The 144,179-nt window shown below is 39.2% G+C and overlaps 7 protein-coding genes across 8 annotated transcripts; 4 read left to right on the top strand and 3 right to left on the bottom strand.

The window, feature by feature from the left end:
• Window positions 1-21,646: 21,646 nt before the first annotated feature.
• LOC104418258 (ethylene-responsive transcription factor ERF060) lies at window positions 21,647-23,505 on the top strand. The gene has a single exon (XM_010029539.3). It carries the CDS (start codon window positions 22,083-22,085, stop codon window positions 23,130-23,132), a length of 1,050 nt encoding a protein of 349 aa, XP_010027841.2. The 5' UTR covers window positions 21,647-22,082; the 3' UTR covers window positions 23,133-23,505.
• A 3,547-nt stretch (window positions 23,506-27,052) lies between these two features.
• LOC104418257 (protein ALTERED PHOSPHATE STARVATION RESPONSE 1) lies at window positions 27,053-33,682 on the bottom strand. Its single transcript, XM_010029538.3, has 6 exons — window positions 33,116-33,682; window positions 31,665-32,943; window positions 31,456-31,533; window positions 30,794-31,008; window positions 28,678-28,901; window positions 27,053-28,248 (listed from the first exon to the last, which is right to left on the bottom strand). Exons 2-6 carry the CDS (start codon window positions 32,740-32,742, stop codon window positions 27,603-27,605), a joined length of 2,241 nt encoding a protein of 746 aa, XP_010027840.2. The 5' UTR covers window positions 32,743-32,943; window positions 33,116-33,682; the 3' UTR covers window positions 27,053-27,602.
• A 5,455-nt stretch (window positions 33,683-39,137) lies between these two features.
• Window positions 39,138-40,856, top strand: LOC104420242 (putative ETHYLENE INSENSITIVE 3-like 4 protein). The gene is made up of 2 exons (XM_010032118.2): window positions 39,138-39,635; window positions 39,843-40,856. The coding sequence occupies exons 1-2, from the start codon at window positions 39,138-39,140 to the stop codon at window positions 40,854-40,856; spliced, it is 1,512 nt and encodes a 503-aa protein (XP_010030420.2).
• Window positions 40,857-41,356: 500 nt separating this feature from the next.
• LOC104420241 (type I inositol polyphosphate 5-phosphatase 5) lies at window positions 41,357-45,980 on the bottom strand. Its single transcript, XM_039301316.1, is given in 7 exon segments — window positions 41,357-41,768; window positions 41,870-42,018; window positions 42,498-42,606; window positions 43,126-43,319; window positions 44,443-45,055; window positions 45,688-45,804; window positions 45,906-45,980. Coding segments are annotated over 7 exon segments (1,437 nt in total). The 5' UTR covers window positions 45,938-45,980; the 3' UTR covers window positions 41,357-41,545.
• Window positions 45,981-52,325: 6,345 nt separating this feature from the next.
• On the bottom strand, window positions 52,326-55,159 carry LOC120285999 (protein UPSTREAM OF FLC-like). Its single transcript, XM_039301549.1, has 4 exons — window positions 54,704-55,159; window positions 54,521-54,590; window positions 53,567-54,445; window positions 52,326-52,625 (listed from the first exon to the last, which is right to left on the bottom strand). Exons 1-4 carry the CDS (start codon window positions 54,891-54,893, stop codon window positions 52,493-52,495), a joined length of 1,272 nt encoding a protein of 423 aa, XP_039157483.1. The 5' UTR covers window positions 54,894-55,159; the 3' UTR covers window positions 52,326-52,492.
• Window positions 55,160-79,143: 23,984 nt separating this feature from the next.
• LOC104429283 (probable glucan 1,3-beta-glucosidase A) lies at window positions 79,144-127,490 on the top strand. Of its 2 annotated transcripts, none has more exons than XM_039302148.1 (8): window positions 79,144-79,339; window positions 79,848-79,967; window positions 80,068-80,259; window positions 81,116-81,274; window positions 81,367-81,536; window positions 81,699-81,848; window positions 82,002-82,354; window positions 127,158-127,490. In XM_039302148.1, the coding sequence occupies exons 1-8, from the start codon at window positions 79,157-79,159 to the stop codon at window positions 127,337-127,339; spliced, it is 1,509 nt and encodes a 502-aa protein (XP_039158082.1). In that variant the 5' UTR covers window positions 79,144-79,156; the 3' UTR covers window positions 127,340-127,490. The 2 variants fall into 2 exon arrangements, with proteins under 2 accessions (XP_039158082.1, XP_039158083.1); XM_039302149.1 differs by lacking the exon at window positions 127,158-127,490 and adding an exon at window positions 82,483-82,775.
• A 5,159-nt stretch (window positions 127,491-132,649) lies between these two features.
• Window positions 132,650-135,895, top strand: LOC104420299 (probable glucan 1,3-beta-glucosidase A). Its single transcript, XM_039302332.1, has 8 exons — window positions 132,650-132,832; window positions 133,311-133,430; window positions 133,530-133,721; window positions 134,402-134,560; window positions 134,653-134,822; window positions 134,933-135,082; window positions 135,236-135,588; window positions 135,714-135,895. Exons 1-8 carry the CDS (start codon window positions 132,650-132,652, stop codon window positions 135,893-135,895), a joined length of 1,509 nt encoding a protein of 502 aa, XP_039158266.1.
• The last annotated feature ends 8,284 nt before the right edge of the window (window positions 135,896-144,179 follow it).

The following is a 144,179-nucleotide window of genomic DNA, read 5'->3' as shown; positions in this document are numbered from 1 at the left end:
CGTTGAACCCTGACATCAGACCGCCCTTTTGCTCCTCCAAACCATTGTCCAAGCTAATCAACCGGCATCCTTAAGGGTTGTTCGATGCTATGCAACCCTCACCAAAGCTCCCTCTCACTCATTTCTTCTTCGATTTAGTCCCTTGCGAAGCCCGAAGGCTGTAATGTCGCTGAACCACTGCTGGCCCGCCACCAAGTCGCCACTGGAGCTGCGACCAACCACCGTCTAGCTCCTTCATGCATGGAGGACACGCAACCAGCAGCCCTCAGCTACTATTCAATCTTGTTGTTCCCTTCCCCAACTCATTTCGAAGCCCGAGTTGTTAGTGAATGGCTTTCTAGCCTTTGATTAGGGCTTTCGTTGCATTTAGAGAGTAGTTTAGGACTTATGAGTGGTTATATGATGATTTGTTGACATGATAAGCTATTGTTGAACTTAGATAGGCTATCGAGTGTCAAACGATCAGTTATCTCATTTAGGGCAATACATTAACAGATACATTAATAGGTTCATATGAGTAAAGTTGATATATGATTCTATTATGTTGTAATATGATGGTATGTTATTATGTGCCATGAGGATTAATGGTTGAATATGATATTTGGATCATGTGCAATGTGGATTAGTGGTTAAATATGATATTTGGATTATGTGCCATATGATTTAGTAATTAAATATGATATTTGTGTTATGTGCTATGTGGATTAGTGGTTACATGTGATATTTGGATTATGTGCCATGAGGATTAGTGGTTAAATGTGATATTAGAATTACATGCCATGAAGATTAGTGGTTAGATATGACATTCAGGTTATGTTTTCCATAATATGATGACATATGGTAATTGAAGTTGCATATCGCATGAATATCACATGGGTTAAATGAGAAAAATAAGAAATTGATTGTGTGATGGTATGCTTGTGTGATCACCTAAGACCCTAATGTGTTTTACACGGGATGTGAACCTGTCCTGAGGCATTTTAATCAGGACAATGCCTGATTTAGTTTGCATGCTCCCAAGTCAACGAGATGCCGTTCGCGGATGGATTTTGGAATGAAACTCCTTATAGGAATGCCCCCAAGTCAACACAATGTCATGCTCGATAGGGCGAGACGATGCTCGGTTACCCAGGATGATTGTCAAGTCAACTTTAGGTCCTAAGTGGCCGTAATAATCTGGACAAATGTATATGAAAAGTGCATGAGATTCGTATATGTTTAGATCTGAATTATTGCATGGTATGAACGCATGACTTAGACCATAATGCGCATTCGTATGTTTGACACGAAAGCATGATATATATTATGGAATTGCCTATGTGTCTATGTTGATGGCCTTGAATAATAGATTTGTTGTTATGAGGATAGTGAGAGAAAAGCAAGAAGAGCTTTGCCATATTTTGCCATCAATAGATAATTGCTTGTTTAGGGCACTTTTGAGGTGAAATGACTTCCCTACACGAGGTTTAAGAAGTTCACTCATTGAGTTTATCTCATATTTGTTTGTTGAAATGTTTACAAGCTCTAAGAATGGTTGAGCCGTTCTGACAGATTCGTTTTAGCCTCCCCATCGAGCACAATCAAGAGGTAACAGAATACCCAGTTTGCAATCATCTGGCGTAATCAGGCATCATTTCGCCCCATCGAGCACGACATGTCTTGACTTGGGGGCATTCCTATAAGAAGCTTAGTTTCAAAATCCATCCGTAAATAACGTCCTGTTGACTTGGGGGCATCTGAACTTAATTGGATATCGTCTCACGTAAAATACCTTAGGACAAGTTCACACCCCATGTAAAAGCATCAGGTCTTAGGTGATCATCACACGGGCATACCATCACGCAATCCATTTCTTATCTTTCTCATTTAACTCTTGTGATATTCATGCGATATACGACTTCATTTACTATATGTCATCATATCATGTAAAACATAATCTAAAGGTCACATCTAACCACTAATCCTCATGGCACATAATCCAAATATCACATGTAACCACTAATCCACATGGCACATAACCCAAATATCATATTTAGCCACTAACCCACATGGCACATAGCCCAAATATCATATTTAACCACTAATCCACATGGCACATAACCCAGATATCATATTCAACTACTAATCCTCATGGCACATAATAGCATGTCATCATATTGCGGCATAATGGAATCATATATCAACTTTACTCATAATAACCCGTTAACGTATCACCCTAAACGAGATAACCTATCGTTTGACACTCGATAGCCTATATAAGTTCAACAATAGTTTATCACATCAACAAATCATCATATAACCACTCATAAATCCTAAACTACTCCATAAATGCAGCGAAAGCCCTAATCAAAGGCTAGAAAACCACTCACTAACGACTTGGGCTTCAAAACAGGTCAGGGAAGGGAACAACAAGGCTGGAGAGCAGCTGAGGTTGCTGTTCATGTGTCCCTCGTGCATGAGGGAGCTAGACAATGGCTGGTCACGGCTCCGGTGGAGGCTCTACGGCGGTCCGGCAACGGTGGCATAGTCTCCAGGCTTCGCGAGGGACTAGATCAAAGAAGAAATGAGCAAGAGGGAGCTCTGGTGAGGGTTGCATAGCATCGACCAACCTTTGAGGATGTCGGTCAATCAGCTTGGACAGTGGTTTGGAGGAGCAAAAGGGCGGTCCGGCGTCAGGGTTCAACGAACAATCGCCAATGAGGAAAACAAGTGAAGAACAAGTTGAGTTGAAGATGAAAATGGAGGTGGTGGATTCGATGGTGTCAAGAGGAGGGAGAGGGTGAGTTTGAGAGTTCAATTAAGCAAAAGTGAAAGTGAAAGTGAGAGAGGGAGGGTGAACCAGTGGTGAGGGGGAAAGATAGGAGAGAGAAGAGAGGTCTTGTTCTCATTTAATGCATTGCCCTTCAAATCTTCCAAATCTTTCAAACCTAGGGTTCCATTTGAAGAGGAAAAATGTGAGAGTGACAGGATGAAGAGGGGTGGCCAGTGGTCTTGGAAGGGAAAAGGGAGGAGAGAGAGAAGTCTTGTCTCCATTAATGCCCCATCACTTCCCTTTGGCTCATGTCTGTCAAAGTAGCTTAAGAAAGAAGCAAGATCTAGCATTAATGAGAGGATTTAGGCACTCGAGTGACTAGGATGGGACTAGTCTAGGTTAGGTTAGTCTAGAATGGCCTTCAAATCCTCTCATCTTGCCACCCAAATGCATGGCTACCCCTTCCAAGCCCAATTTCCATTTTTGCCCTTTCTTCTTTTGTCCAATGGAAGGGCATTTCGGTCCTTTCATCAAGATCTCACACTATTCATGCACTATTCTCATCTTTTCATGCATTTAATGCTAAGATTGTGCCAAAAGATGGCTTGATGGGCTTAGGGGCCTATGGGCCTCCCTTGGTTGCCCACCCCTTAGGCATGTGGCCCTTGGGCCACCCACTTGGGCTAAGACCCATTGGGTCCCCGTCCGTGGCCCTTTTTTACTTTTTCGTACTCGTATGTCATTGCTGATGAAAAACTAAGTTTTTGCCCATAAATGCCCTTTTTCTGATGTCCTCATGGCCTATTGATCCTCAAGACAATTTTGTCTGACAATCGCTTGCCAAAACAATTCCATTTTGAAAAATTGGGTCAAAACTGAGGATGTCACAAGGTCTATTCAAATATTTGTCTTTTTCTGTCATATGTTAAAGTTCTAATTGAATTCTTTTATACCAATCTGATAACATCCTTGTCAAGTGGTTACCAAATAATTTTTATCACCCGATTACATGGCACCATCGCTAGCCAAATGGAGGCTCCACCACCTCTTTTTTTTGGTCAGTAGAGGCTCCACCACCTTGAGAGATGCGTGAGATGCACTTGCCACTTTCTTGAGATGTATGTGCTTGTTGGTCGGCAAATATTGGTTGACTGATGAGCTCAAGACCTTATTTGAAACTAAATTGGCTACTTCAAGGTCTCATTCGAAATAATGTCTACTTTAAACTCTCTTTTGGAAAAGCAACCCCTATATTAGAACTTTTTTCAAAAATTTCCCAAATTACCTAGAGATTGTCTTGTTCAATTTCAATTTTATTTTCCCGATATCATGAACAAGAAACAACATGACAGTACAAATTATCAAATATTTCCCCTTCTTAATCCACCTTTTGTTGCCTATGCAAATTTAGCTGCTTCCAATCTACCAAACATTGCAAAAAATTCATGACTTGAAAAACAAGCGAAAATGAAAGCAGATTAGATTTAGCCAAAAGAGCACTCAAAGTGTTAGGAAATGAAATGTAAATAAATTAAAATGAATTGAATCATGTGACTTGCACTGGTCTCTACTAGTCTTGTAGAGAATAAGGTGCGTTGGTGTCCTTTTGGATTTTGGAGACACGAATCCTGAAACCTTGTCCTTCATATCTCAATATTGAAAAAGAGAGCCTTCTAGCCTCTCCACAAGAATCATAACCTCTGAAAGGTTAAAAAGAAAAAAGAAGAAGAGAATTTTGGGAAAGATTAAATGTTATGTACCTTGTGTTGGAAAACATCCCTGTGAGATTTTGATGATCACCAAATTATATGTATCACTAATAGGTACAATGATGAACACAAATAGTAAAATAAACTATAATTACCAATTATCCTTCACATCAATGAAGACGAGATACTAGTCTTTGACTTTTAGGAGAACAAGTACCAATGATGGCAACTTGGACAGCGGATGCTCACGACGTTAAAAAACATCTTTATGATATTTTGATAATTACCAAACTATCATTGGTACTAATGTTTACCATGATGAGTGCGGATGGTGAAATTGGTTAATCATTATAATAATAAAAAAATCCTATATATCACCAATGATGAGAAACTAGGCTTTGACTTTTAGGAGAACAAGTACCAATGTGAGTAGTATCTCATTGTAGCTTGCAAGGACCAGTCGAGCTAGTATTCTTGGAAGTCTTTGGTATTGATGAAGATGGAAAGGTAATTGGTCTTAACATCACGAGTCATTCGGTCAGTATCATCATTGAAGATGGTTAGCATGATGACTTGATATCTACACCAATGATAGTGCGAGTTACATTGAGATAGTGATGTATCGACTTTGATGATAATTCAATACGCACTAGAAGAAGACCATTGATGGATCAAAAAAGAGCCGTTCAAGCTTTGGATTCCATAGTTAAAAAACTGGGTTAGATATCAAAAGAACAGCTAACAGCTTTTTAAGACTAGATAGCTACAGCGATAGCCTTATGGGAAACCTATGTGTGTTAATGAAAGGACTGCAGGAGAAATCATGATATTGGTAGAGAACCCAACGACTCTTAAACCAGTATTCATGCATGTTTACATGCATCTAATCTTTTAGGGGCAAAAACGAGATTTTGGGGCTAAAATTAGGTGGTGGTGGCCAGCCATGGTGTAATTAGGGCTTAATGGTGGCTTATCTTATCCTAATTTAGTCATACATAATATAATATAAGGCATTCTTTAGGGTATAATGGCCATATTAATTTAGTTGGCCATAATATTTCTATTTATCACGAGAATATAGTCAAAACTATATTCTACAATTTGTCCGAACGAATTTTTGCAATGTTCTTGGACCCAAATATACCAAGTGAATTTCCAAAGACGACTCAAGAGATTTATGTTTCCACCTCGACCATTACCAACCTTAATCTTTACTTAGTTATCACTAAATAGGTGGACAAAATTTTGGATGTCACATTCTCAGCCATGTGGACCTTCTCAAGACCAATTCGGGCAATGTTTCATCTTCAAATTTAGTTTCAGAATCTACTATATCATCCATCTCATCAAGCTCATCAGTTTTAGAATCTGATCTATTCTAGCTTGTGTAACCTCTATTTTTTTTCTTCAAATCAACATCGAAGTCAACTATATGTGGTTTTTCAAGATCTTGTGAAACAATCTGATTTGTTGTAGATTCTCCGAACACCATATCTATGTTGTAGATGATACTTTTAGTATCAGGATTTCACAATTTATACCCTATGACACCATCCTTATACCCTATGACGAGCCGGCACATCCCAATCCGCCACTTTTCTTACGCAATATATTAATCTTTCACTTTTTAGCACATGCTGAAGACGAATTTAAACATCAAACAAATACGAATTATAAAGGATGAACACTAGAGAGAAACAAGCAACAGCTTTTCATTTCTTATATTATTTATGAACATAGGTGATCACGGGGCTATACTGGGAGGTCAAAATGATATACTGCTCCCACGCTATCCACTCAGCCATCATCCATACCCTCGCACTATCTACAACCTATCACCCATCTACACACGACTCGATCTCCAAAAATGCCAAAACCGTGTCTCAAAAATGGATCCCTGCCACCTCTCATCGTCATCCTCTCCTACAGCTCCCCATTGGCATCGTTGTCATCGTCGCTACTCATATCGCCCTCAAGGAAAGGCAGAGGACCACTCAGGTATCCCCTAATGTTGGCGTAGAGTGCCACGAAGTGTAAGTGACACGGCTGGTCGATGGACCTGCATCTATTCCGAGTGTAGTCATGTAGCGTACAAAAAAGATAAAGGGAAAGCGCGGATTAGTAAACTTGTATGGCTGCCCCTCAAGCTAAACTGGGGTGCTATAACTTGCAATAGCGGTGGTAGGAATCCCATCCATGTCTAAGGATATGAAAAATATGAATAATAACAAGAGTACGCTAATGCCCAGCAATGAAATATCAAAAACACTACACCATACTATCCACCCCTCACATGAATGAAAAATCAGCCTAAGATACGTGGCACACTTACCCCAAAATAAGACTATACAACATTACGCTAAGGACCAATGAACTAGGCTTACAAGACCAAAAATCTAATCTAGGCTCACGACCAAACTCACATCATAAAAACCTATCGACCTCGATGAACAATGCAATTAGGCACACGTACATGATTCACACGATTTTAGTTTTCACTTTTTGTTTCCACTTCAAAACACATGGTCGGTGCGCTCAATGAACCACATAAGGAGGAATACTCTCATCTAGTAGAATTCCAGTGCAAACTCCGGTCCGTCATGGTGTACACTAGTATGCTCTCCAAGCCACGTAAGGTTCATGGTCTACTGACCATGGCATCCCTACTCTAAGGCATCAAGGTTACACTCTCCCTGAGCTTCCAGGGTACACTCTCCCTAGGCATCCCAAATTTCACTCTGACTCCACGGGGCATTGTCAGTATGCTCTTCCACTATATTGATTACACAGTATCTTAAACACACAATCAATGCACCATTTGTCTTGGCTTAAGCATGCAAACAATGACCATATCATGCATATGCAAGGATCTATACCATCATGCACTTAAGAACTTGACATGTGCTACACAAGTCAAAACACTGTACCTCAAAGACTTAACACCAAACTAGCCTCAGTAGAACCGATCATGCAATCAGAGACTCTGATTCGACACTAATGGAATGATCATGCAGTCAAAGACTTGACACCATCTAATACTGGTGCTCCTGAAGTTGACAACCCGACTTTACTAACACTAATCAAACCTGCAACCACCGAGACCCATCACAAATCGAACCTCACCAAGGCTTGAATAGAAATTCATGAATTTCCAAAAATGGACAGGACTGAATAGTTTCGAGCAATTTTTAAAATCAGTGTCAATACATTACTAAACGAGCTTGAAAAATTATAAAAATTTAATATGTTATAAAGAAGACCTTAATAGCATTTTCATGAAGGAAGTCAAGTCTAAATCGTTATGTGGAAAGAGCAATAAATTGCTTAAGACAACCCAAAAATTCGTCCGTTGAACAGATTCAACGATTGTAGAGGACAACCCATTTTGAAATCCAAATATTCACAAAATAATTTAAAAAAATTTATATGTTAAAAATATGGATTTCCTCTACAAGTTTTGTGAAGGAAGTATGGTCAAATTCAAAAGGAAAAATTTTATAAAAATTTGAGAAGATAATCAGATTACTGTCTTTCCCACACTGGACAAATTCAATATGGTAAATGACAAGACTTTCGTACTAACCATTTCACTTTAGAAAAATTTGAAAGTACAATATGTCGTAGATAAAAATGTTTTGAATAATTTTCATGAATGAAATTTCACCATATTCGAACCACAAAAAACTCTATAAAATCGAAAAACAATGAGGTCCAGCAATTCTAATTCTGGAAATCCAAGCTAAAGTACTACAATGGATGCAAGACTTGAACCACATGAGCTCATTACTTAAAAATGCACCAAAAATAGAAGCTATTGCCACATGCAACACCACACAAACTCCAAAGTCCAACATGCAAAGGTTCTAGTCCCTTAAAACATGACTTCACATCCAATTACCAGCCCAAAACAAGACATGCAAATCAAGAAAATGGAACGACAACAAACAATAACTCAAAACTAGCATTATAGCACATCAAAGACAAACTCATCAACCCGTATGATGAGCAAATCAACATAGCATAGAGAATCAGAATTTCAATTGCCTCAACGAGCTATCCAAACCTAGTTTTACTGCAACACCGAGCTCTAATCCCTTGCCTTGGCTGGATATGACCCCATGAAGCTTGATTCCTGTGGATCTCTTGAATGGAATCGAGAAAACAAGAGGAATAAGGGGTTGGGTGATGAGTGAGAGAGAACAAGAGAGCAAATGGGTGTGAGAGAGAGAAACAAGCGAGAGAGAAAGAGAGAGATGAGAGAGAGATTGGAAGAGAATTGAAGGGAATAGAGAAAATTTGGGTCTTTTATTCCCAATTGATTTTCTTGCATGAAATGCAATTGGTTGCATGGGGTGGAAATGACAAGTGTCTTGGAAATGACAAGTGTCTTGGCTGCAAGGCCTAGTGACGGGGCGAGAAGAACAAGTGGCGATGCCATTTTGCCAAATGGCAAGGAAGAGAGAGAGAGATTAGCCAAAGGGGAGAAGAGAGAGGGAGAGGTCCATCATTAGGGGCAAACGGCACAACTCATGTCTAATTTTATACTTTCAATGGACACTACGAACCGAAAATTATAACCACAGTTCACCAAGTTAGCACACAAATTTCTCAGCTAATATACAAGCCAAGTACTGTTACTTTGAAAATCTATAATTGATTATCCCCTAAAAATATCATTCAAAATAACTTGCCTATAATTACTCAGCTCACTAGTGGGATGGATCTAAAAAATCAAGATGTCACATAGCCAATGAATATGCACTTCTTTGACTTGCTCTCAAGCTTGTTCTTCTTTTCCTTTGGCACATGCAATAGCTACTACTTCTGCCAAAATTCAAATACTAAGCCTACACCACTTAACATATTTCATTGCTTTCTTTATGAAAAACCAATTAAGTCTCTCTCCTACCTCATTCTACTGAGGTGAATATGGCATTGTTTTGTACCTCACAATGTCACTGGTCACACATAATTGATCAAATTTCGCCTAACAAAACTCTCCTCCATTTCAATCCATAAAACTTTGATTTTTCTATCGAACTAATTTTCCACCAAAGCTTTGAATTCACGAAATTTATTAAACACATCATCTTTCCTCTACATGAATATGTCCACATATATCTACAATAATCATCAATAAAAGAAACAAAATACATTAATTTTCCAAATGATGCTACGGGTGTATAACCGAAGACATCACAGTGGATTAGATATAGAATTCCTTTAGCTTTCCCTGCTATATTCAAAAGATACCCGATTTTGTTTTCAATGTAGATAATGTTCACAAAATCCACAACCCATAGAACAACTTGGGATTCCATTCACTCATCTAAAGGTTGTATAGTCGCTTTTGTAGAAACGACCTATTCATGAGCCACTTGCTTTGATAAAGATTTTCCAGTTTCGTCTAGAGATCCTTCGCATCTTCTCAAAAGTCATGTTTATCGAGACATTATCAGCAAGACATAGCCAGATCAAGCCTCGCACTCTTCAATCGCTAATATTTCACTCCTTCAATTCAATAGACATGGATTCCTTTGCCTTGTCCTCCTTCAACTTCTCCTTGGATTTTTTCCCTCAAGTTTACCTTCTTTGATCACGTGCCACATATCTCTATCCAGGAGCAAAGCCTTCATCTTCAATTTCCATAACTTGAAATGCTTTCCTCTGAATTTCTTTACTTCAATCTGTGATTGACTAGACGACATCTTCTTAAGATTTGATTTTTTTTTTTTTCAAATCTCTCTTTACCAAGAAACCTTAACCCTAAACTAAGCTCCGATACTAGATGTTAGGATTCACCACACAATCACAAAGAAAATAAAGAGTAAAAGAGAATTTGAGATGCAAGGTTTTATCCCATTCACCCTTAAACTAAGGCTATAGTCAGTTGAGGATTCCATTATAATTATTACCTCCTACCTCTCTATGACATCCCTCAATTAGAAAAGAAAAAGAGAATATATATATATATATATATATATAAAAGAGAATATATATATTCAAATAGAATAATATATATCAAGTAGATATTCATGAGCCTAAACACAAATTACCAATAAAATAAGAAAAAGTAAATAAATATCCAAACGAAATATATATATTGAATAGCTATTCACAAGCCCAAACTCAAACTACCAATAAAATATGAACTCAAACTATAAAAGTCATTTAACTTCATGGAGGCATTGTACCTACATAGTTAAAAGGGAATATAAACCATACCCCAGCAATTATCTCCCCATTACTTGTGATCTTTGTCTAAATCTTAGCAAGAAGTTCGAGAAAGTATCATGCAAAAGACTCGACGAACTTGTGTCAACGTGCATCTAGAGACAATAAAGCCCAGCTTATGAGTTGATGTGGATTGTGACCATAAACACACTGAAATGGACTCTCGAAAAGATCTACGCAGTTGCACTATCATGTGCAAAATTAGTTGTAGATAGACATGTCACGGTCCGTGAATCATCCCGAACTCGTGACACTTGTGAGCGGTGCTTATGGTTATCGAGTGAAGAGTAAGGATGCAGAGGAGACGAACACAATTGGTCCGTGGGAGTGGCGTCAAGACGGTTGGTGCTAGGAGTTCTAGGATAAAAAGATTATATCACTTAGGAGCTTTGAAGGCGGAGTTGGTCTTCCATGCACAAACTGGTCGGGAACTGTTGCCGCTCTCCCGATAAGGCCATGGCAGGCCGAAACTAGTTGTTAAGCCTAAAGAGATCTGTTGTCTCACTCGAGGGACTAAACACCCGAGCGAAGCTGGGCATGGTATGATCTCGTATAAAGAAGCCATTCACTGCATTGTTAACTGAAACAACTATAGAATGAAGGTTGGCCTGATGAATTATGCTTGCCAAGCACCGCACAAGTCGTTCCACAACCAAGGGAACTGTCGGTCCATGACACATGTATCCTTATATCCTAACTTATCACCTGTAAAACTCCTAAAGAAGATCGCCCAAAACGATTGATAATTTCAACTTGGTCATCAGTTTGCGGGTGAATGTAAGGAAAGACTTTTGAATGAAAAACAATTTAAAGGTGGGGGTGATTTCTACCCAATTTTGGTTAAGCCACTCCTTGTTTTAATTAACGAAACGAGATAAATCCCTCTCTCTTGAATTTTTTTTTTTATCACGTTAACCAAGACTCCTAATCTTATTTCTACCGTCTCTTGAATTTATCAGTTTTACAATGTAAATGTCACCATGATTTCCAACGAGATACATCTTATCCTTCATACTTTTGTCACTTTTCCCGGAGAAGATAGTTAAGTTTTACTCATTGCCTCCTCTTTTGAATCACAAAACCTATATAGAAGTTGAAAAAAGATTTAGTTATGGAGGTTTGAGCGACTATTTTTCAAAGTTGATTAAATTTCAATCTAACAAATATAGACCTTGTGGGTCGGGTCGTTTACCGGAATAAATTTGTAGGTTTCTAATATTTAAAGATCGCTCATTTGTACTTTCCTTTGAGCTTTTCACAGTTTTCTTTTTCTTTTTTGGAACTTCAAAATAAGGGTTGAAACTTGAAACTATAGTTATAACTTCTTCACTTAAAAATCACATCACATTATTTCATAAGAAAATTTCGAACATTCCATAAAGTTTGATACCCTTGCTGTGAGATTTAATCTACTATTGATATTAATTATTTTCTTCATGTAGCAGTTTCCTTTTCCTTTTCCTTTTCCTTTATGTGTTCATCTTTCCTTGATGTTCACGTATGATCTGAAGATAAGCATGTTTAACATTTGACAATGTTGGAGGGAAAAGACAAGTATGTACGATGGAAAAAAAAAAGGAAACATGATAAAACGGATGAAAGGTTGGAAAATAATAGGACAAGAAATCTCATCAATAATATTAACTTGCACTATTTCCATCCTCTTATTAGCTCCTAGCACTCTCTTATCATATTGAATTGATTACATTATCTTTTGTGAGTTCCACTCTCATTTTAAGATGATTTTTTACATTTCTTTTTCGTTTTCTTTTGTCTCAATTTAGACAAAACTACCAGCATTCCTCTCATACAAATTTTGCAAATGGTTTGATTGAGTTGTCCTACAATGGCATTACAATTGTTTTGTCAACAGCTAATTATACCACGTAATCATGGCAAAGATAGTATTATATATAATAATGTTTTAGGGAGCATTTTCTTTCACATCATGATAACATTGGATGTTTAGAATTTTTTATGTACTTAACTGTCATATTTTTAACAACATGTAATGATGGCATGAAAAATAATTAAAAACCGAACTATTAGATTCACTTAAGAAAATGAAGTAGAGAAGTTAAAATACACAAACCACGATGTCATGGCACATATTAAAGTAATTATTAAAACAAAATGCATACTAAAACTAGTAGATGGTTTTATTTAGTCTTGCCCATGCTTAGTTTAATTTCTAAATAAAAGTTTCCTAGTACAAAAGAGAATATACAACTCAGTATCATAATAACTAGTTAGCTATCTACTCAATAAACTATTTTTTTTTTAAAAGAGGGAGACCAATTTTATTCCAAACGGAGAGAGGAAAGGAGAAAAACCAAAAAAGAAGAAAAGAATGTAAGAAATAATCTTAAATCAAGAATGGGCCCCACATTTAACCTTAGCAAATGTTGTTTGAGAGAAATATGGATAGTTTCATCTATGGTAATATTGAAACAAAAGCAAAAAAAAAAAGAGTAATAAATCATCTTAAATTAAGAATGGGACTTATAAGAGATGATGTAGCCAATTCAATATGATAGGAAGTGTTAAGAGCCAATAAAGAGGTGAAAATAGTATGGGCCTTAATGTTATATAAAATATAATGTTTCGAGGATATATTGTCAGTTACCTCAAAAAGCTGTATTTTTAGGGAAAAACGACATATGAAAATAGCGCTACTCTTTCCAAGACATCTTGTAAATATGGCTAACAAATTTAACATCGTGAAGTAACTACAAATTGTTTTTACTCGACAATTGTCCCTAAACATATAGCAATCCATTGCCTTGAATTTTATTAGCACATAGCCAATATGAGAAGAAAGCTTTAATGGTACACTAAATTGTAATCATAATTAAATTGTTTCAGATACTTTTATTACATCAAAAAATTTCAAGAAACGTTGTTGGAGTTCCACGGAAAACATTTATTACAATGGGAAATGAAGAAGGCTTTAGTCATAATTAGTAACATTTAACACCTTTAGTCAATAATCAAGAATAACATCTGAGCTGGAATTAACCAATTAAAATGCAACTTCCATTAATCTCTCATCTCTTGATTAAACTCAGATATGACCATAATATGCAAGCTTTCTCTATATCATGGAAACTATATAGAGATGTTAATCTTGTGGTAATGTACAATCAAGAAATTAAATTCTAAGAGTGGGTTCGGTAACTGTGGCTGTTTAAAAGTCATAGCGGGGAGACAATGAAATTGGCAATAAACAGCAAATCCTTATTTAGATTAGTAAAAAATAGTCGCTTATCAGGAAAAGGAACAAGCATAGAACATGCTACTAACCATAGAAATCACATTCACAGCCAATACATATAAAGATTCAATTCATGTATAAATGGCATGACAGGGCAGGGGCTTTTGTTTCTGGTTTTTTCCTTCTTTTGCCAGCTTATAAGTTGGGTTTGGGCCATATTATAAGCTTACCCAATTAACAGCCCAAAAAAGGCCTGCAAATGCCATCAAAGACCAACCGTGTGGTCCAGTAACACAGTCACTGGACTGTCCACTCGAAGTATTATTTCATGGGCTGATCCTCACTTTTGTTCCTTGTTCGGCAAGGCCTATAAGATCATGATTTCAACTAACAATCGCACTCTCGGAAGTTGAACGGTCCCTTGGATGTGGATACGAACCAGCTGTCCGTGAGCTTCTTTTGGCCACTAGATCCAAAAAAAAAAGGAAGAAGTGATCTTCTTCTGGATCCACTTCTTGCATGCATAGCCCCATAAACGCTTACCCCGTTTATGTAGGATGGGTTTCAATCTTTTCTGCCAGTTGGCCATCATCAAGCGCTGAGCCCTCTAAGCACAATTAATCACGCTCTGCTTTTGTCGGACTTAATCTTTACAGGCCCACTGCCTTTTATGTAGATCCATCCCCTATCCAGACAACACTTGGGCCCCCTTACTTTGGAACCATTCGATGGCAATACGACCCAACCCAACTCCCAAAGACCGAGCTTTCAAAAGGAATATTTTGGATGGTCTCTATGAGTGAGTCGCCACATGACATGATTACCAAAGTGCATAGGTAGGAGCTCTGAGGATGGCCTGATAGGAATGAACAAATCTGGCTGTTGACATCAGATCTTGAGCAAGAAATGAATGCACTTCCCACACACTCACGACACCCCATAGTACCACATGAACTAGGAGAGGGACTGTTGAATGGTAATAAGTACAATCCAACTCTAAATGGTTACCAACTTGGGCACTCCATTTGGGTGAGGTGTGCTCGAGCAGTGGGCATGGTTGTTACGAAATGGTATCAGAGAGCGGTGCACTAGTCGATAACATGAGATTTATCCTATGTACACGGTATAGTTCTGTCTTAATGGGCCTACTAATTGGGAAAAGCTGTTTACACATAGAAAAGTGCAACACGCCCTAAATTATTACTACCCGAGTACTTATTTTCGAAGCTTAGCCCACTAAACTCAGTCCAATCTTTATATGAGGTATTAGGGCAAGATGCTTAAATAAGTACGTGTTTGATGAACTAGGTTCCAAGATAATTTTTGTAGGCGAGGATGGTCGCCGGCGGAAGGGCCAGGAAGGCTAAGACAAAGTTCGACTCCATGAAGGATTCTAAGGATTGGAAAAGGGGTTGATAATGGATGGAATCCCACAAACCAGGTGATATGAGAGAGGGCTTGTTGAGCGTATATATATATAATGGCGCACATTTCTCAGATTGTTAAATATATCTCGATTTTAAACTGGTGAACGAAACCAATCCAAGATGAATTGCAAGGAAACCAGATTTATTAAAGGAAAGTCCAAAATCGAGCAAAGCAAAGTATACAAAAATCAACTTCCAGATTGAAATTGGTGAAGAAGAGGAAAACTAGAGGTTATGTTTTATATGTTGTTGGGTTGATATTTCCCTCTTGAAGTCGGGATGTGTGTTGGAGTCCTCGGCCACTGAAATAGGAAACTCCGACACAAACTTTGAATTGCACCTCAACTCGGTCAACATGTGTCAAACAAAGAAAAAATTATTTTTAAAAAAAGAACTATCTTGACAGTTACATTATCTCCACTACTTTCACGATTATATCTTATACTTCCCCATTGGTTGAATTAGTCTTCCTCATTTACTGAATTTTGCTCCAACGCTTTGACTATTTCTAGTTGAAACATCTGCCTATACATATCGACTAATTGTTCTAAATGCAGCCAATCTGAATTTTCCACTCTTCTACTTCTAACAGGTTTTTGTCGATCAAACTGTCAACTACAATTCTTGGACCTTTTTTTTTATCAACATATAGTATCTTTTGAAAGAATCAAAGATAATCAAGAGTCATCATGTGTCCCTTTATCATCACCAAATTTCGTTCTTTTTCCCCTCCAAATTGCCTCCTAAAGTGTTTTCTGAAAAACAATATAGCTAGTTGTGTTATGGCTCCAATAATAGTGCGACTTGCAATATTTTTGTTTATTAAATCTTCTTCACATAGTATCATTTGGTCTTCAATTAATTTAATTAGGCCATCTTTCAAAAGTAAGTTAAGGATTTTGCAATCTATTAATATCAAACAAGTAAACTTGAGTGTCTTTAACCCAAGCCATTGTTGTTCCTTTTATTTTGGGAAGCTTTAAGGATGGACAAACATAAGATTTGTCGAGCACCATTTATGCTACAACTATTTCAATATTTTCATCTTGGTCAAATTAATCCTCTGATTCATATCTTCCCATTTAAATCACGTTATGTTCATGGTATTTATGTGGCCCTTATCTCTTTCTTTAGGTAGTTGTTCATACTTGCATCCTCCCGTTGCCAATATGGAATAAATCGACAAAATCATGGCCTTTGAATCTTTCTCTTATACTGAATTTACATCCACTGAAAGCCAAATTTGTAAATTCTTCTCTAGGATCAACGTAAGGCATCAATTTCTAATTTTCTTGAATTGAGCAATACACTAATCGACCGATTCACTGTTATATTAATAAAGATTAGCTAAATGAGAAACTGATACCTCACATATTATTTTATAAATTGAGAGTGGAATTGTCTTTTCATTGAGTGGTTAATTAGTGTATCAATTATCAATAGAAATGAGTAATTAGTTAGTGTATCGACTGAAAGCAGTTTTCAACAAAGGCAAAAGAAATAACCCAAGTATTAAATCTTATTTCTTCCTACTTCACCAAGTTAGGCCACAAATTGACCTATGTGTTCAATAGTTGATTATTTATCTTCACCAATGAAAATGGCAAATCTTAAAACTTTGAAACCTTTAGGAAAAGGTTGATTATTGACCCATTCAGGATAAAGCTTCACGTGAATGGCCCTAACGACACCCTTGACTATTCCCAAGTGTTGTCAAATAACTTTAGCGAACAGTTCAGGGTTCATTTGTGGATTGTTTGTCCATCCTATTAATCCCCTCAGAGATGCTAGTCTTGCCGGATTATCTATATTACTTGGTATGTTAGGCTTGTAAGAGATATTTCTCACATTCGATGGCACAATTACATCGATTGCCTTCTATTTTCAGTATTTGGTATATATCCAGCCTCTCGACCAGGTTAATTTGCCAAGTTGTTGGCCCCAGGTTTTATTATTTTGATCAGCATTAATCTGATTATTTCCATTATTTTATCCTTGATTGGATGATTCCGGCCTTTACATAATTATTATAAGAGGTTGACTACTTTGACCAAAATTATTAGCATCATTATGGAGAAGGACTAGGAAAGTATTGTGTTACCATAGGATTTGTGTGTAGTGGTTGATTGAACAATCCTAGCCTTGACAAGACATCATCGGCAACATTGATAGCGATTGACTTGATCATATCTAACACGTGACTCGCAATGTAGTTGGTCATATCATTGTGCTCTTCTTTGAATATTCTTCGCTAGGTTGACACCGTATTGGGATTTGGTGTGACCTCCCTCAACTACTCATTAGTGAGATGCAACACTTGACTATTTCTAGTTGAAACCTCTGTTGGCTAAACTAAGTCATATTGTTGACCAGCTAAACTATATCGACTTATTGCTCTCAACACAACTATTTTCCGCTCCTTTTATATCTTTAACAGGTTTCTATCAACCAAACTATCAACTACAACATTTGGACATCTTTTAGTATCAACACTACTCAAATCCAATGTAGAGAAACTTATAAATAAGAACAAAATATCATTTGTCTATGTATGAATTGGAAAAGAATGATGTGACCCTCAACATGTCATTGGTCATGTGATCCTTTTCACTTAAGAGTATATCAGATGGAAATTTTTAAATAAAAGAACCAAGTATATACTAGTTACAGCCTAGTCAAAGACAGATATCACATCACCATTGTTAAAGTTAAGTACCTAACATATATCATAATAGAACCAACTCCAAAATTTGAGTGCACCATTCGCAACAATGTTCAGCCATTATCTTCATTCAAAATAACTTTTCGTTCAAGTGCTTAGAGAAAAATTAGCTATTACAAAAACACGATATCTCATGACATTTCTATTTATTCAAATCAATCAACTTATATCAAAATGTGATGAATCTATAATTTTTAGCACAATATCTTATTTCGAAAGTAATGTTAATTGGAGACACTTTATTCTACACCAGAAAAAAAAAAAAAAAAAAAAGGTGGCCAAATTGCCATTCGCTGCCTCTAGAATCCCCCTCCATAGAAAAGACGAAACAATGGGGAAAAAAAATTCTTGAATACCCTTTTGTCCTCACTCAGAAAAAAGGAGGCCAACGTGAGGTTGCGCCGCAATGAATACGATAAGATGCGACTTTATCGCACATGTCGTCGATGGTCGCATGATTGTGACGCCTTTAACCATGGTTTGAAACTAACCCAACCACGGTCAGGTCTCCTCTCCCCACCATGCCTTTCCACGTCAGCAACCCTCATATTTCCCCACGACTCCACTTGTCTCGTCTCATCTAATCAAGTTCTTGTCTAGTTATTCTTGATTGATTTCATTCGATTAGCATTTGACTATTGTCCATAGGAAAAATTAATAGTAATTTCACTAAACCATCAACCGGTAGGATGATTATGGTTGCTAGTTATTGCGAGCCACTCATTTAGATTTGTTAATCATGATAATTGATATGATCCGTGCATTCATATATACTTAAATTCCACACATACGAAAAGTCCCATGTTTGTTAAACCATCACCAAAATCAACCCTTTGTTGCCGTGGTCTCTATGGGTATTTCGAGAGATCAATCTCTAGTCATAATTACTTCTTACTTCTTTATAATCAAGATATTGCATGGTTAAAGAGAAGGTAATGATTACATCACTCTCGCCGACATGCCAGAACATTGTAGACCTCGCTAATTTGTTTCAAACCGAATTGGATGACTTTCTCATCCTGTTTATAAGAAATTAACAAAAGTGGGTCTAAATAACAAAAGTTTGTGACTTTTTTTTTGGGTAAATACAGCTATTATATAAATATATATTTGCAGAAAAAGACAATATCATAATCTAGCCTAAATTACTTTGATCGGCAATAATGTGGGAAAAAAGTCATAAAAATCTCAAATTATATTTATTGTATAGGCATTTACCTTAAGCTTTTCCTTAGTGATATAAAGTCACCCTATATCAAAGTTCCGTTAGATGATTTTTAGCCGATGAAGAAGGTGAGTGCTAGCGCCATGGTCACGAGTGGCTGAGCAAAGGAATAGAGGAGGAGGAGGAGGAAAAGTGAAGGGTCAAATTAGCCTAGACGCAGGCAGACATTTTTCAAAAGCAATTTCAAGTCTCGACACGCCAGCAGCCCGCAATTTCAAATGCACAATTTCAAGATCTGAGGATGTAAGCTCAGGACAAAGATCGAGCTTGAAAAGCAAGGTTGTTCTCGGCGGGTCCCACCTCTTGGCGTGGCGTGTTCTTCACACGTCAGCATCCGAATCAGCGCGGGATGCCTTTTTCCACTTGCGAAGATAAAAACAGGGTGGGGGGGAGCGATCGATCGAGCGCGGCGGCGGGGCCCGCGCGGCGTGGCGTGCCGATGGAAACAGCGGCGAAGGAAAGGATACTCCCAAAACCAAGCATTCGATTCCCAAAGGTGAAGTCCACGGGAGCACTCCGTTTCGGCTAATGAGACGGCGACACGTGTACGACCCCGGCTGCTCCTGGCCAGTAGCGGGAGCGTATGTGGTAAGAGCATGCGTGGTGTCCTCATTCCCAAGCCCTCGTTGGAAGGAGTCGTCTTTGATTTTTGAGCATGGAAATGTCCACAAATCCAATGAACTAAATGTGATGACTAGATAGAAATATGTATGTATAAAAAGTTTTTCACCTTAGATTGAGTTTTATAATGAATGGTCTTGTCCAATCTCATCTAAAAGCATCATTTTGGCCCATTTTGCTTAGGTAGGCTTAGGTGGATCGATGAGCCGCCACGGCCAATATCAAATCCATTATGATACAATTAAAACCAAACCTTTTAGGGTCTCTGAGGTGGAAATCCCATAGTGCCTCTACTCAAACGTTGACTTTTGGGGTTGCGTAGATTTTTTTGGGAATCGATTACGTGCTCAACATCCCCTAACCAATCGATTTCATTATTCTCTTGAGATGCATGTCTATCAACTTTTGCATTTGAATTGTGAAGTTTTTTTATAAACCATGTTCTCAAAATATTGTTGCTACGTGACATGATTGCTATTTGGATTTCCTTCTCAACTAATAGACTAATAGGATGGATGAAACCCATTCTTAGTGGAACTTGATTTAAATCTCACAAAGTTGTAATTAGATTGATCTAATAAAGTAATTTGAACTTATTATTTAGAGTGCATGACACGGATAGTCCATAAATAATGGTTCAATGTGTAATATCATCTTTGGATTTTTAATTCATTCAATGCAATTCTTGAACTATTTCTAAATATCAAATATAGCATTTTAAACTTTTAATTTGTTCAATCTAGTTTTCCTAACTTTTGATAACAAAGTCAAATCAAATCTTAGGTACCATTAACAAGTTTTCATGTTTACATTATTGCTTATATTTTAGAATATCTTTTCATTTTAATTCATTTCCTAAATAAACAATCTTTTTATTAACTATTTTACCTTTTGGTCTTTATAAATATTACTATAGTTCCTTTTAAGTATATTTTAACTTATGATCTCTATAAGAGTAAAAATAAAATAAAATAAAATTAACCTCATTTAGAGTTATATTAGATCCATCTTCCTTTTATTTTACAAATAGGTACTGTCATAAGATAATTAATAATAGATTTGTCGTACTTCCATTAATTTTCATCTTGATCCTAACTTTTTAGATAGAATAAAATTTTCAACTTTTTGTGTTTCGTGTTCTCTTAATTCAGTTTAGTCTAATATGTAATTTAGGAAATGAAAATAGCAAAAATATCAATTTGATTCAACTCTAGATGAGGTTATATTTTTTATCGCTATAAAGATCTTAAAATAAAATATATTTAAATGGAATTATCGTAATATTTATAAAAGACAAAAAAAGGTTAAAAATTAATAAAAGACTTGTATCTTTTGTTGAGTTATGAATTGGATTGAAATTGAAAGATACTCTAAAATCCAAGCAATAATATAATTATAAAATGAACAAATTAAAAGTTCATGGATTAGATTGAATATTTAAGAATAGTTCAAATAAGCAAGTTGAATGAATTAAAAATTCAAAAATCACATCACACATCAAATCAAAATTTAGGGACTATTTGTCTCATTTTCCACATTATTCACGCAATGAGTCCATATGACCTCAGCACACTATGATCGTTAGATCGAATAAATCGGACCATCCTAACAATTTTCGTGGTGCCCCAGGATCACACAAATGTGATCAAACGAATATCGTGGTTAGAGAGAGAAACCGAGGAATCTAAGATAAGGCGGGTTCCAAGCTTACTCGTTATATAAGGACACAAAGCAGGGGAAGAAATTGCAGGGTATGAGAAAAACAGAGAGAGAGAGAGAGAGAGAGAGAGAGAGAGCTTCCTCTTTCTTTGCAGTCGCTCTGTGATCATTTTTCTTCTTCTTCTTCTTCTTCAGCCCCCTCTCTGAACTTCCCCCGCTTCTCCGATCCCTTTCTGTCGTCGTCTGTCTCACGGACTCTGCTGTCCTGGTTTTGCGTTTGCTCTTTCTTGCTTTGTTTTCGACCGGGAGGGTTTATTTTTCTTGTACCCTCGGCTTGTGCGTGCGCTCTTTCTTTTTGCTTGTGAAGAAAACCTCTTCCATCGAATTGGTTTTCTCGTTCTGCGTTTACAAGTTCGTGCCTGTTCCTTTGGTTTTGGTAAGAAACAGGTGATCCTTCTTATTAGATCTAACGAGAACTTTCTTGAATTTTGGCTGCTCGTGTTTTTGGTTCAGAGAGAAATGGCAGCAGCCGTCGAATTCTACAATAGCAACTCAGATCCCATTAGAGAGGAATTCATGAAAGCACTAGAGCCTTTTATGAAAAGTGTTTCCCCTGTTTCTTCTCCATTATCATCATTATCATCTTGTGACTCGGTCTTTCCACAACAACAGCCTAATTTGAATCCTGACCTTTGCTCCTCTTGGATACTAAACCCGATGGGTCTCGAGCAATCCGGCTCGATTGGGCTCAACCGACTCTCCCATTCTCAAATCCAACATATCCAGGACGAAATGCTACTCCGACGTCAAAATCAAGAACTTTGGTTAGCTTCCGCTATGAAATCTCCTCTCCACCACGAAAAATTCGACCAGTGTCGTCACCAAAACCACCACGGCTCTCCCCATCTCCTCCGGCCAAAAGCCCTCCCAATGAAGCGGGTGGGAGTCCCTCCGAAACCCAACAAGCTTTACAGGGGAGTGAGGCAGAGGCACTGGGGGAAATGGGTGGCTGAGATCAGACTTCCCAAGAACAGGACACGCCTCTGGCTCGGCACTTTCGACACCGCCGAGGAGGCTGCTCTGGCTTATGATGAAGCCGCGTACAAGCTCAGAGGAGACTTCGCTCGGCTCAATTTCCCTCGCTCGAGGGACGGCGGTTCATATCTCTGCGATTATAATCCCCTGCATTCCTCTGTCTGTGCAAAGCTCCAGGCGATTTGTCAGAGCTTGGCAGCTAATTCACAGAAGCAGGGGAAAACAGGGGAGCCCTGTTTTTTCCCAGACAGGGCGATGGAGACTTTCGATGCAGCCGCCGAAGCCGACGAAGCAATATTCTTCAAGGTCGCACTGAAGAACGAATACGACGCCGATCTCGCGTACCCGGAGCAGGATTACAAGGTGGAAAATTCGGTGTCTTCGCCAGCCTTTTCCGACGAGTCCTCGGTGGCGGGGTCTTCTTCACCGGAATCCAACCTGGCGTTGCTCGATTTCCCGCCCTCGCAGTTTGAGATCGAGAACTTCTACTTGGAGAAGTTTCCTTCAGCCGAGATCGATTGGGCAGCTATTTGAGCCTGCACGCGTTCTAACGTTTCTGCTATGCTCTTAGTTTTCCTTTTTGTTCAGGTCCTTCCATGTCCATAAGCTGGTCTACTAGTAGTCTTGTCTCAGTTTCTAGGTATGGCGTCTCCAGAGGCATCAACGATGGTATTTTTTGACATCTGTTGGAGCCCTGTTGAGTGAGCCATTTAGTGGTGGGGGGTTACATTTTACATCAGGTAGCTTATGAGAATTTCTCCATCTGTTCTGCTGGTTAATTTTTTCCCCTCACCGGCTAGAACTATGGAGGAATTTCAGCCTGTCTTAGTAGGTTCTCTGGTTTATTGTACTTGAAGCTTTGTTCACTTATATGTCACCGAGCGTTTAGTCTTGTGTCTTTTATCAATCTGAATCCGTGAGCGTTTAGAATGTATAGGAAAAATGACAGCGTCTGAACTCAATTTTTCTTAAAGTTCCAAAAGAAAAATCTACGACATCGACATAAGCTTTTACTGAAGAAAGAAAAGTTGAAAATTATGACAAAGATGACATAAATATCGGTGTATTTATTTACTCATGTATATATAAAATAACGGGACAAGTAAGAAAGGATGATTATTTATTAATGCATCGATTCCTCTCTTATAATCCTCTTCCCCTTCACGGAAACACGATTACGTCTCTAATTTGGAAGGTAAGATGCGGGAAATATATTTAAAAGTTATGACATTATATAATCAAAATATTTTCTTATGAAAAGGATGGATAACCCTTAATTCAGCATCGAAGTGTGAAGGAGAGGGTGGATGTTTACAATACTTCGGAAGCGCGCCACAGTAATTTTGACCGCTAATTGACTTGTGAAGAAGGTATTTAACATGAGCCAAAGTTTCCAATTAATGGCCTGCATTATTATATGAACTTTAGATAAAGTGGCATTCTTTAGGGTACACAACTTAAAAGTTTATCAACATAAACCCTACCAAGAGCTTCTTATGTGAAAGCTTGATTTAAATTTGATAGTATCTGGAAAATAAACATTAGCTAACTCTATGCTAGCAATCATGTTAATACAAAATATCCAAAGCATTTTGTAGAATGATTGGCTGTGAAGCGTCTGTAAGTGACTTTTTAACCCTATAAAGAACACATAACGAGATCAAATTTTCTCCTACCTTAAATCTAAGATTGTCGTTCCATGGCCTCATATCACAACCCCCTTGAAAAGACCTCAATTTGAGATCATAGTCAAGCACAACGTGGGTGGCGACGGCGACACTAAAGACGAGGATGGCTCTTGGAGATTGTTGAGTGGCATTTGACAGCCGTGGGCGTCGACGAGATTAGGGTTGGCATTACTAAGGATTTGGAAATTTTAGTTTTTTTTAAAAAAAAAAACATTTTTCAAGCAAAAGCAATTTGGTCTTTTTCAGTCGAGACAAGACAATCTTTGCAAAGTTGCAAAGCCATGTCTATGATAAAAAAAAAAAAAAAAAAAAAAAAAAAAAAAAGTGGTAAAGTTACAAAAACTCGGAAGGGTTTTAATGTGCTTTTCCTATATTTTCTTATAATCATTGATCTAAAGTGGTATTAAATCTCTAGAAGGAGCGTCCAAAATCGTTCATTATCATGGTACGGGGGTAATAGCAAATATAAAAACAACCTCAAGAAAGAGAGAAAGTGACGGTACGAAAAAGAGATAAAGTGGTGGTTAAAACAAATCAAAGCATAATGGAATGCATATGAAGTGAAGATATTGACAAGAACGTCCGATCAGAATCCAACGCATGCCTAATTGTTCGTTTAATCATGCACTAAACTCCTGAAACTTCACATGTGACAACCCAATTGCAAATTCATGCAAATTTTCGATGGCAATCCTTATTATATAGGTGGATAATCACCGGATCATATTTTCTTTGTTAGATCGATAATTTTATCAGTTCTATAATCACATTAAAGAGAGCCCATACATGTGCCATGGATTGGACCACTCTAAATTGGGGAGAGGGGGAATGAAGGAACCCTAGATAATTTATGATAATGTTATCCCCGGTCGCATGAGATAAGGAATCCGGGACTGTTTGCACCACCTCAGATATCAAAATCGAAGGCAAATATATTCTTATTCTTTCTCCTCAACATGTAAAGACAGGTTCACACTGCCAAGAAGGAAAACTGATGCGCATCGGGAAAGAGACCCCCCTTGAAAAGCGTCACCCCTGCAGGTTCCATCACCAACAGAAGAATCCTCTCCCAAAAAAGCTCAAAGTTCTCCTGCACCACTCTTTCCTTCATCCTCTCATGATTCCTCCCTAGCATCATCATCTCCTCATTTCTCTTCACCTTTTATCTTTAGAGAGAGAGAGAGAGAGGGAGTGGTGGAGAAAGTGGTGCCATCGGATGCCAAAAGCTAATGTGAAAGCGGGCGAGGCTCGGAAGCCCTAAAAGTCAAAGGAGGATTCCTTCAGGAATGGAAAAAGCTGCCAGGGGCACCACGAGGGTTCTTGTACTTTACAGGTTTTACTGACGTGGCTTGGTCAGTCCTGTGACTCAGAAAACAGGTTGCAAAGATAAGCATCTGATTTTTTTTCTTGACTCGCATCGATGGCCGCTTGCAAACACGTACGAGATTCATTTTAGATCATTGCCTCTTCACGCTGACATGGGAATGGAAATACATAGAATAAACCCAGGCCATGCGTGCGTGCACGGAATAAACCTTAGGCTGTTGAGGGCCCCAGATGTGTTGTTACGACAAAATGATGCTGTGGAGTTTATGAAATCACATGAGATATTATGTAGATTCTGAAAAATAATTGCAATTGAGTAACATCCCCACCAATAGTCCGTACCATATGAAGAGCTTTTACGAAAGTTACAAAAAGGGTATGGATATTAAAGTCGTCATGACAGAACTTATGAAGTGTAGGCATGTACATTTTAATGTCTATCAGAATGCCCTCGCTTGTTGGCAGTCAAGTAATCAATATTCAAATTTCGATGACAAAGTTATTAAGCATAGACATGTAAATTTTGATTGCCCATGAGAATGCCCCTGCTTGTGGCCATGTAGACGATCGACACTAAATGAACTGCCATGCCAAGCTATTTCTGGCTACTTATTGGAAATTTTTTTATAAAATTTAGGATCAAATTTGTCAAATTGAAAAATTATGGCTGAATTGGCCACCAAATTTACTATTTTTTGAATAGTTATCCTAATTTTTGAAATTGTCAATTGGGGTAAAGGCTCCTCCTTTTGCAAGCCCCTACTGCCCCTCATTTTGCAAACTTGTGAGGTCTCTACGCTATCAATATCATACCCCTAATTTCCCGAATTCCTTGCTTGAATCAAGCTTCGAGTAGTACACACGGCACACTAATTTAATTCAGCATAATCAAAATAAAGAAAATATGAGGGGCGGCAAAATAAGTGGAATAAGAAATGTAGTTATGAATTTCGAATATATCTCTTGCTATCCTGCCCACCATAACGAATATACGTTGACTATGACCAAACGAAATCACGATTGTGGCATCCTATCTCCTCGAAGTGGATGGTTGACCCATCAAACATTCAAATTAAATTAATGCGCACTATATAAATTATAAAATCACAATAAGTAATACAGTTCGAAAGAAACTCGGGCCTGTTCAATTAAACCGAAAAATAAGTGCTAATTCAAGTGTTGATAATATTAAGTACTAAAAATAGGATACCGTGTTGTTTGATGATAACTGAAAATTAATAGGTAATTTTTTTTGTTTCCTTACCAGATATGGTGACTTTTAGCATTAAATATGACTTGATTTTAGTCGCCATCAATGATTTTTGCTATTGAATGAACTAAGCAATTCTTGTTTTACTTGCCACTGGAATTTTAGCTTAATTGAATCGTTTAAGTCAATGCTAATTAAGTTTATTAAACAAGCTCGATCTCATCAACTGCTGAGAACATAACATATCTATTTCATAATATTAATGGATAGACCATGCTCCATATGAGAACATAACATATCTACTTCATAATTTAGCTAACTTCTAAGCAATTTACCCAATATAAGGTACAAAACAGTCATGAAAACCACTGCATGCCCAGTTTATCTCTTCACACCCCATTGTTCATTTCTTGTTTCTTCTGCACTGATCACATACATGAAGCCTTTCCCTTCCCTTCTTCGGATCACTCAACTTCAACTCCGCTAGTAATGGCAAAGTACGCCGCCGCCGCCGCCGCCGATTATACTTAATAGTCACGGCAGACTGCAGCACAGTACACAATAGCATCCACCCAAAGCTTCAAACTTTGATGTGCCCAATCTCATCTCATAATGATCAATCTAGTCTTAAGAAATTCGCGGGATTAGTGTCAGGTGGCTCTTGCACAAGAAAACTAGTTCCTAAACTATTTACTAAAGAGAAGTGACATGGTATAGGTGCTTCGAATTTACAAAAGATAAATCTACTGCATGAGATAGAGAGGAAATCCAAACCCGCTTTTACACGCTCTTTGACCTTGCAGGCTTGCAGTTTGAGTATGCAACTCTGGCTGTCTCGGTTTTCTGTCTAATATCTTCGTACATCTTCAATGACGCCTCGGAAAATTTCTTCAACCGCTCAAGTACTTTGGTCAGGCTTGTCTGTATGCAGCTCAAGTTGGATGGGGCGCATTCAGTCTTCCCCTCATCTGGTCCCTCCGATCCTCCACTGTTTCCGTCGCAGGGCCTCTGCTTCCACTGTGATTCTGCATGGTGCTCCGTCAGATCGTACAGATCTGACAAAAAGCTCCTAATCGCATCATTGAGCTCACTAGATGGCAGCTCCTTGATCCCTGTAGCCCATTCGCGGAGCAAGGAGAATATGGGCGGAGCGAGCGCTTGCCGTCGGTGCCTGGAGCGCTCCGGTGGCTGGATGATGCAATGTTGGAGCCAACCATTAAGGGCCTCGACGTAGGACGTGAGGCTGTTCATCCAATTTGCAAAGCTCAAGCCAAAGCATTCAATCTCTTGCTGGAGCTGATCCATGATCAGCCGCCACGCATCGCCTTGTGACATTCCCGAGCAGCCTTTGGAATGGTACGCTAAGGAGATCGTTATGTATTGCGCATGATGGCATGCAAGCATAGCCTTCCACATTCTGATAAATCTGCAATAAAAAGCCCGCACCTGACATCAATCTAACGTTTCCTTATATCCGTAATACACACAACATCTTCACCATTTGCATATTGACATATCATGATATATCATATGACTGCTTGAACACAACAAGATCAAATAAAAAACAAGTGGAAGAAAAAGAATCAGAGGTCTGAAATGTTCAAATGGCAATGTAAAAAATTTTGATATTTGAGAGTCCATGGATCCTAGATAAGTACCATGCTGAAACAAATACTCCGCCAAACACATAACCTCAAGCTTGAGCAAAATGGCAATCAGCCAATACTAGCCAGCACAGAAATGAAAGGCATATAGTTTAAACGCAACATTTTTTGATCAAATTGACATTATGGTGGTAAGTAAGTGATACACGAGTTTTACCCTAAAGAGAAGAAACAGACTATCCATTACTCACCCTTGAACCAGTTCGACAAGTTGTGGCAGCAGCTCATCATCTCTCATCTTCTCGATCCGCTTTGAAATTGAATCAACAGAGTGTAGGGCAACTTGTATCCGAGAATGTAGATCCTTAACAACAGCCCGCGTTTTGTCAATCACATGGGTACTGCAATCCTTTGCAAATTGGTTTCTAAGCTGGTCACACTTTTTGTCATACTCCTTTCTAATAGATTCACTGGCCTACAGAAATTCAGGAGATGTCACCATCCAAATATTAGAACCAGGGACTAGGGAGTCCTCATGGCCTAGTTGGTGAATCAGTACCAGAAAACAAATCCTTACAGAGAAACAGTAGAAACAAACATCTTCAACTATTTCTCTTAATTTTTTGGCTACACAAAGTAGCTTTTCTAGTTGGCATAAGTAGCCAATGGTCAATTGTTGAGAAAAACTAAAAAGTTCATGCCACAACATCTAAATTATTGTTTCAGGCACATTATTGTACAATGAGATAGAGTATAATCCAAACCTTTCAGCCACCAAGGGGAAAAACACAAAGGAGACTGAAAAGACATGCATTCAGTTTTTACAAACTGTCGCATTGCAAAAATTGGCTGCACCAGCAATAACCCTGCGAATGCTTTGTCACCAAGGGGAAACACACGAAGGACACAGAAAAGACATGCATTCAGTTTTTTACAAACTTTGTCAAACTGCAAGAATTGGTTTGCTGCTAGAGAACCTAATATATGCCCTGCTAGAGAAACTTTGTTAAATTACTCTTTCTCTACAAATTTAATTTCATGAATCTAGAATTCTGTTCACAATGCAAGTTCAAAATCCAGGAAGTAAGGTAAACTCTTTATATGTATGTTTACTAGTACTCAAGTGTGTGCACAACTACTTTGGACATAATAATATAAATTTTTTGCTAAATTCATTTAGTGGTCTCATACTAGGGATAGGATAAGAACCGCTGTATGTAAAAGCACAGGTTAAAAACTCATATAATTACAACAGTGTCACTGATTTTCCATTGTAGTGCGGTTGTGTTCATATAATATTGGCACTAATGAAGAGTGAGACAAAGGGTGGTTATGCATAAAAGAAAGCAGGTGGTTACTCAATTAATGTGTATATACATTGCAGGAATATTTTGGAAAGCAAAAATGTGAGACAGATGCCACTCTTGACTTAAACATACAGATAGATATAGTTGTTCCTTCTTGAAGTTAATAGGTATGGGTAATAGATCTATAGAGGATTTACATCAAACCCCATAGGTCCAAAGGTTGATATCCCTCCTTTCCATATGAAGGAAATTTTTATTTGTTTCCGAGGGTGTGTTCAGTAGAAAGAATGGGAGCTGGAATGAGATCCTCATTCCAAATCCATTCTGTTTCTTGTTTCTGGTGCAAACCTGCAAATAGGACAGGACAAACCCTTGAGGAATGCCCATCTCATTTGTAGGAGGATTGGACGTTCCTTTCTACAGGCACAAGACATGATATGAGTTCCGTTTCAGACTGCAACATCTTTCTTAGCCCACTTCTTTTAGGCGACGATCGAAGTAAAGAAGTAAACTGCTCGTGACATTGCATTCAATTCCTTTCTCCACTTTTATCCCCCTCCAACTTTTTAACGTTCCCTACATGTTTAATTATGACAACCCCCACAGCGAGAAAGTAAAACCTCTCAAGTGGTAAGGTTTAAATCAAGTCCTAAACCTTGCATAAAGAATTAAATCAAGTCCTAAACCTTTCATTTGATGGAATCGTACTGTAAATCTTCCCAAAAAAGTGCGATCAAGTCGCTCCAGTCAAATCTTCACAAATTTCTTCTATATGGCAACCCTCTCAAGCTGCCATATAGTCAATTTTTGGTGGCTATTAATAAGTTTTCAATCAGACTTCATTGCATATTTCTTTTTTAATGTTAAAAACTTTATTGCATCAATTGAAAAAGATTTAGAACCAATTGCATTCCATACATTACTTTAGGGCTTATTGCACTTTCTGCTATCAAATTGTCTATTACATCTATACGAAAATGAAACTTGGCCAACAAATATAACTTCAATATCCATAAAGAATGAACAAGATAAAATTCAGATTTACCAAAAAAGTAAGTACCTTGACTTCATCGTAAAGCTTTCTTTCCCAAGCAAATAACCTGTCCAAAGTCGATGAATGGCTTCCCGAAATCATACAGAACTCTTCAATGAAATCACTTCCACTGTCACTGACATCATCTTTCGGTGCTCCGTTTAGGGGATTTCTTGATGAAGATGACCGAGAAGATGTTGTCCTTTTCCATATAATCATCCTTTTTCCATGTTGTCCATGTGCTATCAAAATTTATAAGAACTTGCATCCATTAAAAAGAGAAAAAAAAAGAATCAACCTGAAGCAGACTCTGAAGCAGACTGTATTATATGAGATGGGAATTCATGGTGTCTATTGAAAATAGTGGCGCATGACACAATAAATTTGTGTTCACAAGTTTGAAAGTTGTTTATTATAGTACCATAAACCCAAGGAAAGTAAGGGTACTGCAAAAAATAAAAAAATACAACAAAATCTGTTGCACCATCACTAACAAATATTTTTCATCAATCGTCAGCAGCATTAAACCATGACAAATTGCTTATCTTAAATCACGATATTCATCGGAAGGCAAGACCAGGAAACGCTTGAAAAGAGACTAAATGACAAACTAGTCAAAAGCATCAATATAAAAGCAGGTACATCTGATGTCCATTGCGGCCAGTTTTACAAAGAAACATTGAAGTTACCATGAGATATGAGTGGAGGCTTCTGGCGGCAGCATACATGCTGAAAAGCTCCCAACAAAGCCGATGAGGATGACTGACCTACAAGAATTTAGTTATTTTAAGAAAGTCACAAACCTGGATTCATGGATAGTGTGCAAGAAGACGATTCTGATGATTTTATCAAACAAGGAATACAAAGAGATTATCAAGCAAAGCAATCATCGGTATACCTTTATCCTCTGCATATAGCACCCTGATTTTGTTTCCCTCAAGCATTCTGGAGACCTCCTTACCAGACTCTGAAGCCCTGAAGAATTTGTGCTCAATGTCCTTTATGCTTGAAAGGAAATCTTTTGCCCTGTGGGTAATATACTCGGAAGGGTCCTCTCTTTCAGCGCCTAAATCTTTGCTTGCTGCAGTCATTTCTACCACAGAACTCGAATGTCCAATACCACCTTTGTCCTGTGAACTTTGGCCCGGATCATTGGCACTATGTTCTGTCCCCACCAGCCTTGCCTCAGTAGCTGATCCTTGCTTCGAACCACCTTGCAGACCTCCTAGAATGATCGATTTACTAGTGTTCTCCACCGCTAAACTATGGCTGTTACTTGTAGTGGATATATCACCTGATTTCACACAATCTTTCGTTTCTGATTTGACAACTGATTCTGCATCATGAAATACATCAGCTTCACTTGAATTTACCTTTAAATGGTCAAGCTTTTCACCCCTAAACTGCGACCAGTCTCGAAAACTCTCGAAATTCATATCAACTCCACAGTGGCCATCAAACCTGAAGCTCTCATTCTCATCAACAGGATCGAAGAAGTCCCAAGTGCCACTAGATTCAGGTGGCAGAGGGGGGGGCGGCGGTGGGATCCCAAATGCCATCGTATCATCATCCAAAAATCTCGTACTAGCAAGAGGATTCAAACAGATGGTCACGGAAGTTGAACCCCCTGATTTCATAAAACTCATTCTAGCCGTCAGCGGTGAAAGTGGGCTTCCATTGTTCAGTGGCGAATCCGATACATCCACGATGTGCGAAGGAGATGGGGACGGGTAAGAGGAATGCGAAGGAGTTTTCTCAATCTCAGTGGCGGAAGTGGAGAGAGATGACTCCATCAACATCTCAGCTTCCGCGTATCGCCGCAGAGCTACACCGATGTTTTTAAGAGACTGAATGTAAGACACATGAGCCGCGGCTAGTGCATATCTGGAGTTTATGCTTTCCTTAATGAATTTCTTTCTGGCCTTACACAAACGGAGGGCGTCATTTCTATCAAGTTTTGTGTTCGCAGAGCCCATTTTTTCTTCAACCGGTCAAAAGCGGCAAGAACTCAGCTCAAACTCAGCACATGCATCACCCACCTTTTTTGTAATTTGCAAAATCCAAATTCAACCTCAAATCGCAAGTAAACAAACACCCACCAAGCAGTACACTTCAACACCACCTCAAGCGAAAGAACCCAACAAGAGGAGAACCCAGAAAAACCATTCTTCAAAGTCCTGAGGCAAACACAGAATAGAACAACCTCAACACACTCGCACCAGAAAACATAATGTAGCTCATTCCTTGTACTAGGCCCCCCAAAAAAATGAAAACTTGCTTCCTCATTTCATTTTTAAAAAAAGACCCAGATGGTAATATTAAATGTTGGAAGAAAATAAATGGTTCAACCTGCTTTCAGTCCCGAGGGTTTCTCTTTTGGCTTCACGCTTTACCCGAGCAACGAGAGAAGCAGAGGACCAGTAGCTTTCACGCCTCTGAGCAGAAGACAGAGCAGCATTCGCAAGCAACAAGAGAGTAGTTGGCGACTCATAAATCATAGACCTCCTAAACGGAAACCTGAAACAGAGTGAAAGCGATGAACGGGACGAGCTAAAAAAGCACTCCCCTTTTCCGGTAAAGTCTCTCCCCCTCTCTCTCTCTCCCCGAAGCAGAGTAAGCTCTGCAGGCGATGATGATGAATGCAAAATGGACTGATGGGTGAAAAAAGAGACACAGGTACGCGGCGCAGACGAGAGAGAGAAACCAGCGTTGAAAAGCGGGGTTAGAGAGAGAGAGAGACGGAGGGAATCTGCTACAGTCTTAATGCATTTTTGACAGAAAGCGGCCTCGTTTCGCGCGTCGGATTAGAGCGCTCATTCCAGTTTTCATGCAGTCAAATCAGATCGGAAGGGATGCAAAGCGAAAGGACCCCAGCAAGGGAAATGCAAAGGACCATCCTCTCTCTCTCTCTCTCTCTAGACCAGGACCAGGACCAGTCTCTTTCTCTCTCTAAATCCAGCCATTGGAGACGAACCAAGACAACTTTTTTCCTCGGCGCAGAGGGGGAAAAAACAGAGTGAATGTGTCAGCCCGAGGACTTATATGGCAGGTTCTCATCGGGAAAAAGGTAAGTGAAAAGACGAGAATGCCCCTAGGTTTCCAACGGCTCCTTGAAATCCGTTTTTTTTTCTTTTTAAGGTTGGGAGAGGGGAGAAGGTTGTGCCTTTTTCTTTTCTGCCTCTTTTTTCCATGATAAAAAGGAAAAGCGGCGGAAAGAGAAGTTTGCACTACATTTATATATGCACGTATATTCCAGAACCTAAGTCGATTCCCGATTCTGAACCGATTTGCCTAGGAATCGTGCACTATAAGTCGACCCGTGACTAGGTTTAGTTTCAAGTGGTACAACTATCATCGTGTGAGAACGTGCGGTGTGAACAATTTGTGGCATTGGGGTCAAGGCCTCGATGTTTCCCTCTCCTTCCTAGGCTCGAGATTCATTTTTAGGGTATTTATCTTTCCTTTTTTTAGTAGAAAACGTGACCAAATTATTGGGAGTCAAGCTCAAGCGGGTCAAAGCCAATTTCATTATTTTCCACCCAAGAGCCTACTTGGTCCCCCCGGGGTCCGGACTAGAATAAGTCAAGTTAGTCCCGTACGATTTCGTCCTAGGTTGGACCGACCCAATTATTCGCTCCTACAATTTCCATAATTCCACTTAAATAGATAAAGATCAAATACTAAAATAGTTCATTTGTGACAAATTTACTTTAATCTAATTTTTAGATTATCAAACATTTCAAACCAGTATAATCGTGATAAATTAATCTCAAATTGATTTTTTGATTACTAAAAATTTCAAATTGATACACCTGTCACAGATTTAACCCAAATTGTTATGAATTTCCTTATAAATTAGTCATGTCCAACTCAACAATTTTATGGTAAAATTTGATGAGAGTAAATATATTACAAGTATATCAATTTGTGTGTTTTGATGACCCAAAAATTAATATATGATAAATTTGTCACATAAGTATCAATTTGAGATTTTTCGTGATATAAACTCTATAAACATATGGGCAATGTAAGATTGTTACCACCAAAAATTGGCCTAATGGGCCATGGGTAGATAATGAAGCCCACCAAGCCCAATATATATATGAAAAAAAAAGGTCTACAATAGTTTGAGCGAGACTTGCTATCAAAGATATCGACGGTTCGGTATCAAGTATCACCCACGAGCAAAAGGATAAATATGAAAATAGTTTCTAAAGAGCTTGGTACTAAAGACGTAGCAAAAAAGATGATACAGTTATCAGCGCGATACCAAAGATTCCAGAATATTTAATATTGAAGTGATAACCGCCAAAAAAACGGTTATTCATAATGTTAGATTGTAAATAGTGGAAAAACATTATTGTAAGGGAATGCACTTTTGCACAACAAACCCAAATATACTCAGTTTTTGCTATTTTCACTTATCCTCAATTCGCATTTATTCTCAATGGCTTTAGATTTATTATTTACTTTTATCATAATTGCATTAGAATCCGCAACTTCTTTTATGAAATGACACAAGACTCAATGCAAGCCATAAATATAAATAAACATTTTCTTTGGTGAAAGATATTTGGTTCGAGAACCATCTTGATCAAACAAAGATACAAATCAAATTGGGATCATTCAAATATTTGACAACTCACGGATAATTTATTAGTTGTCGAATATGGATCATTGGCTAAAAGTTTACTTGCAATATGCTGATCCTTTAATACACCCACCAATTTCAAATTAATTTTGATTTATAGCTACGTAGCATGGAGTACTTTGAATTGCGTCGTAGCTTCCCCCTTTTAAAATAAAGTTGTCATAGATAATGCGATTACTTTTGGCAGCCGACTTACCATATTTTAGGCTTAGTGGCATGTCTAGGATCTACTTTTGTTTATTGAAATATTTACGTACATGATTTTTTTCCCCTTCTCGAAAGCTGGTAAGGTGGATATTCTTGTATATTCTCACGGTAGTGCTATCAATATTACATTTTTTTTTAATATGAAGATGAAAGTTATGGGGGAGCAGCTGGAATGTTCTCTTACACTTTTCCCTTTTTCGTAAGTGGTGATGTTTTCAGACATAATTTGTTTAATGCGTTTGCAGATTGATTTTATTATTCGAGTCGAGGTAGTGGAGACGCCAGCAACATTCGTACTTAGGCAATGGCCCCCAATGGCAACTGCTTCTAAGTTGTGTAATGAAAGATGAGTGGACATGGACATAGGAACTTGCTAAAGCGTCTGGTCGATCGGTCATGGGTTTTTTTATCTTTTTAGTGCCATCTTGGGTGATAAAAGATTTATCTATTAAGCAAATGCAAAAAAGAAAAAGGGATGACACTAATGATCCCATATAACATAGTTCATGAATTTTTAATTTATTCAATGTGATATCTGAATTTTAATTCAATTGAGTTGTTGGAACATGATTCGTAAACTTTTAGTATATGTTTAATTTAGTCCTTAAACAATATGAAGTAGTTCAAAATTGTCTCCAAACTTGAACTAATAAAAAGATAATATTGACCATTTCATATAATTTAATGATTAAATTGAACATATACCATAAGTTCAGAGACAACATTAAATAAATTATTGTACATTGCGTTAAAATTCACGATTATATTGAACCAATTAAAAATTTAAAGACCACATTGGATTGATCAATTTTCAGGGGTCATTTATATTATTATCCCTAAGAAAATAAAGAATAAAGAAAGAGAGGAAAAACCTAACTTGAATTTATTTGAGTTTAATGAACGGATCCAATTGAAAGATTTGGCTAATTTTTTACCAGTCATAATTAAGAAAATGTATTTTCTGACGACTGCCCAGGGTACAGGACAAGTGAACTTAGTAAGAAATATTTCGATTGTTAGAATATGGTCGCACGCAACGTGAGAAAAGTAAATAATCGAAATTGCAAGCTTTATTAAATTAACTAGTTGACACTTGTCAACAAAATCCAATTGACAAAAGCAAAAAGAAAGGCTTGCGCAGATTTGAAATCTTATGTATCAAAGTTTGATTGATTCCAAACATGTATCCTTGGGCAATTCAACTCAACTAGAAATCATTTTACAACCGGAGTAACAAATCAATACTTATAACCTCTCGCAATTCGTTTTACAAAACATTTTTTAACCATTCACAATCAATCAACTCAAATTATTTTAGACGATATTTCATCATTTTAAAAAGCAAAAAGGATAGTGACCACCCTATATAGTTATTATGAAATAAATATGCTTTAAACATCATTCTTCCTTTTAACCAAATCATACATTGCACATAATATGCCTAATCCTTATCAATTTCCAAGTATGATATTATAAATTCAAAGAAAAAAATGAGCACCTCACCTAGAAAAGTAAAAAATAAACCATGAAAGCCACTTCAGCTGATAAATCAAATAAGTGAGAAATGAATATAATAAATTAAGCAAATGACTTCATTAGTCAATACTCAACTAAACTATACTTATTGGGTGATAAAAAGACCCTACACACCAATGAAAAGTTAGTCTATTGTAGACACTCATTGTTGTTCACTATATGTAGCTCGCTCGCAAACCTTGGTCGTATGCCACAACTATCTTCATTAAACCGATACAAGTGAGCTTACCATCAAAAGAAACCTTTTTGAATTACAAAAAGATCCTACACTTGCCAACTCAAAAGATGGCCGGAAACAAGTGATATGCATCGCCAAAATAAGAAATTTTTAATTGAGAAGCAACATACGAAAATTTAAATTTTCATTTTGACCAAACCGTAATTCTAAATCTATTCCCATCAAATTTGACAGTTCCACGACACCTTAAACTTCCATTACCACATAATTTTGCAATTAAATAACTCCTAAATTCAACCCAACTCAGAATTCAAATAGATCCAAATTTTACAGCTTAATTATGAGAATTCCTTCGATTAAACGGATAAGGCGTTTGAATCTTTACGAGGCCCTACAAAAGGAAGTTGATCCGGCTCGTTGTGGCCTCTCGAGCATGCATGGATGAACCCTCTTCTTCTTTCTCTTTCTTGCGTTTTCTTCTCTTTTTCTTTGTCTCCTCTCTCTCTCATCTACCTCACGATTATTGCTGTAAGAGGAAGAACAAGACTTTAAAGTTTATTTGGGCAAAGTTGGCCCTTCTTTTATTTTAAATTTACAACCCCAACTCTTAATTTATTGGATAGAGCGGAAAGTTATAATTGTCAAATCAAGAAGGAATAAGACCACTTTGTAAAATCTCCCTTCCAGTTCAATGCTGAGCCTATTTGAAATTGATTAAGTACGCATCTTACGCAACCTTTTGTCATATTAAGCCCTCGACATCCAAGGTGAGGATCCCAATGTCAAATTTGAGTGGATTGAAAATGATTGTCATTGTGCCATCAATAGAGCGATTAATGTCATAAAATGATGTTACTCACGTTGCATGAATCTCATTTATTTATTATTATTTTTTTATGAAATGTAATAATATATTGAGCTTAAACCAACGATTTACATAAGATCGACTCCTATAAAATTTGCACTCAACAAGTCATAATGAGTGGAAGGGAGTCGGATGCAAAAGAGGGCTGCTAAACATAAGAGCGGCAAACAAGGAAAAGGCATGCAAAGCCTGCACAACCCACTACAACAACTGGGAACTACAAAAGAACCCCTCGACATGAGTGACCGCCGTAGACGAACAGCAACCATCCCAAGACCGAGAAGTTAGGGGCCAGGAACCTTCCAAAAGCAGTCTCTGATCCTCTCCAAGGACTATGAATCTCATTTATTGCTGCACGGAAACACATATAAATTAGTGCCGGAACCCCCTATTAATAGAATTCCATTTCTCTATGATGTCCCAAGAAAATCCAATAGATCCTCTCACTAAATTCCCACTGACGTGCCGTAAATAATGAGCCTATCACTCTCCGCATTAACTTAGAAAAATAGAATTCTTATCTCGGAAAAGAAGAGATATATCCCTGCTATACTGCTAAGCTTATTTATAGAGAGAGACTGTACAGTCGAGGAAGAAATTCTTATATCCATTCCGAATACGTGAGTCCTCTTTTATGACGTCAGCCTCTGGCGCGGTTGCCCCATATAATATGATGCCTGGAATTCAGTGTTCACAACATTGCTTGCGAGAGAAAGAGAGAGAGAGGCCACATGCGGGAGGTGGCCTGCATGCATCGCTCCGGCGGCGTTCACTTGTACTCACGCCCTCGATTGCATCGCCCCCCGTCGCCACCCTCGCATAAACCCTTCGAACGTCACACAATCCACTTCCCGCCACCGTCGCCAGAACCGCCTCTGATCTCTACCCTTCCGCCTATATAAAAGCCGCCGCACGAGAAGAAGCCCTCGAGGAGATGGTCGAGATCATCGGCGAAGTGATGGAGCCGTGGAGCCCGGGCGGGGACCCCGATCGGGACGAGGATGACGACCCGGAGGAGGAAGAGATCAGCTACCGCGACCTGCAGAAGCGCATGTGGAAGGACCGCATGCGCCTCCAGAGGCTGAAGGAGAAACGGGACGACGCCGCCGCCGCCGGAGGAGGCCGGCACGAGCCCCTGGCCAAGGAGGAGGCGTCCCGGAGGAAGAAGATGGCGCGGGCGCAGGACTCGATCCTCAAGTACATGGTCAAGATCATGGAGGTGTGCAACGCGCGGGGGTTCGTGTACGGGATCGTCCCCAAGCACGGCAAGCCGGTCACCGGCTCCTCTGAGAGCCTCCGCGAGTGGTGGAAGGAGACGGTGAAGTTCGACCAGAACGCCCCCCTTGCCATCGCCGAGTACATGTCTCAAGTCCTCGACGAATCCGGGGAGGCTGACCCCAGTTCGTACATGCACCTCCTCTATGACTTGCCGGTAGGCTTCGTCTCCACTCGTTGAATTCGTTGTCAATGTCTGCTTTCCAAAGAATCTGGTCGATAGTCGATGGCGTCGGTGTCTGCTTTCGTAACTCCGAGGGGGAGATTGGCTGTCTCCAGGAAACTTTTGAATTTTTCTCGTACACTTCATGCAGAAATACAGTCTGTGTCGAATTGTGTCGACAATTGACAGCCCTCATCGCAGGACACCACGCTTGGGTCGATTCTATCGGCTCTCATCCAGCACTGCGCTCCTCCGCAGAGGAAATTCCCGATGGAGAAAGGCTTGGCTCCTCCGTGGTGGCCCACCGGAACCGAGCTCTGGTGGGGCAACCAAGGCATCGCGCATGAACAAGGGCTGCCGCCATATAAGAAGCCCCACGATCTGAAAAAGGCCTGGAAAGTGAGCGTCCTGGCCAGCGTCATCAAGCACATGTCGCCGAATTTGGACCAGATGCGGCGGCTTGTGAGGCATTCCAAGAGCCTGCAGGACAAGATGTCAGCGAAGGAAACCGCCATCTGGTCGAAGGTGGTCGACCAAGAGGAGGCCCTTTTGCTCCAGACACAGCGGTGCCTCAAGATTTCGCCTTCCCAAGAAGAGAGAGAGGAAGAGAACAGGGAGACGACGTGGAGCAGCTTCGAGAAGAGGAAGTGCGTGTTTCACAGGGAGGTCGATGAGTACACGCTGTATGCTTGCCAAAATGCTGAGTGCCCACAGAGCCAGCTGAGCTCGGGGTTCATCGACAGAAATTCGAGAACTGATCATGAGTCACAGTGCGTCTATGGAGCTGAGAAAAGCGAGGATGACACCAGCGACGGTGGTAGCATTAAAGTGGGTAATGCGGCTGTGAATCATTTTGGATTGGCTGAGGCTGAGAGTGGAACTGAACTGGCTGAGTACGAGAGCGGGCTACAAAGTCCTCATCACACGTTGGTGCAAAGTGCAATGCTGAATCTGGATGATTGGATGAGTTTGGGGTCACACAAGGCTGATAAGGAAGGAGGCGTTGGCAGTGGCGATTCCCATTCAAGTGACGTAGGACAGAGAGGTGGTGCTGCAATGGGTGACTATCACCATGACCCCATGAGCTATTGGAGGAGCACAGGCGGGTTAGAGGATCTGATGCCGGGCAATGCATTCGAGATGCAACAAGAAGATCTGAACTTGAATTGGAACCCTCTCCGAAAGAGACGGCAATGGTGGCAGCAGTGGCTCTAAATGATCATGCAGATGAGCAAGCTTCTATTTGGGATCTTAAGTACGTGGAAGTAGACAGCGACTGAGATATAAATATTAAGGAAATGCTCTGTTGTGACAGTTCTATTGCCTGCTCTCTTCTTTCACTTGATTCGAATATGTATCTTGTGAGGCACTAATAAGAAAGTTATAAGTTGATTGGGATTGAGAGTTTGTCACAGCCAAAATGTGTATCTTCAGCATCTTCACGTTTCTATTTTGATCTCTGAATTCTGTGTACGAAAAGGTGATCAAACCGTTCCAACGTTGGGGATTTTGGAGATGATCGGAATTGGCACGGCCAGTGTAATTTCAAAGTTTTCAGAAATGATATTCTGTGGCAATGACAATAGTTCCCTTTGTGCAAGATCTTTGCAATAAACATTTTCATGTATATCACTTTTACCAAAAAAAAAAAAAAAACATTTTCATGTATATCACCAGTAAAAAATGCAAGAGAAATTCATGCTTGTCGTTAGCTTCCCCAGCATTTAGGGTATTTGCTGTGAAAATCCCTTCCCTGTCAGTTTGTCATGCACGCTCGAGGTGGGGAAAACTTTTGTGGAGATGAAAATCCCTTCCCCAGCATTTTGTACAGGAAGCATTTTTGAGAGAGAGAGAGAGAGAGAGATTTGAAGCACAAGCATTGATTATCAGTTAGGCTTCAGAGTTCATTCAAGTTTATGCCTTTGGGGTATGCACTCACCATAATCTACTACTACTCTAGTGCCGGCACAGGAATTCCCCTTCCTGTACCGTGCTATCGGTTTCCTCCTCGCTTCCACCACCACTGCGAACACCGAGCATACCGGCCTGTGATCGGAGAATCGCGACTCCCCTCGAATGTAAGACAGCTGGTCGATCCCGTTTCCGCTCCATAGTATCCTATCGCACCTGGCATGCATGTCAATACTGAGTAACGAACGACTTGAATAATTTCAAGATTTCCTTGGATAATCAAAAAGGAGGAAAAAGGTGGAATTCTGGGGAGAGACCATGCGGGAGTCCGGCGTTTCTTCCTGGACTTGACAGTTTCGCCGGCGTAGGAGTCCGAATTGTGCGAGTATTTATAGGTCGGGGCGAAGAGGATACGTCCTTCCTTGAACCCATTAAACACTCTTCCAGCTTCTCTTTCGATGTTCAACTGTACTAAATTTTCAGAATTCAGCTTAGCATATATGAGCATAACCGGAGATCTAGAAAGAAAGAGGAATATTGAGCAGACAAACCAGAACACGGACACAATGTTCGACATGTTGCACAGACTCGATACCTTCAAGAGAGCTACCATATTTCCGAAGAAATTACCATGAAGAATTACTCTAATTTAACATACTAAAGTGAAATCTATATCTTCAATGAACGTCATGAACGCCCGTGGTTGAAAAACATGAAAGTAAATTATACTTTATCAAGTATCTTTCAGAAGATCGGCAATCAAAACATATCTTGAGAAATACGTCATTCAGTAGTAAAAAACCATGGCTGATACACGTGCAGTTCTAGAAGCAGAATACGTCATCCAGAAAACCAAGAGCAGATACACGTGCAGTTCGAGCAGCGAAACACGTACGGTGTTTGGTATGTGATGCCGTATTTTAAATTACATGCGTAGAAACAAACCTGATCCTTTTCGAGGAGAGTGTCCCAGTCATTACCCTCCAACAAACACCTCGTCTCCTCGTAACTCAACGAAAGCCGGTAGTTCAGATCTCCCATCCAGATAACCCGGCTGTGTCGTCACAAAAAGGCCACAAGACAATCAATTTTCGGACTCACATCAGTTCAACTTCATATTCATCTACAGCTGTTAAGTATGCTTAGATCAGTTCACACGATAAACACATTAATCAATGCGATGGACGACAAGGAGAGACTCCGGTGAGCATGCAGTATGAAACAGTCAAAAGCATCTGCTTTTCCATTAACAATTCGATTCTCCAGATGTTAATGAGGAAATACCTAGAATTTGTCGATTAAGTAATCTCTTCACAGAACTAAATTGATATGATTGCTGACTCAATCGTTTTTTCTTTTTTTAAAGAAGCGAAATTGGATTGAACAAGACGTAATAGTTACTATAATTTTATATGTGGAAGGTAACTCGATAATGACTAAGAATGTATGCGAGTGTAATTTATATGAATAAAACATGTATTTGGTTGTGCAAGTGTCCCTTTTCTTTTGGAGTGCAGACTTATTTTACATTTGTGTCATGATCAGCATTATTTCAAAGTAAACAACAACGTACTCATGCTCCAGTATCCTTTCGGGGTCTCGCCGGTCAGGTTTCTTGCAGATTTTAGGGAACTGGGTGCTCTTTAAGATCTCACAGACGTCGGCGTTCCGCTTGAGTTCGTCGCCTTCCTTCTCGCCAGAGGCCAAGTGACTGCACACGAAGCAGAAGCTGGTTTGGTGCAACGACAGGCTTACGGATATGCATCCCTGAAGAGAACATCAATTACTATCATCTCTCATATTTAGTACCCAAACTAGTCCCTGTCATTTTTTATGTCCCATAAAAGTACGAAAAATTATTGGGTCTATTTACTTCAACAGACGTGCCAATAACGTATCAAAGAACAGTAGAAATAGGGCTCGTACTGATTCCATAGGAAATCTCTACTTTTCAATTTAAATTTTGTTTTTTTAATCGGCACAACTTGACTGGGAGACTTGTACAGCATCCTACTGTCATGGCCCTCAACTTAAATAAAAATTTATTAGGGTAGTATTCAAATTCACAGCCATAGGTTCATGAGTCGAAAGCATGGGAACGATACTATTAGTTCAATTGCAAAGTACATTCCAAACCCCGTTTGATTCGGTCCACTGCGTCATCCATTAAAATGCATTTATTTGATATTTTTTCGTAAGACTTTCGCGTTTTGACTGATCAAAAGAGCCTACTTGAAAGAGATCTGTTATTTATGTCATGTTTGAATTCTATAACCGAGTTTTTATTTACACCATAGCATCTGTAAAGAATTAACTCCATATGTTAAGCGGTCTTATGATATGTCTGCCAAAGATTGAATCTTATATGAAACACTGACCACAGGTAATATAAGCACACTTGTCCAAAGAAACCTCAAATAAACCAATTCGCATGAGCAATACTGATCTCGTTACCAAGAAACCAAGAAAGCATATCGAAAAAGAGAATAACTCTTGCATGTACTCGATTAGTGTCACATTGGATCCTTGTTAGTTTTTTGATTGTGTGAATCTCACGTGAAACCTCTTAAATTTGGGTTGGATGCATCTATGCAGAAAAAAAAAAAAAAAAAAAAAAGAGTTTGGCGTAGGAAGAAAGCCGCTTACTAAACTTATAGGTTCTTGATGATGATTGATGCTAAGCTTATAAAAATTGGTCTATGGAAAGAGGATGCTAATGAGGCAAACTGCAAGCAGGTCACCTTCAGCACACAACTAAGAGTCAGCAACATATTTAGTAAATTAATCGTTTAATGTGCCTTAGCCTTAGCATCTTTATTCTTTTCAAAATGAAGCAAAAGGAGAGAACAAGCATGTACCAATCACCACAATAATTGCCATTGAAACTCACCTTGTTTCCGAGGCAACCCATGATCCCTCTTCCCACGGACGACACCTTGAGGTGGCCGACGTGTTGCACCAGCTCGGTCCGAGCCCACACGGTCAGGAAAATCCCGACCATCTGCTTGCAGGCCACGAGCTTGTACCGCGGATCATTTGCGCTCAGCACTGGGGACGACGGATAGTAAGATGGGTCGAGCTCCGCACCCACGAAGAGGTCGTCGACGCAGCTCTCGCGGCGGTACTGGAAAGACATGAACTCCGGCCGGTCCATGGCGTCACTGAACTTCCTCTGCCTCCGCCTCTCTCTGGCTATTGGCGACGACTCCGTGCTGCAGTTGCAGGATTTGAGGAGAGCCTTGTTCGCCTTTAATTTCTTGCGCAGGACTTTCAGGGACGGCTTCTGGAGGAAGTTGACGGCGTTCGGGGTTCTCGTTGCCAAGTCCTTGGAGGATTTGTTCGGTGGTTTCGAGCCATGGCCAGACGAGTCGTTGTCGTACGGTCGGTTTAGGGCTTGGTTTATAAGGACCAGCCACTTCGCGGCGGGTTCATTGTCCTCAACCACCAGCACGTTACCGGCACTCAGGGAACGATTTCCTGAAACCTAGATATAAAAAGGAGCTCTTAGTAGAACATCATCATCACAATCGTCATTTTCATGTACCTTTAGCTTGCACAAAGATATTTATTCAAATGGTGATGGACTCATTTTGAAAATACTGTGGTGGACAGGAATTGAGGTAAGATTACCCCCCAAATCATCAATGATATTATTTCGGTTGATAGGGTTGACATTGTTATAAGTTACTTCAAATGAGTAAATTCAAGACATAAACTGCTGAATCAATTTTATATTCAATCATAGTATCATGAACAGATATGCTAAAATAGAATAAAAAGGATAGCTAAATCATTTCAATCTCACACTATTTATCCAGTAGATCCTATCCACGTAACGTTGAAAGACTCGAAACGGATAAATTGTTGAAGAGATTAAGATATCATAAAGAGAGCAAGATACATATAGAGTGTTGCCATGTAAGGCCATTTTTAGCACTTGTGTACGACAAGATAAACCTATTTCCTAACATGGCAACTCTTTTCTTCAAATTTTTATTTATGGTAAAGCACTCGTGTGAAAATCACAACAAAACGTGCTAGCCATCACAGCAAGCGAGAGAGCCTAACCATTGCATTACATAAGAATCATAAGAAATGCTGGCAAATCGATTTTTTGACAAGCACTTAACATGACAATTCATCGTACCCTAGGACGTATAGGTCCGAAGATCCCTCCACCTGCAGAAAATCTTGCAAGTTGAGCGTGTTGTTGGGTGTCCTCCCTCCCACGTTCCAAGTCCCTGCAAATATTCTGCAATTTCAAAATCCTAATGAGCGCAGCAGCAGATGGAGCATTCGTTCATCACTTAAAACGCGCTTGTAATAAAGAAGGGCTGATGACAATAATGGTACCGGAGTTCTCTAGCTTCGGTTTCCGGTGCCATGGATGCTTCAAAGCTAGATAGGTTCAGGCCTTCGATTCTTGGGCTGGTCTGTCTCTCTAGAAGTAGACAAGCAAATCCGACAAGTTTATATAAGAGGTTGTGGGAGTCCCATTCATCACATTTTTATTAAGTTCCATGCATAAAGATCAAGATGTGACATGAAGGTCTACTTTTTTCTACTCACAAGGGAACAGACTTTAAATAAATTCTTAATCTGTCAAGGGATATTACAACGACCTGAGCCAAAATTCAAATAGTTAATCAGGGAAAAGAACATCTTCATCGAACATGTGTCAGTACGTCTACTCCATACACACGTATAGATTCTACCCTTTAATGATCGCATCAAATTAGGTCGAGAAGCATGGATAGTTGTCACTCTCACCTGATCTTTGATTATTTCCTCCTCCATTTGATTTTCTACAATGGGAAATTGAGGCCACTCAACCCAAGATTTCTCATGTTAGGTGAGCTACCAAAATCATGCGAGAGATGCTACGGAGACCATAGCCTCCGTTGGATAAGGTTACGTGGTTTTCCCTCATTGATGACACGTTAGTCTCGAATTTTCGGCCCACTATTATAGCAGCGTACAAGGTTCATGCATGGAAGATTTCTGACAAACATGAGATCACCATAGAGCACTAATCTAATCGTATCCTCGTACTTTATATTATCTTTAGCCTAATTTAATAAGTTTATTCTTTGAATTATTCGTAGCCTATTCGATTGATCAACCCCACATGACAAATTCCGGGATTAATGAATTTTGAGGCGGAGATGCACCTGAGAAGCTTTTCCTCATGGCAGGAGACGCCTCCGTGAACGCCCGTATCTTTGACATATTCTCCGTATCTGCCGACCACCAAAATAGATTAAAGAAATCAATGAAATCTATCCGGTAATCCGATGTACCTTTCGAACAATTAATTTTCCCAAGAAGGATGAAAGGGGGAGAGAGAGAGAGAGACCGAGAACGTCTGCGTCCGCATCCGGTCTCGAGGTGTCGCCGTCGTCGAAGTTGCCCTTGCCGCCTCGCTTGGTGCCAAAAATCTTCGGCATGATAGACTTCGAAACAATGACGGGGGAAATAACAAAATCAAACCGATTCGAGTGCAATAAATAATTCCAAAAAGGAAGTGCGAAGAATAGAACGAGAATCAATTGAAGGAACATTAATGGAAAGAAAGAAGGAAGGGGAGGGGGAAGAGTTGATTACTTTCTTCTTCTTATCGTTCTTGACGGAGCCTTCCGGCGAGGTCGCAGCGGCGGGGCTGGCGGCCTTGGCCTTGGTCTTGGTCATCTCCGCGTTTATATCCGGTTGAGAGCTCCCCGATCCTAGCGACATTCACCTACGGGCTTGGCTGGATCGATCGGAGAGAATGCTGCATAATTTCTCACGAAAACGAGACAGAAATTGAAATTTCGAGATTAGAGATTTCGATCGTTTATTTCTTTTCCAGACTCGAAATTAGGCCTCCGGCCGTCGATCTCTTTTTGTTCCTTCTGTGTGAAGTTATCGAATTGGGGTTGGTGTAGGATTTTCATTATTAATTTTTTTTAAGTAATAATTTTTTCTTTCGGATTACTATGTGTTATTTCGTTAAAAAAAAAATTAAATTTGTTAATCGTTGCAACGATTGTATAGTTTGTTGTGGGAGGATCAGATATTGGCGCCAACGCTTTCGGATAACATACGAAGGTGGAAAGCCAGAGCGGATAAGCCAACCGAGTCCGCCAATTCTTTTACACGAAGTTCATATTTGAGTGGTCGATTTTATGGGATGGTGGCATAAATGGTTTATGAACTTTGATTTAATGTGTGATGTAGCTCCTGAACTTAAAAATTGTTTAGTATAGTTAATAAACCTAATATGTAATATTGTCGTCGGTCCTTGAACTTTTAGCACATATTCAATTTAATTCTTGGACTATACAAAAATGTTCAAGGTTGTCCTTTCAATACTTCGAGTTCAAGAATTTTGTTTTTTTGGTTTAAATTCAAGTTCAAGAATAACATTGAATAGTTTCCTACAGTTCAGTGACTAAATTGAATATATACTAAAGGTATATGAATCACATTGAACAAATTAAAATTCATGAATGACATTGCACATTAGTTTAAGTTTAGGGATCACATGGAACACTTTTAAATTCAAGAGCCAATTCAAAGTTCAGAGACCATAAATGTCATTTAGCCAACTCTTATTCTGAGTTAAATTGGACAAACATGAAAATGGAAAATCCATTTATGAGAATGCTTAACAACGACTTGACACACATCATGATTTTTAGTAATGAAACAACAAGGCAATGGTCTCATAAAACATGCATTTCGGCATCCAATTACAGCGTTATTAACCACTAAACGCGAATAATTTAGAATGAATTAAACATTTTAGTTGTGATGCATTGGACATTTAAGATAGAACTAGTATAACAACGAGTAGACATTCGTTTTAAACAATGGAGGTTGGGGTCGTAACCAAAGGCCGTGGGTATCCATACACCTTCATATAAGTAAAGTGAAGATGGAAGAAGACAGAGTGTAAGAAAACTTATTGACAGAAGCCAATTGGGGCACACGAAATGAGAGCGGCTTATAACCTAATTCCACAATTCCTAAGTTTGGCTCTTTTGGAAGACTCTATAAGCTCTTGGCTAATACACCTAAAAACATCAAACAACAGAGATTAAGCAATAATAATAATTCCCCAGATGCAAATGGAGGCCAAACTACCGTACACGCTCTTCCTCTTGAAACACTAACTTTAAATGCACCTTATCTCTTATATTTACATTTGATTTGCATGATCTTCGTGTGCTCGAAACTTGAGATCAATGCTTTCCGACAACTTCAAAATTGGAAGGAAAATTATGTAAAAATCGTACATCTTGAGGTTTACCTAGATCCGTGATTTGTCTAGATAATGTGACACGAGTTTGATTTGAGCTTATTGTTAGGAAAAGATAAATCATGCCTAAGGCATTTGTGAAGTTTTAATGCAGAGCTTCCCACTCGTCAAAAATCTTAACTCAAACTTTGCTTGAGGATTTTGTGTTAGATCAACTCGATCAATTCAATTCACGTCTAGTTTCTGCATACGGAACTAGGAAATCACAAACTTCTTGAGAGTGTAAAAATCAGTCATATTGATATTAGGGATCATTAATCAATAGTTCAATCATAGGTATTATGAATATAAAAAGAAAGACTATGAGGAGTGCTGCTAGTTTTAGGATAATACACCTAAATGCCTAAAGTCATTAAATTCAAGTATTGTTAGTTTTAGAATTAAAATTTCCAATATATATAGAAAGAATTCCATGGTATTCAGTAAGATGACTGTTGTTTCTCATTTGTCTGCTTAATATGACATTGTCCCCAATGAAACTTCTTCGTAGTAAAGAAGAGACTCTTCTCCATACCAGATCCATATATGTGAAACCCACAAGATCAATGATCAAGATGGACTGATTTGATAGATTTAGATTTAGGCAAGCTTTTTGCTACTTGCCGTTGTGACCGTATGCTCCAAATAATACCTATTTTTTGTCAAAAAAATCCTAGAAAGTTGTGAACTGTGATAAGGTAAGCAAAACTTGTTATATTACTATCGGATGGAAATACTACTATATGTGAAAGTGAACTACCTATGACCGACATAGCAAAGTGTTCTATTAACCTACTAGCATCAAAAGCAAGCAGGGGTGTAAGTAATTAGGGGTGAGTAGTTTTAGGTTCCATACAGGTTCAATCTAGAACCTAAAACCTATCCGTTTAAATATGTTCTTCATTTTTTGGAATTTGGAAATTAGAACTTATCTTCAAGGTCTACTCAGGTTTCACTTATATCATTAATTGAAAGATTATAGTGAATTATTACTTTTAATAACCATCATTTGTTGCTACAATTCATTAAACATAACTTATATTTAAACATACAAAATATATGAAACATTAACAATGGAAAAAACTTAAGTTTAAGTCATAAAATGGAAGCTTAGATTAATGATTCCGGATTATATATTCATCATCCAACGCCATGGAATATTGTGGGATCGCGTAAAGACATAGACCAAGAAAAATACAAAAACTCGTTCCAAGTTTTATGTTATAGGTTCTAAGTTCCACTAACCTAGAATTTGAATCTACTAGTCGAAACAAGTTTCCTAATTTTTAGAATCCAAAACCTACCATGCGTATTTTAGAACCTGGAACTGGATAGGTTTTCATTGATTCGATTTTCAAATACCAAATTCTACCCTAAGACCATATTCACTTATAAGTGATTGCATTATCATGCTTAATGACCTTAAAAGCATTTAAAGATATGCCTAAGGTATTTGTGCCCTTGGGTTAATGCACTTGACGTCTAGTTTTGCAATGCACACTAAGAGTACGTTTGTTTGGGGAAAGTATTTTTCGTGAATTGATTTTCCGGACTTTCACCTGTTTGGTTCATGAAAATAACTAATCAATCGAAAACATTTTCCAGTCAATGAAATTTTGTGCGTAAATTTAGTAAAGTAAACTCCTAAATCTAAAGATGTGAAAACACTTTTCAGGATTGTTCCTCTTGAATTTTTAACTTTTATCTTTTTGCTTCTTTTTTCCTTTTCTTTTTCCTTCTCCCTCCTTCGCCAGTCATTGGCAACGAGCTATAGGCGTCGCCTGGTGAGGCGTGACGTCGCTTGTGGCTGTCGCTAGCTGGTTGCAATGGAGGAAGGAGGAAAAAGAAAAGGAAAGAAAAGCAAAATACAAAAGGGAAAATTTAAGATTTTGATTAAAAATAAGAGAAAAGAAATTAAAAAGAGAAATAAGAGAAACAAAAATAATTAAAAATTCTATTTTTTATAAAAAATTAACATTATTTAAAAAATTGAATTTATTTTTGCTTAAGATGAAGTCATAAGATTGAAATCATTTTAAAATGAATTCAAACATCACAAAATCTTTTTGATCATATATCATAAAACAAAAGAAAAATAACCATATTTCTAGAAAACACTTTCCTAGGAAATATTTTATTTATCATTAAGTCTTTTTTTTTTTTTTTTTAAACAAACACACCCTAAGAGCTATCAAATCACAAACTTCTGGAAATATAACAATATGTTCGTTGATATCAGGTTCACGAATTGACAGATGGACTTGTAGGTCGAGAGTGTCGAAAGAAAGGCTTTGATAAGTGTCATTTAGTTCGGGTTCTATAGTCTGAGGATGAAAAATGTTGTACAGTCAAGTTTTAGTACTAGTAAATTCAAGTACAAACCTAATTATGAAGGAGAGTGCTCACCGAACAGAGGCAAGGGAGCCCCAAGGTAGGGTAATGCCTTTCACCTTAACACTAAGTTTAAATGCAAATATACCTTGATGTACGCGTGATTTTTGTGTGGTTTAGAAATTGGAGATCAAAGTTTTCTAACAAACCCAATATTAATATAGAAATAACGTAAACATTACGAATCTTGAGATTTACCTTGACTTGTACAATTTCTAAAGGACACAATCCTGTGTGTGAATTGAGTGATAAAGTTACTGCTACAAAACTTAAAGCCATTCCTAAGGTACTTGCAAATTTTTTTCTAGATTATGGAGCTTTCCCGAGTAAAAAATCTTGCCTAGACCTCAGGAAAGTTTAAGTTACCTTGATTGGTACAATATGTAAGTTTCTGCTTCAAAACACGTTAGATTAACTTGAGTAATGATGAATTTGATTTCTAGTTTCAGGGTGCACACCAAAAACTGGGAAATTAACTTCTTGAAGCATTAAAATCTGTCCACCGATGTCAAAGGTCACGGATCAACTGCATGTGTATATAAATTGAACGTATAAAAAAACGCTTTGAAAAGTGTTACTAAGTGCAAGTACCATTAATTATAGGACAAAACAATGCAGTAAAAATTCCGAGAAAATCGATAAGACGGCACCTTTCTTAGCTAATCCATCATCTTGTATATTATTAAGTGATTCTGTATGTTCTCTTTAATTAATCCTGATTTGTTACTTTAGATAGTACTTACGCAAAGTCTACAAATAGGCATGTGTACTTTTCATACGTTAATGGACAGAATATAATTTTTCTTCATTCATTATTCTTAACTTTGGCATGACTCGTGTCCATAGACATGGGGCCAATGCTATCGAAGACCCAGGCATTGCGATCCAACAGACCTAGATCCAGTCGAAACCACTCCTTGCCCTGGTCGTAAGAGTGTGTGCTCTAATTCGGCCTACTTTCCATCAAATCCTAATCGGTCGTGAATTGTAGCTTTGCCCGTCAAATTTAAAGCAGCGGATGACTACATGCGAATGTCAACTGCCTATGACCGACATCATTAAAGTGCTCAAGATTCACTTACCGGCACCGAAAGCAGAAGATCTGTCCGAAGTAAAGTCCCTTCCACCATGCTTAATCATTATCATCAAGCATCCAAAGATATGCATTGGGTTCTTCACCCATCAAGCACCACTAAACATCATTACTGAATTACCGACAACCTCTTCCAATTAAAAAACTGTGATTAGATGGTAAATAGAGCAGCAATAACTACAGCAGTTTTCTACTGCTCCTCGACGCCGCCATCGACATCTTCCGAGGAATGCACTTGCCTTTTGCCGATGATGACTTCTCCCTCTTCTCTCCCTCCACCGCAGCATCTCCCAACTCCGTCTTGGAGCTCCTGTTAGCACGAAAATAGAGCAGAGATTTTGGTCACGAAATGATCCTCCGCATTGTGAATTTCGCGCTTCAGAACTTTTTTCGAAAAACAAACCGAGAATTATATCTTAATTTTCAAATCGTTAATCTTTCTGATGAAGTGTGTAATCTCTCTTTTGCAAACATGGAATTTGTGTCTTGTTCTTTATTTTAGATGAATGGCGCGATTAGACAAATGTAGCGAACGAGGAGCTACTTTATAGCCACATGAAAAAGAGGTATTAGCCAAATAGTGAATGATCTATTTTTAAATACCTATTAAAGAGAATAACTCATCTATAAACAATCTAATGGATCATAAATGAATATTTCAAACAAGTGGTTTATATAAATCTATGGAATTATTTTATGAACCCATTACACTAAACTTGCACTGTACCATTTTTATATATTACTGTGCTGATGTGATTGGCCGATGGATGATGATGATACGTGGGTGAAAAGGGTGAAATGTGAGTTTACCACGAAATGGAAACTGGCATAACTTCAAACGAAGGGCAAAAGATTTTCACCATCACATTGCAACATTTTAGTACCTAGAAAATGCCAACAGATGACATCATGTGCCAACAGGCCCCATGCCTAGGTGAGAAATCGTTTGAATTGATCAAATCATTAAAACACCAAAAAAAGGTTATATTTAATAAAAAAATTCATTTTTAATGTATTCATTACAACTGACACAGGAGTGAGACAGGAGGAATGCGATAGCATTGATAACTACAATTTGTGTTTTTCAAATGGGTATTTAGCAAGTGCGAAATAAAATCAAAATATTGATAGTGACAATAAAAACAAAAATGAAAGTGAGGAAACATTGATAACCCAATAAAAGATGCAATAAATCAATCACCATCTGCGGAAAAGAGAATACGGATATTGACGGACCGAGTCAACCCATACCTTTCCTCATTAAATGAGCTGGACTTCTTGAGTCGACCCGGCCCGACTCGGTCCCCGCTCATCGACTCCACGATGCTCCCGCTGAAGTACTCCTTCTCCTCGCTCTGCGCGTTCCCGAACCGCGGGTTCTCCGACATGCACCGTATCATGGCCGCCGCCGCCACCTCGTCGTCGTCCCCATCGGCTTCCGCCGCCGCCTTCGCGGCGGTCTTGCGCAGCACTCCCCTGTGGAGGTCCTTGCCGCCGCTTTTGGCGACGCCAGGCGGTGCGGCCTTCGTCTTGGGAACGGCGGAGTTGCCGCCGCCGCCGCCGCACGCGATGAGCTGGAGGAGCACCGAGTTGCTCCTACTCGGCGCCCCCGGGTCCCCGTCCTCGAAACGAATCGCCACGGCGTTGCCGTTGCCGTTGCCGCACCCCTCGCCGCCCTTTCCGGCGGGTTTAGCGACGGCGGAGGAGGTCGGAGCCGGAGGCGAGCCCGGGTCGTCTGTGTCGCGAGGGAGCTTGTCGGCGCCGTCGCCGCCGCCGCCCTCTTCGTCGAGCTCGTCGGTCGAGACGCCTCGCGAGCAGCGAGAGCCCGGCGTGGTGGAGCTCGTGTAGCTCGCCTTCTCTTCGTCGGCCAGCTCGCACTCTTCCTCCTCCTCCGCGTCGACCTCGAACCCGACCCTCTCGTCGTACCGCGAGCAGCGCAGCTCCTGTTCTTCGTTCCGGGCCGTCCTGGCCGCCGCGAACCGCTTCGAATGGACGAGAACCGGTTCTCTGCCGACGAGTCCGCCGCTGTCGATGATCTCTGACCCTTTGAGCACGTACTCGGCTCCCTCCGCCGGGTAGATGACTTCATTCTCCGACAGGTCGTTCCAGACATAGCCGTTCTTGTAGGTCCTACGTAAGGAGATCAAGAAGCTGGAGAGGTTTTGTAGAAGAAACGAGATTCGCTAGCTCCTAGTTCATACATACCTTTTGGAAGACCAAGAATACATCGAGGGCATTCCTTTGCCTCTAAGTGCAGTCAACCGCTCCATCACATCTGCGGACGACGACAGCAACGCATGAACAAGAAGCGGAGTACTGATCAAGCAAAACCCCACCAAGAAAACAGAGTGAGAAAAAGTTGATATCGCGGTTTCTTGGCGGTGATACCTCTCAGACGAAGCTGGTGATCGGCAAGAAGAGAGACCTCCATGAAGTGAGGGTGCTCGAGGAGGCCATTCCGGGTGAGGTAGTACACGACTTGAACTTTCCTGACCTGCGGTCGCTGTTCTCTCGGACGCACGGAAGCCCTGGCTCTGTTCGGGCTCATCTCTCTGCCTCTCCTCGAACGCACGTCCATCTCCTTCCCCCTCTTCTCTCTCTCTCTCTCTCTCCTCCTCCTCCTCCTCTCCCCGGTTGTTGAAGGGAATTTATCAACCCCACCAGTGCACAACCACACACTCACACATGCGAACCGGAGCGAGAATCGAAACTGAAAAGGTAGAAAGATAAGACGCCCGTGATTGAGACAAGACCTGCAAGACAGGGAGCAAAAAGGGAGAGGAGGGTAGGGGTCGGATTTGCTGTTAGAGGGAGTGATGTCGTTGACTTTGGGTTTCGCTCTGATCCCGATTCGAAAGCAGAAAGGGGGAAAAAGGGGGAAAAGCCGAGCAGAGAAATCTACGGAGTGTGTGATGAGGGAAGGAGGTGTCACTGTGCAGGTACCTTTTGCCAGGTCTTCGGGACGATAGATTCTACGACGCATTGCAGCGTCCGCGATGTTAAGCGCCTGCACCCTGTCGCTGTTGCCTTCGTTAAGCATGACAGATCTGCAGCTCTGTCGCCCTCTCTGATTTTCCTTGTCTCTATGCAGCATGTTGACAATGTATTGGAGTGTTAAGAGTCCACATCTCGATCTTCCTTGAGCTAATTTAAGAGTAAGGGTTAATATGATTCAGATTGAATCGGTTCAACAATTAATTTATGAGACCAATCAACACAATGTTGATCAATAATTTTGGGATTGGGGACCAGACCTTATTGAGTCTAGGATCAAAGATTGGACCAATCCTATGGGTCCGATTAAATTCCATGGTTAACCTAGAATTAGCCGATTATTTTTTTGTTGTTTCATTTTTTATATTCCTTAAAATGACATATATATATCTATATATCCATCAATAATGTAATAATATTGCCAAACAGTACCAAGTAGTACATAAATAGTGCTAAATAGTGCTAAAAAGTGTTTTGGGTTTGCATCAGCTCTAAGGCTGTAGAAGAGTTTGATCATTTCTCAATAATGGTTGTCGAGATGCCTTTTTTTGGAGAGAGCATCGTTTTGAAATACTCTCCTTTTGATAAGTGGTAGATTAAAACAATAGCTTGACCAAAATCAGTCAAAAGTAGAAGTTGCATTTGATCTTGTTTTGAGACTAATTGCCACCAATGTTTGAGGCTTCCTGTAAACCTCGTGACAAATTCAAAAATGACATCATATTTGTTTTGATTTGTGAGAGCTTGAGTGTTTAGCCAATAATGAAATTCTTCAAATCTTTATGGCCATTGGAATAGGTAATATCATTGAGAGTAAAGAGCTGTTTAGGGAGTAGGAATATGTGATGGATTATTTGGTTGAATAACCTCTGATTCAAAAGGATTTGATTCCATATCTTGATCAAGTGGGTCGGCTATGAATATCGAAAAAGTAGCTGGTACAATAGAAAATGATTTAACAGTATTAATTGAAAGGAGGAGGAGAAGGATGACAGAGAGACTGACTTTGGTTCTAATCCTGAGTTTGAATAGATTGGAACAATCAGATCTAGAGGAGGCTGATCATGGTATTTTAAGACAACATAATCAAGTTGCATGTCCTCTTGATTGCTCAGATCTCTCAGGAATGATTCCAATGGATTAGATAGTAGCATCATTTGGTTTGGCTTCTCCTTTGTAGAAGTCAAGGATTCCTTAGGAATCTTTTCTTTCCCCTTTTCTTTCCTTAGCCGATTTATCTCTTTGAGGCACTTTTGCATTTCTACCACATCAATGCCATTTCGTCCGGAAGAGGTTTCTACAATCGTAGCAAAGATTGAAAGTATTTGGGGGTGGAAGAGAATAGTCAGTTCTTAGCAAAGTAGAAAATGGATCGAAGGTTTGAATCTTCATTCTTCAAGGAGTTGGATTTGCCTCTTGAGTTTCTCTATTTCAATTTTTGGGCTTTCGAGATGATGGTATCTCAAATGTTATCTAGATTTCAGGGTGTGAAGACTTTTGGAAGTTTGAAAGCATTTTCTTGGTGATTTCATCGTATCTCTCGGGATCTTTTTGTACTTTAGCGATTTTGAAGTCAATCATTTTGAAAGTTTATTGTGTGTCAATAGAGTTTCTGATTGCCAATTCAAAATAGTTTTAGTAATAGGAGTTTTCTTTTGCCTTTCATGATCGTCCACATCAGTTAGAGCAGGGATTTTTGGGATATGACGATATCTCCCCTGAGGATCAATAAATTCTTTAACAACTTGAAATGAAAGCTTAGAGCTCTATCTCACAAAAGAAGGAAAATCTGTATCATGAAACATGGAAATTGAAAGGCTAGCCTTTTTCTAAGTTTCTTGGCTTTGTGGTGTTTCGCTTGGAAATTCAAATGAGTATGAACTCTTTTTTGCCCACTTAAGGATTGACTTATAAAATGGGGAAACAACTAGTTTTTTATGAGGAGGTGAAGAAGGAGGTGTGGGTGATGAGGCTGGAGGTAATGATGCATATACAAGTGGTGGAGATGGGGCATAACAAACCACGAATAGGAACTTATTGCATTCACCAAGGGTATCAATAGAGGGATCTACATTCAAATTCTTTTAGCACAAGCCATCTTTAGCCTTTCGGGATTTTCTCTTGGGCTTTGTAGCAGGATCTACTTCATCGGGAGGATGTGCACATGAAGAGCATTGGCAAAACGGATCACAAAAACAATGACCATAAGGGTCTTTGTAGTGATGGACACTATATCCATTACTCTAGAAGTATTTGACAAGCTTTCGGGTTTTGTTCAGGGATCAGATCGTGAACACAAGGTTGGATCATAAACAGGGTTTGGAAGATTGAAGAACTTTTGTCATTTTCTTTGCCAAACTTGATTGCAACGGTGCCATCTTTTTTTCTTACAAACTCATAATCTGAAGATTGGAGAGGCTTATTGTTTTGTTGCAACTTTTCATAGTTGGTGATCCAAGTTTTTGGGAGAAGCTTGGCCAACTTTTCCTTAGGCATTTGTTTGGGGACGTGGACGTAGGAGGCCTGATCATTTTGCATGGAGATGAACAAAACATCTTCATTTCCATTCTGTAAATTAAGATTAAAGACATGATTCTGTACTCGATAGACCATTTGATAATGGAGAGTTGCTGCAATGGAATTGGCACTCTGGAGTACTCCAGTAAGCTAAATTTGGACCTTCAAGAAAGAAAGTAATTGAGGATCTGAAATGGCAACATTGAAGTTGGGATATAAGGTTATAAAAACTATCTCAACATTAAAAGTAGTTTGGATAGTGCCAATGTAAGCGTGCTAGTATTCTAAGAACTGATTCTCCAGCAAGGCCATTCTGGCCGTAGTAGGTAAGCCTTTTTGGCCATGAAAGGTGAATGCAAAACACATAAATCCATAATGGATATGAGAATATTCTTGTTGGGTCCACTTTTTAGGAAATTCTAGGGCAATCTGAAAAGTAATAAAGTATTCATTTTCAGTGGCTAGAATAGGATGTTGGTCAAACTCGAAAGACTGCACATACTCTTTTACTTTTTTGGGAGTTTGGCAAATAAGATGTTGTATTGAATGGATGGGGGAAAATGATGAAGAAAGTTTAGCAAAAACAGAGTAGGGGTTCATGGGTTTCAAAAACCTTTATATCATCACTAAGAGAGACTTCATAAAGATAATCAATGTTGGAGGCATTTGACATACGAAATTCTGAAAGGGAAGAGGAGGATGGAGATGAAGTTACAGTAACAAGAATATTGAGAGTTTCGCGATCATTCATGATGAGGAGAAAATCTTCTCAGTACTGGATTTACCATCTAAGTGCATGGAATAGACTAAATTACAAATGAAATTATAGCTCTAATACCATGACGGGATCTATACTTAAAACTATAGATGACTAGGTCAATTGTAGTAGTATGCTATCCCATAATTAGTGAACCTCTATTCAAACCTTTTAGGGACTACTTTTTAGCTATGAATTACCCAGAGATTTGGTTCAGAGTATAGAAATGCTCAAAGATGCAAGAATAGTACCATTTCTAACTTAGCTGAGCTGCATTTCTTAGAGGATTCTATAGGCTGGAGAAGAAGAAATGTTTTAGAAAGACATGAAGAGAATTGTCACAAGTACACATTTTACTTCAAGGGACTTTGTTGGAGAAAACTCATTTAATGTTTTGAAGTTGACAAAACTTATTCTTAGTCTATTTTGAAGATTTCCAGACTTCTGTGTCAAAGTCTGAAGACGACCAGACTTTAGTGTCAAAGTCTAAATACTGCCAGACTTTAGTGTTAAAGTTTGTTCGTCATCAGAAGTCTGCCCACATTGACAAATTCCAGACTGAACGCTACTAAAGAAATAAGACTTATCTAGATGCGAGATTTTGTTTATCTCTTCAAGAGTTCGGTTCGTATGGTTTATGGATGGTTTTCTAGTTGGATATATTACCTACGGGATTGATTATCTTTATTGGAATCAATTTAGATAAATCAAATCTTTTCAGATTACAAGTAAATATGGAAAGAATCTACTTGTGGAAACTAAGATTCTAATTGTATGAGCGAACATAATTGACGTGCTTTTATCACAATCTTCAAACGGGTCGAGATCTCCTTGATTGATTCTGTCTAACAGGTAGACTGAAAGAATTCATTTGGAAAGTGCCAACGGTCAAGAAGGCATGAAGGAGTATTTAAAGTGGACTCTTCAATTGTTCGATAGAGTGCGTGAAAGAGAAATTTCAAAGTCTGAAGCTTTCAATTTCTTTATTACCCAAAATACTAAGCTCAAAGTTGTATACAAAAGAGAAAAACTCATAGTGATACTTTGTGAGAGAGCAGTAGAGACTCTTTATTGTGAAGTCGAGATCCCAAGGTTGTAAATTCTCTTTTGATTCTTAGTGGAATCCAGCCGGTAGGTTGTCGTAGAGAGTGGACGTAGGCTTGATCTAAGCTAAACCATTATAATTACTGTGTTCTTATTCTCTTCCTTGAACTTCTTTATTTTGTTCATAGTTCTATTTAACTACTAAATCTGAACTCACTCAAAGTCTGTTATTTTTCAGACTTAGTTTTAGAACCTAGAATATATCTATTGTTCCTTGCGAAAAATTGTCTTCACACTTATTCGCTCCTCTAGGTGTTCATACTATCATTTTCAGACTTTACCCAAAACATTACATCATCTTTACCTTTTACACACTCCAAGAAGTTACACAAAACAAAGACCATGCTCATGAGTCTTGAAACAACACAGGCTCCGAGAATCCCAGTGATGAATTATTCTAGGCGATATGAATAGTGACTGTGAACAATGATTTTTCTAGCCTATCGCTATATTATTTTGCTACAGTAACATGTGCTACGTGTTGATACTTGATTTTTATTTGACGCATCATTAAAAGGTAAAAAAATCAAGATTTGGGTTTCTGATCGCAACGAAATCCCATCTTTCGATCAAAAAGTGTCGTTTTTCATTTCTTTATTTTGCATTGTCATTTTTAAGCAATTTCTAGCTCATTTAAAATCCAAAAAAGTCAAATGGTTGACTTTCAAATTGACTTTTTGGTCAACCTTTTGATCAAAAGTCAACCCCAACTCAAAAGATTGACTTTTTACCCCAAAATTCCATTTATCTTTAATTTCACTTTTGTCAAATCAATTTCTTGAAAATTCAAAAATTTAACAAAAAAATCAACATTTTAGGTAAAGTCAACTAAATGGTTGACTTTTGACCAAAAAAAAAAAAAACTAAAAAATGCACAAATATATATTTTTTTAATGTAAATTTGACTTTTGCGTAAAATTTTTACAAAATTCGATTAAGAACCTTGATTTATGAATTTTTCAATTTTAGGTTTTAAATCGACCAAAAATAAAATTACTTTTATTCTAGTCATAATTAGGAGTAGTTTCTTCTTTGATATTTGGTTTAGGGACTATCTCGAAATCTAGTTGAGTATTCAATTTTGTGATTTATCAAGTCAAAATATGAATTGCCGTTTTGAGCCCTAATTATGTGACTAAAATCAATCATTTATAGCTTGCGAACGGACGATTGTTTCTCACTAATTTCCTTAAGATAAGTACAAATTCAAAATCAATTTTATGAAATTCACACCAAAACTCATCAATTTGAAGAATTTTATCCCTCCAGGCATTAGAAAATCAAGCAATTAAGCTTCAATCAACAAAGTTCGAATTGACCCATTCATGGCTATGGTTTAATTTCATGAATTTAGGTCCAATTTTAATATTAGGCTTAGATCTATTTTTGACCTAAGCTCAAGCGCTTCAATTCAAGGTTAATTTGAATATGATAAGTGATTTTACATATGGGTAGTTCATTAAATAGGGCAATTATGATACTAAGTGAGTTCAATTTTAGTTAATTTGTATTTTTGCCAATTAAATTGCAAAATTGATCATTTTAGCCCTTTATGCCCAATTCAAAGCACCCATAGTTTTGACTTTTTTTTTACAATAATCATTCAATTAGGTCAATAAAAGACCCCTAGATCACCTTCATAAGGTTTGATTACCTTAATTGTATCTTAATTGACCAATTTCTTCTTAAAAAGGATAAAATTCATTTTCAATTCAATCATTTAAGGACCAAATTGCATAAATTTTAGACCCACAGGGATCCCAAGTGAACAAAGTAACCAGATTAGATCAAATTGGTTAAGAGCCGATCAAAATTCGGCTGAACCGGACCAAACCGTTCTCACCGGTTTGATCGGCCGTTGGCGGGATTGGCTGGTTTAGGCCCTTGCCGACCAGTTCTTGGCCTCCAACAACCGGTTCTGAAATTCTCTCAATGCCAATTTCACTTCTACACCTTGCAAATTGATCGTCGAATTTCGTCAAATTGCAAATTAACCTATAATTGGGCATTTTGACGCAATTCCCGATTTTGGCTTGGTTATTTTACAAATCAAACCCACTAGATCAATTACCCGATACCTCAAGATGATCATGGAGCCTTCGAAATTGATTTTTTTACCATTAGATCAAAATTTTGATCGTCGGATGGAACTGACGGCCGAAATCTCTTAATGTAGGGAGTATATAAATGAAATGTTTATTCATTTTCAAGGGGTTTCATTTGCATGAAATTCATCTTCTCTCTCTAAATCTCTCTTTCTTTCATCTTTGTTTTTGGAGCCAAGAAACTTGTTTCTCTCTGTCTTTTTGGTCCGGTCGGTTTCCTCTTCTAGCGATCGGATCATCACTGTTTCAACCCCATCGATAACAATCCATCTTCATCAATGATCATCTCCCCTTGCTATCCAAATCTAGTACTGGCTGGTTCGTGGAGGTTGGATTGAAGTTCTGTCGAAAATTTTGATCTATTTTGATCAAAATCCACAAAACACACGACGAAGGTAACGATTCAAAACTCGAATTGATGAAGCAAGATCGAGTTAGTCGATCGAGGTTAGGATTCAAAATTATAAATTTTTACATGCTTAAGATCAATGATTATGAATGCTGCAATGATTTGTTGTTGATTTGAGTGATGATTGTATTTTTGAGTTTATTCTGGATTTTCGTATGTTTGTACCTAGGTTATTGTTTTGACCAAAACAAGATCCGAAACGATCTTGTTTCAACTCGAGTTCTCTTAGAATTAGATAATAAACATCACAAACTTTGAAATGGTAGGTCGCACGCCCTAATCAAGCATCGTTTGACCCTCGAAAAATACGTCCAAAGATGAACGATTTTGTAGTAGTTTAGTTTTTTTTTTTTTCAATTCTGTTTCTGTTTAGCCTTCTGGCTTTGCTATTTTTGTGCCAACTTTTGTGATTATTTTTGATAAAATTTTCTTCATGAGTTTGTCCAAATCATCTCATGCATCTTATGTAATTTTTTCATGATTTGGATGTGCCTAACTAGGTTAGATCTACTTCGATTTAAGCCTAGGTCAATCTATTTTGTATTGATCTCTGATTTTTCTATTTTCGTACTGATATTTATGTTTTGTTTTAAAATAACTTTCATTCATAAAAGTTACTCATATAAGTGTTGTGCATATTTTATATGTTTTTTTTTTAAAAGTTTTTAGACATATTTAGCTAGGTCAAAATTACTTAGATCTGAACATAGGATAGTCTGTTTTACATTGATTCGTAATTTTTTTTTGATGAAATTGAGTCCACAAATGCATCTATTTGATCTCAAATCTTTCATGATAGTTGAAATACGTGATACATATGTTCATTGATACATGTTTTGCAAGGCCTTTATTTGGCAAAGTGAGTCAATTGCATAAATTAAAGTAAAAGGCATTGCAGCAACATGAGTTGGGCATATAGTTTGTTGGCTTTTGCTATTTTTGCCATGACTCATATGATCTTAATTGAGTTTCAAACTCTTACTGAAAAATCTTCATCATCGTATGCTCTGTATGTGAGATTTTTAGTAGGATTTATGAATGTCTTGAGGATGGCCGAAATCATGCTTGTTCTATAAATTTAATGCTAAAATGAAACCTTGTCATATGTGTACTTTTCCAGTTTGAGTCATTTAGGGATCAAATTTTACGATCATGCCTTCTTGACGATTGAACCGCATGTTGCAAGGTTTGCATATATGTTTAGGTCATGTCATTTGAGTATCATCTTGCACATTAAATTTGTCTCACAAAAGTGGTCATCACACTTAGGATTCCCAAGCATACAATTAGAAATCATGAATCATTTCATAATGTCATTTAAATTGTATGACATTTTGTATGCCGACTTAGGATTAGATAACTATCCAAACTTTCTTTCGCATCTAATCATAAGTCCCATGTGATTTCTTCATGTCGTTTGTGCATTCTTTGAATGATTTTGAGGTTTTATAATGAATGCTTGTGTTTTGTTTCCTTAATTACTAAGGCGCACACTTTTAGAGATCTCGATTTTAGGATACTGAATTGACCTAGTTTAGACTCAAGCTCTTCTAGGAAGACATAAGGCACACTTAGAAGTTTTCAATGCCACTGATTTCACATAGATCGCTCATCTTTTAGACCACTTTTCCGTTTTTTTCAAAATTAGATAAGAATTTGGACAAGTGATCCAATTTGGACCCCTGTTCTAATCCCCGTTTGGACAAACCTTTTATATTTTTATTCAATTTTTTTATTTGGAATTTGCACTCGACCTCTTAATGAAACTTTCGTTTCATCATGTTGGCTATGTTGTGTGTAAATTTGATGATTTTTAGACATGATTTGATAGGACAATTCCTTGTGACATTAGTTGAATGTCCTATTGTTTTGGCAAATTTATGATGTGCTGTTGCTTGTTGTATGATTTTAGTAAATTCATATGTAGCTGGTTTAAGAAAAATTTATCATGAAAGTTGTTCATTTTCATGTTGTACATATTAGGAATTTTTTCATAATTAGATTGTCAATGGGCATTACCCAAATTTATTGTCATTACATGATTGTTCTGAAATTTCCTAATATAAACATGATTGCGATTCTTTAGTTATTTTTTTAGGCTAGTTTGTACATGAAATTGGGCCATACCATTTTCATGGAAACTGTTCTAAATGCTTTGATCTTTATTGTTAAACAATTGGCCTTTTCAAAACTGCATCTTTCAAAAAATACTTTGGTACATGTGATATTTCTTAAAAATAATTTCTAAAAAAGTTCTTCTTCAAAACTCGATTTGGCTTAAGGAAAAATTATGATTTGGACTATATTCAAAATGCCTGCGGCGCTTGTAGTGCATTTATGCGAGCCCCAAGTTAGCCTTGGCAATTGAATATGTTCCATAGCTTAGATATTTCTTAATCCTAAATATTTTCAAATCTTTTCAAAATCCTGATTTGACGTCGTGAAAGTCACAGTTTGAATTGTATTTTAAATGTTCGTGATGCTTGTGAGTGCATTTATGTGAGCTCCGGGCTAATTTTGACAATTGAATGCCTTTCATAGCTAAGATATCACTTTGTCTCAAAAATTTTCATGAATGATTTTGAAATATGTTGTTGAAATATCACATGTATCTTTCATACATATAATCTCATATTGCATTAGGAATTCTATGTTTGTGATTGGCACATGCCCTTGGTAATAAGTGACTTGTCGACGGTTCACTTTCTTGCTTGATTGGTTGAAAAAGTAGGTTCAAAAGACCTGTATGCATGTTTAAATTTTTGCAATGCATGTGACTTTTAGATGAATGGTAAGGTCAACACATGATATCGAGGGAAAATCCTGGGATCGCATAGATCACTTAGTTAGGAGACTTATAAATGTTATTGGTTATGCGAAAATATAATTGACCAACAATTGCTATAAGTCATAAAATTGATTCAGTAAGTGTCTTAGTGGGACCCTCGCATGAAAGACAAAGGTTGATCCCAAGACCCCAAAATTTGACTTTCGTATTGAACTTTTTTTAAATGATTGATATTAACATGATGTCTTGTTTTTTTATTGTTTTAATGTGTATGCTCGTTTCTTTTCATTGTATGCACCTAGTTATAGGTTTTTAGACTATGTTTAGATTAGGACCCCGAAGATGGAGAAAGCACGAAGATGGTGGAGGTTGATGTCCATTCCGACCATTATCATGTATTATTCATTCTCCCGACATATGTATCAGGTTCCATTTGTTGTATAAAACTCGACGAGTTGAGGGTTTTCTCTTTTTCCTCTCATCTTTTTCAATTGTGTTTCTTTTTTATATTTTCTAAGATTGTATGGTAGATTTACTGCTTTTCTTGATTGTTTACTTACTGCCTCGTAATTTCAATTCCATTGATTGCTTTCTTTTCTCGTTTTTCTAGAAATAGAATAGTATGAAAATGATCAACCATGCATGATCGCTTAGGTTATAATTAATGATCCTGAAAATGTAAGAAGAAATGCATGGACATGTTAAGAAAAACAACATACTATTTAGGTACCGAAAGTGCGCTAATAGAAATATTAGCGTAACTCAAGTTCTTGAACCTAAATATTTGGTTGCGTAGGAATTGAGGAAACACTCCCAACCCTCGATTGAGTTTTCTAGCCGACTCCCGAAATGAGGCTAGTGGCGACTCCCATCTTATCTTTTAAGTTGTCATAAACAACTATATCGCATAAATAAACCCGTCACGCATGGTACGGGTTTCAATAAAACTCACCATGGTTTAGCATACTTGATGTGGCAGTACCTCAAATGACGAAGTGAGAGTGCTATCGAGAGAGCTACCATGGTAAAGGTACCCTTAAATCCAATATTCACATCTGACCTCCTCTTTTGAGGTGTGTCATCTATGTGGGTACGGGTCACAACACTTCGCTGTCACATAAGGTACAAGTTTAGGAGAACTCACGATCTTGTGGAGAGAACTCACGAGAGGCTTGATCCAAAAGGCGAGGTGATGACGTCTTTTAGAACGCAAACCATGAGGGAACTCTCATGATCAAGTACCCTTAACTCCAACCTTTCCCCCTTTTCTCTCCATGTGATGGTGAGAGATTCGAGAGCGGTGAGATCGGGTCGCGACACTATAGTAGCCTTACTATAGGCCTATCTACCATCTCGGGAGTTATAGTCATAGTCTAAATCATCAAAGCTATGCATTGCGAGCTATTCTTCTATGTGATGTTGCTCAAGATCTCCAAGTTCAATGTTAGAAGGACTATTAGTGTTGTTGATGAATTCCCTTTGTGATATCATGGCATTCCCCATGCTTATTCCACTTGAGGAAGATCTTTGTTCAAGAGTCCTAGAGGGTCCTAGAGTGTCGGCAAACATGACTAGCTGGTGCTAGTTTAATGTTTGAGCATAATGGGAGATGGTGTTGGGGTCCAATATGAGGGATAAGGACAAAGGTCATTGATCATAGGGGTATTGAGAGAAAAGGTCTCCCCATTGGACATAGGATGCTTGCACATAAGATTCTTGATAGGGCTATGTATGATCATTCGTGTATACAATTTCTTGCTCTTATGATGGAGTTATCCTTGCTTGGTTCTATGATTGATTGAATTCCTAGAGTGCTTGTCTAGCTAAAGGTGTAAGTCCATAGTGGTCCCACGGGACAGGTGTTAAATAGTTCCATATTTCTTCAGGGATACTTTTATTTTCTTGGCATAGAACGAGTTCTTTATAGTTGTATTCAACGGATTTGACGAAATTAGGGAATGATCTGTAAATATGAGTTACCTTAAGATGTGGTTAAGATTTGTAGATTGTTGTTCCTATTCCCTCTGGTGCACTGATAAGGGCACCATTATCCCACACAAAAGTCCATGGTCCATATAAAAACACAATGGTGTGTGTCTCTAGTTTTGCTTGGGCAATTTTTTGTTCTTGTTGGAAGAGATGCTTCCAATAAATAGGAAGATAAAACCAATTGGGTACGGCTAGAAGTTCCTATCACTTTCATTGTTACAACCAAGCACAAACAACCTAATTAACTTGGTAATGAACCTTCTAGTGGGAAATTCAATGGCTATTAAATGCTTATTGGTTAAGTACCATAACGGCAATTGAAGTTTGTCAAGGGAAATCATCTTTCTTCCAGATTAAAAGATGTATGAATGGATGCATGGAGTTTAATCCAAAAGGATCAAGAATTGAGCCTCTATGGAGTCTGAATAAATTTGTGTGGCATTGCCACATTAGATTGTCGAGATATTCAATGAGGTTGTTATTTTAGATTTGTTCAATGATCTCCTAGAGGTATTCCAGACTTGACCAATTTTGCATTCTTTCAATCTCGTATTTTTCTTGTTGGGAAAAAGCATGCCTCAAAATGTACATATTAATCTCTACTGGTGCCTTTGGTCTGGAAAGAAAATCAGCAAGCACATTCTTCTTTTCTGCAATATGTTTGGTCTTGAAAGAGTATTTCGAAAACCATTCAACCTATCGAAGTAGCTGAGAATGAGGAATTTGTTTATGCTTAAATTTGGTCATTTGAGGAAAAGATGTCATATCCAATTCTACTAGAAAATGATGGCCAATAAGATGGAACTCAATTTTTTTTCATTCCATTCTTTACTGTCAATATCTCCTTGAAAGTAGAATGATAATGCATTTCAGCTTGGAAAAACTTTCCACTTTTGTAAGCGTAAACATGTCGTTTACTATCTATTTCTTCAAATAGTATGGCTGTCCAATATTCATCACTCGTATCAATCTAAAAGACTCTCTTCCCATTAGATGGTATTTGCAACAAGGTAAAAGTCTGCACAACTTCTTTTAGCTCTGAAACTATTTTGTTTTGAGCTCTATTCCAAGGTGGAGGGTTCTCCTTTAGCGTTAATTGTAACGAAAGTAGTAATATATTACTCTAAAATTGAATGTGGCACCCCCGAAACGGCCCTCGATCCGTTAGGGTCGCCACAGTTTGCTTACCTTTCTCTTGATCTAATAATATATTACTCTAAAATTGAATGTGGCACCCCCGAAACGGCCCTCGATCCGTTAGGGTCGCCACAATTTGCTTACCTTTCTCTTGACCTAATAATATATTACTTTGATACCATAGAATTATAATGGGTCCATAAGTTCTGGGGGTTTATATCATTTAAATCGGTCCCAGCATAGTTCATATAGTGGAAGCATATTCAAAATCTCCCTATCCCATACTCAAACAAGATAATGCAATGCACACCAACTACACATTATATATATAAGTTAGAGCCGAACACTTTTATTTACATAACTTGATGGACATCATGAGTCGGTACATCAAAAGGCCAAGGCTTTTCTAAGCTAAGTTATAACCAAAAGTACCCGACTCCACAGCAGTCATGTACATTGGTCCATCATTCAGGTTTCAGCGGTCCAAAAAAGCTTCATTTTCCATCCATCGCACTCAGTCACACCCAACTCGGTCCGTCAGCCGGCAGCGGCGGCAGTATCCCCAGCATAATCTCGTTGCGGCAGACATGCACAAACAAAAACTCATGAATGACAGGGCCGGCGGGTGATCCAATGTCGTACAAAACCAGAACCCGCACACGAACAAAAACTAACTCCCGTATCTCGGGGTGATGATGCTCCGAACACTCGCACTCGACATTGGTTGGTATGCCATAGAAAGTACCGGGGGTGACTGGTGACAGAGACATATCTCCTAGTCTGAAATGTTAATCCCCAAAAGGGGTGAGTACAACCACTCAACAATAAAAGATCCATCAAACTACACAATGCAACAAGCAAGACAACCAAGATTTCATGTGAAATGCACATATCATCTATGCAATCATGCATATATCTCCATAAGATCCATTCAATGCCTTAATGACCACATTTTCAATGCTAAATAGTACCAACTCAAGTTCATAGACAATTTATGTATCGTGCCATATGCACACACATGCGCATGTTTCATTTCCCACTTTGATATTCAAAAGGATCTCATTTTCCTCGGGGACCAGTATTTGCATCCCTCCAGGCTCTTGCACCCAACCTGGCATCGCGAGACCTCCGGCACACACCTCCGGGCATCTCGAAACTCTCGAGGACATCTGGCACACACCTTTGGGCATCCCGACACTCCCGGGGCATCGTTGACTTAGCTGTCCAACGGTATCATCAACATCACAATATATACATATATGTCTCACTTTGAAAATAACATTTGATGCAATACAATCATAAGTTTCAATGAGTTTACAAAGCCTCATCAATTTCATTTTTGATGTCATATGATATGCTAAATGTCACCACATCCGTTGTATAAATGACGACCCAAGGCATCACAACTCATAGAGCAATTCAATTGTTCTTGAAATAAAACAGTTTTTTTTATTACTTTTTATAGATAAAACAGAATGTACTCCTTTAATTGGAATTCGGGAAAAATAGTAACTGATCTTAATAAATTCTAAAAATTTAACATGTTATCAATGAGATCTAGAGAAAAAGGTTTTATGAAGAGCACCAAGTCAAGAAAACTTCGTATGAATCGCAATGGTCCATGCATCACAGCAATAAAACTTCAAACATCACTATTGTACAGTTTTAATAATAAATTCGGTATAACCCCTAAATGAACTCAGAAAATTATGAAAGTTTTATATGTTATAGATAAAACCTAGAGGTAAAAATTTCATGAAGAACTCAAAGTCGGATTCATGATAGATCAAGAGATATAATCACTATAACTCTCCCTAACCCTTGGTAACAGTTTCCAGATTTATCACTTTCAAAGAAAAATCGTTTCACCGACCAATACTTGTCCGTTTCTTCTCAAATTAGTATGTTACTCCTCAAAATGTCATCTACAACTTTCATCAAGGACATGAAGTCAAATTTCTTATCAATCCATCTTATAGTACAACCTTGGTCTCACATGAGCATATGATACATTTCCAACAAAACAATAGTCCATTCAATGCTCGGCCCTTGTTTAATTCTAATCCATTGGTCTAATGACTATAATATAGTCCGATGGCGCTTCCATCACCTATTCATGGGCTGTAGTGTATCTAGGGATCGTTATGAAATTTTAGGATGCCACATTGAAGAACTAGCACTAATTTCTATAAGAACAATGACCGTGATTGGTTTAACAAACTTTGAAGTGAATATTTTAATAGGGAAATGAGGATAACGAACTTGACTGGAATATGTATTCGGGTCTTGTTTTGTAGAGGTGAGGGATATGTCAAAAGATCTTTAGAAGCCAAATCAGAGTCAGTTTCACTAGGAGTTTGATAACAGGGAATAACACACAAGGCATGTTCAAATGGATCTTCATTGATAGAGAATAACGATTCAACATAAAACCCGTTTTAGGTTTGCATAAGCTCCAAGGCACCAAATAGTACTCAATTGCAAACACTGATACAAATCATATAGAAGTCTAAGATAAGGCAATAACAAAATTTTCCACTTATCAAAAGTAACAAACCATAGAAGAAGAACACGTGAAAAAAATTAAACAATTAAAAGTTCAAAATGCGTAATATAAATCATGAATTATACAACTTCATTTCTTGTTCATTCTTATAAGATAACTTCAAATTATTTACACTAAAACAAACCAAACAACAAACATAATTAATACTTAAAAATAATTTTAAGTTGAAATTACTATTAGTGAAATTGATAGGACATCTCATTACTTATATCATTTGTGTGAGTTGAATTAAGAATTCACAATGCCACATGATTAGATCCACAAATTTATCATCTTTGTTTCTGGCATGAGAAGGGAGATTATGATATTACAAATTTTGACGGGGACCCTAGTTACAAGCCCGTTTTGTTTTTTATTTTTTATTTTTCAAATGGTTAGATGTTTGTTCAAGTTAACGGTATTTATGTTGAAGCATCAAACATTAACAAAAAGAAATTATTACTGTGATTGTCGAAGAAGATGCAAGATGAATGTGGCCATTAAAGTTGAGATTCTTGGCCTCTATTTCTCTTAGAACAGAGCATGAAGGGACTTACTTTTGAGATGTAGATGTTGACTGCAAATGATGATCAATCTAAATTGTTGAGATCCTGGAGTCTTCGCCGCTGATAACTGACATTGATGAAGAATAAATGAGTAGAGAGATTCATTGCTAAAGCGAGAGAGAGAAAGAGATCGATCCATGGAGAGTTCTAGAAGAATATGAGAATAAGGGAGAGACCATGAGATTGAGGGAGAGAGTGAGAGTGATATTTTGAGAGAGGGAGAGGTAAAGGACAAAAGAAGAGGATGGGATGCGCACTTTAGTTTCTATACCTAGCATTTAAAAAAAAAAAATTATAGGAGTGATTCAGGTTGATCGACCCTAAAGCCTGAGCATTAAGGACGAACTTGCACAATACAAGTTTTAAGGACCTTAGGACTAGCCCAATCCCCTTGGGAATTGGACTAGGACTAGTAAGATTGGGTTGTCCAAGGTCAGTCTAGGATCAATCCTGGATTAATGCTCATCCCTATTTTCGATTTCCTTCTCACTCTAATAATCTAATGAGTGTCATACATTTAGCATAGCGAGGTCAAAAGTTGAGAAACTTTATAAAAGGGCTAATTCCCTAAAAACCACAAACTTTAGTCTAATTTCACTTATGCAATGAGCCTTTTTTGTCTAAAAAAATCTTCTACTTTCCATTTAGTCTCGAATTTGTCCATGCGTCCCAAAATCGCCACTAGTTTCTTCAAGATTATTAAATATCAAAAGACTGTTATTGTTTTATACAAATATGAGGGTATTAATGAAGATGCGGGTTTTGATATTACTCCTAGTGTTGGTAATTTTGAAGAAATTAGTGAAGATTTTTAAACTTGTGGATAGATTTGGAATTAGAGTGAAAGTTGAGAGTTTCTTTTTAGTTAAAAAATTCAAGGTAAAATTTAGATTGGACCTAAAGTTAGGGCTTTTAGGAAATTAGGCCCTTAATAGAGATCCTTCATAATACGGGAAGCCCAATTTCCTCGATGGATTTTGGGTTCCTTGAATGGTCGACTATTCTTATAAACAACGGTCAATCCCGTTGCAGTTATCTCTCTTCATTTTTTTTTTTTTCGTAAATTACTCCCAAATATAATTTTAAGTATGTTTGAATTGATCAGTTTCGAAAAGATAACTTGGTGGCTAAAAAGAAATTAAAAAGACAATGCAAGTTCTTTATTTTATTTTGTCACATGAGGTATAACTTGCATGGATTGCTCAAGATCAAAATTAATTTTTTTAATATATTAAGTAAAAGATAAATATTGATATAGTAACTAGTTTTAGCTGTTTTTGAAGAAAAATAATCATAAAAGGAATTAATTCACCAACCGAAAAGTGATTGTTAAAGATGAATGAGTTTCCCACAATGGAAAAAAGTCGAAGACAACTCATGATGCATTTTGATTGAATCTCTATTTTGTCCTATATTTTATATCAATTTATTATACTGATATTCCTGGACATATTTTTTTAATAATATGAAATTAGTAACATTCAAGGCAATTGGCTAAATCTATCATTGCTTGCGGTGATTCCATATTATGATGCGTTCACTAACTATTTAAATATCACACACGATAGTTTTTCAATGGGGTTCCTTATGAGTAATATTTCCTTCTATGTACAAAAATAATCAAGTTATTGATGAGTAATGACTACATGAGATTAAAAAAAAACAAAAACTTTAAGCATGAAACCACTGAAGATTCCCTCTAAGATCTAGTAGTTCTACTAAATTGATCATATGTGCATGATATGATGTGACATCGTCGTTCCGACCTGATTTTCAGAATGGAATTATATTGGCAAGCAATCGTCGAACAGGATTACCTTGAGGGTCGATAAACCATGAAGGCATCGGAAATGCCACTTTGAGGCAAAAACTCAATTTTAATCAGTGAGACTTAAAAGTTCATAAAGGAGGAAATGGGCCATGAATGAGGACCTGAGTGGGCCTGAGTCCAAGGGGGTGGCCCAAGGCCTACACACCCAAGGGGTGGGCAGCCAATGGGAGGCCCATGGGCCCTTTAAGCCCATCAAGCTTTCTTTTGACAAGATCTTGGCATTAAGTGCATGAAACAACGTGAATAATGTGCAAGATCTCGGTGAAATGACTGAAATGCCCTTCCATTTAACCTAAGGACAAAAGAGCAAAGATAAAAATTGGCTAAGGAGGGTTGGCACAAGCATGCATTGGGTGGCAATTTGGAGGGTTGAAGCCACCTAGCCTAGTCACTTGAGTGCAAATTTATCTTCCATTAATGCAAGGATTTTGCTTATTAAGTTACCTTAATTGACATGAGCCAAAGGGATTTGATATGCATTTATGAGCAAGATTTCTTCTTGTCTCTCTTTCCTCCCTCTCCTCCTAAAGTTGTCGGCCACCCATCTCCCCCTCACTTTCACCTTTTTCCTTTTCAAGATGTCACTTCCTCAATAAATGGAACCCTAAATTTGAGGGATTTGGAAGACTTGGAATGCAATGCATTAATTGGACAAGACTTCTCTCTCTCCTTCCTCTCCTCCTTCACCGTTGGCCTCTTGCCCTCTCTCTCACTCTCACTTTCATTTTCTCACTTGAATGCTCTCAAACTCACCCTCTCTCTCCCCTTGACATTACTGAAGCCACCACCTCTGTTTTCATTTCCATTTCAAGCTTGTTTCTTCATTTTTTTCTTCTTGTTCTTCCTTTATCGACGACCATCCTTCGAACCTCGACACCGGACTGCCATTTGCGCTGCCATTCAAAGCCAACCAACTAGCCTCCTCAAGGGTTGTTCGATATTGTCCAGCCCTCATAGCAGCTCCCTCTTGCTTGTTTTTTCTTCGCTTTAGTCCCTCGCGAAGCTCGGAGGTTGTGCCGATGCTTAACCACCGCCGGACCGCCGTCGAGCCACCACTGGAGCCGCGACCAGCCACAGCCTAGCTCACCTGTGCACTGTACACGTGTGACCAGCCACTGTCCCGCTTTGTCTTACCTCCCTCATCATTTTACAAAGCTTGGATTAGTTTGTGAGTGGCTTTCTAGCCTTTGATTAGGGCTTTCGTTGCATTTATGGAGTAGTTTAGGACTTGTTTATGGTTAAATGATGAGTTATTAATGTGATAAGCGCATGTTGCATGCTAAGCGATCAATGGACTTAGATAGGCAATCGAACGTTTATTGATAGGTTATTGGGTTTTAAAGTGATAAGTTATTGAGCCTAGGACGATTAGTTCTCACGTTTAGGTTGATGAGTTATCGGATTGAGTTATATAAAGTGGATATGTTGTTGTATGTGCCATAATAAGATAGTAGGTTATTATATACTATACGTGTTATGGGGGGTATTTACTATGTGATTAGATGCTATATATGGATTATGTGTTATGTGCTCAATGCGTGATATGGGTTATGTGATATAGGAATTATTGGTTAGATGTATTATGTGTGTTATGTATTATATGGATTATGTGTTAGATGTTTTATTTGGGGTATGTATTATATGAATTATAAGTTATATGTGTTATATGAGTTACATGTTAGGTGTTGTATGTGTCACGTGTGTTCGAGACGACATGACGTTGTATTATGGCATATTATTAGGGTACGTTATGGTAGGGTGATATGTTATATAAATAAAAGAAGGATTATATGATGAATTTGATGACACGTAATAATGATGTGAACGTATTGCGGATTATGATGACTTTATCTTATGTTGATAAGTAGTCTATATGCCATGGATTTGTGAACTAAATGATGCATTATATAATGTAATATGATGCACGTGTGTAACATAGTGGCATTTGATGAGTGATATGGCATATCTCATGAGTATCACATGGGTTAAATGAGAAAGATAAGAAATGGATTATGTAATGGTATGCATGTGTGATCACTTAAGACCCTGATGCATTTTACGTGGGGTGTGAACCCGTCCTGATGCATTTTACATAGGACGATACTCGATTCAGTTCGAATGCTCTCAAGTCAATGGGATGTCGTTCGTGGATTCATTTCAGAATGAAGCTCCTTATAGGTATGACAATCCTGATGCATATTACACAGGATGATGTCATGCTCGATGGGGCGAGATGATGTCCGGTTACGCCGGATGATTGCGAATCTTCGGATTGGCCTTAGGTCCTAAGTGGCTGTAATAATTTGGACATATTGGTATGACAGTGCATGAGATTTGTATGTGTTCAAGTCTAGATTATTGCATGACTTGAACCATAATATGCATTCATATGTTTGGCTCGAGAGCATGGAATATATGTTATGGAATTGCCTATGTGTCTATATTGATGGCTTTGTCTAATAGATTTGTTATTATGAGAATAGTAAGAGTAAAGTGAGAAGAGCATTACCATGTTTTGCCATCGATAGATAATTGCTTGTTTAGGGCGCTTCCGAGGTTAATGACTTCCCTATGTGAGGTCTATGAAATTCACTCATTGAGTTTATCTCATATTTGTTTCTTGAAATGTTTACAGGCTTTAAGAATGGCCGAGTTGTTCCATCAGATACATTATGGCCTCCTCGTTGAGCATAGTAAGGAGGTGATTGAGTACCCTGTAGCGGGAGGGGCTGACGCACACTACATGTGTCACATCATGAACATTTGAGTTAACGAGGGTCCTAGCCTCGTGCCACACCAATCGTGGCTTGGTACTTTTGGGTGGGCAACGAGAGCCATGGTCCTATCCGTGGCTTTGATGGTTCGTCGGGTGTCGGAGGCTCAAAGGGAGGCATTAGCTGGGATGCCAAGGATGGGGACATTCCCAATGGGGAGGTGTTCAACCTCGAGATCAAACCCGAGCTGATCGCTGAGTTGGAGGCATGGATCTCGGAGGCCATTAAGGTTTAGGTAATAGTGGGGTTACTAGCACTTTTAGACCACCCTCATAGTATAAGAGGCGTAAGTGTACTCTGGGCCATTTTGTAGGAGGTCGTGGCAATGTGGTTAGGTGTGTCGGATGTGATGAAGCTAGTTGTTTAACTTTTGAACTTGTTGTGTATGAGATGTTGACTCATGATGCTTATATATATGATTATGTTTTTTATTATCCCTATTGAATGATGGGGTGGAGATTTGTTTATGTTTTCGCTTGTGCATTTTATCGTTATCGCAAATTGGGTCGGCAACACCTTCTGAGACGTTGCAATCGAACAACCATAGTATGGAAGCGAGGGTTGCCACGCGCTCGAAGCAGGTCAGGGCGTAACATATGATATCGCTTACACTATTAGGAACATAGTTGAATGGTCGAATCTTAACAATACATTTGTCAACAAGTTCTAAATCTTATATTAGGACTGCAATCAAGTCTCAAATTTTTGAGTTGGTTCAATCAAGTCTAAAAAGGTACTAAGTCTTAAAATATTCATTTGGTTGAATTAGTTCCTAAAAATATATTAAAAATATAATTAGGTCCTAAAACTTACGTTGAAAAGTGAAATTTAAGGATGTCATATAGGTTATTTTGGGATAAGTGCACTGAAATCTTAAAATTTGTCATAGAAGTGTAATTGAATCTTAAATTTTCAAAAAGTGTAATCATGTCTTAAAACTTATTTTGAAAGTGTGATCAAGTCTTTAAACTTTTAAAAAGTGCAATCAACGAAATAACTTTGATTGGACCAACTCGATTAGTTTGAGGATTTGATTATACCTTTTAAAAATTTAGGACTTAATTGCACTTTCAACAAGATTTATGATTTAATTGTATTTTTTGAAAATTTTGGAACTCAATTACATTTCAATGACAAATTTTAGGGCTTCAAATATACTTATCCGTCATTTCTTAATGACATGTAGGCAATTTCATGTGATTATTCATCGAAAGATTTTGATCATACTTTTGAAAGAAAAAGGTCAAAGACTTAATTGAATAAATTAAAGAGTTAATACTATAAAAAAAAACTCCAAATTAGCACACCTATGATAATTTTACTTCAAACTAATTATTTATATTACAAAAATCCATAAATTGGCATATTTGTGACAAATTTATCTTTTGTCAGTTTCCATTAAGTTTAACCATCAAATTGCTAAATTGGATGACGTGACAGTTAATGAGTATACAATTTTGGGTTTTATTTTCCGTTTGTCATAATTATACAGGTTTGTGGGTTTTTATGGTATTAATCCAATTTAACATAAATAAATGGAGGATAAATTTATTACAAATGTATCGATTTGAAGTTTTTGATAGATTTGCAGTAAATTTGTCATAAGTGTACTAGTCTTGGATTTTTTTATGGTAAAAAAAATTAGTTTTTGGTGAATTTATCATATGTATACTAGTTTTGGATTTTTCGTGATATTAACCCTAAATTAAAATGTTTTGGATTTAGGACTTTTGGTGCATTATCCCACAACACAATCTAAAGGGTCAAAATCCAACATGCAGCCATGGTGGCAATCCCTAACACGACGCAAGAAAATAATATGAACATAGAACAAATTTAGAAAGTGAAATCGAAACTCGATAAGGCAGACTTAACTTAAAACTCAAACGAATTGATTCGCTCGCCAAAGCAGTTGTACCGAAATATTCTTGTGATGACATTGTAATCAATACGACTGCAATGCAAAAACAAGCATTGTCCGGCCCAAGTCGCTAGCGAGTAGCGGGTTCCTGTTCCTTTTCTCTCCTTCCATGTGCTCTATCAAATCCTTGCCTTCTTCCCAGAACCCTCAAAATCTCGTCGCGATGTGGTGAGTGCCCGTTCCTTTTCTCCTCGGCCCACTTTTGACTTTGGAATAGCAATTCTTCCTTGTTTCTTTCCTTTTTTTCTTTTTCCTGTTCTCTTCTAAGAAATCACTAACCACAAAACGATCCTCCAAGCAAAGACTAGAACAAAATGGATGGCCGTGGACTTCTTGCATCAGCACTCACGCACCGCCCCTCCCATCCCCACGGCACGTAATGATGCCTTTGATCAAGCGAAATGGTCGGATGATGATCTTGAAGGACCACACGCCTTCGACAACACGCCTTCGACCCATTCAACCGGCCTCGGAGCAATGGAGGATCCAACAAATTTCATTGGTTTCTTGCAAGAGAAGTGGGCTATAGTGCATATTCTGTCTTAACCATATGGTGCATCCTGCTGCGATACTAAAAAGGCATTGAATACTTTATGCTTATGGCATAGCTTTATAGGGTGTGCTAGCCTCATTTAATGCAAGAGGTCCACCACCACGTATGATGAGTGAAAGGTTCAGGCATGGTCTGGTGCATGCAAGCCCAATTCAAATGCACCGTTAGATGAGGTGAATTGCACATGAGTTTCATATGATCTGACAGTCCTTGTGCTCTAGGTCATATATGCCGAGCTCATGCAATAACAATCCATGATCCTCATCCTTTATCCTCATATGCAGTTTTTTCTCCTTTCTTTTTCTATTTTTCTAAATTAGAGACTTGAAAACCACTTGGGTACTTGATTCTTGAGAGATTTCCAATGGGGTGTTGAGAGATTTTCGATGGAGGAATTGGAGGAAACTTAAACTGTGTGTAAACTATTCTAAATCAAGGTACTTGCATAGGTTCAAAGTTTGGAGTCAATAGTTTGATAAGCCCTGTAGGCATGGAGTTCTAGGTAGTAGGGAGTCACACTTGTGTTTTGGATTAAAAAAGAGAAAGAAGATATTCCATGATTTACAAAACATCGGGCTATATATCATCTGACATATTAATCATGAGTTCCATCTTGGAGCTCATGTCATCAACGGTCCAAATGATCTAATCTCCATAGTCTTAAGACCAAATGCAATATTCTTTATCTTAGCGTGTAGAGTGAGTTTTTGCATAATAGACATCAATCACGGATCTCCACTCAAATGGGTCAAGTCAACACAAAACCATTATTCTAACCCTGAAGACTTTTAGTCTATAAATGTGTTGGCCCTCCCTCTCGTTTAATGTCACAGCAAAGAAGCGAGCCAGAAATGGCGCCCTGTTATCACCATTCATTCCTGCTCCTTTTTTCTCTCTGGGTGTTCTGTCCCTTGATCCTCGCCCAGACCGTGGAGTTCAACTTGCCCCTCAAGGCTGTGAACCTCGGAAATTGGCTTGTCACCGAGGGGTGGATGATGCCTTCTCGGTTCGATGGACTCAAAGGACAGCTCTTGGTAAGCTTTTAAAGATAAAAAGAGCGTATCGGGTAATGCTCCAAAGATTGTTATTATATTTTCTCTAGCATGCTTTTTTTATCATAGTTTCGTGATTAGTATTGTCGGATGATTGCAAAGTTTCTTCTCAGGTCCAATATGACATATGCCTGCGCTAGATACAGTTTAATGTTTAAGATATTTGAGAATGATACAGTTACAAAACGATCTTGTTTGGCATATGTCTATATGTACTAGCACATGATTTTAACATGAGAGGTGTAAACTTTTGTCAAATTAAGATGCCAAATGTCAACAGAACTTGTTTCTAACGAAACATTTCTTTCCATCATTTTGCCAGATTTCTGACATACAAATATGAACTTGGTTCGACCTGTATATATGAACTCTGTTCCCCCCACCCAGTGTGTGCATATACACTGTTATTTGTTTGGTCTATACAAATATCACTTCACTCTTTCAATGAGATGAACCAACTCCCATTTTCCTGCTTATGCTTCAATGGTAGGATGGGACTCAAGTGCAGTTCAAGTCGACAAAGCTCGGGAAATTCCTGTGTGCTGAAAACGGCGGCGGAGCCACCCTTGTCGCCAATCGCGATCAGCCCTCTGACTGGGAAACTTTCAGGGTGTGGCTTTCTGTCTCACCAAATTGACAATCGTCATTAGACAAGCTCAAAAGATTCACATGCCATCCAACATAATTTTCGCTCACTTCCCATGGTGCAGCTGTGGAGGATTTCCGACAAAAAATTCAACTTCAGAGTTTTCAACAAGCAATTTGTCGGATTGCAAGGCCAAGGAACAACGGTTGTCGCTGTTTCTGGTAACCCGAGCGCCTCAGAGACTTTCGACATTATCAGGAAACCGGACAATCCCAATCGAGTTCGATTTCAAGCATCTAATGGGATGTTTCTCCAGGTAATTCCCCTGTTCCAGCTTCTATGACTTCTGCAGTTACTATGGTATTATGGTGTACATGACTGATCTTCGGTGTCATAGAGGGTTTCACGACTATTTCGTTCTAACCCATACAGTGGTTGACAGTGAGTGGTTTTCGATTTGACGGTCTGTCGGTGGTGATTTGTCATCAAATCGTTGACAATAATCTCTTCACTCTGACCGTCCAAATTTCGCAGGACTACGTTGTTGTGCAGAATAGCGCAGCACCATAGAAAGTTCTTGTCTGCATTGCCAGTTACACGGCAGAAATTAGACGAAGCTATCTGTTGTTAATTTATTGCACCCATCACGTTAATATAAGATCAAGACCCAAGTAGACTTTGATAAAAATAAGAAACTGTCATGCATTAGTCCAATGGTGTTTGTATGAAACGCGGCATGGCACTCGTGTTGAGATCTACTGTTCTGTGATGTCGCATGGCACTCGCGTTGAGATCTACTGTTCTGTGACGTCTTACATGGGCGCTTTCCGCACTTTCTTGACGCTGAGAGGACGTGATGAGCACCCCTAGTTTGCTTGAAAAACAACAGCGACACTCCACGCAATACGACGAGTAAACTTACGTCCTCTATAAACCATAAACACATTTTTTGCAACGGCAAGGCCTCATAAAATGAAAGAAACAGTCATATCCGCAACGACATTACTTTACTCTTAATCGAAAGAAACTGTTTGATTACAAAAGCATTTCCATTCCATCATCCAAAATTCCTGATCAAAGATAATCGATAGAGTCCCCATATTCCCCAGTTATTAATTGGATACAATCACATTGATTTATGTGATTTTCTCTAATATAGTATGGATGATCAGGCAAAGTCGCTGACGGAAGTGACGGCAGATTATACTGGAGGCTCGAGTTGGGATGACAATGACCCATCGATCTTTGAAATGAACATTGTCGGCGGTTTACAAGGTGAATACCAAATAACAAATGGATATGGCCCCAGTGCTGCCCCAAAACACCTACGGGTAATCCTTAATTAATTAGTGGCAAAGTAAGCACGAAATGGTAATACATTGACTAAGTAGATCAGTAATCTCTGAACAAATTTGCTCTGCAGGATCATTGGAACAGTTACATTACTGAGCAGGACTTTGAATTTATGGCGGCCAATAGTCTAACTGCCGTGAGGATTCCAGTAGGATGGTGGATTGCGTATGATCCGGCGCCGCCAGTGCCTTTTGTGGGAGGCTCGCTGAATGCACTGGACAACGCATTTACATGGGCAGCGTACGCAACTTTCGCTACTTTTACATCTTAGTTGAATAACTCCAACAGAAAGTGTGCAGTGGAGGATCTTTATAGGAAGCCAGTCTTTGCTTAAGTCGGTCCATCGAAGTTACAAGATTATTGTGAGTCTAACCTTGAATAATTGAATTTTTCTTTTTGCAGGAAGCATGGTATGAAGGTAATAGTTGATCTCCACGCTGCTCCGGGATCTCAAAACGGCCAATTTCATAGCGCATCGAGAGATGGATTTCTGGAATGGGGTGACTCTCACATTGAGGAGACCGTGAAAGTTATAGACTTCCTAGCAGCAAGGTCTGGCAGATGAGTTCTCAATTTAAACAAATCCCTCATGACAAATATCTCTTTAGTATTGCTGATGAATCGCAACCATTGGTATTAATATTTAGTATGCTAGATCTTATAATCAGATGTTTCATAGCATTCTCCCTTATGATTGTCAAGTAGATATGGCAACCACCCGGCATTGGTTGCGATCGAGCTGATGAACGAGCCTCTAGCTCCAGGTGTCACGTACGAGGATCTTACTAAATACTACCAGTTAGGTTACGAGGCCGTGAGGAGTCACACTTCGAATGCTTATGTCATCATGTCCAACCGGTTGGGACCAGCCGACTCGCAAGAGCTCCTTCAGTTCGTGAGAGGCTTGAGCCGAGTCGTCATCGACCTGCATTACTACAACCTCTTTGATCCGATGTTTCAACAGTGGAGTCTGCAGCAGAACATTGACTACATCTATAACGAAAGAGCTTCCGATCTGAGCAACGTAACCCCGGCAAACGGCTCCTTGAGCTTTGTTGGTGAGTCCTACCATGTGGTTAGAAAGCAACAGGAGCATGTTTAATATAGAGCATACGGGTACACATGACGCGTGCGCTAGAGTACATACATGTCATGACATTTTGCGAGCTAAATTGGCTTTTTGCAGGGGAATGGACCTCGACATTGGACGGGAAAACAAAGGAGGATTCGGGAAAGTTTGCCAAGGCTCAGCAAGATGTTTACGGGCGTGCCACTTTTGGGTGGGCGTATTGGTCTTATAGGTGCAAGGACGATACCTGGAATCTCAAGCGGATGATTCAAGACGGTCTCATAAAGATCTAGTTTGATTTCTCATCCTCATCAAGCGGATTATGTCATCATGAATACCAAGAACAGATCGGTAATCTGTTTACAGAATCATGTATTATCAAAGTTGCCTTTCCAGTGACTTTATTTGAATAAAATAAGATTGAGCTTGAGCATGCTTCCACCACATCCTTCTTTTTGGCATTCCAGAAAGATTGAAAGTGACTGATTAGTCTTATTGTGCTTTTCTGGTGAAAAAAAAGAAGAATATTCACCGACAGAAAGTTCGATTTTCTCTCTCAATGGTGATGTCGGTTTGTCGGAGGAAAGATAAAGCCATGACTTTTTCCTTCTTTTTTTTCACAATTTTGTTAGTGAGGAAAATCAAACAGTAGTCCCTCTATATTTTTTTCACAGAAAATCGTAATTGCCATTTTTATCTTTTTTATGGTCATAATATATTTCAAACTGAATTAAAAGATCATTGCCGGATGTGAATCCATCGATGCGTCATTGAATCCCCAACTTAAGATTTGTAGATTTTCAAACACCAATTTCCTTATCACATACATTTAGATGTCCAATTGACATAATCCAAATTAATTAGTAGTAACTCCAATTTGGTGTTTTAAGTTTATGATCGTGTTTGTATATTGTGGATTACCTAAACCTAGGATTTCAAGGTGCTATATAGCGAATTGTAGTTCATAAAATTTGAGGTGTTATAGAGTAGTTCAAACAACTCTTTTGGTTAAATCTTTGCATCTACATTACCGTCCAACTATTAAGAAATTTTGGATAAATTTGGAATTAGAGTAAAAGTTGGAAATTTCTTTTTAATAAACAAAAATTTGAGAAATAATTGAGATTGGACCTAAAGTTAGGGCTTTTTGAAATTTGGTCCTTTATAGGAATACTCAATAGAGATCCTTCATAATATAGGGAAGCCCAATTTCCTCAATGGATTTTGGGCTCCTTGAATGGCCGAGCAACTTTGATAAACAATGACTAATCCCGTTGCAATTATCTCTCTTCATTATCTTTTGTAAAATACTCACAAATATAATTTTAAGTATGTTTGAAGTGACCAGTTGCTAAAAGATAACTTGATGGCTAAAAAGAAAAGACAATGCAACTTTTTTTTTTTTCTGATAAATTATAGCATGATGTATAATTTGCATGAAGTGCTCAAGATCAAAATTTTTATAAATATTACGTAAAAGATAGATATCGATAGAGTAACTAGTTTTAGCTGTTTTTGAAGAAAATAATCACAAAAGGAATTAAAATGATTCACTAGCTGAGAAGCGATTGTTGAAGATGGATGAGTTTCCCGCAATGGTGGAAAAAGGTCGAAGACAACTCATGATGCATTTTGATTGAATCTCCATTTTGTCCTATATTTAATATCAATTTATTATACTGATTTTCTTTGCCGTTTTTAAAAAAATAAATAAATATGAAAAGTAGTATCATACAAGTCAATCGGCTAAATCTATCACCGCCTTCGGTGATTCCGTGATATAACATGTTCACTAACTATTTAAATATTGTACATAATAGTTTTTCAAATGGGTTCCTTATGAGTGATATTTCTACCTGTGTATAAAAATAATCAAGTTATAATGAGTAACGATTACACGAGATCAAAAGGTAATATTTGGGTGTGAAATTGTAGAAGATTCCCTCTAAGATCTAGTAGTTATATCAAATTGATCATATATGCAAAATATGATATGACTTACACAAATAGGAACATAGTTGAATGGTAAGATCATAACAATACAATAGTCAACAAGTCCCAAATCTTATGTACAAATTAAAATCAAGTCTCAGATTTTTAAGTTAGTTCAATCAAGTCCTTATCATTTAATAAAAGTCTATTATGATTGAAGACAATTCATGACGCATTTTGATTAAATCTCTATTTGTCCTATATTAAATATCAAGTTATTATACCGATATTCTACGATGTATTTTTTTTAATAATATACAAATTAGTAACATTCAAGCTGCCTACGATGACTCCATGATATGACATGTTCACTAACTATTTAAATATCTTACGTAGTAGTTTTTCAAATGAGTTCCTTATGAGTGATATTTCTATCTGTGTATCAAAATAATCAAGTTATTCATGAACAACAACAACACGAGATCAAAAAGTAATAACTTGAGTATGCAACCGTAGAAGATTCCCTGTAAGATCGAGTAGGTCTATCAAATTGATCATATATGCAAAATATGATATGGCTTACAAAAATAAGAACATAGTTGAATGAGGCATCCCAAAATTCAAAGCCAAGCCATAAGGTGTGTTAAAGTCTCTAATTAGGTGATAAAAATTTCTATGGCTTATGCTTTAGCCATTAGTCTTTTAATTAGATGATTTGTGTATATGATTGTGAAAATTTAAATTTGATAGATTAATAATTTATGCTTGGCCATGTACGTTATAAATTAAATTTCAATAACCAAGATGCCCTAAGACTTTGGCCAAGATGAAAATTGAAATTTAAAAATATTTATAGAAGAAATTCAAAAAAAAAAAGGACGAAAAATGGGTTAATTTTTGGAATGGGCCTTAGGCCCATTGGCCTAAGCTTAATGGGCCAAGTCGACTGGCCCATTAGAGGCCCAAAAGAATGGTGGTCGGCCCATGCATGGATCTTGCCAAGTGGCAAGAAGAGTCCCCATGCATTGGTCCATTTGAGTGGCATGTAATCATTAGCAATGATGAGCTTTTGGGGGTATAAGAAGGGAAGAGAGAGAGGGTGGCCGGCCATTTTGTTCGCCCAAGGAGAGAAAGAGAGAGAGAGGTGTGTGTGAGAGAGAGAGAGAGAGAGAGTTGTGCGAGAGGGAGGAGAGGCCGAGAGAGGAAGGAGGCGGAGCCAAGGGGTTGTCGCCGTTCGTCTGCCGTGTTCGCCGCCCTACGCCGTCGACCGTCCGTTCTAGAGGCAAGTGGGAGTCCTCTAGCTTCTCTTGCATGCTTGTATGTCGCTTACATGTTGAATCTTTGAGTGTTAGATGAGAAAAACCGAAGCATGGATGAGTTGTGTGTGAATGGTGTGGCTGTTTGTGTTCGGACCGTGTGAGTCAGAAACTTGTTTGAGCTTGAATGTGTGTTTAGAGTCCGATTTTGGCTTCGATTTCTTCATGAGAGTTGTAGCTAACATCTTGAAATACAACATACTGAAATTTCGTGAAAAATTATGGAGATTTGAGGGGTTAAAGTCTTGTTCTACGGAGACCTCAGATCTGGAGAGTTTTTACTGACCTCTTGTTGGATTCGTGGTTGCATGTTGGTTTTTGATGAGAATCTCACTTCGGTTTCTTCATGAACGTTGTAGGAGACATCTTAAACTAAAACATACTCAAATTTGAAGTGAAATTAACAAGTGTAGCCTAGTAAATCGACTAGATCTTGAAGATGATGATTCTGGTGATGTATTTTGAGATGCCCGAGACTTCAAGGACCTAAATGATGACTCTACTCTGGTTATTTGACTTAGATATTTTCATGAAACTTGTAAAGGATATCTTGATGTATAACATATCCCAATTTCAGAGAAAACGAAAGAGAATAGGTAGGTGAAATCTCAATATTTCGGTATTATGTACACTGGACGATGCGGTAATGGGTCCAGAAGCTTTGTGAGGCTGTATAAAATAATCTAAAAAGAATCTGGCTTGGAGTTCTTAATGAAAGTTGTGCGAATATGTCTTGGCTATAACTCTGTAAAATTTAGTAGTTTTGGAAGACCATATGGATATTTTAATCGAATTTCTTCGGAAACTGTGCGTTCTGGTTTTATCCGAATATTATGTGCTGTTTTGTGAAAATTGTGAAATTGTGTGAAATTCAATTTGGCCATGAATTTTGCATGAAATTGTCATCCTATTGGTTTGTTTAATGATTGCTTGAAATTTTTTATAATATTGGGAATTTATAGATATTGAATTTAATATTTATTTATTAAAAATAAATAAATAAATAAATAAATAATAAAATAGATATAAAATGGATTATTTTATTGGCCATAAATTCTATTGAATTTATTAATAAATAATTATACATTTTTGTATGTATAATAAGATATTGGTGTATGTATGACATTGAATTGTGATGCATGTGTGAATGCTATGCCAAGTATAACTTGTTTGATGTCACACCATATGTCATGTTAAATTGAGATCAAAATAATGGTAAATGTGGATAATGATAAGTGAGGAAGTGGTTGTGGTGGATGATGAGGCCGAAATGTATAGAGATGCATTGCCGGATTCCTTGGGAGATTCAGGATGCCCGGAATGTGGGGGGCTGGAAGCCCTGTCGGAGGTCTTTGCCCGAAGGGAATGCCTCGAGATGCCAGGATTAGGGTGCGGGATGCCCGGCCAGGGAGTGTAAAGGCCGGAAGCCCTGTCGGAGGTTTCTGCCCGAAGGGAATGCCTCGTGATGCTAGTTGAGATGCGAGATGCCCGGAATGTGGGGGGCCGGATGCCCGGTGGCCTAGGATGCTGAATGCCGGGAGCCCTGTCGGAGGGTTTTGCCCGAAGGGATGATGAAATTGATGATTTGAGAAATGGGTGATGTGGTGATCAAATTTAAAGATAAATGATGAAAATTAACCCATGGCATGATATGCATGATGATATGCATGATGATGATATGTGATGTGATATGATGATCACCCATGGTATGATATGCATGATGATGTGCATGATGATGATGATATGTGATGTGATATGATGATCACCCATGATATGATATGCATGATGATATGCATGATGATGATGATATGTGATGTGATATGATGATCACCCATGATATGATATGCATGATGATGATGATATGTGATGTGATATGATGATCACCCATGATATGATATGCATGATGATGATATATGATAGGTACGATAACATGTGTAATGTGATGATGTCATGATGATGATGACATGTATGATGTAATGATGCCATGATGATGATGACATGTGTAATGTGATGGTGTCATGATGATGATGACATGTATGATACGATGATGATACACATGAATATGATATAAATTATATGATGATGCATGATAGTATGCGCATGGCTTCAAGGTAAGTAACGCCTGCAATGCATGTATGATCTGCATGATGCATTGAGTTGTTATTGGATTCCTTATCTGCTGAATGGTTGTACTCACCCCTTTGGGGACCCACATTTCAGATTAGCAGTATGCCGCTTCCTGCCGTCACGCGTGGTGTATTTTACGGTCCACCATCCGATGTAGAGGTCGAGTGTGCTGAGATAGACTGTCCCTCTGTTCTCGGATTGACTTTTATTCGAGTACGCTGTCTAGTGATGTACGACATAGGCCTGGCTGGGGGCCCTGTCATTCAGGAGTTCATATCCGTACATGTTCGTTGGGATGGAGCGATGCGAGGGATGTTGCCGCCGCCACCGCCTGATGCACCGGGTTGGGTGTGAGATCCGTGTGCGACGAGTAGGGGCTGTTTCTTTTTGGGGATAGTTAGCCGACACTTATGATGGGGATTGTTGCACGTGTGATGTTGAGGGTCGAGGTTTCTTTTTGAGGTTTTAAGCTGGACATGGTTGAGTCCTAGCTTTTCCTTTTTGATGTACCGACCCAAAATAAATCCCATCTTGAAAATATATATGTAAATAAAGTGTCGTCGCTTGTTTATAAAATTATGGTGATTAGTGGTGTGTATTTGTATCATGGTTGGTAGGGGGAGAGATGGTGATATTTTAATTTGCTTCCGCTAATGAGTCGCGCTGGGACCATTTTGTTTAAAAAAAAAAAAATGTATCTGCGAATTTGGACACTTCTTCGAAAGACAGAAAGGTAATAAGGAGTAACATTGGCGCTGGTGACGACCTGCGAAGGGTTCGGGGTGTCACAGCAGCCCCTTTTTGATATCAGAGCGAATGGTTATAGGTGGAGTGATAAGGAGCCTCACTTGGAAATTGAGGAACATGATGACAATGCACACCATAGGATCTAAAATGAATTTATTGAATAACGGGTGACAAGTATTCACTCGTAGATCCCCAATAGTTTATTTTGAGTTGCTTTTAGGTACCAGTAACATGTATATGTTACTTATGTAGTGATAGTAATTGCTTTGAGTGGAGGCAGTGAGTCTCAGATTATTCCTGAGGCAATGCTTGAAAATTGCAGGAAAGTCATGGTGCGAGCTGGAAGTGCTCATCCATCGAGGGCTGAAGCCTCTGCTGCAAGGGCTGAACCTCGAATGGAAGATATCTTGCAGGCATTAGCCAATATTGGAAATCTGATGGAGAGGCAGGCGCAGCAACAGCTCGGAGCAGAACGCCGTACTCAAGGACTAATGGAGCAGTTCTTGAAGCTGAAGCCACTTAAGTTTAATGGAATGGGAAGTCCTGAGGAGGCGGAGCAATGGATTGATGGGATGGAACGAATTTTCTAGCTGTTGGACTGCACCGATCTTTGAGAAAATAGTTTTAGCAGAGTACCAGTTGGAGGGAAATGCGAAGTTTTGGTGGATAGCTTCGAAGGACATAATTTTTCCACCAGGTACTAATGTGAGCTGGGAGGAGTTTGTTAGGGCTTTCAATAAGAAGCATTTTTCTAATTGTGCTAAGGATAGGAAGATTACTGAATTTGTTCAGCTAGAACAAAAATGGTTGACAGTAGATCAGTATGAGGCTAGATTTTTTGAATTGTCTAGATATGCTCCTAGATTGATTGAGGATCAGGAGGAGAAGGCTAAGAGATTCCTGAAAGGATTGAGGACTGATATTAGAAAGCAACTGGTGCCTTTGAACATAAGAGATTATAATGAGATTTATGAAGTGGCGCAGTTAGTGGAGCAGGAATTGTTGAGGGAACGGTCGGAGTTTAAGAAACCGTTGAATTTTAATGATGTGAGAAAGGGTAAGAGACCTTATTCTGGTCAAGGTCAGACCTGGAATGTGAAGAAGAAAGGTAACTTTGGGAATTTTGGAGGAGCAAGGAGTGGTCTGAATATAGGGAAAGCACCCTATCAGCCTGGTATTTGTCAGAAGTGTAATGGACGCCATGACCCAGGACCTTGTACAGGACAACAGAAATGTTTTGGCTGTGGACAAGTGGGTCATCTTAGGAGAAATTGCCCACAAGAGAGGTCGCAAGTGAGTGTTGGTTCTGTGTGATAGGGATATCAGAGTGCTGTTAGGTCAAACCCACAAGTAAATCCTCAGAGACCACCTGCACAAGGAAGGGTGTATGCGATTACCCAGGAGGAAGCGGAAGCTTCCAAAAATGTTATCTCATGTACGATTCTTATTAATGGTGAAAAGGCATATGCATTGTTTGACACAGGTGCAACGCATTCGTTTGTGTCTGAAAGATATAGATGTTTGAATAAGATAGAAGTTATGCCTCTTGAGACGCCTCTTTGTGTTTCCACGCCTTTAAAGGATATGGTATTGTCTACGTTGGTGTGTGGAAATTGTAAGATATCAATGGGAGGAAAGGATATGGAAATAGATTTGGTTGTAATGGCTATGTATGATTTTGACGTTATTATAGGAATGGACTAGCTTCGTAAGTATCGGGCTAGAATGGATTATTATAGAAGAGTGATTCAATTTGTTTTACCTGATTAGTCTAGTTGTGAATTTTTAGGAGGTCAGACCCATTTTCCTGTAGCACTTATTTCGGCAGTAGAAGCATGTAAGTTACTTGACAAAGGATGTCAAGGGTACCTAGCCATAGTTAGAGATTATGCAAGGGAGGAGCCTAATCTTGAGGAAGTTCGTGTAGTTAACGAATTTCAAGATGTATTTCCTGAGGAATTGCCTGGATTGTCGCCAGAGCGGGAGATTGAATTTGAAATTGAATTAATGCATAGAACGGGACCAATATCAAAAGCCCCATATAGGATGGCCTTAGTTGAATTGAAGGAGTTGAAAGTGCAACTGCAAGAATTGCTTGACAAAGGATTAATTAGACCAAGTGCTTCACCTTGGGGTGCACCGGTCTTGTTTGTGAAAAAGAAAGATGGATCAATGCATTTGTGCATTGACTATAGATAGTTGAATCAGGTGACCATTAAGAATAAGTATCCTTTGCCTAGAATTGATGACTTATTTGACCAACTCCAGGGAAGTTCGGTCTTCTCTAAGATTGACTTGAGGTCGGGATACCATCAGTTGAGAATTAAAAAGGAGGACATTCCTAAGACTGCGTTCAAGACTCGTTATGGACACTATGAGTTCCTTGTTATGCCATTTGGATTGACTAACGCGCCGGCCGCATTTATGGATTTGATGAATAGAATATTTCAGCCTTATTTAGACCAGTTTGTGATTGTTTTTATTGATGATATTCTAGTATATTCAAAAGGGCCTAAAGAGCATGAGCAGCATTTGAGAATAGTTTTGCAGACTCTGAGAGAGCATAAGTTGTATGCTAAGTTTAGTAAGTGTGAATTCTGGTTGGACCAGATAATATTTCTAGGACATGTGGTGTCAGGAAAAGGGATTGCAGTAGATCCAGCAAAAGTTGAAATGGTAGTGAATTGGCCGAGACCAACGACACCCACTGAAATACGAAGTTTCTTAGGACTGGCTGGTTATTATAGAAGGTTCATTGAAGGATTTTCAAGACCGGCAGGACCTTTAACTAAATTGACCCGAAAGAATGTGAAGTTTGAGTGGAATGGAGAATGTGAAAGGAGTTTTCAGGAACTCAAAAGGAAATTGACTTCAGCTCCAATTCTGACTATACCTACTAGACCTGATGGTTTCATAGTGTATAGTGATGCATCTCACAAAGGACTCGGATGTGTGTTGATGCAGCATGGCAAGGTTGTAGCCTATGCATCAAGACAATTGAAACCCCATGAGCTGAATTATCCGACGCATGATTTAAAGCTAGCAGCTATAGTGTTTGCCTTGAAGATATGGAGACACTATTTATATGGAGAAAAGTTTGAAATTTATACGGATCATAAAAGTTTGAAGTATTTGTTCTCACAAAAGGAGTTGAACATGAGACAAAGGAGATGGATGGAGTTGTTGAAGGATTATGATTGTGAGATAAGATATCATCCAGGAAAAGCGAATAGAGTAGCAGATGCTCTTAGTCGAAAGTCAGCTATGGAAATGGCTAGTTTAAGGATGGCATAATGGGAATAGTTAGAATCTGTAGCAAATTCAGAATTTAAACTGGAAATGGATTGTCTTACTGGCATGCTTAGTGCATTAAGGATTGAGCCAGAGATTATCCAAAAAATCAAAATCCTGCAAGAATCTGACCCAGAGATTTTGAAAGTGAAAGATGCTGTATCTTTAGGGAAAAGATCAGAATTTCAAGTCTCTGATGATGGAATAGTAAGATGTCAAGGACGACTTTGTGTTCCCGACAATGAGGAGTTGAGGAAGGAAATTCTGTCGGAGGCACATAAGAGTAATTATAGTATCCACCCAGGTAGTACAAAGATGTATAGGAATTTGCGTCAGCAATTTTGGTGGAATGGTATGAAGGCAGATACGGCTAAGTACGTATCTCAATGTTTGACGTGTCAACAAGTGAAAGCGGAGCATCGTAAACCCGCAGGACTTTTGAGACCATTAGACATTTCAGAATGGAAGTGAGAACATATAACGATGGACTTTGTGCAAGGATTGCCAAGGACATCAAGGAGTCATGATTCAATTTGGGTGATAGTGGATTGTTTGACTAAGTCGGCACACTTCTTAGCGATTCGCATGGACTACTCAATGGATAAGTATGCGGACATGTATGTAAGTCAAGTGGTACGCTTACATGGTGTTCTAGTGACCATTACTTCAGATCGGGATTCGAAGTTTACTTCGAATTTCTGGAGAAGTCTTCAAGTTGCATTAGGGACTAAGCTTCAGTTTAGTACTGCATTTCATCCCCAAACAGATGGTCAATCAGAAAGGGTAATCCGGATATTAGAGGATATGTTAAGGGCTTGTGTAATCGATTTCAAAGGAATTTGGGATGAAAGATTGCATTTGGTAGAGTTTGCCTATAATAATAGCTTTTAGAAGAGTATAGGCATGGCTCCATATGAAGCATTATATGGAAGGAGATGTAGGACTCCTATCTCGTTGGAGTGAAGTAGGTGAAAGGAAGTTGACAGACTGAAGCGGTACAAGTTACCACCGAGGCTGTTGAAATTATCAGAGAAAGACTTAGAACAGCTCAGAGTAGACAGAAAGGCTACACAGATAGGCATAGAAGGCCTTTGGAATTTAGTGTAGGAGACCATGTATTCCTTAAGGTATCTCCAATGAAAGGAATATCTCGATTCGAGATGAAGGGTAAGCTAAGCCCTAGATTTGTTGGACCTATTGAAATTCTTGAGAGGATAGGGGATGTAGCTTATCGTTTAGCGTTACCTCCTAAGTTAGAAAATCTGCACGATGTGTTTCATGTATCGATGTTGAGGAAGTACCAGCCGGATCCTGGTCACATACTCGATCATGAAGCCATCAAAATGGATGAGAAAGTAAGGTACATTGAAGAGCCTGTGCAGATATTAGATCGAAAGGAGCAAATTCTTAGGACCAAGAAGATCCCATTGGTTAAGGTGTTATGGCGACATCATGATATGGAGGAAGCCACATGGGAAAGTGAGGATCAGATGAAGGAAAAGTATCCCTATTTATTTCAAGAAGGTGCAAGTGGTGTTTGAATTTCGAGGACGAAATTCTCTAAGGAGGGGAGAATTGTGGCATCCCAAAATTCAAAGCCAAGCCATAAGGTGTGTTAAAGTCTCTAATTAGGTGATAAAAATTTCTATGGCTTATGCTTTAGCCATTAGTCTTTTAATTAGATGATTTGTGTATATGATTGTGAAAATTTAAATTTGATAGATTAATAATTTATGCTTGGCCATGTACGTTATAAATTAAATTTCAATAACCAAGATACCCTAAGACTTTGGCCAAGATGAAAATTGAAATTTAAAAATATTTATAGAAGAAATTCAAAAAAAAAAGAGAGGAAAAAGGGGTTAATTTTTGGAATGGGCCTTAGGCCCATTGGCCTAAGCTTAATGGGCCAAGTCGACCGGCCCATTAGAGGCCCAAAAGAATGGTGGTCGGCCCATGCATGGATCTTGCCAAGTGGCAAGAAGAGTCCCCATGCATTGGTCCATTTGAGTGGCATGTAATCATTAGCAATGATGAGCTTTTGGGGGTATAAGAAGGGAAGAGAGAGAGGGTGGCCGGCCATTTTGTTCGCCCAAGGAGAGAAAGAGAGAGAGAGGTGTGAGAGAGAGAGAGAGAGAGTTGTGCGAGAGGGAGGAGAGGCCGAGAGAGGAAGGAGGCGGAGCCAAGGGGTTGTCGCCGTTCGTCCGCCGTGTTCACCGCCCTACGCCGTCGACCGTCCGTTCTAGAGGCAAGTGGGAGTCCTCTAGCTTCTCTTGCATGCTTGTATGTCGTTTGCATGTTGAATCTTTGAGTGTTAGATGAGAAAAACCGAAGCATGGATGAGTTGTGTGTGAATGGTGTGGCTGTTTGTGTTCGGACCGTGTGAGTCAGAAACTTGTTTGAGCTTGCATGTGTGTTTAGAGTCCGATTTTGGCTTCTATTTCTTCATGATAGTTGTATCTAACATCTTTAACTACAACATACTGAAATTTCGTGAAAAATGATGGAGATTTGAGGGGTTAAAGTCTTGTTCTACGGAGACCTCAGATCTGGAGAGTTTTTACTGACCTCTTGTTGGATTCGTGGTTGCATGTTGGTTTTTGATGAGAATCTCACTTCGGTTTCTTCATGAAAGTTGTAGGAGACATCTTAAAATAAAACATACTCAAATTTGAAGTGAAATTAACAAGTGTAGCCTAGTAAATCGACTAGATCTTGAAGATGATGATTCTGGTGATGTATTTTGAGATACCCGAGACTTCAAGGACCTAAATGATGACTCTACTCTGGTTATTTGACTTAGATATTTTCATGAAACTTGTAGAAGATATCTTGATGTATAAAATATCCCAATTTCAGAGAAAACGAAAGAGAATAGGTAGGTGAAATCTCAATATTTCGGTGATATGTACACTGGACGATGTGGTAATGGGTCCAGAAGCTTTGTGAGGCTGTATAAAATAATCTAAAAAGAATCTGGCTTGGAGTTCTTAATGAAAGTTGTGCGAAAATGTCTTGGCTATCACTCTGTAAAATTTAGTAATTTTGGGAGACCATATGGATATTTTAATCGAATTTCTTTGGAAACTGTGCGTTCTGGTTTTATCCGAATATTATGTGCTGTTTTGTGAAAATTGTGAAATTGTGTGAAATTCAATTTGGCCATGAATTTTGCATGAAATTGTCATCCTATTGGTTTGTTTAATGATTTCTTGAAATTTTTTATAATTTTGGGAATTTATAGATATTGAATTTAATATTTATTTATTAAAAATAAATAAATAAATAAATAATAAAATAAATATAAAATGGATTATTTTATTGGCCATAAATTCCATTGAATTTATTAATAAATAATTATACATTGTTGTATGTATAATAAGATATTGGTGTATGTATGACATTGAATTGTGATGCATGTGTGAATGCTATGCCAAGTATAACTTGTTTGATGTCACACCATATGTCATGTTAAATTGAGATCAAAATAATGGTAAATGTGGATAATGATAAGTGAGGAAGTGGTTGTGGTGGAGGATGAGGTTGGAATGTATAGAGATGCATTGCCGGATTCCCTGGGAGATTCAGGATACTCGGAATGTGGGGGGCCGGAAGCCCTGTCGGAGGTCTTTGCCCGAAGGGAATGCCTCGCGATGCCAGGATTGGGGTACGGGATGCCCGACTAGGGAGTGTAAATGCCGGAAGCCCTGTCGGAGGTTTCTGCCCGAAGAAAATGCCTCGTGATGCTAGTTGAGATGCGAGATGCCCGGAATGTGGGGGGCCGGATGCCCGGTGGCCTAGGAGGCTGAATGCCGGGAGCCCTGTCGGAGGTTTTTGCCCGAAGGGATGATGAAATCGATGATTTGAGAAATGGGTGATGTGGTGATCAAATTTAAAGATAAATGATGAAAATTAACCCATGGCATGATATGCATGATGATATGCATGATGATGATATGTGATGTGATATGATGATCACCCATGGTATGATATGCATGATGATGTGCATGATGATGATGATATGTGATGTGATATGATGATCACCCATGATATGATATGCATGATGATGATGATATGTGATGTGATATGATGATCACCCATGATATGATATGCATGATGATATGCATGATGATGATGATATGTGATGTGATATGATGATCACCCATGATATGATATGCATGATGATATGCATGATGATGATAATGATGATGATATATGATATGGTACGATGACATGTGTAATGTGATGATGTCATGATGATGATGACATGTATGATGTAATGATGCCATGATGATGATGACATGTGTAATGTGATGATGTCATGATGATGATGATATGTATGATACAATGATGATACACATGAATATGATATAAATTATATGATGATGCATGATAGTATGCGCATGGCTTCAAGGTAAGTAACGCCTGCAATGCATGTATGATCTGCATGATGCATTGAGTTGTTATTGGATTCCTTATCTGCTGAGTGGTTGTACTCACCCCTTTGGGGACCCACATTTCAGATTAGTAGTATGCCGCTTCCTGCCGTCACGCGTGATGTATTTTACGGTCCACCATCCGATGTAGAGGTCAAGTGTGCTGAGATAGACTGTCCCTCTGTTCCCGGACTGACTTTTATTCGAGTACGCTGTCTAGTGATGTACGACATAAGCCTGGCTAGGGGCCCTGTCATTCAGGAGTTCATATCCGTACATGTTCGTTGAGATGGAGCGATGCAAGGGATGCTGCCGCCGCCACCGCCTAATGCACCGAGTTGGGTGTGAGACCCGTGCGCGACGAGTAGGGGCTGTTTCTTTTTGGGGATAGTTAGCCGACACTTATGATGGGGATTGTTGCACGTGTGATGTTGAGGGTCGAGGTTTCTTTTTGAGGTTTTAGGCTGGACATGGCTGAGTCCTAGCTTTTCCTTTTTGATGTACCGACCCAAAAGAAATCCCATCTTGAAAATATATATGTAAATAAAGTGTCGTGGCCTGTTTATAAAATTATGGTGATTAGTGGTGTGTATTTGTATCATGGTTGGTAGGGAAAGAGATTGTGATGTTTTAATTTGTTTCCGCTAATGAGTCGCGCTGGGACCGTTTTGTTTAAAAAAAAAAAATGTGTCTGCGAATTTGGACACTTCTTCGAAAGACAGAAAGGTAATAAGGAGTAACATTGGCGCTGGTGACGACCTGCGAAGGGTTCGGGGTGTCACATTGAATGGTAGGATCATAATGATACAGTTGTCAACAAGTCCTAAATCTTATGTACGGATTCCAACCAAGTGTCAAATTTTTTAGTTAGTTCAATCAAGTCCTTATCATTTGATAAAACGTTTATTTGAGTCCTAAAATATTCATTCGGTTCAATTAAAAATGAAATTATGTTTTAAAACTTACGTTGAAAAGTGCAATTTAAGGATCCTATGTAGATTTTTTTTTTATAAGAGTATTAGATGTCCTAAAATTTGTCACGAAAGTGCAATTGAATTCTAATACTTTCAAAAAGTGTAATCAAGTCCTAAAACTTATTTTGAAAATGCAATCAAGCCTAAAAACTTTCAAACAGTACAATCAACGGAATAACTTAGATTTGACTAATCTAACTAATTTTAGGACTTGATTGCACTTTTTAAAAATTTTAGGGCTCATCTGCATTTCTGTAATAAGTTTTAGGACTTAATTGCACTTTTTGAAAGTTTTATAACTCAATTGTACTTCCATTTTTAAAACTTCCAACATACTTATCCTGTTATTTCTTAGTGACACATTGGCAGTTTCATATGAAAATTCATTGAAAGGTTTTTATTGTATTTTTTTTTTTTTGGAAAAAAAAGATCCAAGATAAAATTGAATAAATTAAAGGGTTATGACTAACCAAAATTTGTACAACTATGATAAATTAAACCTAAATTAATTATTTTTATTACAATAAATCCTAAACTTATACATTCGTGACAAATTTACCATTTGTTAGCTTTTATTAAATTTTATTGTCAAATGTCGAGTTGAATGGCATGTGGCATTTCACAAATATATCAATTTTGGGTTTTATTCTCCATTTATCATAATTGTGAATTACTCTAATTTAAAAAAAAATGGAGGGTAAACTTATTACAAATTTACTAATTTAGGATTTTTGATGTTCAAAAAATTAGTTTTGAGTAAATTTATTGCAGGTGTATTAATTGGTCACAAAATTAGTTTATAGTGTGACAGCCTCCTCTCTTGGCCCACACCGCTTAGGGAGGGAGGTCTTAGTTAGCTTATAAGGTTTGGGTCCCTCTAACCTGTGTAACGCATTTTAAAGCCGTGAGAGAAAAGACCGTGGCTGGGATGGCGGTTCGTCTGCGTTAGGGCGGGTGACCCAAAGCGAACAATATTACACAGTGGGGCCCGAGATGTTACAAGTGGTATCAGAGCTGACTCCCGACCCCGTGTGGGACCACAGCTCAAATGATGTTCTGAGTTATTCTGACGCCCGTGGGGCCAGACCGTGTGTGGGACCACAGCTCTCGAATGCTGTTCTGAGCTGTTCGACACCCGTGGGGACGCTGTTACGTTAAGAGGTGGAGAGTGTGACAGCCTCCTCTCTTGTCCCACATCGCTTAGGGAGGAAGGTCTTGGTTAGCTTATAAGGCTTGGGTCCCTCTAACCTGTGTAACGCGTTTTAAAGCCGTGAGGGAAAAGACCATGGCTGGAATGTCGGTTTGTTCGCGCTAGGGCGGGTGACCCAAAGCGGACAATATTACATAATGGGGCCCGGGATGTTACATATAGTAAAGTCACTTTGGGATTTTTTGTGATATTAGACCTAAATTAGAATGATTTGGATTTAGGATTTTCGGTGCATTTTAATGTGTTAAAATCTGACGTGCAAGAAAAAAAGAAAAAAAGAAAAAGAAAAAAATCCGACGTGCAACCAAGGTGGTAATCCTCGATGCAACGCAAGAACACAATATGACCATGGCATGAATTTATAGAGTAAAATTAAAACTCGATAAAGTAGACCTAATTCGAAACTCAAACGAATTGATACGTTCGCCAAAATAACATCTTGCGGTTGTGCCAAAATATTATTGTAATGACATAGTAATCGACGCGAGCGCAGTGTAAAAACATGAATCGTCGGTCCTGATTGGAATGGGACCTAGTACCCTAGGTATCCCATATGGGCACACGTCACTAGCGAGTATGGGGTACCGGTTCCTTTTCTCCCCTTCCAAGTGCTCTGTCAAATCCTCGCCTATTTCCCAAAACCCTTGGAATCTGGTCGCTTGGGGTAGGTGTCTGTTCCTTTTGTCCTCACGCTACTTTTGACTTCGGAAAAGCAATTCTTCCCAGATTTTCTGTTCTCTTTTGAGAAATCACTAACCACAAAACGATCCTCCAAGCAAAGACTAGAACAAAACGGAAGGCTGTTGGCTCCATGCATCGGCACTCACGCACCGACCGTACATCCCCCATCGCACGGAATGATGCCTTTGACCAAGGGGAATGGTCGAATACCATGGATCCATTCAGCCGGCCTCGGAGCATTAGCGTTTTTAACAAGTTTCGTTGGTTCCTTACAAGAGGAAAGGGCAACAGTGCATATTCTGTCTTAAACATATGATGCATCCTGATGCGATATTAAAAGGACAGTGGACCGTTTAATTTCTTTTTCCTTTTCTATTTCTTTTCATTTTCTTTTCATTTTTTCATTTTTTTCTTTTTCTTTTCTTTATTTCCTATCTTCTTCTTTTTTGGCTAGTTGCTAGATGAATCTCGAGCTCATCGATCTCAAGCTTGCGCTCATCAATTTGGCAAGCCTTGAGCTCGATGCTCCCACTCGCCAATGGGAGCGGCGAGCCTCGTGCTCGTCGGCAAGCTTGAGGCTCACTGGTGGCCGGTCGTGGGCCATCACCATGGCCGGCGATTGGCCAAGAAAGAAGATGGAAAACAAAGAAAAAGAAAAGAAAAGAAAATTAATAATAGATTTTAAAAATTAAAAATCATTAAAAATCAATTTTTTAAAAATATGAAAAATCCATTTTAAAAAACAAAATAAATGAAAAAAGAGTATATGAAGGAAAATATATTTCTTACCAAACAACGAAAAATATTTTCTACTTCATTTTTGGGTTTCATCCGAACATCGAAAAATAATTACATTTTTCTGGAAAATGACTTCCTAAAAATATTTTCTGAAAACGCCACATTTTTTATGAAATGAACGGAGCCTTAATGTGTAGGGTGAGTTCTCGCATAATAGTCATCAATAGTTTGTTTCACCTAGGCCCTTCGTGAATTTATCATCCTCCTTGAGGTTTTTCAGGTGTGTCGGTTGCATGTTATAAGAGGAACTTCGGCTGACATTTTCCACTTGCTAAACCTTCTTGATCTCCATTTGGATTTCAACGACATCGCAATTTCTTTTCCGAAGTCAAATTGGAGCAAGTCTCTTGAATCCTTAACCTTGAAGTATACAAGCATCTCAAGCAAAGTACCTGATTTAGTTGGTGAACTAAAGAATTTAAAAACTCTGGATCTCAAGTTCTGCAAATTGATAGGCTCCATTCCCTCATTGCTTGTGAACTTAACAAAATTAACCAGGTTGGACTTTTCACACAATGAATTAACTGGTCATATCCCATCATTTTTTATCAAGCTTGAGCGACTTATACATTTAGACCTTTCTTTTAACAAGTTTACTGGTGTTTTAGACTTGGGAGTCATTTCAATACTAAGAAATCTACAAGTCCTTGGTCTTTCAGTACAGTTAAATCTAGCTTACAATAGTATGAATTATTCATTTTCGAAGCTTGAGACTTTGGCCTTGTCTTCTTGCAACTTGACTGAGTTCCCTCTTTTTTTGAACTCTTTAAAAATGCTAAGAGAATTAGATCTCTCCGAAAACAAGATTGACGGTCAAATACCAAGATGGTTTTGGGATGTATGGAAAGGTACCCTAAAGTATCTTGATATTTCTAGTAACCTTATTGAGGGAGGCATACAACAATTTCCTTGGAAAGAGTTGATCCATGTTGACCTTAGTGACAACTTAGTCCAGGGCTTGCTTCCAAATTTACCACTCCCTATAGTCTTCTTTTGGGCCACCGACAATCACTTCAGTGGAGAGATTCCCCCTTCCATTTGCAAATTAAGCTCCCTTGAATCTCTAAGGTTGGCTCGTAACAATTTCTTTGTCTCTATTCCATAATGTTTGGGAAATTTAGCCAACCTCTTGATACTAGGCTTGAGTGCCAATAAGTTTGAACGGACATTTCCATGGTCTTTAGAAAATTGTCCATCATTGACCTTGCTAAACGTCTGTCACCATAGAATCAATGATACTTTTCCGAAGGCAAAAGAACGCTTCAAATGCCATAACTTTGCACGAAGGGATACTTAAGTGTCATAACTTACGAAAGGTACACTTAAGTACCACATTTTAAGAAAAGTAAGACACCTGAGTGTCATCTCCGGTGAAGCTAGCCGGAATTCATACGTGGCATTAAAAAATTAATATTTCTCGCCGGAGAGTTGAGTCAGCTCGAATTCACCCCAAACAACGTCGTTTCGGGTGTTGGCCCAAAATAGAGCCATTAAATCAGCGAAAACACCGTCGTCTCCCCATTTGCCCTAAATTTAAAACCCTAAATCGGGCAAATTGCCATTGAAGCGCTGGAGCCCTAATCCCGTACCCTAATTCAATTTGCCCCAAATTCTACTATTGAATATTAGAAATGGAGAGTAGGACTTTCAGCAGCGGCTCAATTGTCTCTCGCCAAAGCGAAGGAGAAGGCGAACGTTTCTGTTTTTGTGGGTTACCAAGTCCAAGAAGAATATCGTGGACTTGAACAAATCCCGAGAGAAGATTCTATGGATGTGCCCGATACAGAGAAGGCTCGAAGTGCAAATACTTCAAATGGGTCGATGCGAAATTCTCTCACCGAGCCACAGATGTGATATTGGACCTACTTGATGGATGTTATCAACCTCCATCTACGCCTGCGGACGACTTGGACGATGTTGACTCAATGCAAGTTTAAGCTCAAGCATATTTTGTTAATCATTTGAAGAACGAAGTTTCAAAAATGAAAATTGAATGGAATTGTTACCAAGCTTTTATTGTGTTGCTGTTTTTTTTTGTCTATCCTACTTTATGATGAGATGTAAAGTACTGGAAGATGAGAAGAAGTTTCTCCGACTGCTATAATTGTAAATGTGTGGATAAATGTACTTGTTTTGAATGAATGAATGAATGAATGATTTCAACAAATATTGTTTGTATAATGTTTTTGCTTATTCTCAAATATAAATCGGTGATGATGGAATGTATATTAGGTCAATGTGTTGTGGTGACTATTTTACTTGAATTGAATGTAAACCAGCAGCAAATGTGTAAACCAGCAGCAAATATATAAACCAACAGCTTCTCTGTTTTGCTGCAAACCACCATATACATAGAACAGACACGAGTGATTACTCAAGTGCTATAAGTTGTATCTAGTGATCACTTAAGTGACAGTCGTGATAAAAAAAAAAAAAAAAAAAAAAAAAAAAAAAAGAGTCATTTAAGTGTCAAGTTATTATTAAAAGGATCACTTAAGTGCCACTTGTTGTTAAAAGTGAACACTTAAGTGCTAAATTTTTTAGAATGTGATAAGTTAAGTGTCATTTTTTTTGTACGTATCGGCTGCTACTAGCGACCACCACCACCCACCACTGGCCGCCATCGATCTCCAGCTATCATCACCACCAGCCATACCAAACATTTCAAGCATCCACTTGAGCCACCACCAGCCACCACTATGCTGGTGGTATGTTGCTGCATAAGTTGCTAGTATAAAGTGTCTTACACCAGCTTGCACTAGCACTGCCTGGTGCAAGCTGTGCATATTGCACACTTACATCTTGCACCAGATGTAGCAAAAACCTCCAACCCAACCCACCACCACCAGGCTTCACCAGCCGCTACCACCAGCCACACGAGCACCCCAGTCACCACCACATATCCACTACCAGAAGCAGCAATAAGTAAAAGTAAATACAAAATAAAAAAAATGAAAAAGACATGCCAAAAATGACAAGCAACAACTGTTCCATTGATTTTGAAATGAAGTCTCACAAACTCAATGACAAATGAAGTCTCACAAACTCAACTAAACTAACTCAATAACAAACTATTAAAAAAAAAAAACAAACATCCACAGATGTTTACAACTGACTTCTCAGCCCCACAAATCATATCACGTCCCATTTCGTCAATCAATATGCACAATGCCTCTTATTCGTGTTCGTTTTGATGGACCTCGCACTTGATTCATAATTCTTGCATTTTTTCTAACTAGATGTGAGACTTTTTCTTCAACTGTCTTGGGATGCATTGATTCTGATGGAGCTGCAATTGTCCTAGATTGAACTGATTCAGATGAACTTGCAACTAGGTTCTTCTTACTCTTCTTTCTTGTTAGCGCAAGCAATGTCTTCTTCTTTGTTGGCGTAGCCATTGATTCTTGAGTTGGGTCTTGAGAGATAAGAACCTCTTAACTTCTCCTAGGCTTCAAAAAGAAAACTCAATTATCAACAAAAGTTTGCACTCTAAATTAAATTAAATGCAGCCTATAAAACTTACATTAAGAATAACTATTCCAGAATGCTCATCTGTATAAAGGCCATACCATATTGTTTTAGCCTCTTTCTAAGAGCCCCTCTTGTTCGAAGGGGAGCGTCACTTTTAGGTACTTGTGATTGGTTGCCTCTTCTTCTTGCATGTGATTTCTTGGGCTCTTGTGGCTATTCAACTACAGCAGGGGCTTCTTCGGCCAATTCTTCAGCTAGGCGTCTTGTAAATGGCCTTCTTATAGGTGGTTCTTCATTTGGCTTTCTTCTGGTTGCTTTTCTAATTAGGCCTTCAGCTTCAGTGACACATTCGGTTGGCTTTGGTGGTGGCCCTTGTGATGACCCTTGTAGTGGCCTTTGTGATGACCTTGTTGATGGATCTTGTGGTGGCCCTTCAACTGGGCCCTCTATTGGCAGCTGAGCTCTAGCTTGCCTTCTTTGAACTTGAGAAAAAGACAAAGGACATCATAAATATGATATCAGGCTATATTAGAATGTAAATGAAAAGTAAACTCAAATCATTGAACTTACCGGGTATTTTTTTTTCTCTGTTGCTGCTAGAGAATAGTCGACTTAACTGGCCCTCTTGCTTTAGCCAATCCTACAGCTGGCTATCTTCTATTTTCCCTTCTTTGAACAAGTCCTTCAGTTTCAAGTATAGCAAGGGCTTCGGCCAATTCTTCACGTGTCACGGTGACCTAACAAAGATAAAAACATTACAAACATGTCACTTATATCTATATACATATTCGTAACAAACCATAAAGAAACATAAACACAACTGTCATGACTTACGAGGTTTATTGTCGTCGACTGAAGAACAATCGACTCACTTCGCATTTCTGTTTCTCCTTCTCCAACTGTCCCTTTACTAGGCCCTTTAGCTGGCCTCAATTGTTCCAACTGCTTCTTTAATTGACAACTCTTAATATTGTGCCCTACTATGTGGCAAAAAGAGCACTTTATTGGTATGCCTGTTCTATTCATCCTTTGTTGACATGACTCCTCTCCCTCCGTCATTTTTTGTTTTCGTTTTGGTCTTCACATTCTCTTCTTTAGTGGCAAAGGTTGAGGTGCTTCGTGATCTGTTGGCTCCCAGAACTTGCTACTTCTAATTGACTACAACATGAATTGATACGAAGCAAGATATTTCGGTCTCTTGTACCAATCATCAAGGTAGTCTTCTGTGTTGTGGCCTTTCAATTGAATTGCATATATGGCATGTGCACAAGGAATTTCACTTAGTTGCCATGCTCTACATGAACACTTCATCGTACCTAAATGGACAACATACTTATCGGAACCCTTCATTATCTCATATCCTTCATCCCCATTCCAAATGGGATGACAATACCTACTTGTAGCTAAGTTGTCATCCAATTTCTTAGTAATCCTAGGACCATATTGCTTAGTCCACTTTGCAGTATCATCTCTTTGTCTGTGCAACTGAGTTATGACCAAAACCCGTATGTCTTCAAGTATCGAGATAATTGATTTGCATCTGGCATCTATTATCCTCTCATTGAAAGCTTCGCAGATGTTGTTATCAATGTTATCGCACTTGAATTCCTTGCTGAAGAACGCCCTACACCAATGCTTCGGGTCCGTTTGGAACAGTGCATCATAACTATCCTTTGTCAATTGAAGCATCTCTTCTTTGGCCATACTAAAGTCAGCCATATTCATGCTCTTTCCTAGCTGCCAAAATTGTGATTGCAACTTGTCCCCTTTATAGGTCTTTGCCCAATTTGCATATATGTGTCGTGCACACATTCGATGTTCAGCATAAGGCAACAACTCAGCTATTGCTGGAACTAGTCCATGCAATAATTCAAAATATAAAAAATGTAAGAAAATGACATGTTGATATCAAAAAGTAAACAAGTGACCAAATTTTTTAAAAAGCAAACATTATCTTTTGTTGGTCGCTCATGAATGCCCATTTTGCCCCATTTGTTATCTCCAAATCAATCATCAAATTTTTGAGGAACCAAGACCAATTGTCCTTGTTCTCTACCTTCACAATAGCCCAAGCCAGGGGAAACATTTAGTTGTTTGCATCTCTTCCAATTGCGGCCAGCAATTCTCTTTTGCACAAGCCTTTCAAAAAACACCCGTCAAATCCCATAATCCATCTACAACCAGATAAAAATCCTCGTTTGCATGCATCGAAGCAAACATATAATTTATCGAACTTCGTCCAAACATCAGGAAGTGGTCTCTCCACATCCTCTATATACACTCTACTTCCAGGATTTTGCAGCCTACACTCCCAAGCATAGTCCCACAACTGTCCATATTCACCGATGTACTGACCAATGAGTATCTTCATTAGCTTTTACTTCGATTTTTTACATTGATTCCTGGATATATTGATGCCTACCTGCTCCTTCACTAGCATCCTGAACTGAGTAGTATTCATCTAAGGCATCAGCTTAATCAATTCAAAGAAGTGCTTCGACAACTATGCATTTGTTACCCTTTTATTCTCAAAATTAATGGAACAAGTATGTTCCTTTTAGTAAGCTCTAATATGGAAAGATCCACTTCTCCTAACAAATGCGCCATAGATCTTCCATGGACAATTTTGCTGTGAACACCTAGCTCTTACAAAAGTTTTAGTGTTTCTAACGAAGTCAATGTTCCTTTGTGCAGCAATGGAGTTCTTCAGTATAGCTTCTCTAAATTGTTTCGCATCATGAATTTTCATGCCTGCGACAAAGTAGGAGAGGCAACAGATGGATCATAAGAAGAAAAATTACTTTTCATTTTCCTTCTATGCACAGGTCCTTCATATTCTTCAAGCTCATCCTGGGAAGTAGCATTCTCGACGCTTTCTTCATAATCAGTCTCCTAGCCAGCAGCACCAGCATCTGTAGGGCCTTCGGGTCTGTTTGGAACTTTATTGGCTACTTGCAAAGCTGCAAACTTAGCTGTCAAAAAATTCCTTCGCTGTATTCTTGACTGTACAAGCTCCTCATCGTCATCATCACTTATAAAATTTTCAGCAAGCAACCCTCTATCATCATCATCAATTGATTCAGCTACTTCCCAATCTAATATAGAGATTGTGACATCACCTATGTCATCATCACTTTGGTGAATTGCATCTACGCTTCTCTCATGTCCATCATATCTATCCAGCCCTCCTTCGACCCTAACGTCAGTACTACCTTGAATACCATCTCCTTTTTGTGCTACTTCGGTGCTCTCTCCATCATCATCTTCATCCTCACTTTCACTATTGTACTTAACAAATATTTTTACCTCTTCAACATGAAGATAATAGTATAGAACATCCCTAAGATCATTATCATCTTTTAAGCATCTCAAACCATCTCTTAAGTCTTTCCCAGAAATACAATACAGCAACTTCTAAACTTTACAAGGCAAATAAGTCTTTATATTCCTAAGAAATCCTATATAAGATGCATTCTTTATATCCATAAAGATAGTGCCCTCATTTCCACCCTCATACTCCCACTCATCCTCCCTAATCACAAATTCCCCATCGTAGCAAACTATGACAGCAACATAATCCCTATCATGAGCCATTCTGCACCAAGAACAAGAAAAATAATCATTAGTTTTGGGACCACTAGACAATTGCACATGGGAGTCCCCCACTCTCATGGACTTTAGTAAATAGAGGTCCCCACACTAACAATATGCCCCTACATGACAGCCAAAAAAGAGGTCGGCACTTTAATTATTTAACTTCCATTCCTTTAAAATATTAACAAAAAATAGAGGTCCCCACAATAAGCACAGTCCCCCACAAAGCAATCACAGCCCAAGCAATTTTGTCTACTGCACTAAACTTGCGATGTGAGAGAATGTACATCAACTTAAGCAAATCAAAGCATACTTTGACATCAACTTAATCAAATCACAGTCGCTGACTCCTACAAATTCCTTTAGAATTTTAAACTAAAATTAGAACAACTAAATTTGGAAGCATTTTATGTCGCTAAAGTTAAAGAAAAACAAAGAGAAAATGAAGCACGAGACAGATCACTCCAAAGTCTTAGACTATCCTAACCCATAACAAATTTGGACAAGCAGGCAATACCTTTCTCAAAGAAGACGGACACAAGCTGCAGAGCCAATTCTAGGAAATAGCTTCACAGAAACATGCTTTAATACCCTTTCAAGTTCTTATTCTTCATGCTTGAAACTTTTTCTTAGTTTGTAACTTTACCAATAAAATTCTACCTACAGTTGTTATGTTCTCGTTCGGGATTTTGGATTAATAAACATACCCTAGACAGCTTCACAAGCAGGGTGGTTCAAGTACATACCCTATACTGACCTCACAAGCGGGGTGGTTCAAGGACTTAATTTTCTTCTCGGAGATGCATTAGTCACCTGCTTTATTAGGATGCTCTTAAAGAGATACATAGCTAGTGACTCAACAATCAAAGCATACTCTGACATTGACTTGAAAGAAAAATTCATGAAAATAATGAGAAATCTGGTCTCTATGTGTGATGTCAGCAAGTTTCAGTTGAAGTGTATCAACACAAATTCCATTGAAGCTGTAATAAAATAATCGAGGGTCGAACTTGGACAAGTGACGATGGTGAGTGGTGATGATGACCAACAATGGTGAGCGGTGAGCGGCGACGGCGACCAACAATGGCGACTGACGACGGCGACCGATGACCAGCTCTGGGCATGAACGACGACGGAGAGAAGGGCACGAGATCTATTGTGAACGCGGACGGGGAGGAACGCGTTTAGGTCAGTGCACAATGACCTAACGATGTCGTTCAGGTCAGCGCACTCAATGTGGATGGACGATGTTGTTTTTGTTGTCCACGTTGGCTTTTTTTTTTTTTTTATAAAAAAATGGGCCACATCAGTAAAAGAAGTCGCCGGAAATCGCCGAAAAATGCCACGTAAGCAATTTGGCCAGATTGAACTCAAGTAATCAATTTTGCTCCGATTTTGGCACTTAAGTGTACCTTTCATAAGTTATGGCACTTAAATGTCCCTTTGTGCAAAGTTGTAGCACTCTAGGAGTCCACACGTCCTTTTCCGAAGTGGTTGCTAGAAGCCCCCTCATTACAGTTCATCGCTCTTTAGTTCAATGAATTCCATGGTCAAATCGATCCTTTATTTGCTCCATTTGTTCCCTCCGTGCTTTATTATTTTTCCATATCTAACAATAATTTAGGGGGTCAATGGCTTGAAGAATATTTTCTCCATCGATTGAATCTGGTGATGCTTGATCTATCCAACAACAGATTTGAAGGTTCGACCCACCACTCGATTCTAGTTTAGTGCAAACAACAAGATTGGTGGAAAGGTTTCCCCTTTGATATGCAATGCCACTGAGCTCAGAGTCCTTGACTTGTCCAATAATAGTTTGATGGGCACCTTGCCAGAGTGCTTGATGAACTTTATCAAAAATCTCTTGATCCTCAACCTCCGCATGAACATGATTCACGGTGTGATCCCTAGAAAATTTGCTGAAGACAGCAACTTAAGGACTATTGACTTTAGTCAGAATTGATTTGAAGGGACATTGCCACGATTCTTGCTACGTTGTGAAAATTTGGAAGTTTTGGATCTTGGCAACAATAGAATCGAGGATACATTCCCCGAGTGGTTGGGAACCCTTCTCAAGCTACGGGTTCTTGTTTTGAGGTCCAACATGTTCCATGGCTTCATAAGTAGTCCTAGAGAAAGTCGCTTTCTGAATTGCACATCTTCGACCTGTCCAACAACAATCTGAGAGGTGCTTTACCCATTAAATATATTATGAAGCTTACTGCCATGATGAATCAGGATAAAAGACGAGGCAAGCTGTAGTATATGGGAGATGATAATTATCAAAATTCAATCACGGTGACCATGAAACGACTAGAGATACGGTTGGTGAAAATTCTAACTGTTTTCACGAGTATCGACTTATCGAGCAACCATTTTGTTGGGGAGCTTCCCATGGATATTGGAAACCTAAAGTCGCTCAAAGGGCTAAACTTTTTCCACAACAATCTCATAGGCTATATCCCTTTGTCTACTGGCAATTTGACGGAACTTGAATGACTAGACCTCTCTTCAAACAAGTTCATTGGAAGGATTCCTCAAGAACTAGTGGATTTGACGTATCTTGCATTCTTGAACCTCTCAGAGAATAAGCTCATCGGACCTATTCCTCAAGGAAGGCAATTCAACACATTCAAGAGCGACTCATTTTCCATGAATCCTAGACTATACGGATTTCCATTGCCAAAGACATGCACAAACAGTCCACGAGAAATTCCACCAGAACCATTCTTCAAGAAAATGATACAAGGCACGAAGGCTGGTTTGAGTGGACATCCATATTGATGGGTTATGGATGTGGAACCGTAGCTAGAGTCTCTTTAGGATACATTGTTCTCGGATCTAGAAATTTTGAATGGCTTGCAGGGTTGCTTGAAAGGAAATGAGCTAATATGAGAAAGAAGTGGATGAGAAACGCTCGTAGATCTTATAAAAAATGAGAATCTCAACTATTCATTCTCTGCATTGTTATATGATGAGTAAATCTGTTGAGGTGTCATGGGACCGATTACATGTTTATTATTATGGCCTTTTTATCATTTAAGTATAGTCTCATCCAAGTGAACAAAGTAAGATCTAATTTATCCTTGCTTCTTGTGGGAACTTATTTCTTTCCTCTTTTCAAGGGATAATATGGAAACCATAAGAAAAGTGAGACATGATTCGCTTTTGGTTTGTTATATAGGCCAGGTCGAGGTACACACAACAAGTGCTTGTGATCGCCGGTGTCTTTAGGAATTGCGTAGGCTACTTCTTTTTACCTTTGTAGAGAAAAGAATAAGTTTTTTCAAGAATTGAATGATTACTTAATTAAGTTGATATGTGATGAATAGTTATTATAGATGTGTGAATTGAGTGGTCACTTGATGAAAAGAAAGTAGCAGGTAGTTGTCGAAACCTAATTTTGCTAGTTTTTGCCGGTTTGGCAAACCATCTTTACTTGAAAAAGAAAAGAAAAAAATTGAATCAGACCGGTTTGACCCAGCCCTCTTGGGCCCAGCCGCAACCCTGCACCTGCTCGGCCTGTCTCTCTAGTGTGCGTCCGACCCGGCTTCTCCTCCCTTTCCTCTCTCTTTCTCGCCCCGCTCCGTTGGTCTTCCGCCTCAGGACACACAGCCGTCGCCGCTCTTCACTGCTCGTCATCCCACTTCTCCTACAATCGCACCAAGGCTTCTATTCGCCCCTGTTTTCTTGACCAGAGTACTCTGAAGAGCTCGTCTCCTATCCATCCACCTTCACCAGTTCCGACCTTCGACGTGACATTGAACTTGCTCCTTCTGCTCGGATTCATGGCCTAAGGTTCTGAAGCGACTAGGTCTCGCTTAAGATATGTTCGTTGGCCGTGACTCTGATCCTTAACGACGATCGGAGCTTCCGTCGTTGATCCAGTTGCTAGTCGCAGCTTCATTTCTGTCCATTAACAATGCAACGCTCTTACCCTGTTATACTTTTTTTCTGATGAAGGAGAATAGCCGAAATGAAATAGCATGTTTTGGATTAAGATCGACTCAACTTTTTCCGATTCTATGTTAACGATTAGACGTATCCCGGACTGTTTTTGGGTGGATGTGATCCGAGTTCGTTGATGCTCAATTTTATTTTCCCGAAGGGAAAACGCGCACACGCGTTTAGGGAAGAGAGGAGAATTCGCTCTTGGGGGCTCTCGTTCTCTCCTGCTCGTGGCTCTCATCGACTTGCGGCCACCGGCAGCTCTTTCCTCAGCACGGTCGTTCGTAATCGGTCGCTCGATCATCACTCCTCCCCGCTTGTGCCGTCACTTCTCGCTCACAGCGATGGCAGGCGAGAATTCCTTTCTCGGTTCTCAATTCTCCTCCTGCAATAGGGTTGTCGGCCACCGCAACTTCTTCCTCTGGTTTGACGTCGCCACTCAGTTCATCACCGGAAGCTTACCTCCAGCTCACCGGCGCTCGCCTCAACTCTAAATCACCTCCATTCTATTCCACCTCTATGTCGCTGGCTGTAGTTTGTCCAATCGCAGATTTTGCCTCGTTGGAAGGGATCAACACGACCTTTCCGAGCTTTTAGTCACGAAACTGTCTCTTGGGTTTCTGGTTTTCTCTTGTTCGGATGAAGTTTGGTCCAAGTCTTCAGAAAATGAAGCCGAGCGGAATCTTTCTCTGCTGTCCTCCCTCCGCTCTCCACGCAAGGCTTAGCTTGGAGCCATATCATCTCCTTCGAGATTGTACATGATTTCAACGTTCAAGTGAGGGTGCTGAGTTCACTGATTCTTTTGGCTTGATGGGAGAGTTGAGATGAAACGGCGATTTTGAGTGACGCACGTTCTGTTTGACATATTGTCCGAGAGAGGTTTTACTTTTACACCCGTGCTCGGACTTGGTGGACTTGTCCTTTCAATTTTTAAGCAAGCCCTATCGTGAACCTTTAGGAGCATGGCCGGGAAGCTGAGTCCAGTCAAATTGCGAGTCAGATTTGGCGATCCAGATCATTGCCATTGTTGCAGCTGAATGCGGGAATGAGCAGTTGTTTCGGACGCTGTTGTTGCCGTCGCTGCATCATCTCGAGAGCTCACGTTCGCGTTGAGGACATTGACCATTAAAGCTAAGTCCAATGCTCTCGATCTCTTGGATTTTCCGTAGCGTCACGTATGAATGTTGCTGGCTTTGTTTAAAGCTCGTCGTTTCCATTTTTTTGTTCCCCTTCGAATGGGCTTTGAATAGGTGGGCTTGAGCGGGTTTGGTAATTTTGGGCTTGATTTAGTCTAAGTGAGTTGGGCCTGGTCCTCAATTTTATGAGTCGACTTAATGTATTTGGGTTGGGCTTGCTTTCGTAGGCCCAATCGTATCTTTGGCCCACGCTTTGTGTACTGGAACCATGAGACCAGACCTATTTCTAAATAATTTTATCATACACGACTTCATTCTAATGGACAGAACCTTGCAAACAACTTCATCCTTGGATGGTTACTGAAACTGATCGAGATTCTCGATCTCTTTCGACCTCTGCAACACTCATGTCCATCATCCTTTCCGATACTTTGAATGAAGTTTATGAGGATTTTTTTTTTTACACAGCATATGAAAGTACGAACAAAGATGCAGGATTGTAAGTAATCAAGGACACCCTTGTATGGAACCTCAATATCATCACTTGTGTTGTTAGTTTTTATAATTGTAACATACTTGACAAGCATTTTATCAAACTTAAAAGATATTTCATCAGTTTATCTTAATTGAGAATTGTAATTAGAATCTCCATAGCATCCATTTCATGTGAAACTAGAAGACTCGAATAGCTTGTGAGAACTGTGAGAAAGATGGAGAAAATGGAAGTCAAATGGATGAAGAAGCCAAAGCAGAAGGCATAAGATTTCATGGACCATGAAATTGTTGAGAAGATGCCCAATTTAATTGTGCGCCATGTAGATCAAGGAATGGACAAGTCGTCGGCTTGAAATGTCATTAAGAGATTGCATCTTTTACTTGTGGCTGAATAGTAGATCTTGGACTTGTACCTATCATCTCACTTGTCTACAATAGTAAATAGGGGTATTGGAGGTTCGAGGCTATTTTACTGGAAAATGTTCATAAATGACTATTTTCTTCATTACGGATTATTCAATTTCGTCTACCGGACGGTAGTAACTAGAGCCACGCATTTCTATGAAATGAGAATTGCCACAATAAACTTGACTATCTTGTCATTCAGAGAAAGTGGGGAAGGCTTCCGCATCGTGTACATGTAGAAAAATCTGATTTCATGCTAGATATGATATTTCAAGTAAAAACAATTAATAAAGTTCAACATTCTAGCACTAATTTGTCAATGCCCATCTAGAATGGATGTCCTGAAATCTTTTCCACTGTTCCTTTGCATTTAGCCAGGAAGAAATTTTATGGCACTAAGAATTTTCAACACCCAATTAAACCCCAACAATTTGATGAAGACTTTGACTTCTTAACGATTCTAATTAAGTGCATTGCTATCTTAGAGGCATTGCGCTCGACCAAAAACATGGAATTCTGCAAGTCTCTATTTTTTATATGATGAAAATTGTCATCATATTCATGCAATGTTATGAATTATTCAAAGTTGTATACCGAAAAGTGATTACCAGTCACACATATCTATGAAATGAAAATTGCTACCATAAACTTCACCAATATGCCTTTCAAGAAAAGCGGAGAAGGCTTTTATATCTTGGATATGTAGAAAATCTTATTTCATGCTTGATATGATATTGCAAATAAAAACAATTAATAAAGTTCAACTTTCTAGCACTAATTTGACAATGCCCATCTAGAATGGATGCTGTGAAATCTCCTCCACCATCCTTTATTCATTCAGCCAAGGAAGAGTTGTATGTACATGTTAATATGCACACGTTACAAGGGTTTCAAATGTTTCGGATTTAAAAGGAAAAAAGGAAATGTGTAGAAATCGCAATATTCAAGTTAAGTAGAAAACAAATAATGAATAGTAGATCTTGGACTTGTCCCTATCATCTCAATTGTCTACAATAATAAATAAGGGTATTAGAGATTCAAGGTTTTTTTGCCGGAAAATGTTCATAAATGATTATTTTCTTCATTACGGATTATTTAATTTCATCTACCAAACGGTAGTAACCAGAGCCATGCATTTCTATGAAATGAGAATTGCCGCCATAGACTTGACTTACTCGTCATTCAAAAAAGGTGGAGAAGGCTTCCGCATCGTGTACATGTAGAACAATCCTATTCCATGCTAGATAAGATATTTCAAGTTAAAACAATTAATAAAGTTCAATATTCTAGCACTAATTTGTCAATGTCCATCTAGAATAGATGCCTTGAAAACTCTTCCACTGTCCTTTTAGCATTTAGCCAAGGAAGAAATTCTATGGCACTAAAAATTGTCCACATCCAAATAAACCCCACCAAAGACTCTGACCCGAATAACGATTCTAATTAAGTGCACTGCTATCTTAGAGGCGTTGTGCTCAACCAAAAACATGGAATTCCACAAGTCCCTCTATTTTCTATATAATGATAATAGCTACCATAGTCATGCAATATTATGAATTATTCAAAGTTGTATACCAAACGGTGATTACCAGAGTCACGCATATCTATAAAATAAAAATTGCCATCATAAACTTGACCAATATGCCTTTCAAGAAAAGCGGAGAAGGCTTACATATCTTGGATATGTAGAAAAATCATATTCCATGCTTGATATGATATTGCAAGTAAAAACGGTTAATAAAGTTCAACTTTTCTAGCACTAATTTGACAATGCTCATCTAGAATGGATGCTCGAAAACTCCTCCATTGTCCTTTATGCGTTTAGCCAAGGAAGAGTTGTATGTACATATTAATATGCACACATTTTGAGGGTTTCGAATGTTTCAAATTTAAAAGGAAAAAACAAAATGTGTAGAAATCGCAAGATTCAAATTAAGTAAAAAACAAATAATGAATAGTAGATCTTGGACTTGTACCTATCATCTCACCTGTCTACAATAGTAAATGGGGGTATTAGAGATTCAATGTTATTTTACCATAAAATGTTCATAAATGATTATTTTCTTCATTACAGATTATTCAATTTCATCTACCGGACGGTAGTAACCGAGCCATGCGTTTCTATGAAATGAGAATTGCCGCCATAGACTTTACTAACTCGTCATTCAAAAAAGTGGAGAAGGCTTCCGCATCATGTACAAGTAGAAAAATCCTATTTTATGCTAGATATGATAGTTCAAGTTAAAATAATTAATAAAGTTCAACATTCTAGTATTAATTTGTCAATGCCCAACTATAATTGATGCCTTGAAAACTCTTCCACTGTCCTTTTAGCATTTAGCCAAGGAAGAAATTCTATGGCACTAAGTATTTTCCACACCCAAGTAAAGGGAAAATTTCAAATAAGAATCCAAAGTGCCATTATTTTCTCAAAAGAGAATCTGAAGTGAAATTTGTCTCAAATAAGGACCCAAAGTACCTTCATTTTCTCAAAATAGGACTTGGAGTGGAGTCCGTCTCAAATAAGGACATAAAGTGATCATTTAGTCTCAAAGAAGGACCTCATTTGCCGGCCGGTGAATAGATACATCCCCGATGCATATTTCGGTAGCCTGATCAAGGGTATTTTTGTCCTTTTTTTTAAAAAAAAATTCGGTTGTCTTGTTCTTTATTATTATTTTTTGGGTCAATGGTGGCACTATTCATCATCTTCTTCTCAAGAACATTGGACTTGGGAAGGACCAGCGAGCATTGGCTGTTGGCGAGGGCTGGCAAGGGTTGGATGCCCATTGTTGGCAGTAGGTGAGGGCCACCAAGCCCTCGCCAGTCGTGGGAAAGGGCTTGCAGGTCGACCCTCGTCAGATCTGGCGAGGGTGGCCTTGGCTGCGGCCGGTGAGGGCCGCCGAGCCCTTGCTCGCTACGGACGAGGGCTTGTAGGCCCTCGTCGGCCCTTATCAGTGGCCGGTGAGGTGGGCGAGCCCTTGCCTAAGGCCGGCGAGGGGTGACCTTGCTGATGGCCGTGAGGGGCGACCTCCCTCACCTTCGCCCGCTACTCCACTAACAACCTCGTCTTTTGCTAGGACTACGACTGGGATGCCCGTATTGCTTTTTTCATCCCTTCATCCCACCACCGCTCCTAGATCAACGATTTCTTCAGCTACCCCTTTTGCCCTCGAGGACCTTCTTGTAGGGCCTCGATTTGGACGGCCCCCCTCCCCCATGGCCAACAAGGGCTCGATGGCCCTCACCCGCTGTCAGTAATGGGTGTCGAGCCCTCGCTCACTGCTGGTGATAGGCGTCGAGCCCTCGCCGGCCCTTACCAGTGGCCGGTGCTCGCTAGCCTTTCCCCAAGTCTGGTGTTCTTGGTCTGGGCAAGAAGAAGTGAACATGGGATGAAGAAAACGATGAACAGGGCAACCAAAAATGAAAAAAAAAAAATTGGACGAAAATATCATAATTAGGCCACCGGAATATACATCGGAGATGCATCTATTCACTGGCCGGCGAGTGAGGTCCTCCTTTGAGACCAAATGACTACTTTAGGTCTTTCTTTGAGACAAGCTTCACTTCAGGTCCTCTTTTGAGAAAATGATAGCACTTTGGGTCCTTATTTGAGACAAACTTCACTTTAAGTCTTCTTTTGAGAAAAAGATGACATTTTGGGTCCTTATTTGAAAATTTCCCCCCAAGTAAACCCCACCAAGAACTTTGACCCCAACAAGGACATTTGATAAAGACTTTGACTTCTTAATGATTCTAATTAAGTGCACCGCTATCTTAGAGGCGCTGTGCGCTACCAAAAAACATGGAATTCTACAAGTCCCTGTATTTTCTATATAATGAAAATTGCCATCATAGTCACGCAATGTTATGAATTATTCAAAGTTGTATGCCGAACAATGATTACCAGAGTCACGCATGTCTATGAAATGAAAGTTGCCACCATAAACTTGACCAATATGCCTTTCGAGAAAAGCGAAGAAGGCTTCCATATCTTGGATATGAAGAAAACTCATATTCCATGCTTGATATGATATTGCTAATAAAATTCAACATTCTAGCACTAATTTGATAATGCTAATCTAGAATGGATGCTTTGAAAACTCATCCACCGTCCTTTATGCGTTTGGCCAAGGAAGAGTTGTATGTGCATGTTAATATGCACACGTTATGAGGGTTTCGAATGTTTGGGATTTAAAAGGAAAAAAATGAAATGTGTAGAAATCGCAAGATTCAAATTAAGTAGAAAACAAATAATGAATAGTAGATTTTGGACTTGTACCTACAATAGTAAACAGGGGTATTAGAGATTCAAGATTATTTTACTGGAAAATGTTCATAAATGATCGTTTTCTTCATTACGAGTAATTCAATTTCGTCTACCAGACGGTAGTAACCAGAGCCACGTGTTTCTATGAAATGAGAATTTCCGCCATAGACTTGACTAACTCGTCATTCAAAAAAAGTGGAGAAGGCTTCCGCATCGTGTATATGTAGAAAAATCATATTTCATGCTAGATATGATATTCCAAGTGAAAATAATTAATACATTATAGCACTAATTTGTCAATACCCATCTAAAATGGATGCCCTGAAAACTCTTCCACCATCCTTTTGCATTTAGCCAAGGAAGAAATTCTATGGCACTAAGAATTTTCCACACCCAAATAAATCTCACCAAAGACTTTGACCCCAACAACGACATTTGATGAAGACTTTGACTTCTTAACAATTCTAATTAAGTGCACCGCTATCTTAGAGGCGTTGTGCTCGACCAAAAAATATGGAATTCTACAAGTCCCTGTATTTTCTATATAATGAAACTTGCCGTCATAATCCGGCAATGTTATGAATTATTCAAAGTTGTATACCAAATGGTGGTTACAAGAGTTACGCATATGTACGAAATGAAAATTGCCACCATAAACTTTACCAATATGCCTTTCAAGAAAAGCGGAGAAGACTTCCATATCTTAGATATGTAGAAAAGTCCTATTACATCCTTGATATAATATTGAAAGTAAAAACAATTAATAAAGTTCAACTTTCTAGCACTAATTTGACAATGCCCATCTAGAATGGATGCTCTAAAAACTCCTTCATCATCCTTTATGCATTCAACCAAGGAAGAATTTTATGTACATGTTAAAATGCACATCCTATGAGGGTTTCGAATGTTTCGGATTTATAAGGAAAAAAGCGAAATGTGCAAAAATCGCAAGATTCAAATTAAGTAGAAAACAAATAATGAATGTCAATCTTACAGGCCTGTTTGATCTAATTATGGGAACAAAACCGAGAGATGGTGGGTTCTCTTCTTTGTTGCACGAAGCCATGGCAAGGGCATCCTTTGTGAGTAACTGTTCATAGGTACCCATCGAGTTCTCCAATTTTTTTAGTGAATAGAATTCAAGTCTAAAGATATTAACTTCCAATTTAAAATTTTATACTTGTTTCTTGTGGGAACTTATTTCTTTTCTTTGTTCAAGGGATAATATTAAAACCATGGAAAAGCAAATCTCACTTTTGGTTTAATATATAGGCCAATGTCGAGGCACACACGACGTATGTGCGTGATCGTCGGTGTCTTTGGGAATTGAGTGATTATTTAATATAGGCTACTTCTTTTCACCTTCATAGAGAAAAGACCCGGTCATTTTAGGAATTGAGTGATTATTTAATTGAGCTGATGTGCGACAAATAGTTATTATAAGCGTATGAATTAAGTGGTCACTTGATGAAGAGAAAGTAGTGGGTAATTGTTGAAACTTAATTTTGCTGGTCCGGCGAACCATATCTCCTTGTTAAAAAGGAAAAAGAAAAGAAAAGAAAAGAAAAATTGAATCGGGCTGGTTTGTGGCCCGCGACCCAGCACCCGCTCGGCCTGTCTCTTCTCCAACCCACGTCCAATCCGTCCTCTCCTCCCTTTCGTCTCTCTTTCTTGACCCCGTTCCGTTGGTCTTCTTCCTCACGACGCGCGGCCGTTGCTGCTCTTCACTGCTGGTCACCCCACTCCTCCCGCAATCGCACCAAGGCTTACGTTCGCCCTTGTTTTCTTGACCATAGTACTCGAAGGGCTCGCTCCTACCCATCCCTCCTTCACTAGTTCCGACCTCGACATAACACATAACTCGCCCCATTTTGCTCGGGTTCATGGCTTAATGTCGTGAAGCGACTAGGGGTGCGTTTGGGAACCACTTTTGGGGAAAGCCTTTAGGTGACTTAAAGGTGTTTTTCAAAATGCAAACTGTGTTTGGTAAATTATACTTTGAAAGCTCTTTGTGAAGTGCTTTGAGCAAAATAGTGTTTGGGAAATTACATTTACAAAGGATTTTTGTGGTAAAAAAAATTATCAAAAGAAAATTTTTTAAAAAAATGACCGGCAAGGGCAGTGGCCGTCAGCGACCTCCGGCGACCTCCGACGACCCCGGATCTGGGTCGCGGGAGGTAGGTCTCGATCGTGCGAGGTCGCGTGACCTCTCGCGTTGCCGGAGGTCGCGCGACCAGATCTGGTCGCGCGACCTCCAGCGACCAGATCCGGTCGCGCGAGAGGTTGCGCGGCGGGCCGCGTGACCAAATCTGTTCGCCGGAGGTCGCGCGACCTCGCGGCGACCAGTTCGGCGACCAGATCTGGTCGCCGCGAGGACCTACGACCTCCGGCGGACCCTCGCTTGAGGTCAGCCGACCCTAAGGCTTGCGGCGTCCCGGAGAAGATGAACAATGCTCATACAAGGGCACGCACTGGAAAAACAAAAAATTTATGAGGACAATTTTGGAAATATAAAAGATGAACAGTGAGCTCCCACCATGCCGAGAATGCTGAAAAGCCCAAGGCAGGCTTTCAGCCTTCCAAGTACTTGCTTTCCCATTAAGAGACTTCGAAAGCTGGTTCCCAAACACCCATTTTTTTTGGCCCAAAGGGCTTTTGATGCCCAAAGCCCCTTCCAAAGTTACTCCCAAACGCACTCTAGGTCTCGCTCGAGATCTGTTCCTTGGCCGCGACTTCGATCCTTGATGATGATCGAAGCTTCTGTCATCAATCCACACAACCCTCTTATTCTGTTGTGCTTTTTTCTGGTGAAGGAGAAGAACCGAGATAGCGTGTTTCAGATTAGGGTCGAATCAACTTTTTCTGAGTCTATGTTAACGATTAGACATATCGCAGGCTGTTTTTGTGTGGATGTAACTGTAGTCCGAATTCATTGATGCTCAGTTTTATTTTTCATACTACGCACGAAACTTGTTCGATAAAATGTGTCTGAGATGTGGCTGTGAAATGCTCTTTTTTACCGTTGTTCAATCTGAAGACGTTTTAATATGATTTACATGACATAAGTTCATATGCTAGCTGTTAAGGTTGGCTTTGACCCGTAATGAGAATTGAGAATACCGAGAGTTTTACTGACTTCATATTCTCTTTGATTGATGCATGGTGTCATTGACGATGGCCTTCTCATGGTGATTATTGACAAGAAATTGATCCAAGAAATTAATTGTGTTTGACGTATCTTCGATCACGACAAGCGTCGCATTTTGCAAAAGAGTTAGAGAATCAAAATCTTTTTGTTTGTTTTATTTTGGTGTGTATCCATGGTGTTAAGTAAAGATTCCCATATGAATGGGCGAGGGGTGCAGCGGGCCCCAACCCAAACGGTAAGTATTTTCCCCTTACAAATTGGGTGGGGAGAAAATGGCGGGGCATGGGGCCAGGATTCATGTGGGTTTAGTACGTTAGGTTAATAATTGAAAGAGGTGATCATCAAGTGTCCTATTCACGCACATGTGTATGTATTTTTCTTTTGCTAAGATTGTTTGAAGAGTAATTCACATTATTTTGCTGGGTTTTTTTTTTCTTCCTAATTATTTCTTCAAATTATAAATGGATATATGCAAACAAGACTTGATCAATAGCTCTTTTGGCAAATTAACCAACGCCATGTATTGTTGCTAAGGACAAATCTACGTTTAGTTTTGGGCGGCACTTTTTACACTCATCTTTTGGTTTAGACACTCTTTCTTTTGTTGTTTTGACCATATTATCCTTTATGGGATCCGTCACTTTTTGTAAAACCTTATAGTGTTTTTATTTTATTTTTATTTCATGCTTTTTATTTTTATTCTTTTCTTTTTTCTCCTTACACTTTTCATTTTGCAAATCATCTCTCGGTTATCTTGTGTCATTATTTCCAACATATCAATTAATTAGAAGTAACACAGCAACCCAAAACTAATGATAAATAACTTATGGAAACATAGTAAGAAACTAACCTAGAGGGAGCAACGGTCTATAGGATGCAACTACACTACAAACCATAAAGTAACTGCACAGTTAATTCACAAGCACTATTTTGATGCATGCTACACTCTAATCGTAAGATCGAAACCCATGATCAAGCATTTCTACGATCCAAAACTCAAATTCACTTTTTAAGAAAAGATATCAAGAAACACTCAATAGCGATTGGAAAGAGCATGATTTGAGACCAAGAGAACCAAAAAGAAAAAAAAAAGAAAAAAAAAAAAAGAGGCTTTCGCTAGGACCATACTTTTGGTAGCGAATGAGGAGGGCACAAATTGTTGAAATAAGCAGTTCTTTTAAGGATTGCAAATGCTTATTTGTGGGAGAAGGAGAAGAATAAGAAGTGGGAGGTGTAGAAGGAAGATAATGGCTTGCGAGAGAGACGATTTGCAAAAGTGAATAACAAATTGAGACGTCAAAGGTGTGAAAAGAAAGAAGAAGAAATAAAGTGGGACCCATAAGGAAAAACAAGAAACAAATGACTAGATAAAAAAGAAATCACTTTTATAGAGTTGCACGAGAATTGGTGGACTCCACAAGATATAATATGGTAAAAAAAAAAATTAGTTTCTAAGCCGAAAGAGAAGTGAAACAAATGCAGCTCTTACTTCTACATACATTAAATTACAAAAAAAAAAAAAAATTAATTATCCAAAAAGTCATAAATCTATTTAGGCGGTCAATTCAGTTATAAATCTTTTAATTGTGCAAATTTAATTATAAACTTTTTTTTTTTTTTTTTTTTTGTGTCCATCTAGTCTTAAACATTTTGAAGTTTTGCAAATTTAGTCTGAAAAGTTTCAAATCCATGATTGAATGGGAGGACACAGGTTAGAAAACATTGTCAGCATGAAAACTCGGTATGGCGTTGATGTAACTACATTGCTTCTAAAACTCTGGCAAGATAGATATAGTCACAATTGTTCGCGCTTGCCTCGACTGGCTGAACACTCTGCTAGCAGATAAGAGAGCTTGTGGACAACCCCGACATATTTGCTAGCTACAGAGAAGGCGTGGAACCGCGCAGATCCGCGCGAAGCATGTGGCCGTGCCGAATTTTGCAGCTTGGATGTTTCCTTTCCCCATCTCATTTGAGACCCTCAAACTAGAACGCATTGAAGATAATGTCCACGTGCCTACTGTCATCAAGACTTGCACGTAAATACCTGAGAAATTTGATAGAGCAGCAGAATGCAAGTCCTTCTTGCTGTCAAAAGGGATGGAGAAAAATAGAAGGACCAATGAGGGGGAGGAGAAGTTAAATAAAACAAGTTATATTTTTACTCAGCTTCACAACAAGAATAATTGGTCATCCTAAGCCAATTTTAACATCAATTTGCACAATTTGAAGTCCCATTGAAGACCAAAATGAGACAGCCCCTCTATCTCACGAATTTCTCTCAAATCCGAATTCTATTTCATTTTTCTTGGAATCCGATTTCTGAACGAACTTCTCCGATTGATGTCCGATTTGATGTGGAAAAGCCCATGAAATTTCCTTTCACCAATTCACTCACACCAGATGTCAAAAATCCATTCAAATTGGCTAATTCGAATTTCCGTTCGTTTTCCGAATCGTTTGAATTGATTTCCGTAAAAATCTCTAACTCACTAAAAATTCCTCAAAAGGTGAGTCAACGTTCATAGAATGACTCATGACACGTTAGAACTTTCGATTTCTGAAATCGAATTCAAATTCGATGTTAATTTCAATCGAGACACGGTTTTAGTGTGATCTAGCCTACCGAGTAGCTTTTAGAAATTTTTTGTGCAATTGACCCATGGTTGATTTTCTTGAACCATACGTACCTCTTCGACACATTGACGACTTTTTGTGGTTGTGAAAATTTCAAAATTTAAAATATGGACATAAGGTACCCAAAATGACAGAAAATCAGTTTAGTGCTGATCGACGAGAATTTTGCAATAAGGTAGAATCACCCACACTTGAATCACACATCTCAGTCGAATTGACCCATCTTCGGTCGTTGATCGATTTTTAATTGTGCCATAATAACCCTTGCAGACTAGCACGATCGAGCAGTTGATTTCTAGTTGAATTCTCAAGTCTATTACATTAAAATCCTTTAATGACTTCACTTGATAGATAAGTTATCTCATGAGTGGCAAACTTAGAGAAAAACGTTATAGGCGCGTCGATGAAAGGCCTAACTTATCCAATCGAAATCAGAATTGAATTTTCAGAATGTCACAAAAAACGTCTGGCTATATATCATATGAAATATTAATCATGCAAGTTCCATCTTGGAGCTCATGTCATTAGCGGTCCAAATGATCTAATCTCCATAGCCTTAAGACCAAATGCAATATTCTTCATCTTAGCGTGTAGAGTGAGTTTTTGCAAAATAGGTTGCACATGACAACGTTTTTGACTGGATAAAAGTTTTTTTTTTTTTTCAGAAATAGTTTTTTCTATTTCTATTTCGGGAAATTTTTTTGAGTAAAATGAGGTATTTGGTAAGTACATAAAATTTCTACTTCATATGGGTCAACACAAAACCATTATTCTAACCCTTAAGACTTTTAGGTAAAAGTCTATAAATGTGTTGGCCCTCCCTCTCGTTTAATGTCACAGCAAAGAAGCGAGCCAGAAATGGCGCCCTGTCATCACCATTCATTCCTGCTCCTTTGTTCTCTTTGGGTGTTCTATCCCTCGATCCTCGCCCAGACCGCGGAGTTCAACTTGCCCCTCAAGGCTGTGAACCTCGGAAATTGGCTTGTCACCGAGGGGTGGATGATGCCTTCTCGGTTCGATGGACTCAAAGGACAGCTCTTGGTAAGCTTTTAAAGATAAAAAGAGCTATCGGGTAATGCTCCATAGATTGTTATTATCCTTTCTCTAGCATGCTTTTTTATCATAGTTTCGTGATTAGTATTGTTGGATGATCGCAAAGTTTCTTCTCAGGTCAATATGACATATGCCTGCACTAGATACAGTTTAATGTTTACGATATTTGAGAATGATACAGTTACAAAACGATCTTGTTTGGCATATGTCTATATGTACTAGCACATGATTTTAACACGAGAGGTGTAAACTTTTGTCAAATTAAGATGCCAAATGTCAACAGAACTTGTTTCTAACGAAACATTTCTTTCCATCATTTTGCCAGATTTCTGACATACAAATATGAACTTGGTTCGACCTGTATATATGAACTCTGTTCCCCCCACCCAGTATGTGCATATACACTGTTATTTGTTTGGTCTATAAAAATATCACTTCACTCTTCCAATGAGATGAACCAAATCCCATTTTCCTGCTTATGTTTCAATGGTAGGATGGGACTCAAGTGCAGTTCAAGTCGACAAAGCTCGGGAAATTCCTGTGTGCTGAAAACGGCGGCGGAGCCACCCTTGTCGCCAATTGCGATCAGCCCTCTGACTGGGAAACTTTCAGGGTGTGGCTTTCTGTCTCACCAAATTGACAATCGTCATTAGACAAGCTCAAAAGATTCACATGCCATCCAACATAATTTTCGCTCACTTCCTATGGTGCAGCTGTGGAGGATTTCCGACAAAAAAATTCAACCTCAGAGTTTTCAACAAGCAATTTGTCGGATTGCAAGGCCAAGGAACAACGGTTGTCGCTGTTTCTGGTAACCCGAGCGCCTCAGAGACTTTCGACATTATCAGGAAACCGGACAATCCCAATCGAGTTCGATTTCAAGCATCTAATGGGATGTTTCTCCAGGTAATTCCCCTGTTCCAGCTTCTATGACTTCTGCAGTTACTATGGTATTATGGTGTACATGACTGATCTTCGGTGTCATAGAGGGTTTCACGACTATTTCGTTCTAACCCATACAGTGGTTGACAGTGAGTGGTTTTCGATTTGACGGTCTGTCGGTGGTGATTTGTCATCAAATCGTTGACAATAATCTCTTCCTCTGACCGTCCAAATTTCGCAGGACTACGTTGTTGTGCAGAATAGCGCAGCACCATAGAAAGTTCTTGTCTGCATGGCCAGTTACACGGCAGAAATTACACGAAGCTATCTGTTGTTAATTTATTGCACCCATCACGTTAATATAAGATCAAGACCCAAGTAGACTTTGATAAACATAAGAAACTGTCATGCATCAGTCCAATGGTGTTTGTATGAAACGCCGGATGGCACTCGTGTTGAGATCTACTGTTCTGTGACGTCGCATGGCACTCGCGTTGAGATCTACTGTTCTGTGACGTCTTACATGGGCGCTTTCCGCACTTTCTTGACGCTGAGAGGACGTGATGAGCACCCCTAGTTTGCTTGAAAAACAACAGCGACACTCCACGCAATACGACGAGTAAACTTACGTCCTCTATAATCCATAAACACATTTTTTGCAACGGCAAGGCCTCATAAAATGAAAGGAACAGTCATATCCGCAACGGCATTACTTTACTCTTAATCGAAAGGAACTGTTGGATTACAAAAGCATTTCCATTCCATCATCCAAAATTCCTGATCAAAGATAATCGATAGAGTCCCCATATTCCCCGGTTATTAATTGGATACAATCACATTGATTTATGTAATTTTCTCTAATATAGTATGGATGATCAGGCAAGGTCGCTGACGGAAGTGACGGCAGATTATACTGGAGACTCGAGTTGGGATGACAATGACCCATCGATCTTTGAAATGAACATTACCTTCGTTTTACAAGGTGAATACCAAATAACAAATGGATATGGCCCCAGTGCTGCCCCAAACCACCTACGGGTAATCCCTAATTAATTAGTGGCAAAGTAAGCACGAAATAGAAATACAGTGACTAAGTAGATCAGTAATCTCTGAACAAATTTGCTCTGCAGGATCATTGGAACAGTTACATTACTGAGCAGGACTTTGAATTTATGGCGGCCAATAGTCTAACTGCCGTGAGGATTCCAGTAGGATGGTGGATTTGGTATGATCGGGTGCCGCCAGCGCCTTTTGTGGGAGGCTCGCTGAATGCACTGGACAACGCATTTACATGGGCAGCGTAAGCGACTTTCGATACTTTTACATCTTAGTTGAATAACTCCAACAGAAAGTGTGCAGTGGAGGATCTTTATAGGAAGCCAGTCTTTGCTTAAGTCGGTCCATCGAAGTTACAAGAATCTTGTGAGTCTAACCTTGAACAATTGAATTTTTCTTTTTGCAGGAAGCATGGTATGAAGGTAATAGTTGATCTCCACGCTGCTCCAGGATCTCAAAACGGCGAAGCTCATAGCGCATCGAGAGATGGATATCTGGAATGGGGTGACTCTCACATTGAGGAGACCGTGAAAGTTATAGACTTCCTAGCGGAAAGGTCTGGCAGATGAGTTCTCAATTTAAACAAATCCCTTATGACATATATCTCTTTAGTATTGCCGATGAATCGCAACCATTGGTATTGATATTTAGTATGCTAGATCTTATAATCAGATGTTTCATAGCATTCTCCCTTATGATTGTCAAGTAGATATGGCAACCACTCGGCATTGGTTGCGATTGAGCTGATGAACGAGCCTCAAGCTCCGGGTGTCAAGTTTGAGGATCTTACTAAATACTACCGGTTAGGTTACGAGGCCGTGAGGAGTCACACTCCGAATGCTTATGTCATCATGTCCAACCGGTTGTCAGCCGACTCGCAAGAGCTCCTTCAGTTCGCGAGAGGCTTCAGCCGAGTCGTCATCGACGTGCATTACTACAACCTCTTTGATCCGATGTCTCAACAGTGGAATCTGCAGCAGAACATTGACATCATCTATAAATATAAAGCTTCCGATCTGAGCAAACTAACCCTGGCAAACGACTCCTTGAGCTTTGTTGGTGAGTCCTACCATGTGGTTAGAAAGCAACAGGAGCATGTTTAATATAGAGCATACAGGTACACATGACGCGTGCGCTAGAGCACATACATGTAATGACATTTGCGAGCTAAATTGGTTTTTGCAGGGGAATGGACCTCGGCATTGGCCTTCGACGGGGCAACAAAGGAGGATTCGAGAAAGTTTGCCAAGGCTCAGCAAGATGTTTACGGGCGTGCCACTTTTGGGTGGGCGTATTGGTCTTATAGGTGCAAGGGCGATACCTGGAATCTCAAGCGGATGATTAAAGACGATCTCATAAAGATCTAGTTTGATTTCTCATCCTCATCAAGCGGATTATGTCATCATGAATACCAAGAACAGATCGATAATCTGTTTACAGAATCATGTACTATCAAAGTTGCCTTTACGGTGACTTTATTTGAATATAATAAGATTGAGCTTGAGCATGCTTCCACCACATCCTTCTTTTTGGCATTCCAGAAAGATTGAAAGTGACTGATTAGCCCTATTGTCCTTTTCTGGCGAAAAAAAAAAAAAAGAATATTCACTGACAGAAAGTTCGATTTTCTCTCTCAATGGTGATGTCGGTTCGTGGGAGGAAATACAAGGCCAAGACTTTTTTTTTTTTTCACAATTTTGTTAGTTTTTTTTTTTTTTTGGTCAGTACAATTTTGTTAGTTAGGATAATCAAACAGTAGTCCCTCTATTTTTTTTTTTTTCATAGAAAATCAGAACTGCCATTTTTATCTTTTTTATGGTCATAATATATTTTAAACTGAATTAAAAGATCATTGCCGGATGTGAATCCATCTGACGCGTCATCGAATCCCCAACTTAAGATTTGTAGATTTTCAAACACCAATTTCCTTTTCACATACATTTAGATGTCCAATTGACATAATCCAAATCAATTAGTAGTCACTCCAATTTGGTGTTTTAAGTTTATGATCGTGTTTGTATATTGTGGATTACCTAAACCTAGGATTTCAAGGTGCTATAGCGAATCATAGTTCATAAAATTTGAGGTGTTATAGAGTAGTGACTATACTGGAGAGGGTAGAAATAATATAAAGCGTTCAAACAACTCTTTTGGTTAAGTCTTTGCATCTATATTACCGTCCGACTATTAAGAAATTTTGGACAAATTTGGAATTAGAGTAAAAGTTGGAAATTTCTTTTTAGTAAACAAAAATTTGAGAAATAATTGAGATTGGACCTAAAGTTAGGGCTTTTTCGAAATTTGGTCCTTTATAGGAATACTCAATAGAGATCCTTCATAATATAGGGAAGCCCAATTTCCTCAATGGATTTTGGGCTCCTTGAATGGCCCAGCAACTTTTATAAACAATGGCTAATCCCGTTGCAATTATCTCTCTTCATTTTCTTTTTGTAAAATATTCCCAAATATAATTTTAAGTATGTTTGAAGTGATCAGTTGCTAAAAGATAACTTGATGGCTAAAAAGAAAAGACAATGCAACTTTTTTTTCTGATAAATTATAGCATGATGTATAATTTGCATGAAGTGCTCAAGATCAAAATTAAGTTTTATAAATATTATGTAAAAGATAGATATCGAGATAGTAACTAGTTTTAGCTGTTTTTGAAGAAAATAATCACAAAAGGAATTAAAATGATTCACTAGCTGAGAAGCGATTGTTGAAGATGGAAGAGTTTCCCGCAATGGTGGAAAAAGGTCGAAGACAGCTCATGATGCATTTTGATTGAATCCCTATTTTGTCCTATATTTAATATTAATTTATTATACTGACTTTCTTTGACTTTTTTTTTAATTATGAAAAGTAGTATCATACAAGTCAATCGGCTAAATCTATCACCGAGTTCGGTGATTCTGTGATATGACATGTTCACTAACTATTTAAATATTGTACATAATAGTTTTTCAAATGGGTTCCTTATGAGTGATATTTCTACCTGTGTATAAAAATAATCAAGCTATAATGAGTAACGACTACACGAGATCAAAAAGTAATATTTGGGTGTGAAATTGTAGAAGATTCCCTCTAAGATCTAGTAGTTATATCCAATTGATCATATATGCAAAATATGATATGACTTACACAAATAGGAACATAGTTGAATGGTAAGATCATAACAATACAATAGTCAACAAGTCCCAAATCTTATGTACAAATTACAATCAAGTCTCAGATTTTGAAGTTAGTTCAATCAAGTCCTTATCATTTAATAAAAAGTCTATTATGATTGAAGACAATTCATGACGCATTTTGATTGAATCTCTATTTGTCCTATATTAAATATCAAGTTATTATACCGATATTCTACGATGTATTTTTTTAATAATATAAAAATTAGTAACAGTCAAGATGCCTACGATGACTCCATGATATGACATGTTCACTAACTATTTAAATATCTTACGTAGTAGTTTTTCAAATGAGTTCCTTATGAGTGATATTTCTATCCGTGTATCAAAATAATCAAGTTATTCACGAACAACAACAACACGAGATCAAAAAGTAATAACTTGAGTGTGCAACTGTAGAAGATTCCCTTTAAGATCGAGTAGGTCTATCAAATTGATCATATATGCAAAATATGATATGGCTTACAAAAATAAGAGCATAGTTGAATGGTAGGATCGAAATGATACAGTTGTCAACAAGTCCTAAATCTTATGTACGGATTCCAATCAAGTCTCAAATTTTTAGTTAGTTCAATCAAGTCCTTATCATTTGATAAAAAGTTTATTTGAGTCCTAAAATATTCATTTGGTTCAATTAAAAATGAAATTATGTTTTAAAACTTACGTTGAAAAATGCAATTTAAGGATCCTATATAGATTTTTTTTATAAGTGTATTAGCAATCCTAAGCCTTGTCACAAAAGTGCAATTGAATTCTAATATTTTCAAAAAAGTGTAATCAAGTCTTAAAACTTATTTTGAAAATACAATCAAGCGTAAAAACTTTCAAAAGTACAATCAATGGAAGAACTTAGATTTGACTAATCTAACAAGTTTTAGAACTTGATTGCACTTTTAAAAATTTTAGGGCTCAAGCGCATTTCCGTACTAAATTTTAGGACTTAATTGCACTTTTGAAAGTTTTATAATTCATTTGTACTTCCATTTTTAAAACTTCCAACACACTTATCCTGTTATTTCTTAGTGACACAGGCAATTTCATATGAAAATTCATCGAAAGGTTTTTATCGTATTTTTTTTTTTTTTTTGGAAAAAAAAGGATCCAAGATAAAATTGAATAAATTAAAGGGTTATGACTAACCAAAATTTGTACAACTATGATAAATTAAACCTAAATTAATTATTTTTATTACAATAAATCATAAACTTATACATTCGTGATAAATTTACCATTTGTTAGTTTTTATTAAATTTTACTGTCAAATGTTGAGTTGAATGACACATGGCATTTCACAAATATATCAATTTTGGGTTTTATTCTCCATTTATCATAATTGTGAATTACTCTAATTTAAAAAAAATGGAGGGTTAACTTATTACAAATGTATTAATTTAGGATTTTTGATGTTCAAAAATTAGTTTTGAGTAAATTTATTGCGGGTGTATTAATTGGTCAAAAAATTAGTTTATAGTAAAGTCACTTTGGGATTTTTTGTGATATTAGACCTAAATTAGAATGCTTTGGATTTAGGATTTTCGGTGCATTCTTCCGCAAAAAAAATTTAATGTGTTAAAAGCCAACGTGCAACTAAGGCGGTAATCCTCGATGGGACACAAAAACACAATATGAACATGGCATGAATTTATAGAGTAAAATTAAAACTTGATAAGGTAGACCTAATTTGAAACTCAAACGAATTGATACCTTCGCCAAAATAACATCTTGCGGTTGTGCCAATATATTCTTGTAATGACATTGTAACCGACGCGAGCGCAGCGTAAAAACATGAATCGTGGGTCCTGATTGGAATGGGACCTGGTATCCCGTATGGGCACACGTCACCAACGAGTAGGGAGTACCGGTTCCTTTTCTCCCCTTCCAAGTGCTCTGTCAAATCCTCGCCTATTTCTCAAAACCCTTGGAATCTCGTGCTTGGGGTAGGTGCCTGTTCCTTTTGTCCTCACGCTACTTTTGACTTTGGAAAAGCAATTATTCCCAGATTTTCTGTTCTCTTTTAAGAAATCATCAACCGCAAAACGATCCTCCAAGCAAAGACAAGAACAAAACGGAAGGCGGTTGGCTTCATGCGTCAGCACTCATGCACCGACCGTATATCCCGCATCGCACGTAATGATGCCTTTGACCAAGGGGAATGGTCGAATACCATGGATCCATTCAGCCGGCCTCGGAGCATTAGCGTTTTTAACAAGTTTCGTTGGTTCCTTACAAGAGGGAAGGGCTACCGTGCATATTCTGTCTTAAACATATGATGCATCCTGATGCGATATTAAAAGGACAGTGGACCGTTTAATGTCGCAGCAAAGAAGACCAAATGCAATATTCTTTGATCTTAATGCGCATATTCTGTCCTGCTGCAATATTAAAAGGACAGCGGACTGTTTAATCTCCGTAGTCTCAAGACCAAATGTAATAGTCTTTATCTTAGGTTTCGTTCGTTTTTGCGAAAAATAATTTTGAGAAAATATTTTTCGGATTTTTCAGTATTCGTTTCACGGAAGATGGATTTCTTGGAGAAAATATTTTCCATGAAATGAAATTTTTTTCTAAATTAGAGAAAATATTTTCCACTTTTGAAAAGTGAAAAACATTTTCCTCACCTAATCTCTCTTATCTCACACTTCTATAAATCCCCACTTCATTCTCCCCTTTCTTCTTCTTCTTTTCTTTTTTTATTCGAATTATTTTTAATTTTCTTTTTCTATTTTAATTCGAATTATTTTTAATTTCCTTTTCTTTTCTATTTCTTTTAATTTCCTTTTATTTTTTTCTTTTCTTATCTTTTTCTTTTCTCTATTTTCCATTTTCTTCTTTATTGGCTAGTCGCCAGCGAACCTCGAGCTCGTGGATCTCAAGCTCGCGTTCGTCGATGCAGTGAGCCTCAAGCTTGACGCTTGTGCTCGCCAATCTAGTGAGCAGCGAGCCTCGTGCTCGTCGGCGAGCTTGAGGCTCACCGGTGGCCAGTCGTGGGCCATTGCTGTCAGGCCGCGACCGGCCAAGAAAGAAGGAGATGGAAAACAAAGAAAAAGAAAAAGAAAAAAAAATTAATAATAGATTTTAAAAATTAAAAATCATTAAAAATCAATTTTTAAAAATCATTAAAAATCAATTTTTTAAAAATATGAAAAATCCATTTTAAAAAAAAATGAAAAGAGTATATGAAGGAAAATATTTTCCTTACCGAACAGCGAAAAATATTTTCTATTTCATTTTTAGGTTCGAACACCGGAAAATAATTGCATTTTCCTAGAAAATGACTTCTTGGAAAATATTTTCCAGAAACGCTACGTAACGGAGCCTTAATGTGTAGAGTGAGTTCTCGCATAATAGTCATCAATCACAAGATTCCTCTCAAATGGGTCAGGTCAACATAAAACCAGTCTTCTTACTCTTTAAGACTTTTAGGTAGAAGTCTATAAATGCGTTGGTTCTCCCTCTCGTTTAATGTCACAGCAAAGGAGCGAGCTAGAAATGGCGCACTGTTATAGCCACCCATTCGTGACGCTCTGTTCTCTCTGCATGTTTCTTGCCTTGATCCTCGCCCAGGCAGCCGAGTTCGAGTTGCCCCTCAAGGCTGTGAACCTTGGAAACTGGCTCGTGACTGAGGGGTGGATGCTGCCTTCTCAGTTTGATGGACTCCAGGGACAGCTCTTGGTAAGTTCTTAAAGATAAAAAGAGCATATTAGGTGATGCTCAATAGATTGTTATTTCACTTTCCCTTAACTGCTGGGCGATCACAAAATTTCTTCTCAGGTCCAATATGACATATGCCTGCACTAGATATAGCTTAATGTCTAGGATATTTGAGAATGATACAGTGACAAAACGAGGAAGTTTGGCACATGTCTATATGTACTAGTGCATGATTTAACATGACATTAGGTCAGTTTACTCAAATTAAGATGCTGAATGTCACAGAACTTGTTTATAATCAAACATTTCTTTCCATCATATAGCCAGATTTCTGACATACAAATATGAACTAGGTGTTGGTTTGATCTGTATATGTGAACTCTAATACCCGCACTCAGTATGTGCATATACACTGTTATTTATTTGGCTATTCAAATATCACTTCGCTGTTTCAATGAGATGAACCAAATCCCACTTTTTGCGTTTGTTTTCATGGTAGGATGGGACTCAAGTGCAGTTCCAGTCAACAAAGCTGATGAAATTCCTTTCTGCTGAGAATAGCGGCGGAGCCACCATCGTTGCCAATCGTGACCAGGCCTCTGGCTGGGAAACTTTCAGGGTATGACTCTCTGTCTTACAAAAATTACTATTGACTTGTAGACAGGCTCAAAGATTCACACGTCGTCCGCATGACTTGTGCTCTCTTTCTATGGTGCAGCTGTGGAGGATTTCTGACACAAAATTCAACCTCAGAGTTTTCAACAAGCAATTTGTTGGATTGCAAGGCCAAGGAACAACGGTTGTAGCAGTTTCCAGTACTCCGAGTATCTCAGAGACTTTTGACATCGTAAGGAATCCAAACAATCCCAATCGAGTTCGACTCCAAGCATCTAATGGGATGTTTCTCCAGGTAACTCCCCGTTCCAGTTTCTATATGACTTCAGTAGTTCCTATGGTATTATGGTGTATATGGCCGATTCTTTGGTGTCGTAGAGGGTTTCACAACCATTTGGTCATAACCCATACAATGGTAGACAGTGAGTCGTATTCGAGTTGACAGTCGATGGTGATTTGTCAGCCAATTGTTGACAATAATCTCTTCAACCTGACGGTCGGAATTAAGGACTCACGTTGTTGTGCAGATTGTTGTGCAGGATAGCGCAGCACCATAGAAAGTCCTTGTTTACATTACAAGTTGCACAGTAGAAATTACGCGAAGCCACTGTACTTTCTTGACGCCAAGAGGACGTGATGAGCAACCCTAGTTTGCTTGAAAAGCAACAGCGACACTCCACGCAATACGACGAGTGTACTTACGTCCTTTACAAACAATATACACAATTTTTGCAATGACGAGGCCTCGTAAAATGAAAGAAACAGTCAAATTCCCCGCTTATTAATCGGATACAGTCATATTGATTACGAAACAATATATTTATTCCTTAATCGTGGATTACGAAAGCATTTCCATTCCATCTTCCGAAATCCCCGACCAAAGATACTTGAAAGGCTCCCCATATTCCCCGATTATTAAGTGGACACAGTCACATTGATTGATGTGATTTTCTCTAATATAGTATGGATAAGCAGGTAACGTCATTGACGGAAGTGACGGCAGATTATACTGGAGGCTCGAGTTGGGATGATAATGACCCGTCGGTCTTTGAAATGAACATCGTTGGCGGTTTACAAGGAGAATACCAAATAACAAATGGGTATGGCCCCAGTGCTGCCTCCAAACTCCTACAGGTAATCCTTAATTAATTAGTGGCAAAGGAAGCACGAAATGGTGATACAGTGACTAATTAGATCAGAAATATATGGACAAACGTGCTCTGCAGGATCATTGGAACAGTTACATTACCCAGCAGGACTTTGAATTTATGGCGACCAATGGTCTAACTGCCGTGAGGATTCCGGTAGGATGGTGGACCGCGTATGATCCAGTGCCGCCGATGCCTTTTGTGGGAGGCTCCCTAAATGCACTGGACAACGCATTTACATGGGCAGCGTAGGCAACTTTCGATACATTTACATCTTAGTCGAATAATTCCAATAGAAATTTTGATCAGTCATGATCGAAGTTACAAGAATCCTGTAATTGAATTTTTCTTTTTTCAGGAAGCATGGTTTGAAGGTAATAGTTAATCTCCATGCTGCTCCAGGATCTCAAAACGGCGAATCTCATAGCGCATCAAGAGATGGATATCTGGAATGGGGTGACTCTTACATTGAGGACACTGTGAAAGTTATAGACTTCCTAGCAGCAAGGTCTGGTATATGAGTTCTCGATTTAAACAAATCCCTCATGACATATATCTCTTTAGTATTGCTGATGAATCGCAACCATTGGTAATGATATTTAGTACGCTAGATCTTATAATCAGATGTTTCATAGCATTCTCCCTTATGATTGTCAAGTAGATATGGCAACCACCCGGCATTGGTTGCGATCGAGCTGATGAACGAGCCTCTAGCTCCGGGTGTCAAGTTGGAGGATCTTACTAAATACTACCGGTTAGGTTATGATGCCGTGAGAAGTCACACTCTGAATGCTTATGTCATCATGTCCAACCGGTTGGGACCAGCCGACCCTCGAGAGCTCCTTCAGCTTGCGGAAGGCTTGAGCCGAGTCGTCATCGACGTGCATTACTACAACCTCTATAATCCGATGTTTCAACAGTGGAATCTGCAGCAGAACATTGACTACATCTATAACAATAGAGCTTCCGATCTAAGCAAAGTAACCCCGGCAAACGGCCCCTTGAGCTTTGTTGGTGAGTTCTAACATGTGGTCGGAAAGCGACATTAACATGCTTGTGCAGAATACACAAGTACACACCACGCGCACAGGTGAGCAGATTCATGTCATGACCTTCATGATCTAAATTGGGTTTCGCAGGAGAATGGACCTCGGTTTTGGACTTCAAAGGGGCAACAATGGGGGATTCGGGGAGCTTTGCAAAGGCTCAGCAAGATGTGTATGGGCGGGCCACTTTCGGGTGGTCGTATTGGTCTTATAAGTGCCAGTATGATGGGTGGAATCTCCAACAGTTAATTCAAGACGGCCTTATACAGATCTAGCTTGATTCCTCATCCTCATCAAGGCAAGCGGGTCATGTCATCACGAATGTTTTGAACAGATTGGTGATCTGTCTACAGAAATCATGTATTATCCAAAGTTGCCATTATGGTGACAATAATGGAATTAAATAAAGCTTAACGTGACTGATTAGCCTATTGTTGTGGTGAAAACGAGCACATTCATCGACAAAAAGTTCAATCATCTCTCTCAATGCGGAAGTCTGTTTCTCGGGGCAAATATAAGGCCATGTCATGTTCACAATCTTGTTAGTTAGGACAATAAAGCAATAGTCCCTCTATTTCTTTTTTCACAGAAAATCAAAATCGTCATTTTACCTTTTTTACGGTCCTTATATATTTTAAACCGAATCAAAAGATTGTAGCGCGATGCTACCCCATCTGACGCATCATCAACTCCCCGACTTAATATTTATAGATTTTCGTACACCAATTTCCTTTTCATGTCTATTTAGATGTCCAATTGACCTAATCCAAATCGATTAGTGCTAACTCTAATTTGGTGTTTTAAGTTTATGATCATGTTTGTATATTGTAGATTATCCGAACGTAGGATTGGGAAAACCCTAGGATTCAAGGTGCTATCAACCGGCGATCCTAATTTGTAAAATTCGAGGTGTTATAGACTAGCAACTATAGTGGAGAGGTTATAAATAACATGAACGACTCTTTTGGTTAAGTCTTGGCATCTAAATTTACCGTCCTCTTATTAAAATTTATGTCAGAAGATGAGCTGGACACACGACATGGTGAGTTGACATCGAAGTTTACGTGTTATTTACGGATTTGCTCAACTTTCTCTTACGGCACCAAATCAGCAAAATAAAGAACAAATAAAAAGAAAACAATTAGAGAGTGTTAGTTTTTTTGTGTTAATATCCGAACAATCATACACCCATGCAGTCTCCCAAATCAGCCTTAGATGCCCTCAGCTCACAAGATCAAGTATGGGAGTGAAGCATGAATATAATCACTTGTGAACTAAAGTTTACACTTGAAGGGGCTTGATCCAAAAGTCGTATTCAAATATGTACAATCATTACGATGCTATATGCAGCTCAAGAGGCCCTAGGGTGTGGGGAAGCCCAAGGAATGCTTGCCATGGATTTGTAGGATCAGTCCATGGGGACTCCAAAGGATAGCTTGACCCAAAGAACTGAATGGTCACGGGCTTGTCCCGTATTGCACATGGGCCGACTCTTGCATTGATAACATATCACTCTCGGACCATCTGGATGGTCTTGGATTATGCTCGTCCTTGGGTCATGTCAATCTTCCCCATCTATTTAGGTGACGCCCTCGTCACATTCATGGCATGTGTTTCTTGAACTGCCATAGAGCCTCGGATGGTTCCAAGCTTGCTTCACTCTCGGGAAGGTCCTTCCATTGGACCAAGTATTCCTTCCGTGGCACGCAATACCTCTTCTATATGACTTGGTCCGCCATTATGCATTCGACGTCCTGATCATATGAGATTTTCTCTCCAAGGGGCATGCGTTGTAATTCACCTTGGTCTGGGTCTTTCTCATCTGCATGGAAAGGTTTTGGCATACTTACGTGGAACACAGGATATACCTTGAGTTTGGCCGGCAAGCATAGCTTGTATGCAACCTTCTTAATCCACTGCAAGACTTGAAAGAGACTTTCATAACGATAGATCAGCCTTTTATGTACATCTCTGTATTGAAGGACCAAGTGTAGCTTGGCTAGCACTAGATCCTTGACTTGAAATTCCACGTGTCATTGCTTCTCATCAACCCACTTCTTCATGCATTTCACAGCCTTATGTAGGCACGCTCGTGCCAATTCTACATGTTTGTCCCATTCTTTTCGCGAACTTGTATGCATACGAGCTACTTCCTCGATAACCTAAGGCAATCATGCTTGGTGTGAGTGGCTATTGCCCCGTCACGATCTCAAATGGGCTTTGGCTCGTGACTCACTCTGTTGCAAGTTGTATGAGAATTAGGCCACTTTGATCAGCCGTACCTAGTTCACTTGCATGTTGCTCACATAATGCCATAGGTATATTTCTAAGAGTGCATTCACCCTCTCTGTTTGACCGTCAATCTGGGGATGCAAACTCGTGGAGAAGTTGAGGTTTGGCCCTAGCAACTTGAAGAGCTTTGTCCAAAACTGCCCGGTGAATCGAGAGTTGTGATCACTCACAATCATGCGTGGTATGCCTAAATACTTGACGACGTGCTTTAGGAATAACTTGGCTACTTCCTCGACTAGACAATCCTTGGTGGCTGGCATGAACGTCGTATACTTGGAGAAACGATTCACGATGACCATGAGGGTCCGACATCATTCGGACTTTCGCAAGTTCATGATGAAGTCCATGGGGACACTTTCCCGTGGACCTTCCAGGATAGGCAATGGCTTAAGGAGCCCCACCGACGACCATTGTTCGATCTTGTCTTGTTGGCACACAAAACATATCCACACGTAGCTTCAATATCGTCCCGCATGTGAGGCCAATAATATTGATCCTTGACGAGTGTCGTAGTGCGGTGGATTCTCGGATGACTTGCCCACTTAGAATCATGGCACTCGTGTTCCTTAGTTTCCCATGGAGCGGTGTATAGAGTCGCCATCTTTTGGTGTAGAGGAGGTTGCCCTCACAACAAAATTGTATCATCTTGCTTTTTTGTGCATATTGAAGGAGAGCTTAGGTAGTTTGGTCGTGCTTGAGTCATTCCTTGATGTGATCGATCCACAGGTGATTGGGTCAGCTCATCATGTTGGCCAACTCCAACTTTCGACTCAAGGCATCGGCCATGGAGTTAGACTTCTTGAGCTTACATTCCAGCACATAGTCGAACTCGATCAATAAGTCTTGCCATCGAATTTGCTTTGGGCTTAGCTTTTTTTGAGTTTGGAAGTAGCTTGTGGCCACATTATCTGTCCTCATGATGAATTGGGACCCCGAGAGATAGTGCCTCCACGTATGAAGGCAATACACCACCATGATCATTTCTTTCTCTTGGACTGTGTATCACCGCTCGGTATCGTTCAACTTTCGAGATTCAAAGTCAATTGGGTGCCCATCCTGCATAAGGACACCACCAATAACGAAATCAAAGGCATCGGTTTCTACCTCGTATGGCTTGGTATAGTCGAGCAGCACAAGTATCGGCTTTTCGATCATTGTTTGTTTCGGCCAATCGAACACCTCTTGACACCAATCCATCCACTCCCATGATCTCTCCTTTAACATGTCTGTGAGTGATACGGTGAGGCTCAAATATCCCCAGATAAAGTGCTGATAATAATTCGTGAGACAAATGAATGATCTCAACTCCGTCATCTTGGTCAACGACTCCCATGGCATGGATCTTGGTTGCATCCATCTGCACTTGTCTACCCTCGACGGTGTGCCCAAGGAAAGGACTTTCATTCTATGTGAAAGTGCATTTTTACACTTCACGTACAGATCATTTTCCCATAAGACCTAGAAGACTTGCCTCAAGTGCTTGACGTGTTCCTCAAGCGTCCGGTTGTACACAACAATATCATTAAGGTAGACTACCACAAATCTATCAAGGAATAGGTGTAGTACTTTGTTCATCAACATACAAAATTTGGCTGGTCTGTTGGTCAAGTTGAAATGCATGACGAAGAACTTGTACGATCCATATTGAGTCATGCACATAGTCTTTGGCTTGTCTCCTTCGGCGATTTGGTAATATTGCGATCGAAGATCGAGCTTGGTGAACCACCGAGCTTCCCAACAGAGGTATTGGGTACTTATTTTTTTATGGTTTGCTTGTTCAATGCTTAATAATCAATGCACATTTGAAGGGATCCATCATGCTTCTTTTGGAATAAGACCCGGGCACCGAATGGAGTCTTAGAGGGTCAAATGTATCCTACGTCGAGCAACTCCTTGAGTTGTTTCCACAATTGTTTCAACTTGGGCAAGGCCATGTGATAGGGAGTCATGGCCGATGGTCGAGTATTGGGCACGAGCTCAATCTGATGATCTACCTCTCATTGAGGGGGAAGTTTCTTGGGCAACTTAGGCAGCATCACATCTTGGAATGCCTCGAGGACTTGGATTACCTTCTCTGGCAGATCACCTTCCTTCACATCCCCAGTCTTTAAAGTTGCCAAGAAGGTCACCTCACCCTTCTTTGCTCCCTTCGAGAGTTGCATGGTCGATAACATCTTTCTATCACGTCCCGACTCACGATAGATCAAGACCATGCATTAGCACCGCTTATCCATGATGTATATGCAATCCGCAAACAGCATTACGCCCGCATTAATCCTGTCAAGGAATCCCAATCCCAACACAAAGTCATAATCATTAAGGGGGATAACCTCGATATCTTCCTTGTTAGTCCATGGACTAAGATGGAGCTCTACATCTCTAGCCATGCTGCTAATCGGGACTTCCTTGGAGTTCACCATTTTAAGCCAACCGGCTCTCCCCTTTTCGACTAGAAGATTCAATTTCTTTGCAGCATCTTAGGATATGAAGAGGTCATATGCCCAGGTATCCACGAGGACACTCATCTTGTTACCTCCAATCTTCACGTTCACGAATATCATACCCTTGGGCTCATTTGCCTTCTTGGTTTTGATCGATCCAAGGAAGAGTAGTGAACCCAATCGCTTCCTCTCGCAATTTGTCCTCTTTGCGTAGGGTTGCTAGCTTGCCCTTTTGGGACAATCACAAGTCATGTGATGACCATCACAGAAGAAACTCTTATAAGTATGTACCTTTCTTTGTCCCTATTAGCTCGATTCTGTTTGGGACCTAGGGGTTGCCACCGGTGGTTTGCTTGCATTCGGGCGATTAAATCTTCCTCGATCTCCCCCACCATTAGCCTTGTCCTTTAGATGAGGATTATACTTCACCATGGATGATGACTTGTACTCAATGAGAGACTCAGCCACGGATGTGGCTGTCGCAAGGTCCGCCGTCTGACACTGCTTAAGTTCTTGCTTGACCCATGACTTGAGTTCGCTCATGAAGTGGTGGTACACCTCCGTCTCACTCATGGATGGGATTTGGAGCAATAGCTTTGAGAATCGCTTCACATAGTCATGAACTCCGTTGTCGCGACCTCTTTTTTTTTTCGGCGCCGCAATCGGGTACGAGCACCTAAGGAGGCTAATGGCTTGGCTGAAATTTGTTATGCCCGGATTCTCCCAAGTCCACCAATTCACGACTTAATAGTCCAGGTTTTTAACCCGTAAGTCAATTTTAAACGAGTCGCCACTAATCGGTTTGGGGTGGGTTGATTAGAAACCCAAGCGAAATATCGGGAGAAATACTCGCTCTGCGTAACCGGAGAAATTAGGATCGGGGACTTGATTACACTAGTTAATCACTAATGCCCTTTCGGTACCTAATCTTGTTTAAACCCTAAGGCTTTTGGATTTTGAGGGATTTTCCATGCATTTTGGAAGGAAAAACATTTTTAGTCTTTTCTAATTTTTTTGGACATAAAAAGCATTTTTTTATTTTTGGATCTTTTTCTGAAAATATAAATCATTTTTTGGCTTTTTCTGACTTTTTGACTTTTTTGGGAAAATATGGACATTTTTTATTTTTTTGATTTTTTTAGAAAATAAATTATTTTTTATTATTTATTATTTTTATTTTTAAAAATATTATTTTATATTAAAATAATAAAATAAAACCGATCCGGTCGGATCCGCGGGTTGGGTCCGACTCGGATTTTCTTGTCTTTTTTCTTTTAAGTGTAAAACCTAAAAGCCCAAAACCCACTTTGACCCTTTAAAGAAACTCGGCCCAAAGACTACCCGCCCACGCGCACAACCCGCCGAGACGGAACCCCGCCTTTTTCAAACCCATGCCTCGACCCACTCTCGACCCGGTTCACAACCGCGACCCGGTTCGCGGAACCCTACCCGAACGCCGGCCAGATCCGCCGACTTGACCCGCCTTCCCCTTCGCCGGCCGGATTTTGCGGGAGTTCACGAGATCCGACGATTCGCGGCGAGGAACGAAGGGGTCGACGGACAGCAGCCCGGCGTCCGACGGCGGCGACGTCGCAGCCGGCAGCCGGCCACTCAACTAGATCGACGACGGGGAGACGACGGTGACGGGGGTGGAGACGACTCACGACAATCCGCTTATGAGGATAGCAAGGGCGAGCGACAACGGGTCTGCGATGAGGATTTCAGTGGCGGCATAGTTCGAAAGGGGGGAGACGCGGTGGTGACGACGCGACCGGAGGCGGCGGATACCTGGTGGTGGCGAACGGTGATGGTGACGCCGACAGGGCAACGACGACAGTCCCTCAACTCTCAGATCCGGTGTGGCGTTGGCGGGTTAGTCACGGCACGGCATCGGGGCGGGGAACAGCAGCAACAGAGCAGCGGTCACAAGTGGTCGAGAGCTTCCGGCTTCCCAGATCTGGCGTCCAGACGATCCTTCCTCTTCTCCGACTTCTTATCCTCCGGATGCAGGACTCCTCGGAACCAAACCCTCCGGATCGAGCCAGATCTCTCCCTCTCCGGCCAGATCCGAGATCTCCGGTGGCTTGCCTTCAAACCTTCCCCGAAGTCTCTCGGAAAGGTCTTGAAGCTTGCTGCACCGGAGGTCCCTCACTTGCCGTGCTCTCCTTCTCGGGCTCGTTCGCCGCCGGCCTCCCAAAGTCTCTCGGAGGGAGGTCGGTTTGAGCTCACGACCCGATTTCCCTTGCTCGCTCTTTGAGCTCCCAGAAGTCTCTCGGGAACCTCTCGAGCTTCTTTGGCCTCTTGGCTTGCTCTTTGATTTCCCCCTTGAAGTCTCTCAAAGGGGATCTCGGAGTTATTTTGTGTTGGTGTCGACGGAGGTGCTCCACTATTTATAGGCGAGGGGTCCGGTCGACGGAGGAGCTCGGCCGCCGGTCTTTGGCTTGCCGACCGGACTCTCGCGGCCCAACCGGCGTCTCATCTCAGCATTAAAGGCGCGCATTGAAGGCGCATGCGCGTTGTCCTCTCCTTCGCGGCCTACCTCCGTGCCTCCTGCCGTAGGCTGCCCTGAGCGCATCGCCGGCCACCGCGTGAGATGCGAGGCGAATGAAGAAGAAGAAGACGGGGAAGAAGAAGAGGGGGCGAGGTCGTGCGAAGGGAGAAAGAAAAAGGGGCTGCTTTTTTTTTTGCTTTTTGCTTTTCTTGTTTTTATTTTTTATTGAATACTTATCCGAAATGAATTAAAAACTTGATTAATAAAATTGACCTGATTAAAATTGAGGTGTCACAGGCTGCCCCTCTTTGAAGGTGAGCTCCACGGAGGTTTGCATTCAAAAGACGGAGCTAATGCCTCAATTTTATCCATGCATGCGTAGTAGATTTTATTTGGGACCTATTATTCTATGAAAAAGAGCAATATAACTTTACATATACTAAGACGAGATAAGAAGATACCTATAGTTACTTGCAGAGTGAGTGAGATAGGGTGTGAACCTCGAGTTTTGGCAAGTATCAAGGCGTCATCTTACCTGCACGAGGAGATTGCTTTTCCCGGGACCCGAACCTTTCTTCTGGCCGCTGTTAGAGCAATAAGTGATTTGTCTCGGACCCGAACCATTCTTGATCGCTGTTAAAACAATTCATGATTTGTCTAGGACCCGAACCTTTCTTCGGTCGCCTTGACGGGAGATTGCTTTTTTAGGACCCGAACCATTCTTCGGTCGTCTGCTGGAGTAATCGAGTGGTTTGTCTGGGACTCGAACCATTCTTCGGTCGCCTTGATGGGAAGTTGCTTCTCCAGGACCCGAACCATTCTTCGGTCGCCTGTTAAAACAATCCATGATTTGTCTAAGACCCGAACCTTTCTTCGGTCGCCTTGACGGGAGATGCACCGAGCCTTTCTCGGGGCATCTCATTTGTGGGTGCCTGATTTGTATCGAGGACACCGGTTGATACCCGACCTTTCTCGGGAGATGCGCCGACCTTTCTCGAGCATCTGTTTTGTTAAGTGTCTCGATCGCTGTCAAAGACCGGTTGGAACCCGACCTTTCTCGGGAGGATGCGCCGACCTTTCTCCGGGCATCAATTTGGAAGATACCTAGACGATCACAAGCATCGGAGGGGTACCGGATGATCACAGTGCAAAATCTTGGGGGATACGGATGATTACAAGCATCGGAGGGGTACCTGGACGATCACAGGTATAAACTCTTGGGGGATACTTGGATGATCACAAGTATCGAAGGGGTACCTAGACGATCACAGGTACAAACTCTTTGGGGATACCTGGACGATCACAAGCATCGGAGGGTACTGGATGATCACAGTA

Source organism: Eucalyptus grandis, chromosome 9 (assembly GCF_016545825.1).
Source record: "Eucalyptus grandis isolate ANBG69807.140 chromosome 9, ASM1654582v1, whole genome shotgun sequence".
Taxonomy (NCBI): domain Eukaryota; kingdom Viridiplantae; phylum Streptophyta; class Magnoliopsida; order Myrtales; family Myrtaceae; genus Eucalyptus; species Eucalyptus grandis.
The sequence above is the reverse complement of the archived record's forward strand: the minus strand, read 5'-3'. Positions and strand labels throughout refer to the sequence as shown.

Bases quoted from the DNA above. Each gene is read 5' to 3' on its own strand.
- LOC120285999 (XM_039301549.1), bottom strand. From the start codon at position 54,893: ATGGACGTGCGTTCGAGGAGAGGCAGAGAGATGAGCCCGAACAGAGCC. The intron at 54,591-54,703 runs GTATCACCGCCA...CGTCGTCCGCAG, and splicing joins TCACCAGCTTCGTCTGAGAG to ATGTGATGGAGCGGTTGACT. The intron at 52,626-53,566 runs GTATGGGTTGAC...TCGTGCTAACAG, and splicing joins AGCTCATTTAATGAGGAAAG to GAGCTCCAAGACGGAGTTGG.
- LOC104418257 (XM_010029538.3), bottom strand. From the start codon at position 32,742: ATGGGCTCTGCGAACACAAAACTTGATAGAAATGACGCCCTCCGTTTG. The intron at 31,009-31,455 runs GTAACTTCAATG...AAATTTTGATAG, and splicing joins GCCTCCACTCATATCTCATG to CACATGGACAACATGGAAAA. The intron at 28,902-30,793 runs GTACTTACTTTT...GAATTTCTGTAG, and splicing joins AGCTTTACGATGAAGTCAAG to GCCAGTGAATCTATTAGAAA.
- LOC104429283 (XM_039302148.1), top strand. From the start codon at position 79,157: ATGGCGCCCTGTTATCACCATTCATTCCTGCTCCTTTTTTCTCTCTGG. The intron at 79,968-80,067 runs GTGTGGCTTTCT...CCCATGGTGCAG, and splicing joins CTGACTGGGAAACTTTCAGG to CTGTGGAGGATTTCCGACAA. The intron at 80,260-81,115 runs GTAATTCCCCTG...ATGGATGATCAG, and splicing joins CTAATGGGATGTTTCTCCAG to GCAAAGTCGCTGACGGAAGT.
- LOC104420242 (XM_010032118.2), top strand. From the start codon at position 39,138: ATGGTCGAGATCATCGGCGAAGTGATGGAGCCGTGGAGCCCGGGCGGG. The intron at 39,636-39,842 runs GTAGGCTTCGTC...CCCTCATCGCAG, and splicing joins ACCTCCTCTATGACTTGCCG to GACACCACGCTTGGGTCGAT.
- LOC104420299 (XM_039302332.1), top strand. From the start codon at position 132,650: ATGGCGCACTGTTATAGCCACCCATTCGTGACGCTCTGTTCTCTCTGC. The intron at 133,431-133,529 runs GTATGACTCTCT...TCTATGGTGCAG, and splicing joins CTGGCTGGGAAACTTTCAGG to CTGTGGAGGATTTCTGACAC. The intron at 135,589-135,713 runs GTGAGTTCTAAC...TGGGTTTCGCAG, and splicing joins CGGCCCCTTGAGCTTTGTTG to GAGAATGGACCTCGGTTTTG.
- LOC104418258 (XM_010029539.3), top strand. From the start codon at position 22,083: ATGGCAGCAGCCGTCGAATTCTACAATAGCAACTCAGATCCCATTAGA.